This window comes from Apodemus sylvaticus, chromosome 22, assembly GCF_947179515.1.
Source record: "Apodemus sylvaticus chromosome 22, mApoSyl1.1, whole genome shotgun sequence".
NCBI lineage: Eukaryota > Metazoa > Chordata > Mammalia > Rodentia > Muridae > Apodemus > Apodemus sylvaticus.
The window spans coordinates 30,904,285-31,037,008 of NC_067493.1; the positions used below are offsets into that span (position 1 = coordinate 30,904,285).

At 46.7% G+C, this 132,724-nt stretch overlaps 8 protein-coding genes across 16 annotated transcripts; 5 read left to right on the top strand and 3 right to left on the bottom strand.

Annotated features, from left to right (window-relative positions):
- Positions 1–16,992: 16,992 nt before the first annotated feature.
- Zkscan1 (zinc finger with KRAB and SCAN domains 1) lies at positions 16,993–60,506 on the top strand. Of its 4 annotated transcripts, XM_052167480.1 has the most exons (7): positions 16,993–17,132; positions 24,319–24,831; positions 25,408–25,558; positions 28,707–28,798; positions 29,074–29,200; positions 32,128–32,900; positions 59,576–60,506. In XM_052167480.1, the coding sequence occupies exons 2-7, from the start codon at positions 24,406–24,408 to the stop codon at positions 60,143–60,145; spliced, it is 2,139 nt and encodes a 712-aa protein (XP_052023440.1). In that variant the 5' UTR covers positions 16,993–17,132; positions 24,319–24,405; the 3' UTR covers positions 60,146–60,506. The 4 variants fall into 4 exon arrangements, with proteins under 4 accessions (XP_052023440.1, XP_052023437.1, XP_052023438.1 ...); XM_052167477.1 differs by lacking the exon at positions 59,576–60,506 and having other exon boundaries at positions 32,128–35,221; XM_052167478.1 differs by lacking the exons at positions 16,993–17,132; positions 24,319–24,831; positions 25,408–25,558; ... (1 more) ...; positions 29,074–29,200; positions 32,128–32,900 and adding exons at positions 46,448–46,538; positions 51,026–51,623; positions 52,329–52,521 and having other exon boundaries at positions 59,301–60,506.
- A 7,086-nt stretch (positions 60,507–67,592) lies between these two features.
- Positions 67,593–83,521, bottom strand: Znf3 (zinc finger protein 3). 3 transcript variants are annotated; one of them, XM_052168110.1, is made up of 5 exons: positions 83,136–83,521; positions 76,101–76,229; positions 74,194–74,285; positions 73,611–73,737; positions 67,593–71,292 (listed from the first exon to the last, which is right to left on the bottom strand). In XM_052168110.1, exons 2-5 carry the CDS (start codon positions 76,153–76,155, stop codon positions 70,247–70,249), a joined length of 1,320 nt encoding a protein of 439 aa, XP_052024070.1. In that variant the 5' UTR covers positions 76,156–76,229; positions 83,136–83,521; the 3' UTR covers positions 67,593–70,246. The 3 variants fall into 3 exon arrangements, with proteins under 3 accessions (XP_052024070.1, XP_052024069.1, XP_052024071.1); XM_052168109.1 differs by lacking the exon at positions 83,136–83,521 and adding an exon at positions 79,363–79,492; XM_052168111.1 differs by lacking the exon at positions 83,136–83,521 and adding an exon at positions 75,916–76,022 and having other exon boundaries at positions 76,101–76,189.
- Positions 83,522–83,616: 95 nt separating this feature from the next.
- Positions 83,617–86,636, top strand: Cops6 (COP9 signalosome subunit 6). Its single transcript, XM_052168590.1, has 10 exons — positions 83,617–83,713; positions 83,921–84,043; positions 84,249–84,380; positions 84,767–84,855; positions 84,952–85,014; positions 85,383–85,430; positions 85,777–85,891; positions 85,980–86,072; positions 86,163–86,263; positions 86,388–86,636. Exons 1-10 carry the CDS (start codon positions 83,641–83,643, stop codon positions 86,526–86,528), a joined length of 978 nt encoding a protein of 325 aa, XP_052024550.1. The 5' UTR covers positions 83,617–83,640; the 3' UTR covers positions 86,529–86,636.
- Positions 86,637–87,191: 555 nt separating this feature from the next.
- On the bottom strand, positions 87,192–94,785 carry Mcm7 (minichromosome maintenance complex component 7). The gene is made up of 15 exons (XM_052169110.1): positions 94,635–94,785; positions 93,240–93,319; positions 92,453–92,617; positions 92,244–92,368; positions 91,988–92,168; positions 91,570–91,707; positions 91,115–91,264; positions 90,834–90,948; positions 90,620–90,751; positions 90,217–90,300; positions 89,709–90,102; positions 89,356–89,439; positions 88,522–88,690; positions 87,670–87,779; positions 87,192–87,510 (listed from the first exon to the last, which is right to left on the bottom strand). Exons 1-15 carry the CDS (start codon positions 94,663–94,665, stop codon positions 87,309–87,311), a joined length of 2,160 nt encoding a protein of 719 aa, XP_052025070.1. The 5' UTR covers positions 94,666–94,785; the 3' UTR covers positions 87,192–87,308.
- Positions 94,786–94,907: 122 nt separating this feature from the next.
- On the top strand, positions 94,908–101,536 carry Ap4m1 (adaptor related protein complex 4 subunit mu 1). Of its 2 annotated transcripts, XM_052169115.1 has the most exons (16): positions 94,908–94,980; positions 95,147–95,211; positions 95,312–95,400; positions 95,765–95,871; positions 95,950–96,046; positions 97,848–97,958; positions 98,042–98,122; positions 98,964–99,026; positions 99,107–99,173; positions 99,266–99,319; positions 99,428–99,534; positions 99,633–99,727; positions 99,967–100,011; positions 100,726–100,776; positions 100,874–100,985; positions 101,082–101,536. In XM_052169115.1, exons 2-16 carry the CDS (start codon positions 95,154–95,156, stop codon positions 101,301–101,303), a joined length of 1,359 nt encoding a protein of 452 aa, XP_052025075.1. In that variant the 5' UTR covers positions 94,908–94,980; positions 95,147–95,153; the 3' UTR covers positions 101,304–101,536. The 2 variants fall into 2 exon arrangements, with proteins under 2 accessions (XP_052025075.1, XP_052025076.1); XM_052169116.1 differs by lacking the exons at positions 94,908–94,980; positions 98,964–99,026.
- Positions 101,447–109,883, bottom strand: Taf6 (TATA-box binding protein associated factor 6). Of its 3 annotated transcripts, none has more exons than XM_052169114.1 (15): positions 109,835–109,883; positions 107,152–107,367; positions 106,688–106,774; positions 106,415–106,568; positions 106,140–106,196; positions 105,904–106,023; positions 105,382–105,527; positions 105,200–105,277; positions 104,985–105,086; positions 104,695–104,877; positions 103,931–104,005; positions 103,705–103,830; positions 102,596–102,769; positions 102,224–102,421; positions 101,447–101,975 (listed from the first exon to the last, which is right to left on the bottom strand). In XM_052169114.1, exons 2-15 carry the CDS (start codon positions 107,305–107,307, stop codon positions 101,595–101,597), a joined length of 2,037 nt encoding a protein of 678 aa, XP_052025074.1. In that variant the 5' UTR covers positions 107,308–107,367; positions 109,835–109,883; the 3' UTR covers positions 101,447–101,594. The 3 variants fall into 3 exon arrangements, with proteins under 3 accessions (XP_052025074.1, XP_052025072.1, XP_052025071.1); XM_052169112.1 differs by having other exon boundaries at positions 109,749–109,883; XM_052169111.1 differs by having other exon boundaries at positions 109,429–109,883.
- Positions 109,884–110,180: 297 nt separating this feature from the next.
- Cnpy4 (canopy FGF signaling regulator 4) lies at positions 110,181–116,963 on the top strand. The gene is made up of 6 exons (XM_052168617.1): positions 110,181–110,399; positions 113,416–113,542; positions 113,637–113,733; positions 115,153–115,275; positions 115,894–116,011; positions 116,096–116,963. The coding sequence occupies exons 1-6, from the start codon at positions 110,264–110,266 to the stop codon at positions 116,233–116,235; spliced, it is 741 nt and encodes a 246-aa protein (XP_052024577.1). The 5' UTR covers positions 110,181–110,263; the 3' UTR covers positions 116,236–116,963.
- Positions 116,964–117,035: 72 nt separating this feature from the next.
- Mblac1 (metallo-beta-lactamase domain containing 1) lies at positions 117,036–118,987 on the top strand. The gene has a single exon (XM_052168616.1). It carries the CDS (start codon positions 117,774–117,776, stop codon positions 118,554–118,556), a length of 783 nt encoding a protein of 260 aa, XP_052024576.1. The 5' UTR covers positions 117,036–117,773; the 3' UTR covers positions 118,557–118,987.
- Positions 118,988–132,724: the final 13,737 nt, after the last annotated feature.

Here is a 132,724-nt window from a genome sequence, read left to right on the forward strand (position 1 = left end):
GGAACTCACTCTGTAGACCAGGCTGGCCTCGAACTCCGAGATCCGCCTGCCTCTGCCTCCCAAGTGCTGGAATTAAAGACGCGGACCACCACGGCCTGGGGAGGAACTGTATTTTTAAAGGGCCAAAGCATTAGGGAAGTTGAGAACCACAGGTCCAGCCCTACCCCCTTTGGTAATGTTTGTTTGCTTCTTTTTTTTTTTTTTCCTGAACAGGATTTCTCTGTGTAGCCTGGGTGACCTTGGACTAGCTCTGTAGACCAGGCTGACCTTGAACTCATAGAAATCCACCTGCCTCTGCCTCCAGAGTGCTTGAATTAAAAGTGAGTGCCACCACCACATAGCTCCCCCTTCAGTAATCCTTAACACCCTTGGCATGGCCTTGACTCTCTCTGGAGTCTAGAACAGTGGTCAAGATGTCGTGTACTAGAGAAGAATCTATTTTCAATGTTTATAAAAGAAGGGGGGTGGGGAAAGCTGGCAGAAAGAGAAACAGACCCAGCGGTCCAAACTAAAGAGCTGTAACTGTGGCTTTCTCCCATATTTCCTGTGATGGTTAATATTGATTGTCGATTTGACTGACAGGATCTAAAAATAATTTAAGAGACTTTGAACTTTTCTGTGAAAGATTACCCAGACTATGTAAACTGTGATGGAAAGACCCGCCCTAAATGCGGGCAGCGCTCTTTTGTTCCAGACTGAACCAAAAGACAAAGCAAACAGAGCACCAGCATTCCTCCCTCCCCCTGCTCCTCCCCCTCCCCCGTCTGTTTCTTGACCGTGGATGCAAGAGGACCTGCTGCTTCAAGCTCCTGCCGCCACCATCTTCCCACCACGATAAGCTGTACCTTCCGCACTGAACCCAAATAAACCCTTCTTTCCGTCAGTTTTTTGCTGGGAATTTTTCACAACAACTAGAAAAGTAACTGATACATCCCCGTTGGGAGACAAGTCCTTGTACCCCAGGATGTTCCCAAATGCAAATAGCGGATACCTCAGGCATCCTCATGAGATGATGCCTCTTCAACAAGTTTCTTAGAAATTCAATTGCAGTTTCAGATTATTACCACTAGGTGGCAATACGCGTTCCTCATAGGCTGCCAACATTTAAAATGTCTATTGGCGATTTCTTTTCTCTGTCGTTCTTTCAGCAAGTGCTTCTTTTAACTTAATGACTCGCTGAGTTTAACTAGAGTTGACTGAGCATGAGTATGGACTTGTGTGACGAAACTATTCCTGGGAAGACCAAATATACATGTCTATTTACCCCAGATTGGTAACCCGTAACAGATCAAAGTGCAAATACTATCAAAGTCCAACTTGGTGAACCAAAGAGTTTTACTGGGGTCATTTACAGGAATATGAGTGGGGGATTACTTACTGGAGCAGAAACGACTCAAAGGCCGCTGCATCACCAAAGCCCACCCATGCACCGGTGACAGCTCACAAAAGCTGGGGACCTGGGGCATACTGCCCAGCCTGCCTCATTGGCATAAACCTCTTCCAGACAGCTCATCTCAAGAGTCTCCTTTGCAGTTCTGCTTGCCTGAGAATCTTCTTTGGAGCTTGGCTTCACTTCTCTGGAAGGGACTCTCAGCTTTGATTGCTTGCTCTGGCAAAGCTCTGGCAAAAAATCTGGTCAGTTCAGGGACTTCCAGAAGCTAGCTTGAGTTGGTTAGTTCCCTGTGCTAAGAGCTTCCCTATAGAGTGGAATGTTTCCATTTCGAAAGAAAGAAACCTTACACAACAGGGCTTGCTTAATGGAGAAAGGGGCAATTAATTACCTTCAATGAACCAGTGGGGCGGGGGGCGGGGGCGGGGGCGGGGGCGGCCGCGGTAATGGTTTGGGTTAGGGTATGTTTTTTTAGTGGGGGGTTGTTTTGGGTTTTTTTTTTTCAGATTTTTATTGAAGGTGACTGTTTGGTCTTGGTTTTTGAGGGATTGTTGTTGTTGTTGTTGTTGTGGGGGTGTATCTTTGAGACAGGCTCTATAAAATCTAGGCTGGCCTCCAACTCACACTGTAGCCAAGGATGATTGTTAGCATTCTAAGCTCCACCCCACAGTTCCACAGTTACCTGGCAACAGCCAGGTAGGCCTGACCCACTCTAAAAAGGGCTTCTTGCCTCTCCTTGCTCTCTTTTTCTCTTGGTCACTTGCCTTCTTGCTCCTAACTCTGTCCTCTCTCCCCTCCCCTCTCCCCCCTCCTCCCCTCCTCTCCCCCCTCTCTCTCCCCCCGTGCTCTTGACCGGCCTCTTCTCTCTCTCTCTCTCTCTCTCTCTCTCTCTCTCTCTCTCTCTCTCTCTCTCTCTCTCCTCAGCTCATTCTCTGCCTCTACTACCCTCTTAACTCCCCTCCTCGTGTCCTGAATAAACTCTGTTCTAGAGCATACCGTCCTGTGTCTGCTCCCTCGGGGGAAGGGATGCCTTGGCATGGGCCCGCCAAGGGATTCCCTTCCCCCATACCTCACCACACCTCCATAGGATATATCTCCCCTCTATCTTTTTATAAACACATCAGTGACCTTGAATTTGACCCCTGACTTCAGTTGCACGGGGTCCTCAGTCCTCTACCCCTGTGCAGTATATGGCTGTGAAGCCCAGAATTCTGGAATAAAGAAATCCTCATGCTATTGCATCGAGACCATTTCTCGTGAGTGATTTGGGTGTCGCCTTTCGATGCGTGGGGTGCTGGGGCACCCTCGGTTTGGGGGGGGTCTTACACTTGTTTGCTAGAATACGATTAAATTTCCAATTTATTAGACATGATATATGTGGAAATATCTTCTTCTGAAAATCCCTCTTGCCTTTAGATACCAAACTTTTTCCGGACCTTGCAACCGAGTTAATAATGTGCCTTTGGATCATTAAAAAAGATGTGCTTAGTTCGCCTGCCGTCTACTGTGTATTCAGTCTAACTTGCCTTTAAGAGAGCAAAGCAACTTACACTTCCCATGCAATCAGCTTTTATGACCTAAGCTAAGCATAGCTTTAATCTTAAATTATGTGCTCTCCCAGGTCCCTGACCCAGAATGATGCCGGTGGGAGTTATAATCATTTGCTGAAAGCAACTTCAAACAAAATAAATACTCCATAAATGTTTAAAGCAATAAGTGGATGTAAAAATTGATAATGATTGTGGTTTCAATGCTATCCTGCAACAGCTTGGAATCATACTGTAATTTCTTACCATGTAAAAAACACTGCAAAAGAAATTCCTCACTCCTTTCTGATACTGTCTTCCAAAGCCCTTTGTTAGAGACAGACTTCAGACAGACGCACACAACAGGCCACAGACCACAAGCTACAAGCAGATGGCAGGCATAGACACAAAAGTGGAGAATTCAAATTTGGGCTTGCTCTTGGTCTGTCCTATTCAAAGAAGTCTCTCTATTCTTTTTTGTTTGTTTTGTTGTTTTTTGAGACAGAGTGTTTCTGTATAGCCCTAGAACTCAATTTATAGACCAGGCTGGCCTTGAACTCAGAAATCCACCTGCTTCTGCGTCCTGAGTGCCTGAGTGTTCTGGTCACGTGCACACTCATGATCTGCACTCACATACACAAAAGCCAGGCCTGAAGAATGCATACCTCTGATCCCAGCACTCCGGACGCCAAGGCAAGAGAATTTTGAGTTCAAGACTAGCCTAGGCTAGAGAAAGATGGAGGGAGGGAGAGAGAGAAGGAAGGGCTGATATGTTTGTGCTTAGATACAGAGAAAGCTGAGGGCTGTGAGGTAGTAAGAAACAACGTCTCCACTCTCTAGCACTCATTCCCACAGAAGATGAAAATCTGTAGATGGTAGGTACAGCTGACCTCTCTTAGGAACCTGACAGGATTGGCAGACTCCACCCTTCACAAATCTTTGCTCCCATCACCAAGACCACCTCCCATCTCCCAGTGCAGCTCTAAGACTCTCCTTGGACCTTTAAAACAATTCTTTGTAAAGTGCTTGAAAGAGAAAGAAGGAGAGCCTGAGCCGGGCTGTTCCTGAACCCTGTGGGCCCACTCGCCCTGCTTACTCAAGGAGAAAGGAAACCGAGACCGATGACCTTGTTGCCAGGGGCCCGAGATTAAATAAGTCACCAAAGCCAAGATCCCAGGGCCTCGCCCTTCTTGATGCAGTGTACACCACGTAGAAGTGGGCCAGAAGAGCCTCGGGTGTAGGGAGGCCTGTTTACTCTGCAGGGTGAGGGATGTTTGCACAAGGAGGGAGCTAGCAGAGACCATCTGGCTGTTCTCTGGCTGAGCATGAAGCGTTTGCAGGCAGGCCCGGCACCCCCTGTCCTCCCAAGGCCCTGGAGAGGCAACCTGCCCTCCAAGCGTTCCTCTCTTCCTTGACAGTTTTGAAGAAAATGTTATAACATGGCCGTTGCTAAACTCCCTTCCCGGGTTGGTGGTGGGATGATCAGCATCTACCGCTTCCTCCAAGGCCCCAGGGACAAACTCAAGTGTCATTCTGCTGAAGCTCACCCCAGGGTGAACTTTGAGTTCATTTGGCTTACTTACAGAGCGTGGGATGAGGGGCTACCAGCAGGGGCATGGGTGATCCCAAAGCAGCCAGAGTCTTTTCCCTGAATGAATAATGACATTTTCTTTGGCAGTATAGATAGAACCCTGTTCCTCTAGACTACCCAGCTTACATACTGTAGCCTTCCCAGAGACATCCCATGCCCCCCCCACACAATCCAATCCATGTACAATTAGGGCAAATTTCCATACCAATGGCTGGAAGGGATGGCTCGTCAAGTGAGGATACAATCACACACACACACACACACACACACACACACCTTCTCTGAGGGAACACCAACCACAGTGAGCAAGCTCACATATCTTTTGCAAGCAGACAATGCTGGTCTTAGGGAAACCCAATAGTTGGACTCCAAGAACAGTGTTATAGAACATGGCTGCATTTGTGTTTTCCCTCTCTAATTCATACTAAGAGGTATGGGTATTTAAGATGCCCAGGATATCTTGCCCACTTTTGTGCCTACAGAATGGTGACTAGGGAGATGGCTCAATCACTTGCCTCAAAAATGTGAAGACTGGAATTGGAATTCTCAGAACCCATGTAAGATGTCTAGAAGCCCCAGAAGTTCAAAGGTCAGCTATGCCCGCATATGTAGCATCGATGAGATCCTATCTCAGACAAGGAGTAGGATTGACACCCAAGCCTGTCCTCTGACTTTGACACACAAACCTGTAAGACCCCCCAAAACCGAGGGTGCCCCAGCACCCCATGCCTCGGAAGGCGACACGGTCTCGATGCAATAGCATGAGGATTTCTTTATTCCAGAATTCTGGGTTCCACAGCCGTACACCACGCAGGGGTAGAGGACTGAGGACCCCATGCCACTGAAGTCAGGGGTATTTAAAGGGGAAAAATCTCAAGACAAGGGTTGGAGGCCACAATTCACAAGGCAAGGGGTGGAGGACAAAACATGCATGGAATAGGGAAGTACAGAATGAGGAAGTAAGGAAGGTTAGAGATTAACTGGAGCAAACATCCTTGGGGCACTGTATAGTTAAACATTGGAACTAGAACAGGGTGGGCTATCTTTCTCAAGCTGAAAACAGAAAAACAAGTTACTCTGTGCTGGGCTAGTTGTTTAGAGGTCTAAAAACACTGAGTTGGGGGGTCTCTCAAACCCACCCTCCACACACCACAGTATGTGTGTGTGATGCCAGGCATGGTAGTACAGTCCTATGATCCTAGCACTTGAGAGGTGGAGGCAGGAGGATCAGAAGTTCAAGGGCATCCTTGGCTGAACAGCAAACTCATTGCCAGCCTGGACTTCTTGAGACCCTGTCTCAAAGAAGAGAAGGAGAAAGAAACGAAGGAGGAGAAAGATGAATGTTGACTGAGTATGGTAACACATCTATGTAATCCCTGCCCTTGAAAAAATAGTGGGAGAAAGATCAGAAGTTCAGGGGCATCCTTGTCTGCACAGAGAACTCAGAGGGAAACTGAGCTGAACTCTGAAAAACAGCTAGACTCTGCCTCCAAAATACAAGTAAAATACAATATAAAATGAAATAGGTGGTGTGGGCTGGACTGGAGGTGAAGTTTGGTGATACAACACTCACCTTGCACAAGACACTGGTGTGGGGCCCCAGTATAGCTAGCCAAAAAGTGTAAAAGGAAACATAGGTGGATCTCTGTGAATTTGAGGGCAGCCTGGTCTACATAGAGAGTTCTAGGCCAGCCAGAATATACACTGAGACTGTCTTTTAAAAAGCATTAAAAAATAGTAAAGGGGAGGAAAGGGAGGCAAAAAAAAAAAAAGGTGTGGAAGAAGAAAAAGAAGAGGAGGAGGAGGAACAGAAGAGAGGAGGAGAAAAAGAAGGTGTGAAAGAAGAAGAAAAGGAAGAGGAAAAGAAGGGAGAAAGGGATGACAAAGAGGGGTGGTTAACACCTGTTAAGGAGCACCCTTGCAGTTACAATCAATTGCAACATCTGCAATTTCATGTGACTTTCATGACTGGGACACTATCATCCAAATCATGCTTTTCTACAGACGAGTAGCTGGGACTTGGTGAGGTCCCTCCACTTGCATAAAACCACACAATCAACAAGAGATGACTCCGAGTCTCAAGTTCTTTCCACCCTTCCTCTCCATTGGGCATCAAAGCCAAGCAAGCAGAAAGTCTGGTCTACTGCATAACCAACTTGCAGATGGCTGCCTGGGGACATTCTTATAGTTCAGGGACATAGCAAAAGCCAAGGGGTTGATCTATGAGGAGAACGAAAAACATCCATGGGTACCATCCATGGAGCATTCTCTGAAGGACAGATGAGCCTTGATACCCAAGAACCAAGCAGGACAGGAAGCATCCATCTATCACCAGCTGAAACCCCAGAAATAAGGAAGGAAGCTTGATAGGGAAACCCAATATAATAGTCACCGTTGCAATGTTGTAACAAAATACCAGACAAAACAACTCAAGGGGAGGAAGATTTATTTTGGCTCCAGGTTTCAGAGGAGGTGGGGCCATGGTGGATAAAAATTGAAACAGGACCAAGTGTTTCCTGAAACACGTTTGACCTTGAATTAATCTTTGGTCTTTGCGCATTCAGAAACCTTTACAGCTAGCAAACATTTGTGGCCCTCACATTCAGTTATGAAACTTTACAATGGAGCCATGATCCTTAATTGGCTGTGTAACAGACTACTCCAAGGCTTAGAAATGTTCTGTACTGATGGAGATGCTCTCTCCTCTAGCCTGACTCAGACCTGTGGTCCTACACCAGGGCCTCCCTCCCTCCCCTCAGCCATTGGGTACGTGCCACCGGAAAAACTGATGGGGTGCTGCTATAAATGTGACTTGAAATCTTACGTAGAGAAGACGTTATAAAAATCACCATAAGCAGTAGAGGAAGTATTCTAGCTTCTGAGTGAGGAACAGCAGGACCAAAGTCACACAGCAATCTTAAATTCCTGTATAAGGAGAGTATACAGAGAGAAAAGGCAGGATTCCGTGGGAACTTGGTGAAGAGTGCTGTGGTGTCTCAGGGTTTCCACTGCTGTGAAGAGACACCATGACCAAGGCAACTCTTATAAACAACATTTAATTGGGGCTGCCTTACAGGTTTGGAGGTTCCGTCCATTATCATCCAGGCGGGAGCATGGCAGCGCCCAGCAGGCGTGGCTCTAGAGGGGCTGAGAGTTCTACATCTTGTTCTGAAGGCAAACAGAAGTCTGTCTCCCACATGACTAGGAGAGTCTCAAACCCCACCCCAACAGTAACACACTGCCTCCAATAAGGCCACACCTCCTAATAGTGCCACTCCCTGGGCCAAGCACATTCAAACCACCACACATAGTCTTCCTTTTTTGTCTTGTGTTTATATGTATGTCTGGGCACAAGTGTGTGTGTGTGTGTGTGTGTGTGTGTGTGTGTGTGTGTCGGCCAGAGAACTTGCTGGAATACCACAGTGAATTTAAGGTTAGCCTGAACAACACAGAACTCTGTAATTCAAAAAAAAAAAAAAAAAAGAGTAACATTTCATGTCTCTACGATCACAGTAAACACAGATTCCCCCCCCCCCATATAACTCATTTTCAATCCAAAACACAACTAGTCCTGTGGAGAGACCTCTCAAGGAACTCATGGAGTAAAGAAAAGTGACTGGCGACTTGGGCAGACACCAGTGAGAATCACGGTGTTCACCAGACAAGCCAGGAACACCTCCCTATGGTATTGCCTCCACCAGCGTTTGCGACAGTGCCCTCAGGATTGTCTGGGTGCCAGTCCATCTCCCAGTGACTATAAACCATTGTGCTTCATAATTCTACACTTTCGCCTTGAGCTCTTTCAAAACTCTCGGGTGGAAGCCCGAGATATCACAGCTGAGGCCGGTTGCCAACAGCTTCGTAATCTCAGGGTTATCAATACTATTTCCTGCAGGACCTTCCCTCTTTGTGGGACCAAGAAATTTATTCCCTACCCTGAGGAAACAGAAATGCCGTTAAGAATCAAGGGGTGGGGGGAAGAACAGGGGGAGGGAAGAGGGCTTATGGGACTTTCGGGGAGTGGGGGGGGCCAGAAAAGGGGAAATCATTTGTAATGTAAATAAAAAATATATCGAATTAAAAAAAAAAAAGAATCATGTACAACAAACCCGAACAACTGGGGCAGAGGCTATCCCAAAAGCTGTTGCATGTCCATGGGGCATGTTCTTCTGGGTGGGCTGCCTTGTCTGGCCTCAGTGGCAGAGGATGTGCCAAGCCTCACAGAGACTCCACGTGCCAGGATTGGGGAGGGGAGATACCAAGGGGGGGTGTCCCACACACTCAGGGGGGAGATATGGAACGGGGGAGAGTCCACACACTAAGGGGAGGGGAGATGGGGGAAAGGATTGTGGGAAGGGATGACTGGGAGGGGGCAGTAAGTAGAATCTAAAGTGAGTAAATATAATAATAATAATAATAAAAAGATCGTGTGTAAACATGTTTTTACATGTTTTTCTCAAGACAGCAGTTTGAATTATCTCACTTGGTTATCTACAGGATAACTGTCTCTTTTAAAAATTCTGTTTATTTTACTTATGTAAGGGAAGAGTGCAGGCATGCCGTGGCGTGAGTGTGGAAGTCAGAGGACAGCGTGCAGGAGTTGCCTTTTTCCTTTTACCATTGGTTCCTGGCATCAAACTCGGCACATCAGACTTAGCATCAAGTGCCCTCACCACGGAGACTTTTTTTTTTTAAAGATTTATTTTTATTTATGAGTACACTGTTGATGTCTTCAGACGCACCAGAAGAGGGCATCAGATCCTATTACAGATGGTTGTGAGCCACCATGTTGTTTCTGGGAATTGAACTCAGGACCTCTGGAAGAGCAGCCAGTGCTCTTAACTGCTGAGCCATCTCTCCAGCCCACCATGGAGACATCTTCATGTCCCAGGAATGTTTTTTTTTCTCCCACACAGAAATAAGCTCTATTGTTTTCTTTTTTAAAAAGATTTATTAATTATTATATGCAAGTACATTATAGCTGTCTTCAGACACACCAGAAGAGGGCATCAGATCTTATTACGGATGGTTGTGAGCCACCATGTGGTTGCTGGGATTTGAACTCAGGACCTTAGGAAAAGCAGTCAGTGCTCTTAACTGCTAAGCAATCTCACCAGCTCTCTATTGTTTTCTTGAGCAGCTGAGTTAGTGAAAATAATTATTGTGATAAAGGATAAATATTGATATAGTAATAAATTGTTACAGTTAATTAACAACAAAATTCTTGGTTGATAATTATCAGTGTACTACCCATTAATTAAGTCAGAGCCCTCTTGGTCTCTGGAAATGTCCTCAGAGATATCCAGAAGTGGATTGATGATAGTAGTGGTGGTGGTGGTGGCGGCGGCGGCGGCGGCGGCGGCGGCGGCGGCGGCGGCGGCAGCAGCAGCAGCAGCAGCAGCAGTGGTGGCAGTGGTGATAGTGTTGGTAATATTTGTTACTGGGAATCGAACCTCAGCAATTGAACTACATCTCCAGCTATTCTAATGTACTTTTCTCTTGTAATCAAACAGTAACCAAAAGAAACTTGTGAAGGAACGGGCTTGTTTTAGCTTACATACCTAAAGGAATAGGTAAGCAGGAACTCAAGGCAGGAGCTTGAAGCATAAACTGACAGAGGAACTGTGGGGCTGTGAGAGGCAGCTTGGTTCCCGGCTGAGCTAAGGCTCAAACCCCTGAAAACCTTGAAGGGATGGTAGGCGTTGCTCCTGTTCCCGGCCACCAGGCCCCTGTCACTAGCTGAAGCCCTCCATGGATTTGTGGCCATCAGTCACGGTAAGGGCAACGCCTCAAGCCCCTCCACAGGTAGAGGACCTGACCTGTGGTCATGTAGGCTCAAGACCGATCTTCATTTTAAAGAGGTACCTAAGGCTTGGCAGCTTAGCCAAAAAGCTTTCCTTCCCAGACACTCCAAAAGGTATTTAACTTCAGGCCCTCTCTGAGAAGAGGGGTAAGGTTTTACACATCTACTTTCCTCCATGACAGTAAATGCCTTAAAACCACGGACTGCCTCTTCTCACCGGGATCTGCTGTGGGGAGTCATAGAGAAGGACTTCTAAGGACAGAACTGCTGTCTAATCTAAAGGCCTCTCTCTGCGCTCCCAGCCACGGCCACCACCAAGCCACACTCAAGCCAAACCCCGGTGACGACAAGGAGCTCCCCTCTTTTCCCCTGTGCCCCGGGGCTAGATCCAGCCCTCAGGCCCAAGCCCATTCTCAGCTCTTCTGCAGAATCCAGCAGCGCCTGACATGCAGACAGCCCCAGCCGCCTTGCAGGCCCAGGGACCCCTGAGCCAGCTCCGGCTGTCTCAGGTAAGCCGGGTCGACTTCCTCCTCCCCAGAAGCTGAGCCCTGTGGTGGAGCCTTTAAGCCATCTCTCCAGTCCTTGGCTACCTTTCTTGCATAGCTCAGGCCCACCACAGCAGCCGGAAGACAGCAGCATCCACAGTGGGCTAGATCTTCCCACATCAATAAAAATCATCTTCCGCAAACATTACCACAGGCCAATGTGGTGGACACAGTTCCACAGGTGAGATTCCCTCTTCCCAGGTGACTGAATGACAGCAGCTGTCTTTATTTTTTTTTCCTGAGATTCATTTTACTTTTCAGTTACATGTATGCATGTCTGTCTGTCTATGTGTGGTATATGCACATAAGGATATGACGTGCTCAAAGTGGTCGAAAAGGGGCTTTGGGTGCCCTGGACCTGGAGTTACAGGAGTTTGTGACCTACCCAATGCGGATTCTAGGAACTGAACTCCAGTCCTCTACAAGAGGACTTAATGGCTTAACTGCTGAGCCACCATCTCTTCAGCCCCACCTCCTTTTTAGGTTTCCCAAGCTGCCCCTGAACTCACTTTGAACTACAATCCTCCTTGTTGGGGTTTTGTCTAGGCTCCACCCCACACCTACCTGGCAATAGCCAAGTATGCCCCGCCCCAGAGATCTGGCCCACTATAAGAGGGGCTACTTGCTCCTCCTCTCTCTCTTTGCTCTCCGCTCTCCCATACTCTCTCACCTCTCTGCCCCTGGGGCTCTTCCCCCCCTCCACGTGGTCATGGCCGGCCTCCACTCTATTCTCTCTCTCTCTCTCTCTCTCTCTCTCTCTCTCTCTCTCCCTCTCCCTCTCCCTCTCCCTCTCCCTCTCCCTCTCCCTCTCTCTCTCTACCACTAACTCCCATCCCCTATTCTGAATAAACTCTATTCTATACCATGTCTGTGTGTGTGTGGTCCCTCAGGGGCAGAGGTGCCCAGACAAGGGCCCGCCTGGACACCTTCCCCCACGCCACCTAGCCACACTCACCTAACCCCCTATACTCCCCCCTTTAAGCCCCTTCATCCTGCTGCCGAAAGTCCTTCAATGGTGCTCAAAGTCCTTCACTCCTGCCTCAGCAGTTTGAGACTAGTCCCAGCAGGTAAACTTTAGTAGTCCCCCAAACCATTGGTCAAGACAGCAAAGTTGATGATGAAGATTAACCAACAGGCAAACAACAGACGAAGGAGTCAAACTAAGCTTCAGAGAAAATGAGAACTCATTAACTCACAGGAGCAGAAAGGGCAAAGGTATCCTGTAACAGAGAGAAAGGAGCGGTCACCAGTCCACCCTCTCTTTATCTCTTGGTTAGCTTTATTTTCTCACTGTGGCTACATCTGCCTCCAGAAGTAGGGGAAGGACCCTTCTTCAATTTCATGAATTAATAGCCATTCGACAAATCTCAAGGTGACTCAGCTTAATGGCCAGTAGTCCAGTCTGAGTGAAGAACTTACTTCCAGAGCAGCTTCCATGACCAAAAGGGTAGAAATAAATGAAGAAATAGCACCTCCTTTCCAAACCACATATCTATGGCACAAGTGGAGAGAGTCTCCTCAGTAGAGAGGGATTTGAATTTTAAAATCCACCTGCCTGGGGCCGGCAAGATGGCTCAGCAGAGGAAAGTATTTGCTACCCAAGCCTGACTTGAGTTCAGCACTGACACTCAGTAGGAGGATAATCCCCTGGACACCACACGCATGCCCCTGCATGTACATATCACACACACACCACCACCACCATCACACTATCACTAACAAATAATTTTTAAAAAATCCTACCTGCATTAACTGGGTGGTGGTGACACATGGGAGGTAGAAGCAGGGGGATCTCTGTGAGTTCAAGGCCAGACCTGGTCTACAGAATGAGTTCCAGGACAGCCAGAGCTGCACAGAAAAAAAAAAAGATGGAAAACAAAAGACCACACCTTAAATAGGGAAGACAGCACTGACGGACACCTGAGGTGTCCTCTGACCTTTATATATAGAAACACTATGCAATGAACACACCTGCACCCACACATATAGAAGCACAAGCACACACACATGTATGTGCATGCACGCACACACGGGGAAGGAGAGGGAGAAGGTGGAGGGGAAAGACAAATAGGAGGAGAAAGAGGAGAGTAGTTATTATTATTGTTATTGTTGTTATTATTATTATTATTATTATTAAGCCTACATTTGATTGTTAGTTTCCTCCTCCTTCCATCTTTGTTCCATCTGGACCTGCTCAGGGCATGTCTTCTCAGTTGGCTGGTCCATATGCCAATCATCTCTGGAAACAGAGATACACAGTGCACAGTGTTCATTACCCATTTTCTGGATATTTCTCTCTCTCTCTCTCTCTCTCTCTCTCTCTCTCTCTCTCTCTCTGTGTGTGTGTGTGTGTGTGTGTGTGTTTGAGTACACTACATGCATGCAGATTTCCGCAGGGACCAGAAGAGGTTATTAGATTCCTGGAGCTGGAGTTATAGGCGATTGCAAGCCATGAACACGCATGCTGGGAACCTATAACCTATAACCTGAAACCTGTAAGCACAGATACAAAAGGTTGAAGCAAAAGGATCAATCGGAGCTACATGGTCAGGGATAGGGTTGAGGGGGGATCATATACAGAGAGAAACAGAAAGAGAAAGAGACAGACAGAGAAGACTGGAGAAATAGTTCAACAGTTAAGAGCCATTGTTGCAGGGGGCTGGAGAGATGCCTCAGCGGTTAAGAGCATTAACTGCTCTTCCGAAGGTCTTGAGTTCAAACCCCAGCAACTACATGGAGGCTCACAACCATCTGTAATGAGATCTGATGCCCTCTTCTGGTGTGTCTGAAGACAGCTACAGTGTACTTAGATATACTAATAAATAAATCTTAAAAAAAAAAAGAACCATTGTGCCTTGTGCAAAGTACTAGAGTTTGGGTCCCAGCACACATGTCAGGACTCACAATTGCCTGTAACTCCAGTTCCTGGGGATCTGAGGCCTTCTTCTGGCCTCCACAGACACCTGTGGCCATGTGCATATACATTTGAAGCCTGGGATGCACATTTAAACACACACATGCACACACACACACACACACCTACCTGCTAGGCACTCTATGAACCAATCTTTGAGTAGCACTTAGAGATGTTAGCTTTCACAGGGAGTCACTCATGATCCCTGTGCTGGCTAGTTTTATGTCAACCTGACATAGGAACTAGAGTTATCTGAAAGGAGGGAGCCTCAATTGAGAAAACTGCCTCCGTACGATGTAGATGCAAGGCATTTTCTTTAATAGGTGATCGATGGCGGAGGGCCCAGCCCATTTTGAGTGTCTCCATCCCTGGGCTGGTTTATTCTTGGTTTCTGGATAAATGTGTTTGCTTGCCGGGCAATAGTGCCGCACACCTTTAATCCCAGCGCTTGGGAGGCAGAGGCAGGCAGATTTCTGAGTTTGAGACCAGCCTAGTCTACACACTGAGTTCCAGGACAACCAGGGCTACACAGAGAAACCCTGTCTCAAAACAAAACAAAACAAAAACAAAAAGACAAAAAATGTGAAAGATTATAACATAACCGCAACAACATCAAGAGATAAAGTTGAATTTCAGGCAAACCCGAGTTACATAGCAAAGCCTGCCCCCAAAAATTCAATGTATTAGGCTAAAGAGATGATTCTGTGGTTAAAACAGAACTCTTACCAAAGACCTAGGTTTGATTCCCAGCACCTATATGGTGGCTCACAATTATCTTAGCTCTAGTTCCATGAGATCTCTCAATTCCTTCTTCCGATCGCCATGGATACCAGGGATGCACATAGTTCACATGCATGTGTACATACTGGCAAAAACTCTCATACACATCAAATAAATCTAAAATGAGTTTTCATTCTCTGTTTTGCTATTTCCTTTAAAGATACTGATAATACGTGATACTAATGTGCATCCAACAGCATGCTATGCTGGCTTATTAAAAATCTTTAAACCTTTAATCCCAATCCTTTGAAGGCAGAAGCAGGAGGATCTCTGTGGATTGCAGGACAGCTGTGCAGAGAAACCCTTATCTGAGAAACCAAGCAACCAAAAACCTTAGCCTAAAACCTATACGTGAGCTAAGCTTTTACTTAGACGAGTTTTGCTTGCTTTTATAAAAAGCCCTTACTTCTTATCTGGGGAAAACCAAGCACTTGCCAGAAGCCACCAGAAAGGAATTTGTCACAACAGACAAAGATCATGTTGCAGGTACCATTTCTGTTTGCTAAGAGAGAAATCCTTCACCAGCCAAAACGTATTTGCAGATGCCTGTATATTTTATTGCTACCTGCCAAGTGTGTGTGTTATTAACTACCTAGCTATCTGTTGCTGTAAACTTGCCTAACTAAATCCCCTTTAATGGTTAAGGGGCTCAGAGTCCACTCTAAGATTGTCACAAAGACAGGATGACAACCCCAGTACCTGACCTACAAAAAGCTATAAAACTGCCAAGGAGCCTAGCCCCTTCAGAGCACAAGCGTGGTTTCTAGTCCATGCATAAATAAAGGTTTCTCCTACTTCTCCAAGTGAATGGCTGCCTTCTTGTTGGGGTGAAAATTTCCTTTAACAGTACTGCAAATAGGGGAAGGTAGAATGGGGGTGGGGACAACTTGCATGAGGGGGTACTGGGTGTTTGGTTTTGGATCCCAGGACAAGGGACTGAGGTGAATATTTTACATATCAAAACAGACCTGGCCTTCAGGTTCTTCCAGCATCCCTAAGTTCCTACCTGGAGTACCCTCCCCCCAACCTTGAATTTTCATCGCAGGGGCTGAGCTGCCCTTCCCCAGAGACTCTTCCCTATATAACTGAGACATTTTCCTCTTCTGCTCCTCCTCCTCCTTCTCTTCTTTCTCTGAGTGAAAACCGTTTCTCTTTCTGCCTCTCCTCCCATGGCGACTCCTTGGGGCCAGTGAACTCAACCAAGAGCAGTTTCCCAATATACCTGCCTTTAATATAATATAATCTGGCCCAAATTGGCTCATTTCACCAGCGGAGAAATAACCTACCACTAGGAGGAGGGGAGCTGATATTGGGATGTAAAGTGAATTAGTTAATAAAAAGAAACAATAGTGCAATTTGCTTTTTAGTTTTGAACTATTCTGCCAGGGCGGTGGTGGAGCCTGTAATGCCAGCACTCTGAGAGGCAGAGGCAGGCAGATTTCTGAGTTCTAGGCCAGCCTGGTCTACAGAGTGAGTTCCAGGACATCCAGGGCTATACAGAGAAACCCTGTCTCGAAAAAAACAAATCCAAATAAATAAATAAATAAAAATTAAAAAAAAAATAAAGAAAAAAAAAGAAGTATTTTTTTTTTTATAAAGTTACCTTCCCCGTGCTGTATGATCTCTCTCTTGTGCACTTGCCTTAGAGAGCCTTCTATAAGATGGAGCCTCATGCCAGGCGGTGGTGACCTATGCCTTTAATCCCAGCACTTGGGAGGCAGAGACAGGTGGATTTCTGAGTTCGAGGCCAGCTTGGTCTACAGAGTGAGTTCCAGGACAGCCAGGGCTACACAAAAAACTACAACAACAACAACAACAACAACAACAAGATGGAGCCTCGTTTCTGTATTGCCACACGGCAAAGAGATAAAGGCAGTAATTATTGAGTGTCTGTGATTCCTCAGAAAAAAATCGTATAAAGTGCTGTAATAGCATACTCTACATGAGCAGAGCTCAGAACCCGTGTAAGTAGCTTGTTTACCGAAAGATAGTCTTTTGTCCAAGGGTCAAACATTTGGAAACACCACGCACTCAACTGGCAAACCTCACCAGGACTGATGTGTGAAGCCAGCCACCCCTGGCTTGGCTTTGATCTACCTGTATTTACAACCTTGTTTCAGCTCCCCTGCCACAGACATACAATTACTATTATTATTGCTTGATAATAACTGTAATTACTGCCCACGATGGAAAAGACGGAGAGAAAGTAATATAGAGCTGAAGAACACTACGTCAGGAAACAACAACAACAACTAAACACCCTAATCAGGATCGTTTTATCGCTATCTCTGGAACTGAAGACCGGCGATCAGGGTCTTGGGTTGCGGGTGTGTTGGGGAGACTCAGAACAAGAGATTCGGAAACCGAGATGCAAAGTCCTCCCGCGTTCCTAGGGGGACCCGGAAGCTCAGCTCGGTCCCGGAAGATGAGATGCTGACCTACTTCCGGTCTTTGTGACTCATTGTGTCTGTGGCGAGGTGTTGGGAGGGCCTAGGTCGGTGTGCAGTGCCCTTCGGCCGGGTTGAACCCGGAGTCAGCGGTGCTTGGTCGCCCGGCGTCCCCAGGCCGCTCCGGAGACTCACGGTGAGTCTCATGGCGGACTCTCGGAGGACGGGCGGGCCGCGAGGGTGGGCCGTGTGACCACCCGGGGGGCTTGGAAAGGAGCCCTGCGGGATCCCGGCGGTGCCCGGAGCTCCGGGGTCAGTGGGGAACCCTTTCTTGTCATCACCCTTGTATAACATTTCTGAGGATAAGATCACTAACGGACGTGATCCCCATGTCTGGATTCTTCTCCCACTCCTCCTGTCGCCATTTGCCGTGGTTGCAGGGGAGAGTTGTGTGTGGTTTTCGTTTTCTTGCTGCCCTTCCCTTCCCCGGGTCCAGTCCGCGTCCTAGGTCCTTGAGGATCTTGAGATGAACGATGCGGAAGACCTTGAGCTCCGTACACGTTTTGAGGTTCTGAAAACATTTCCAGATCACTTGCTTTTCTGTCTCTCCATCTCCCAGCGCTGAGCGAAAGCGCTGGAAGCTTGACAGTGGCTAAAAGATCGATTAGAAATTAACAGCGGGCTGTCAGCTTTATGGAAAGCTTCGAAAGCTCTTGCTGGTTTAAGCCTGTTTAGATGTCCTGTCTGGGAGATATTAGGTGGCGTGTTAGTTAACCTTGCTTCGTTGCAGTGGGTGAGACGTGAAGGATATCTGGAAGAAATCTCACCGGGCCAGTAGATTGATCAGCTTAATGACCTTAGATGAGACAAGACGTTTGCCAACTGTCAGTTTTATTATCCATGAAACTGACTACCTTTGCTCAAAAAGGTTCTTCAAACTTGAAAGAGTGGGTTTGGAAAATGTTACTGTAATTTTAAAAAAGGAGGGGGTCAGGTTATTTAGTTTGAAGTTCGCCCTTCCTTCCCTGCTCTTCCCTATACACTTGTGCGGCGCGCGCGCGCGCACACACACACACACAGATTATAGAGAATGACTGTTTCATGGCCTGGGACCAAAGAAAGCATTTATTGTACAGAGCAGTGCTATGGGGATTGAAGGCAATCAATAAATACTTGTTGGAATTATGAAGAATTCATTGTAACCACATCAACAAGTGAAGTTACTAGAAAAGCTGGCCAAACGTGGAAAATTAGCTTTATTACAAGGGAGCTATAGTGAAGAACTATCCAGATGGTTTGTTTTTTTTTTTCAGGTTTGTGTCCTCTTTCAATTACTACACAAGATTCATACTTGTCATTTTATTCAGGTTCATCTTTATTAACTTATAGAAATGCCTGCTACTGAATACTATTTTCTTTTGTTGATTCTCTACTTAATGTCTCCATTTGCATATTTTACAAGTGGTTTATACTGTATTTAGATACAACCAGGCCAGTGTACTAAGTCTTAAATTTAGCTCTTCATTCTGTGGTGATATTGATATTCTTTAGATCGTTTTTTTAAAAAGTGGGGGAGGGGGGGTCCTCTCTAGTTCTGGCTGACCTTGGAATTCTAGCCACTGCCTCCAGAGTGCTGGGATTAGAGGCACTTGCCACAACACTAGGCCACTAGCTATCTTTTAAGAGTAGCTTTTTCATATTATAAAGCATTTTACTTCTCTGTTGAAGAGGGGGATTAAAGGATCATTTATTTAAACTTGCAAGACTTTGCCATAGAAGAAAGACTGGATTTTGAGAAAACATCCTTTGAAATAAACCGTGTTTGGAGCCCGGAGTCTGGAGTCTTTTCTCGTCGGAAGTCATTTGTTTTTTCTCTGGTGAGGTCTGGTTGCTGGGCAGTGATTTTTTTCTAAAGGAGATGATATGTCAGAATGTGTTTCGTTTTAGACAGACTCCAATGGTGGTTTTCTACCTCTCTTCCTCTGTCCGTACTCCATCACTAATTAGAATACTAGAAACCACTGAGGGATGTGCGACTTATTTGCAGGGGATATAATTCATTTGTTCCAGCCTATGCTGTCTTTGCATGCATTTCTTCCGCTGCTTATCTTCTAAGCAGGCAGAAAATTGTAGTGGACAATCATATCTCCTGAATTTACTTTTGACTTTTTTTTTTTTTTTTGGTCCTATTTTCTGACCTCAAATAGCCTTATTAAGCCTTGGATTCACTATGTAACCAAGACTGACACTACAGTCTGGATACCCCTGCCTCCACCTCCACCTCCACAGACATGCTCCACCACACCTGGCTTGTTTGTGTTTTCTGTTTTGCTGTACTAAGGTTGAACCTGGGGCCTTTTGTATGCTAGGCAAGTGCACTGCAACTGAGCTATGTCACCAAACCCTTAAGTTCATCTTTAAAAAGTAAGACTTCCCCAGTTCCTACTAAGTGCCAGAAACTTTTTTCAGCGTTTCATAAGCTAATTTGCTTAATTTAAGAAACATTGAACACACACACACACACACACACACACAAAGAGAGAGAGAGAGAGAGAGAGAGAGAGAGAGAGAGAGAGGGAGGGAGGGAGGGGGGGGAGAGACTTGGTAATTCAATCAAGTGTTGTTTGCCTCAAGCCAGGGCCTTAGACTTCATGCAGTCTGCCACTGGACAGCGTCTCTGACCTTTTTTGCATTTTGTATTAGTTTTGCTGACGTTTGGGGGTTTTGCTGTTGGTTGGTTTGGTTTGGTTTTGTCTTTTCTAGCCCAGGGTGACAGTAGGCTCCTCACTTTTCTGCTTCTACCTTCCAAGTGCCGGTTTACAAGTTTGCGCCACTACACCTGGCTCCTATTTTCATTTTAGACAGGGTCTCACTAAGTTGTCCAGGTTGGCCTTGAACCCTCTCTGTAGTCTAAACAGATCTTAAACTTTTGATCTTTCTGTCATACATTTTTCTTAAAAGAATGTTTAGGCAGGGGGTTAACTCAAAGGTAGAGCACTTGCATGGCATGCGTCGGGACCCACAAAGTAATTAGGGTAATAATACCATGGCACAGTTGGGAAAGCGTTTGCTAGATAAGTGTGAGGATCTGGGTTGGGATCCCAGCACCCGTGTAAAGCCAGCTGAGGGGCATGCACCTATAACCCCAGCCTTAAGAAAATGGAGACAGGATGCCCAGAGCAAACTGACCAACTAGCCTAGCTCAGTCAGGACACTCGGAGTTCAAGTGAGAGACTCAGCCTTGGTAACGTAGAAGGCAATCAAGAAAGACACCCAGTGTCAACCTCTGGCCTCCACACACAAACACACCACACTCCTGTTGGGAAAAGAAAAACAAATTTAAAAAAGAACTTGCCCCGAGATAGGACAGTGTCGTTTCGGACCCTGGTCCAGCATGCACTTTCTCTGAGAGCTTAGGTAAATGATTTACTGTCTGTTAACTGCAGTTTTAACACGACAGTGCAAGATGATATTCCTAGGCACCTCGTAAGACTGTGGGGATGTGGTCCAGTGAAGTGATGAGTGTGTTAGTTGGCTCCTGCAAATGTTGGCTCTTACTCTCCTTTTATAACGTTCTTGAGCAAACCTGAGCTTAGGTTTGCCAAGGCAGAGCGTGACTGAGGTGCTGGGTTTGGAGTCATTTTGCTGAGTGGAGAAGGGTTTGTGGAGTGCAAAGGTTGACTGGAAGTGATGCTTGAAGGGAAAGTGGAAATGAACTGGAACCCACTGACTGGGGCTGTAAAGTTTTAGGAGAAATAATCAGAGTGAGGTAGCAAATAGATTGTGTGTGAATGGGGAGAGAATAGGGGTGGAGAACCGAGAAGCCAGACTTGAGCTCGGATTGGACAATAAACACAAACAAAGTTCCTTTGCTCAGGGCTTTGTGGGCGCAGCAGTGGGTAGAGCGCTCGCTTGTCTAGCATCCGAGAAGCCCTGGGTTCCATCCCCAGCACTGCATACAACAGACAGGTGTGATGCCTCACTCCTGTAATCTCAGCACTCAGGAGGTGGAGGCCGGAGAATCAGAAGTTCAAGATCATCTTCTGAGCCCTGCCTGTTATGTAGCCCTGTCCTAAACAATTCCCTCCTCCGTGCATATGAAGAGGGAGAGTCAAAGAAAGCAAGGTATTAATTTAAGCCTGTGCAGGTGAGATACTAGAGGAGTGTCTCCCTGAGCTACTCACTGTTGAAGAAGAGAGCGGAGGGAGAACTGAAATAGCAGGGGTGGTTCTCCCTATGTGTACAGTCCAACTCCTCATCTCCTTGTTTAAGCTAGACCAGTCACAGACAACGTACATCTTGGAGTCTGAGTAAAACATTGACAGAGTTGGAGTTATTCATGGCAAGAGTGAAGTCCGTTGGTCATCTGTTTATCACACTTGGGTTTAGATAACTACAATTAAGGGGAATTCACCACTAACAGGAAGAATGCAGCAGGGCTGGAATCGAGGAGTGTGTCCTGAAGGTGGAAACCCTTGAATGCTGAGATAGTATGGGTCAGACATTCATTGACAGTAATTGAGGGAAACCAGAATCTCCTCCAAACAACACTACACTGACCTCTGTGTGTATTGGGATGGAAAGAAATCACCACTGAACTGAAACAACTGAACGCAACAGCATATGGGGTAGGTTGTCTAAACTGCCACTGAGGGCCAGTGCCTTGGCTCAGCAAGTAAAGACACTTGCTGCCTTAGCCTAGTCAGTCCTCAAGAGCCACATGGTAGGCAAAGCCCAAAAGTTGACCTCTAACCTCCAATAGCTCACTGTGGTATGTGTGTGTGTATGAGTGCACATAAATAGCATTTAAAATAAAATCGTTTAAACCTAGTCACAAAAACTTGCATACCTGTTATGTCCTTGATGTTAACCTTCAATCTGGATAGGAGAGGGAAAAAAAAACAATAGAAGAGGAAAAGCAGACAATATTGGGGTAATCTTCACTGCCAGGATATCTAATTTCTTCTTGTTTCTCTGTTTCAAATTACTATAACATCAACAGCAAACAACCAACAACCCATACCACCTCGTTATGCCCTAGCATTCATAAGGTCTCTGAAAGGTCTGCAGAATTCCAAACATCACACAATCCTCAGAAAGTATCACACTTCTGCTGAATACAAGTCAAATCATAGCTGCTATAGACAATCTAAAGCAGCCCCATATTCCATACCTGGGGTTAAAACAAAATATTTCTTTTTTTTTTTTTTTAAGATTTATTTATTATGTATACAGAATTCTGCCTGCGTGCATGCTTGCAGGCCAGAAGAGGGCACCAGATCTCAGTATAGATGGTGGGGAGCCATTGTGTGGTTGCTGGGAATTGAACTCAGGAGCTCTGGAAGTGCAGCCGGTACTCTTGTTTTTTGTTTGTTTGTTTGTTTGTTTTTGTTTGTTTGTTTGTTTGTTTTGGGGGGTTTGGGGGGTTTAGTTTTTTCGAGACAGGGTTTCTCTGTGCAGCCCTGGCTGTCCTGGAACTCACTCTGTAGACCAGGCTGGCCTCGAACTCAGAAATCCACCTGCCTCTGCCTCCCAGAGTGCTAGGATTACAGGCATGCGCCACCACTGCCCGGCTCCTGTTTTGTTTTGTTTTGTTTTGTTTTGTTTTGTTTTGTTTTGTTTTGTTTTAAAGAAACCAAACCTCCAAAATTATCACTATACTACAGACCATGATCCCATTTCTATCAAATCTAATCAGTATTTTTAAGTGAGAACCATAAAATTGAAGCTGTTTTCCTAGTTTAAAGGTATTGGTTTGCTCTGAGGATAGAGCTCAGTAGTAGAACACTAGCATGTACCCTGGTTTTGGTTCCCAGCCTTGCATAACATAAAAATTAACCTAAAAATCTCTTGATTTAACTCATTGTGAAACAGATGGTCGATTTATTAAACGTTTTGTTTTTGCTTTGTTGGGCTTTTCAAATTTTTTTTTAAGTCCTGTTTATTTATTTGTGTCTAGGCAGGCAGGTGAGTGTGTGGAGTATAAGGTCAGAGAGCAGCTTTCAGGAAACTGTTCTTTCCACCATACAGGTCCCAGGGATCTCCATAGATCTCTCGGGTCCCGGGGAATCTCCATAGATTGTCAGGCTTAATGGAGCTGCCTTTAACCACTGTGCCATCTTGCTGGCCCCAAGATGCTTGGTTTTGGTGGCTGTAGAAGTTAAGGCAACACTTCCCAAGACCAGTGGGCCCAAGTGGGAGAATTGCAGTTACGCTCAGCAACATATGAGTCATGCTCCATGCTAAGTATTTGCTATCAAAAATTCAAATTTCCACAAATCTATTTTCATTTTCCATGATTTTCTAAAACTTAATTCAATTAGTATGCTTTGAGTACTTCTGATAGTGTTACAACAAACATGGTGGTAAGGGTTGCAAATCACATAATTGTCCCTACTTTTAATAGTAGAGGGGACAAATCCAATCACAGTTGGCTCTAACAAGTATAAGATTCATTGTATCCTCAGGCTTGGCAATTAGAGCTTTAACCACAGAGCCATCTCACCAGCTCCTCCAGTGTAAGATTTAAAGTGTCGTGGAACATTTATGGTTTCCAAAAATCCTAACTAGTTTTTGCAGAATAACCAAAAAGTTGACGTTTGCTATTACTAAAGACTTCAGGTCAAAGCCAGGGAGTAACTCAGCAGGTAAACACACTTGTCACCAAGCTTGACAACCTGAGCAATCCCCAGGACACGTCTACGGTAGAGGAGTCCTATGGCCTCCACACATGTACTGTGGCACACGTGTGTGTATGATAAACATCAATAAAAGACAAAGTTCCATTGACATTCTTCATTTGGAAGAATTTTTAAAAGAGCTTGAAAATAGTTGCAAGTTTGTCTTTTAAAGGCGTTTTTGTGCCTGCTGTGGTTCACGTGTATGCCAGACACACACAAGTCACGTCTTGTGATGTGGGTGCCAAAATTTAAACCCAGTCCTCATGATGGCACAGCAGGTGCATTTAACGACAGACATCTCTCCAGCCCCGTAGTTCCAAGTTAATATTAGAAGTTACATCAAGGCTAGTGCAGCTCTATAGTGGTTTTCTCCTTTATTTTTAGGGACGTTCTTAGTGTTTTAATATGTACCCTTATATGAAGGATTAATGTGTACCCTTATATGAAGCACAGCTCACTTTGCACGTGGCCCACGTGTGTACATTCTCATGTACGTGTGTTGGACAATCCACACAGTGGCCAGAAGACAGCATTGGGTGTTTGTTGTTCCTCAGGTGCTGTCTGCCTTGGACTTCCACTAGCCTAGAGCTTACGGAGAATGCTCGACTGGCAGGCCTTTGAGCCCAGGGCCCACTTCTCTCTGTTTCCTGGTCATTTTTATTAACTCTTACTCTGCCCCGCCCCCTTGTTTTTTAACTTCAGGAATAGCGCGGGAACCAATAGAAGACAGTTGCTAGGACAGAAACTGCAGCCTGACCCTGCTGGGCCTCACCAGCTCACTGAGCCTGAATGATGACTGCTGAGTCCAGGGAAGCCACAGGTCTGTCCCCACAGGCTGCACAGGAGAAAGACGGGATAGTCATCGTGAAGGTGGAAGAGGAAGATGAGGAAGACCACATGTGGGGGCAGGACTCCAGCCTGCGGGAGACGCCAGCAGCCGACCCAGAGATGTTCCGCCAGCGGTTCAGGTGCTTCTGTTACCAGAATACTTTTGGGCCTCGAGAAGCTCTGAATCGACTAAAGGAACTTTGTCATCAATGGCTTCGACCAGAAGTCAACAGCAAGGAACAGATCTTGGAGCTGTTGGTACTGGAGCAGTTCCTGTCCATCCTGCCCAAAGAGCTGCAGGTCTGGCTGCAGGAGTACCGGCCTGACAGCGGAGAAGAGGCCGTGACTCTTCTAGAAGACTTAGAACTCGATCTGTCGGGACAGCAGGTAAAAAGAGATGACACCTGGTGTGTAAGAAGGACACAGACTTAGGAGTGGGCTCAGGGGAGTGTGGGGAGTGTTTGGGACACCTGTCCTTGCCTGTTGCTGTCCTGGGCACTTTCAAAGAGTTCTGGGGGCTTGGCAATATAGCTCACTCTGTTCTAGAGCATGTGCATAGCGTTTGTGTTCAGTGGCTGACATAGAAAGGATGAGTGGGTAGGGGGTTCCTCCTTTCAGCATCCACAGGAGCACTTAGAGGCTTTTCCTTTTTTTTTTCTTTAAGATTTATTTATTTTATTTATATGAGTACACTGTAGCTGTCTGACACACCAGAAGAGGGCATCAGATCCCATTACAGATGGTTGTCAACTACCATGTGGTTGCTGGGAATTGAACTCAGGACCTTTGGAAGAATGGTCAGTGCTCTTAACCACTGAGCCATCTCTCCAGCCCAAGGCTTTTCTTTAATATTTCTAATAGTGCTTCATGCCTCTAATCATAGCACTTGACATGCTAGAGCAAGAGGATTATGAGTTCAAGGCCAATCAGAAGTTTTACCTAGAAAACATTTTCTCCCCTAAGGTCCCAGGTCAAGTTCATGGGCCTGAGATGCTTGCCAGGGGTCTGCTGCCTCTGCATCCAGTTCAGGAGTCGCCGGGCTTTGACCATCGTGAAGCCGCCCAGTCTCATTTCAAGCATTCATCTCGGAAGCCTCGTTTCTTGTCATCCCGAGGTAAGAAGCTGGGTTCACTTGTGGGAAAGAAGTAAATGTTCAGGTTAGAGGTGGCTTAGTCGGTAGGGTGTGTGCTGTTGTACATGGGGCACCAGGTTCCGTCCCAGCACTGCATAAAATGAGGCATGGTGATACAGTCCTTTTAGCCCAGCATTCTGGAGGCAGAAGCAGGTAGGTTTCTTGAGTTTAAGGACAGCCTAGTATGCATGAGTTCCAGGATAGCCATAGCCACTTAGTGAGGCCCTGAGTCAGAAGTAAAGCCAAAAGGCAAACTTGTAACACTCAGGACATGGTGAAAGAGGTTCAAAATTTCAAGATCATCCACTACACAGCAAGTTTGAGGTCATTCCAGGTAGCCCAGGTCAGTGAAGGGATGAGACCTTACCCCATACCTCCAAAAATAAGGTGGGGAGGTAAATGATCCAGGATAGAGGCATATCGCTCTGTGTTACCAGCTAACACCACAGCAGCCTGCTTGTTTGGTTAATGCTCACAGAGCAACCCTAGGCTGAGTATTTCCTAGGGAGGTGAGTAAACTGTGCACCATGTGCTCTCTGAACACATCATCACGTGTTAAAAACTGTGTGCAGTCCAGATGTCCAGCAGAGTTCTGAGTGGACAGGATTGGAACAAGTGGTATCTTATTTCCAGCTTGAATGGTTTGTTTTGAGACAAGATCTTGCTGTGTAGCCCAAGGCTGGCTTTAAACTCACAGTCTTCCTGCCTCGGCGTCCTGAGGGCCAGGGTTATAGGTGTAAACCATTGGGCCAAGCTTCCAGCCTGGGTTTTGGTTTGGTTTGGTTTTTGGTTTTTTGGACTTGTTTTTTTTGAGACAGAGTTTCTCTGTGTAGCCCTAGCTGTCCTGGAACTCACTCTGTAGACCAGGCTGGCCTCGAACTCAGAAATCCGCCTGCCGCTGCCTCCCAGAGTGCTGGGATTACAGGCATGCACCACCACCGCCCAGCTCAGCCTGGGTTTTGAAACACTTTCTTTAGCATTTCTTTTCTTTTTTTTTTTTTTTTTTTTTTTTTTTTTTGGTTTTTCGAGACAGGGTTTCTCTGTATAGCCCTGGCTGTCCTGGAACTCACTCTGTAGACCAGGCTGGCCTCGAACTCAGAAATCCACCTGCCTCTGCCTCCCAAGTGCTGGGATTAAAGGCGTGTGCCATCATTGTTTTGTTTTGTTTTTTGAAACAGGCTTTCTCTGTATAGCCCTGGCTGTCCTGGAACTCACTCTGTAGACCAGGCTGACCTCTAACTCAGAAATCTGCCTGCCTCTGCCTACCAGAGTGCTGGGATTACAGGTGTGCACCACCACCGCCTGGCTTAGTTAGTATTTCTTAAATAAGTTTTGTAGGAGTCATAAGTCTTTCTAAAGATTTCATATGTATATTTGGTTTTTGGCTTTTTTCAAGACAGAGTCTCTCTGTGTAGCCCTGGCTGACCTGGAACTCACTCTGTAGACCAGGCTGGCCTCGACCCGCCTCAGGCCCTGGAGTGCTGGGAATAAAGGTGTTCACCACCTCCTGGCATAAAATGTTTTATACCATTCTTTTTTTAGTCTTCCAAAGGGAAGAAAATGAGAACGAATCACTTTTTAGACTGAGGAAATGAGAAAAGTAATAGTTCAGGTATTATTTCTATAAAAGTCTGTTGCATTAGAGGTCAGTTCTCCAACCACTTTACAGAAATAGACAATATTTTTTTCAGAATTTAAAAAAGCAACTACATAGCATATCGGAGGAATTGCCAAAGGGCTCAGCAATTGAGATCTTGCTGTTCTTACAGAGGACCGGAGTTCACCTACGTCAGGCTACTCACATCTGCCTGTAACTCCTTTTTCTGGACTCCAATACACAGACAGACAGACAGACAGAAAGACAGACAGACAGACAGACAGACACACACACACACACACAGACACACAGAGTCTATTTCCTTTTTAAGTTTGTTAAAGAGTTACAGAAAAGCTAAAGTATGTTCCTTCACCACTGTCTTTTATTTGTGAGGTCATTTAGAAGAGGAATATTAGAGGGTAGCGCTTAAAGTAGCGTTCTCTCTCCCAGGCACCCTGGAAGACAGCCAGCAGACACTACAGTTGCTATATAGCTTTAAGTCCCCCTATGTTGATTTCCTTCTCCACTAGCAGAAGTGACAGTGGCATCATTGGGTGTCAGCTGGAGAGGACACTCAGGATCTAAGCTTCAGGTAGCTAGGGAAATGGTTTTAGAGACTGCAAATAGAGTTGTTATTTTCAAAATTGTTATTGAATGGATTTGTTCTCAATTTCCTCTATCCTGTTCTCTCTCGTTTCCTAACTCCGAGAAGGCCTAAGTGCCGGTGGTCTTCCTGTCTGTATTTTGCCTCACATGTAAAGGATGCAGTGATTAAGTGGTCTGTTTCTGTGGTTTTTGGCAGCTCGGACCCATCCTCTGTCTATCAGTAACATTTCCAAATCTAAGATGCTTGGCAAAGGAAGGAAAAGGGGAAGTTTACATTTTCAGTTGAGTTACTTTATTCTTGTCACTCGTGGCATTTGGTTGGCAGTCATTTGCGATGCTGTGGCTGCCTTTGTGTGCTGCCCACACCTCCCTACATTTGCGTGTCACATCAACATTTGAACAGTGTGTGTTTGACCAAACAGGGAAACTAGCTCAGAATGGCAGAACTATACTTAGAAGTACAAAGGTCCCCTGCTTCCCTGTTATTCTCAGTGTTCTGTGAGCTTGAAGATGTGTTGTTCACAGTGTATGCAGAGAAGGGAGTCCTAGCACCCTGGTGCCGTTCCTGCGCTGGAATGAAGTGCAAGCCAGATGCGGAGCTGCTGATCCTACAGCTGAGAATAGTAACCTCGCATGCTAAACTGACAGTACACAGCCATCAGCCTCCGCAGGCCTCATTTCTCCTTTTAAAGTTTGGACCTGGTGATTTTGAGGACCTTTTCATGAGCTCCATGAGGTTCCAGGTTAACAGTGAGGTCTTAAGGAAGCTTAAGTCTTGCTTCCTGTCAACTGTATCCTATGGAGCTATCTTTTTAAGTAGCTAACTGTCAGACAGTGACTGTGCTGGTGTAGGAGAATGCCGGGGCTCTGCACTGAGGGAGGCTCGGAGAGGAGCCAGTTTCACTCACAGCCCTTTCTCCTTCTCAGCTCTCCCTGCCACCCATGTTCCTGCCCCCCATCATGAGGGGAATCCCAGAGACCAGGCGATGGCGTCTGCACTATTGACCGCAGATTCCCAGGTGAGCCATGGGCCCCTCTTCCCTCTGGAGACCCTGGATTGGCCCATTCTGGGGCATCTTTCATGAACCTCAACCAGGTCACTTGCTCGTGGTGCCCAGCCCACTGAGAAGTCCACTGCCCTCAATGTTAGGGCTCTTCCACCACAACCCCCAGTCCATCAGGGTTGGCCACGTGTTCTCTCCTAGTGCCCCACAGTCCTGTCCTCAGGTCTGGGCAGTAGGACTGTCCCTGATGCTACAAGGGAGCTGAGTGTGGTGATCTCCTGTTATTTCAGGCAATGGTGAAGATCGAGGACATGGCCGTGTCCCTCATCCTGGAGGAGTGGGGATGTCAGAACCTGGCTCGGAGGAATCTCAATAGGGACAGCAGGCAGATGAATTTGGGGAATGTGTTTTCCCAGGGTAAGACTAATGCAGAATTCCTGTCTACTAAGTTTTTTTGGTTTTTTGTTGTTGTTGTTTTGTTTTGTTTTTGTTTTTTTACTTCTGTGCTGCTTAGTAAGGGAAAACATTTGTGTTTGTTGAGTTTCAAAGGCATAGCCCTCCAACTCCCTGATTCCTGGCAGGTTTGGTGTGTCTAGGTAATTTCTGCTCTTTGGAATCAGATCTTCTACTCTGCGTCTCTCTCTGCTCCCCAGCCTTTTGGTTACCTGGGAGGATTCTTTCTGCTCTGGTGCACTAGACTTCAGCTTGCTTCTGTCAGGGGAGATCTCCTTTTCCTAGTAGAGATAGCCAGGCAGACTACCCACCAGTCCAATTCCAGTCCCCGCCCCACCACCACCCTTTTTTTTTAAACCATGTTCCTAAACCTACCAAGATATCCATCCTCCTTAGATGTCTGTCTTTATCCTGTTAGAGATTGCTCAGTGTGCACTTTGTGATTCCATAGCTTTGGGCTTGGCTCCCAGGTCTAAACCCAATGGTGATCTTCTGTGAAGAACTCTTAGTGCTGAGAGTGTAAGAAGAATGACGTAATTCAGGGGACATCAGCTAGATAAATGTCTGACCCAGCAAATGAAACTGTTGCATAGGCCTCTCCTAGATCATAAGTCCTAGGACACAGTGTCACCAAGAAACCCAAAGATGTGTGCGGTACTAGAAAATTTCATAGCAAAGAACTACTCCACTTTGGGTGGGCAGAGGGAGGATGAACAACATGGGCGTGGAGAAGCTAGGGTTTGGTTTAGAAACAGACATAAAAGGGGGAATGGTTTTTAGGCACTTGTACTTTATACTGAATAGAAGTTAAGAACTAGCCTTCACTTCTAAGCTATCACTGCTATAATCTGTGAAGGAAAAAAAAAAAACCCAGATGGCATAAACACTCTTAAGAACTGCCTAGCAGCTGGTCAAGGACCTTTGTTTGGAATTCAAGAGCTTTCTCTTCTCTGCAGTTGGCTCAGTGGTTATGATGATCCCATCCATAAGTCAAAAGTTAGCTATAACCAGTTCCTCTAGTCACAGCATTCAGGAGCCTACAAAATGGGATGAGGCAGACCCTCTTGGAGTCTTCACTTAAAAGCACACTGCAGGGCCAGGGAGATGCTTCTAGGTATAGACACTTGCTGCCAAGCCTAGCAGTCAGCTCGTCCCCAGGACCCACATAGTGAAAGGAGGGAGTCGAGTCTCACGGGTTGTAATCTAGCCTCCACACATGCATCATGGTCCACACACACACAACTAGATACTAAATGAATAAGTAAATGTTTGAAGATTTTGTTTAGGGGCGTAAGAGATGGCTCAGTAGTGAAGAGCACTGACTGTTCTTCCAATGGACCCATGTCCAATTCCCAACACCAACTTGGTATCTCACTACCATCTGTAACTCCAGATCCAGGAGATCAGTGCCCTCTTCTGACCTCTACAGGCACCAGACCTGGTACATATACATATATGTGCAGGCAAAACACCCATATACACACACAATTTTTTTTAATTGTTAGGTTTTTTGTTTGTTTTTGAGACAGGGTTCAACTTCCTTTTTAGATGAGGTTGTCCTTGAACTCACAGAGATCCAACTGCCTCTGGCTCCAAACTGCTGAGATCAAAGGCATGCACCACCATGCCCAGAAGTTTTTTTTTTTTTTTTTCCTTTAATGGGGTATAGCAGTGTATAGTAAAATTTAAACTTTAGTACTTTAATATGCTAGTTGCTAAAATGCAGAGATTAACTCTACATTGTAAAATTTGTTTGCTGGTACTTCTGATTACAGTCTCCAGAGTTGTTTCTTTCCTGTAAACCTCAACTATCAGTTGGTGAAGATTTTATCTATTTTGGTAATGAATCCCCAGATAGTTCCTTCATCCCTTCCCTATTACTTGAGCTCAGGTCCTTCTGTGCTGACCTGGTAAATGAAAACTGCTTTCCTTGTCAAGGGGCCCTATAATACCAAGTGTGGGGCGCCTTGTGACCTGCTAACTATGCCCTTGTTGATAAAATATGACAGAACTGGGAGGGCCTGCTTTTCCTTCCTTCTACTAACAGCACTAACCAATTCCTCAGACAATGACTTGCCTGTTCTCTTTTTGTAAGACATACAAGTATTTGCTGGAAAAGCAGCATGACTTCTTATTGCATTTATTTTTGTAACAAGGTCTCATTGTGTAGCTCTGGCTGGTCTTGAACTTCAGGAGATCTGCCTGCCTGTTCCTCTCATGCTGGAATTAAACTGTTACTGGGACTGCTTTTTTTTTTTCCCTTGACACAGAGGCTCTATGTAGCCCCAGCTGTCCTGGAAGTTCATATTGAACAGACTGGCCTTGAACTCAGGAGATCTGCCTGCTTCTGCCTCCAGAGTGCTAGCTATGATTAGAGGCATGTACCACCATGCGAAGCTGTGACTTGTTAAATATGTTTTCTTTCAAATTAGTTATCAGGGGACCATATAATAGAACAACCCTTGAAGCCTCTCAATCCTTATCCTCTCCTTCCATAACTTTCTCTGTTCAAGTCCCACTGTGCTTGTGTATTCGGATTCTTTTGACTCTTGTTGTCTTTTTCTTTTGAGATAGATCTTGCTATGTAGCCCAAATGGGTCCATCACTGGTCCATCTCCTGCCTCTACTATTAAATGCTGGGTGTGCACCACTGTGAATGCACTGCTCTGCCTGGCGTTTGTTGTACTCTTTACCAATACCATGATTTTTTTTCTACTTCCATCCTAGCTCTTCTTCCCAGTGTTGTTAAATTTTTCCCCATTTCTACTTTTATCTTTAATACTGTGAAGACATTCTCCCAGGTATATAGAAGCTTCATAGAAAATGTCACTGTATGAACACCTGCATTCAAACAAAATGATGCTATTTGTATTTTCTGTTTATCATGTCAGGTTCTGAGAACAGGAATGGGAATGAGTCAACCTCAAAGGCTGAAGTCAAAGAAGATTCCACCTCACATAGGGAGATAGCAGGAAGATTCCAGAAGGAATTTGGAGAAAGACGGGAACAGCAGGGCAGAGTAGTTGAAAAGCAGCAGAAAAATCCTGAAGAGAAAACTGGCAAAGAGAAGAAAGAGCCAGGGCCACCTACAGCCAAGGAAAAGAAGCCCACCACAGGAGAGCGGGGCCCAAGGGAGAAGGGTAAAGGCTTGGGAAGAAGCTTCAGCCTGAGTGCAAACTTTAACAATGCCCCAGAGGAGGTTCCATCGGGAGCAAAGACTCATAGATGTGATGAGTGTGGGAAATGCTTCACAAGAAGCTCAAGCCTTATCCGCCACAAAATCATCCACACTGGAGAGAAGCCCTACGAATGTAACGAGTGTGGCAAAGCCTTCAGTCTCAATTCGAACCTTGTCCTTCATCAGCGAATCCACACGGGAGAGAAACCTCATGAATGTAACGAGTGTGGCAAGGCCTTCAGTCACAGCTCCAATCTCATCCTGCACCAGCGTATCCACTCTGGAGAGAAGCCCTATGAATGTAACGAGTGCGGCAAGGCCTTCAGCCAGAGCTCAGACCTCACGAAGCACCAGAGAATCCACACAGGGGAGAAGCCCTATGAATGTAGCGAGTGTGGAAAAGCTTTCAACAGAAACTCATACCTTATTTTGCATCGGAGAATTCACACCCGAGAAAAGCCCTACAAGTGCACTAAGTGTGGCAAGGCCTTCACCCGGAGCTCAACCCTCACACTGCACCATAGAATCCATGCCAGAGAGAGAGCATCAGAATACAGCCCAGCCTCTCTGGATGCCTTTGGAGCATTCCTGAAAAGTTGTGTGTAAAGCAGGAGTGTATCTTCAAGCCATTTCCCCCCCCTTTTGTTTCTGGAATTATGTCAGACCAGTGTGCCCATCGAGGGAAATGTAATAGCACCATCAAATTGTTTGAGAAGTCACACTTCAGGATCCCTAAGAGTTACTGTGTCCTGCCTTCAGGTGGTCTGTAGGCATGTAATTCTTAAAGTCCTTGCAAGGGAAAGCTGGTTGTGTGGATATTCTTCCACTCAAGATAAAAGCACACACAGTAAAACGTCACGCTATCTAGTAATGTGTATACCTTTAAGGTTTGCTTCCCAGCAACCACACCATATAGTTGATGAGTCAAGATTAGCTCTGTGAATATTATACTGAAGTTAAGAAGCCACTTGGTGCAAACAAACCCTAATTAGGCAACCTATATTTCTCAGTGAAGAGAGATAGTTAATACAAAAACTACATTGGGACATGCTGCTTGAGCAAGTTATATATCCAGAGGGTTGTGTATCTGATCACTGGTAGCCTGCCAAAGCTATAGAAATCTAGGACTGTGCTGGTCAGACTCAAACCAAAGATTCTATCTCTTTCTGAAAGAGGTCATATGCACCGGTTTGTAGTTCCAAGGACTGTAACAAATATGGATGGGCCTGCCCTCCTCAGTGAGATCAGTCCTACTGAAATAGCAGCAACTCAAGATGCTTCTCTTCCTCCTCAACATCCCTGAAGCACTCTAGCACTCCTAAATGCACTCTCCACAAATTAGCACTTGATTGTATACCATCTTTTAATCCTTCATTGTTCAGTGTTGGAAGCTTTTATCAATCACCACTCCCCCAAAAAGATGCTTCAGTTGTCTAGAAATACAGTTATGTTCCTGACAGCACAGCACTGGATGTAGTACTAAACACACAAGGCACTCCTTATGACGGACCTCTAACAGAACTATCATGTTTGTAATAGAGTCTGGGAATCATGTGAGTACCTGAACTAGGGTACCTTCAGACCTATAGGTCATGCTATAACGTATTCTGGGGTCAATGTTAATTTTGTCCTAAGTATAAACAAAAGCTTGGTTAGCTACCTGCAGAGACTGCAAATGTGGATCAGTAAGTAAATACCACAGAATATCATCCACTTAGAGAAGAAAACTATGAACACTAACTCTAAAGTTTTTGTTTGTGTGACATCATTTCACAGCAAAGCTTTTGTTCTTGGCCAGAGTTCTTTTCAGGTAGCTGCTGAATCGTGGTGTTTTGAGCACTTACTGAGTTGTTTAACACTTAGCTAATGCCGTTCAAAATGTGTGATAGGTTTTTGTTGTTCTTTTGCTTGACTTTTTTTTAGTGGGTTTTTAAAATGTTTTTGTTTCGTTTAATTCTCAGAGAAAGGGAAAAATTAAAGGGAGTATTTTTTTTCCGCACATTTAACCAGAAACTTCTAGAAGCATCTGTCATCATTAGCCGGCAGTAACTGAAGATGTCCTGTTGCTCTGAGAAGTTCACCACCACACTGGTGTGGTTGGTTGTGTCATTGTATTTTAATAGCACAGTGTCTTTTCTATTTCTCATGAAAGACTAAAGTGAAGAAGTGAGGTTAGGGGACTTTTAGCCTTTCCTGTCATCTCTGCAGGTAGCTTCTCAGAAGCTCTTGATGATACAGGAGACCCCAGGTATCAAGCTATGCAGGTGTTGGGGCCTTGAACAGACGGCTTTATTTAAGAAAGCATTGGGATAGTGTGGACAGCCCTACAGAACCCTAGAAACATAAGCTAAAGACAAACTTGAAGACTGTTGACATGGACGCCCCACATATGGTTTGAGATTTCCTCTCAAGAAACAACTAAAATCATCTTGCACCAGTTGTCCGCTGACCAGCAGCAAAAGTCGGTGAGACACAATAGCAGCAGGTCTCATCAGGTTGGCCCCTGTGGCTTCTGCTCCAGGTCAAACTAGAATCCTACAAGCAACCACTGGTCCCTGTTTGACTTTATTTCTTAGACCAACCATACATCTCTGGCGGCATCTGAGCTGTTTGCTCAGTGCTGCCTGTAAGTATTCTATCTACCCAGCTGAAAATCAGCACAGCTTCTCTGAAGATTGTGCCTGACTCACTTTCTGGAGTGAGGTGGAGGTAGAGAGATGCTTTAAAGTTCTTCCTAAAGGACTGAGTCATAGTGATGGTGGACTTTTGTGTGAGAGCTCTGGCCTGTTAAAAAAAAAAAAGAGAAAGAAACTGAAATAAGGTACAGGACTCCAGAAGCGCATCCAGACACTGGCTTTGATCCCAAGAAAGGACTTGGGTCATTTCCCTGTTGGCTGCTTATACACAGACAATTAACACGGGCTGATGCTCTTCCACCATTGCTCTCTATTCTTAAATGAAATTAAGACAGACCTGTGCTCCCATCCCTCAGTTGATTCCCATTTTACTGGGACATCTTACTATTCAATAGTCACTGGGATGGCTTCAGATCTTCCGCGGATGCAGTCCTGGAGGCAGCTATCTGAAGATACACTTTACTTAGAAAGCAGACTATAGGTGGTTATCCACATTTCTTAGATGCTCAGTAGTGTCACTACATCATGGTCAAACGTGACATCTACCATTAGTGCTCAGGCTAGTTAACAGCCTGAGTGCTTACTAGTTAACCATCAGCATGCCAGTTGACATGATGGAACTTTAAAACTTGTTAAACGAAACTTTAGATTCTTCAAGTTGTGAACTTCTACTTCAGCCTGGCAGGCAAGGCTAAGCATAGATGTGTGAGACTTTATATGTAGAGCACTTAATACTAAAGGCATAAACGTGAGACGGCTAAATGTGTGTAGAGAGACTGACATGTTGACTATGTGGGGCAGGCCATGCCTTACAGACATCAGAGGATTCCAGAATGGAACCTAGTCTGAGTGTGACGCCTGGCAAAGGTTACACTGTAAATAAACTTTATGTGAGGCCAGCTTCATAGTACTCATTGCTTTGGACAGGAAATTCCCTTAGTCTATCCCAGTCATGCAGTAAGATCCAGAAACTGCCGAAAGAGTGCAGTCTTAACTCCAGAGGATCCACAGGAGAACCCAAGTGTGGGGAATGCTAAAGAAACAGCAAAAATGTACCACTTCTTAAAACTGTAAACATTGAGTACCTCGGTGTGTTTTGTAAGGCTGTAATGTCAGTGTGTCTTTGTACCTCATCCTTCCCATCATTCTTTATAATTCCTCGTAAATGTGTTTCAGTCCATTGAACGGAGCCCTACAGGGAGTGGGGAGAAAGTGAAGTTTTGGAGTAATTAAGAAACTCTGCTTATAAACATGATTAGGTCTCAGAACTAGGGGTGGGGAGGAAACTTCTTAGGTCGGTGCTTATTGAATGGAGAAAAGTCTGAAAAGAGCTCAGTAGAACACTAAAGTAGAACAACTGTGCGTGTCCCTTCCAAGCTGCCTGGTCACTCGAAGGGAGTGGGCAGGCTCTGGCCTGGAGGTGGACTGAGGTTCTTCTCCACTGTTCATATATTTGGGGGAAATAGATAACAGAGGCTAGAAGTATGCCGGAAAGGCTCTCCTGCCCACATTCTATGAACCATGGTACCACAGTTCTGTTTTCCCACTCATAAATCCTCTGTGCTCAGACCAGTAGGGACTCTGTCCACAGGAAGGGCTACTTTCCAGGAAACACAGGTAGGTCTTGCAGGGAAGGGGAGCTATCAGAATTTGCAAAGCATTGCAAGATTTGGTTTTGCTTTACTGCAAGGTCCCGTCTTTGCTCCCAGTCTCTGGTATATTTGTGCTTAAGAGACAATGTTTGAAGATTCATAGCTGTGACTATTTGTTGTTTTAAGATTTTATCTTAGAATTGCCAACTTTATTTCCAGTAGGCAATGCTGATCTGTTTATCAAAAGGGAACTTAATCAGGCTCATCTTGCCATCCTCATGGAAGACTAATTTTGTCACCAGAGTGACAATGATCAGACACTCAAGACAGCAAGCTTGCCACAGAACCATTTACTGTGTCCCACTATGAGCAACTGTCAGAAGTCTGTATGAAGAACTAGGGGTGTGGTTCCGTCCCCAGCACTACATGAAAAGGATGTGGTGGCACATGCCTGTGATCCCAGCACTTGGGAAGCAGCGGCAAGAGGATCGGGAATTTGGGATCATCCTCCGTGGTCCTCTGCGACATAGCAAGTTTGAGACCAGCCTGTATGCAAGAGATCCCATCAAACAAAACCCCACCCCCACATAACTATGTATGTGTACATGTGTAAGGGAGCCAGGCATGGTGGTACATTCCTTTAATCCCAGCACTTAGGAGGCTGAAACAGAGATCACAAGTTCACAGCCAGCCTGTCTCCAAAGAAACAGAAATGTGCAGGTATTTCCCATTAGGGAAACAAAGGCCTGTGAATTGTATGAAACATAGAATTTCATACAGAAATAGAGAATCAGAGAGGAAACTTAATGATATAAATAGATCATTTCATAGAAACAGAGTAGATTTTTATTTCAACTACTACCGGAGGCAGTGAGCATTGTTGGAAAAGTTTTCCTAACACAGATCTAGGCTTTGCTCTTAGTATGGAAACACTACTGTAAGTTTTAAAGAAGTTATTTTGCTATTCATATTTTTTTTAATGTCTGAAAATACCTGTCTTAAAACTTTGTAAAACAAACTTGAAGTTATAGGTAAGGTAAGCCATCACCAATACTGCAGGTCAAACATAAGTTTGGGAAATTGTTTTGATATCCCATAATACTAATGTCCTAGTAGTTTTGTATTATCTGGTTCTGTTTCCTAGTTGATACCCCCAATCCCATGTTTTTCTATAATATTCTAAACAGCAAAATGAAGAGAGTGAAGGTTACTCAGCTCTAAGCTGTGGTTCCAAATGAAAAAAGTGTGAAATTAAGAATTGTGGGTTTTTTTATTTGTGTTTAATCTGGGAGGTTGTGATATACCCCCCTTATAAAAACTGACTCAGCTTAACTGACTCAAATTACTTGATCATTAGCCAATTTAATTAATCCTTGAAATGGTCTCTGTTCACAAGCACTCTGAGGTTTGTGAAGGACTGGAAGAGGTTGGACCAAAACTTGGATTTCATTCCAGTTTGACACTGGGGCTAAGTCCTGTTGGTCCACCAAAGGACAACCAGTCACACTGAGTCATTTATCTGTAGCCTCCAGCATATTTCAAGAGAATGGCCAAGTAAGGTCTAGCAGCCCATGATCTGCTAAGTGCTGAGGCCAGGGAAGCCTGATGGGGTGCTTGCTCCCCTTCTTCTCCATCTTAAGGGATGAGCTTGGAGTGTCCAGCCTGCCCTAGCTGGACTGGAAGTGTGAGACTCACCTGGAATCCCTCAGTGAGGGGCGTGGCTCAAGAGCATTTATCTAGAGTACCCCAAGAATGTGAGTGACCCCAGGACATAGTGCAGCTCTTGCCCAGAACTCCTGGTGAGAGAGAGGTAAGCAATAGAGCATTTGCTAGAATAGCCTACTAGTGGGTGGGCTCTGACATGGCTCAGGAGTGGGGCGATTGCCTAGCATATGCAAGTCCCTTGGGTGTAGTCTCTAGCACTACCCTTGCCCCAAAACAGTTCTTACCTTCTCACGGGAGGAAGATTATGATTAAACAGAAAAATCTTGTCCTAAGAATATGGGTGTTAAGGGCTAGGGTGGTTGTGCAAGCAAAATTTTAGGTTGAGTGTATTTTTATAAACTTTCAGTTAGGGATCATTACAACCAGGTCAATATGGTAAGCCTAAATTATATAGAGAAATAACTCAGGCACTGTCCTTTTGTTCATAGGCTAGATAAACCATCCTGTTTCATCCATTCATGGCATATATTAGAATAAATTAGACCCAAAGAAGAAACTTTGTTATGCCAGCAGGATTAAAATCATTGCTGTTAAAAAGTGGAACTTTGACCAGCCTCTGAAGAGTCCAGATGCTTAGTAGATGTTCAATAAATAATTTTTAAATGGAATTTGTTTTAAATCCTCATTCGTTTTTTTTTTTTTTTCTACAAAGTTTCCTTTTAGTAAATGGGTTTAGGAGAAAAAGTAGGTCTTTGGGTTTTCTGTTTCTTTCTTTGTTCTCCTTAAAGCTAGAGAAAACTAAACATTGTTGAGATCTAAAGTTTCAAAGGAGAAATGGCAGGCTGAGCAGGGAGTGAAGTTGGTAGAGTGCTTGCCTTAATCCAGAGTTCCATCCTCAGCACCATCTAAACCACATACGGTGGCACACACCTGTAATCTGAGCACTGCAGCAGTAGAGGCAAGAGCATCAGGAATCGAAGGTCATCTTTGGCTGTGTGGTGAGTTCTAGACCAGCCTGGGCTTTATGCGAATCCTGGAGGGAGAAGAGGAAAGAGTATGCATCTAAGATCCAATGGGATGTTAAACTAATAAAGAAAACAAACGAGATATGCAGCAAATATTCTGTTGCCTTCTGGATCTGAATCTCGGTAAAAGACTAACTTGCCATTCCCAGCAGGCAATACTGGTGATTGCTTTTGTATGAGGTAGGTTTTCAGGGCTCAGCTGTGTGAGGGAGACAGCTCAGTCAGGTGCTTGCTGTGTGCACATGAAGACCTGATGTGAGTACCAGAACTGAAGCAAAGAAGGGTGGGGTGGGAAGGTAGACACAGGAGATGCCTAGGACTTATTGGCTAGCCAGCTGGTGGCTCACTTGATTAGTTTCAGCCAAAACAGGGACCCAGTGTCAGAAATTTAAAAAAAAAAAAAAAAAAAGGCCAGCTTTTGAGAAATGATGCCCAAGGTGGTCTGGGGTCAGCTAGCACAGATGCATCTGGCCATATATGTATGTGTTGGGTACAGGCCCAAGGTTTAAAAAGTAGAACTTCTACTCTATGACTTCGGGTAAAATTCAATCTTAATTTTTTTTTTTAACTGTCTCATTTAAATGAAGTGACTCACTGATTTAAAAGTGCTTGCCCTTTCAGAGGACCAATGTAGGCAACTCAAGGTCCCCTATAACTTCAGCTCTGGAGGGTTCTTGCACTCTCTTCTGGCTTCTCGGGGTATGTGCACACACACACACACAAATAATACTTTTTAAAGTAGAACTACAACCCACTAAATTCTCACACAAAATTGACGTTTGTTTGACTTTGTCTCTTTTAAATAATTGATTTGCTCATCGTATTCAGAAACTCTGAAGGAGGCTGAATGTGTTCCAATCTTGGTTTGCTTGGGGTCATACTCTTTGAGTCAGTATACCTGTTCCTGCTTTGCTTTCTTTTCAGGGCTGTAATGGAGTAAACAAAAAGATAACACACACACACACACAGATTGGAGAGTGGCTCAGAAATGAAGTGTACTTGATTTTAGAGAGGACTCGACTCGATTTCAGTTCCTAGCACCAACATGAAGGTTCACAACTGCCTGTAATTCCAGCTTCAAGAGGTCCAGAGCCCTCTGGCCTCCAACAGCACCAGGTACACATGAGGTGCACATATACCTACATACATATAGGCAAAACAAAAATAACATCATTTAAAAAAAAAGTTGAGCATTATGCTTGTAATCCCAGCACTTAGGAGGCCAAGATTCATTTCAAGTTCAAGAGCAGCCTGGTCTACAGAGCAGGTTCTAGACCAGACAGTGGTCTCAAAACTCAAAAAAAGGGACTTTCTACTTAGGACACTTCTGACACCAGATGTTAGGTTTGGTGGTTGATTGGTTTGGTTTCCTAGTTCTCTGGACACCTATGACATTGTATGTCCTGCAAGTGAAGTCAGTTCTGACACTGCCTGAAGATAGTGTAGACCCCACAGGCTGAGGGACTCACGGGTCTATAGTGAAAATTTTGGTTTCTTTAAAAACCCAGTTATATGAATATGTTTTTGTTTTGATCCCATGTGTGGGATAAAAGGCTGTTTCACAGCAGGTGATTATGATTTGCCTTGTGCGCTAGCAGGGGTGTGATATTTGTCAACTTCAGAAAGTTTTTAACTCTGGAGAAGGGTATAAATGGGAGAGCACCAAGAAGGCCTGTGGAGGCTGCTGCTCCTTGCTGTTATTGTGGTTTGTCAAGTATTCCTGAGCAATGAGAAGTTGGAGATACCCTGATGACAAAAATAGGACTTTCCCCAAGAAACATCCCTAAAGTAAATAAATAAATAACCACAACTATCTGCCAGGCATGGTGGCACATGCTTTAACCCCAGCTCTGGGAGGCAGAGTCAGGTGATGGCACGCCTGCAATCGATGCCCTTGGAAGCTGAACAGAACTGTGGGTTTGAAGGCAGTCTGGACTGCATTGTGAGAACTACATTGTGAGGGTGTGGGAATGGATGACTGCAAGGGAAAGCAGGAGAGGAGGGGGAAAGAGAAGGATACTTTTGGAGGGAGGGAGGAGGAAAGGAAGAGGGGAGAACTCACCTCAGTAGGAAAGGAGGGAGCCCGGAACTACAGTAAACATTGCTGGGTTCTCCCTATCTGGATTTCTGTGACACGGGGAAGGGAACCCATCTTCTTTGTTGAATCAAATAATCTCTGAAGACAATAAAGAACAGCGCAATATAGAAAATAGTGGGAGCCGGGTGGTGGTGGCGCACGCCTGTAATCCCAACACTCTGGGAGGCAGAGGCAGGCGGATCTCTGAGTTCAAGGCCAGCCTGGTCTACAGAGCGAGTTCCAGGACAGCAAGGGCTATACAGAGAAACCCTGTCTCAAAAAAACCAAATCCAAAAAACCAAAATTAAATTAAATTAAATTTAAAAAAAAGAAGAAAATAGTGGGAGAGTCCAAAAGTAGTCGTAGAAATGAGTCCCAGTCTTCAAGCTTACCACATCTTAAAGCTTTACTTTGTGTGTGTGTGTGTGTGTGTGTGTGTGTGTGTGGCAATAAACTGTTAATCTGCTCTTTCTGACTGGGCAGCGTGATACCACCCGTCCCAACACTCTGGAGTCGCTGAATGAAGACACAAACTCTTACAGTTATTTTTAATATGCCCTAAGCTAGCTCAATGGCTGGGCCACCCTAGAGCCTCCAAGTGAACTACACACTCTCCCCTCCGATATCTTGAGTTATTACTTTCTAAACTCTATACTTTTTCTCAGCTGCCCCAGACCCGGTGGGGAGTGGCCCCTGGGGCCCCTTTTCCCTGCTGCTTACGTGGTTGGTCCTGTCGTCCATAGCTCTCATGTTTGTATCCCCTTTCTTCCTTCTGTCCTGGCGATTCCTCTTTGGGAAGCCTCAAAGTCCCACCTCTGTCCACCTGCTCAGCCATTAAAAAAAACAAGTGTAAGCAGGGACCTGCAGTGGACATGTGAATTCCCATGTAAACCCAAATCAAATCCTCAACATGTGTGTGTGTGTGTGTGTGTGTGTCACAGAACATGTGTAGGTCAGAGGAGAGGACAATTTGCAAACATTGGTTCTCTTCTAGGAAGTAGGTCCAAGGGCTCGAACTCAGGCCATCAGGTTTGGTTGTGTCTTTGCCTTCCAAACACATCTCTCCAGTCCACATTTTACATTTTATAATCCAAGATTTGAGAAGCAATTTCCTGACATGATCATGGAGTGCTTTAGGGGATTTTTTTTTTAGGGCAATTCTAATTTTCCAAATGTGAATGTGAGTGTGGTGTGTGCAAATGCTTGTGCCAGTGTGTGTGCTCAGAGGCCAGATGAGGACATTAGGTGGACTGCTCTGCTGATTCTCGCCTTCTTCCCTTGAGACGACCTCTCGCTCGACCTGGTTACAGGCCCCTGTATGGCCTCTGTGGCTTTTATATGGCTGCTGGGGATTCACACTGTGGCCCTCACATACGTGTAGCAAGTGCTCGTACCCACTAAGCCGTAGCCACAACCCCTTCTCAGGCATTTTAAAGCATTTAAAATCTCTCAGGAATTTAAAACTTACCAAGAAGGGTGACTAGTTTGGAGTGATGGCTCAAGCCGGAAATCCCAGGACTCCCAAAACTAAGGCAGGGGGCTGACAAGCTGGTGGCGATCAACACATACCACATGCCAAGACCCCATCTCAAAACAACAAAAACTATGCCGTTCGTGGCACAAACAGACTAGGAGTAGTTAATTAAAAATACAGAAAAGCATATTTTTGCCTAATTTGAAGAACATGTTTACAGTTAAGGAACTCTCTTCTAGATTAGTGTGATAGTAAATCATGACTGTCAATTTCATGGGGTTTTAAATCACTATGGAAACAAACCTCTCCGAAGGGATTGTCTAGATAGGTTAATTGAAAAGGACTTCCCACTCTAAATCGGGGCGTCCTTTTACGGCACTCATCTCTCTCTGTCTCTAACTGTAAATTTACTGTGACCACAACCTCAGACTATGACTTTAGAACCCTTCCATCTGGGTGGTTTTGGTGCAGGCCTTTGATCTCAGCACTGGGGAGGCAGAGGCAGGCTAGCCTCGTCTACAGAGTGAGTTCCAGGACAACCAGGGCTACATGGAGAAAACCCTGTTTTGGGGAAAATAAATAAATAAATAAATAAATAAATAAATAAAACAGAAACCCTTGAACAAACAACAACAAAACTTCTTTAGGTTGTTTTTGTCAGGTATTCTGATACAGTGACAAGATAAGCAGCTAATACAACCAGTGAGCTCTTGGTCAAGGAAACAGAAGTAAAAGGTCACTGTAGCAAGAATAAGGGCCTGTGGTAAGAGGTTAGCCTGTGGATACCCAAGACAACACGTTCAGTCAGCCACATGTTTGGCTCTTCCTCATCACTGGCTGCATCTGTAATGACTCATTTCCAAGCCTGCTAAGATCTCTCTCTCTCCTTTGTGTGTGTGTGTGTGTGTGTGTGTGTGTGCTGACATATACTGACATATGCCATACTGCATGATGTGTGGAGGTTCAAGAACAGATATTGGTCCTCGCCATCCATAGACACAGGATATCTTTTTAAATTTCCCACTGCACACATCAGGTTACCCCGTGAGAGAATACTGAGTCTTCCGTCTTTACCTCGTCCCCCTAGTCTCTGTAGGAGTGCTGGGATTACAGAGATGTTTGTGACTGCATCTGGCTGTCCGGTGGGTTCTGGATAGATGAACTCAGGACAAGGCTTGCTTAGTGGTGGTTTGAAAGAGATTGTATCCCATATTCTTGGACATGTAAATACTTGATCCTTGTTTGGTGGCAAATCTTGGGAAGGCTTAAGAGGTATGTCCGTGCTGAAGAGATGGATCTTGAGAGTTCAAACACTTGCAATTTGCAGCATTGTCTGTTGCTTCCCACTTGGGGGTTCCAGATGTGAGCTCTCAGTTTGCTGCCCTAACTGACAGGCCTGGACCGCTGCCTCCCAGCTATAATAGGTCCTTACCCCTCTGGAACTGTAAAACCAGATAAACCCTTCCTTCTCTAAGTTACTTTGGTTGTGGTGTTTTATCACATCAAGAGAGAAGTAACTCATATATTTGCCAAGCACTTTGACCACTGAGCCATCTGCCCAGCTCCCAAATTGTATATTCGTCATTTGTAAAGTTTTGTGTCACAATACATACCTGATGTTGTGCATGTTCTTGAGAAGTATTTGTTCGGTGGACCGGTTGGAAGTCAGAGTATTTCTGAAAAGGAAATGCATGCGCTCAATCACAATGACTCATATATCATAATAACTAATTTCTCCTTGTTTCCTTTCTTGTTATATGGTCATGGTTATACTAATGGGGAAAAGGATGGATCATCATAAAATTACTTGATTTAACATGATATGAATGAACAACTTATTGTCATATGTCATATTTTTGTTTTGTCTGCTTAAGTTTTTAGTTTTGTTTATTTACTTTATGTATGTAAGTGCTCTATCTTCAGACTCACCAGAAGAGGGGATCAGATTTCATTAGAGATGGTTGTGAGCCACCACACGGGTGCTGAGAATTGAACTCAGGACCTCCGGAAGAGAAGCTAGTGCTGGAAACCTCTGAGCCATCTCTCTAACCCTAGTTGGAGAGTTGGTCTTAAGTTTTTTAACAGAGTCTCATGTAGGTCAAACTGGCCTGGAATTCATGTAACTGAGTATGACCTTAAACACCTGACCACCCATCCTCCAAATCACAAGTGCTGAGTGCAGGAACTACAACTGTGTACCCTCACACCCAGTTCTAAACTATATATATATATATATAAAATCTTCAGAGCTAGGAAAATAACTCGATAATGGAGATAAAACAAACATTACAAATAGAGAATGGAAATCTAGTCTCATCTTTGCTATCAATTAACACTCTGGATCTGATCTGTCAAGACACTGGTTTCTTCATATATAAACAAGAGCTCAGGCAAATTGTTCTCTGTGTTTGTGTTTGTGCTTGTGATGGCTCTTCCTGGTTGTCAACTTGACTATATCTGGAATGCACAACAATCCAGAATTGGAGGGCTCACCTGTGATGCAGATCTTGAGGCTGGAAGAAGGAAGATTCCGACGTGGATCTTGGCATGGACATCTTGAGGCATAGTGGCCATGAAAAACTTAGGTCCAGGCAAGGTAGTTAGTTGGACTACAGACTGTAAGTCATCACAATAAATTCTCTCAGTATAGAGACACATTCCATAATTTCTGTGAATGTAGAGAACCCTGACTTGTGCTCATGTACACAAGTGTGTTTGCAAACATGTGAAGAACAGAGATTAATGTCAGGTGTCTTCTTCAGTTGCTTCTCTACCCACCCTGTTTTCTTTCTTTTTTTTTTTTTTTTGTTTTGTTTTGTTGTTGTTGTGGTTGTTTTTCGAGACAGGGTTTCTCTGTGTAGCTCCGGCTGTCCTGGACACACTCTGTAGACCAGGCTGGCTTTGAACTCGGAAATCCGCCTGCCTCTGCCTCCAAGTGCTGGGACTAAAGGTGTGCGCTACCACTGCCCAGCTTTCTACCCTGTTTTCGATCTCACTGATCTGGAGCTAGGCTGCCCTGGACAACAGGCCGCAGGGATCCTCCCAGCATTCAGATTACAGCACGTGACATACCATTGTCTTTTTATGTGAACTGGAAATCCAAATTTAGGTCCTCATGCATGTCTAGCAGTGAGGTTTACTCACTGATCTAGAGGCAAGCGGATCGTTTATAGAGTTGAAGACCAACCTGGTATGCAGAGTTCCAGGCCAGCCAGGGCTACATGACATGTTTGTCTCACTCAAAGAGGGAGCCAGGCAGTGGTGGCTCATGCTTTTTATCCCAGAGGCAGAGGCAGATGAATCCCTGAGTTCGAGGCCAGTCTGGTCTATTGAGTGAGTTTCAGGACAGCCAGGGCCACATAACCCTCCAAAACCCACCCACCCCCCAAAAAAGAAAGAACTAAAGAAAGAAAGGAGAGAAAGAGAGAATGAAAATAGAAGTGGGGGGGTGGGGGTGGGAAACAGATTACAACTAGGACAGTCGCCGTCTCCGGTGAATCAGGATACCGAGAACTCTCGGATTCCTAGAGGGGCGGCTGAGCCCCCTCCCGCGGGGCGGGGCTCTGACGTACTTCCGGTTGTGTTATCGTTCAGCCGCTGTGAGGATTCCAGACTCCAAAGCGGTTCTGAGTCACGGTGAGCCTGCGAGTCCCAGGTTAGCCTAGCGATCGGGGAGCGTTGGCCGAAAGGTTTAGAGAGGGTGGGACGGGTTTGGCGGCCGCGGTTCTGGTTCGGGGAATTCCTCCGCGGTGGTTCTGGGAGATTGAGGAGGAGGAGCGCCCCGCCCAGCCGTTGTGGGCGCCGCTCCCTGGAAAGGCTTTTCCACCCCCGAGGGCTCCCTGGAACAAAACCCGGTTTCTTTTGCTTCCGGAATCGCTTTTCTGGTCGCTCTGTTATTGTCTGTTACCCGACGGAAACTGCCTCCTTTCTTCCCGAGCAAGAGCGCTGAGGTCTAAACTCCGGACTGATTGTTAAGAATAAGCCCGAGGGTAGAAACCTCCTGTGAAAACCCGAATCTCATTAATCTTGGGTAATGTCCAATCCAGGCGGGGCTTTGTGCACGCAGGACCAGGACGTGCTCAAGTCTGCAAAGATTCTCAGACGATCGTTTGTAAAACGAGTATAGGATAGGATAGAAAGGTGATTGATTGATTTGGCGAGTGGCACAGTTGGAAATCTGTGTTGAAAAGGACCCTTAAAAGAACTGCGAACAAAAAAGGAAAAAAAAAATCAACACACGAAAGTTGTTTTTCAAGTGCTGGAAGGCTTTTGAAGAAAAACTTGAGGATTGGTTCAGGGCTGTTGAAATGATGCAGAATTTGGCTCTCTCTGAGAATTTCTTAGCTATTAGATCTGCCCAGCAGTTATGCCCCTTATTGGTCTGCCTAGAAGCTTTTTGAAAATTAGTTTGCTCGGTTTGAGACGGGGTCTTACTGTGTAGCTTAGGTTGGTATGTAATAGGTGATCCTTCTGCCTCTGTTCTCTTCAGGGCTGTAATTATGTGTAGGTATGTGCCACCAAGACTTCAGCTTGGAGTTTCCAAATGCAGAGTGTCTTAAGGGCATTATCTGCCACGAGGTAGTAATTGCTGTTCATGTGCTACGATCTGTAATAGTTTGATTTATTTATACCTCGTCTTGCACTGAATGAATTTGAGGCTGATTAAGGGAATGGGGGAGGGGCTTATAAACTTTGCAGAATTTGCATAAAGGAGGAAAAATTGGGAAGTGACCAAAAACATGAATAGACTGTATGCTTCCAACTTTGAGAGTTAGGTTTTTATTTTTTAGACTCTCTCTCTCTCTCTCTCTTTCTCTCTCTCTCTCTCTCTCTCTCTCTGTGTGTGTGTGTGTGTGTGTGTGTGTGTGTGTGTGTGTATCAGTCAAAGGACAACGGGCACAGTTGAGTGCTTCCCCTCCATTATATGGGCACAGCTCCTGTTACCCACTGAGCCTTCTTGCCAGCTGAGTTAAACCTTTTGATGGCTTTGTTTTTGTTTTGTTATTTTTCAAAACAGGATTTCTCTGTGCCCACCCTGGAACTCTGTCATAGATTATGCTGATTTCCCTCTACCTCTACCTCCCATGTGCTGGGATTAAGGTGTGCATACCACACCCCGCTTTAGGTAGCCTTTTTAAAGCTTTTCTTTCTATGAAAGTATTAACAATAGACCTGTTTTTCTCCCCACATACTTTTGATTTTATGACTATTTAAGGAATTTTCAGAAACCAAGACCTGGAGGGTGTTTTCAAATGGCAAACTCAGCATTACCAAATGTGAAATTATTGACTTTCTTTTAGTGGAGAAATTATTGGCTTTCTTTTCGTGGAGGGAATGCCAAGATACTTTATTACCAGATTTTTTTTGTGGAGGGAGGAATGAATACCAAGATACTTTATTACCAGATTTTTTTTTAAATCTTGCCAAAACAAAAACAAAAGAAACAAACAAACAAAAAGACCCCACAACGTCAGTCCTGAAGCTTTTCTCTTTCCCTCCTTTGGATCCCATCTCCCTATCTTCGTATCTCCCCCCCCCCATTTATGTTTGTGTTTTCTTTTGTTTGTTTGTTTTAGAGAGAGGGTACTGCTGTGCATCTGACCACACAGCTAAGGTTCCGGCTTTGACCTGTCTCCAGATACTGGGATTACAGCCACAGTGTCCCATAGCAAGCATGAAAATTTCATTTATGCATTCTCTTCCTAAATGTGGTCAGACTCCCGAGAGTGGGAGGCAGACACTCGGGATTCTTTGCCTCTCCTCTCCCACTAAGTAGAAAGCTCCAGGAAGGCGGGGCACACCCAGTGGTCAAGCAGCCTGTGTTCAGTTAGTCAGAAGATAGTCTAAGGTATCAACTCGGAGATAACAAATGTCCAAAACTTTGATTTGTATCACTTATTTTGATTGAATTTTTTCCTCTCATTTTTTTTCAGCAATATCTATCTTTGTTAGATTAAATAAACTGTAAGCATATACAATGTTGGGATTGGAGGCACAGCTTTAATCCTACCACTCAGGAGGAGAGGTAGGCCAAGCTTTTATGCCTTCCAGACCAGCCAAGGCTATGCAGTGAGATTCTGTCTTTTTGTTTTGCCACCTACTCTTCTGTTAAAAAAAAACAAAAACAAAAACTAGGGGGGCTGGGGAGAGGGCTCAGCGGTTAAGAGCACTGACTGCTCTTCCTAAGGTCCTGAGTTCAATTCCAGCAACCACAAGGTAGAGGGAGAGAACTGAGAGCTTTGACCTCTAACCTCTGTACATACTATGGCATAGCATCCCTCCCCCCTCGCATGCCCCTCCCCACACACAATCGATTAATTACAAAGGGAAGAAAACTGGAGAGATGATTCAGTGGTTAAGAATATGTATTGCTCTTGATAGAGATCTCAAATTTGTTTCCCAGCACCCATGTTAGGCAGTTCACAAATGCCTGTAGCTCTAGGGTTTCCCACACTGACCTCTTCAAATGTATGAGGGTGTGTGCGCACAAACACACACACACACACACACACACACAGAAGATTTTTTTTTTTTTAAATTTCAGCTAAAGACACATAAAAGAAACCTGAATATGGGATTTTGGAAGTGACTTAGTTGGTAAAGTGTTTTCTGTACAAGCCTGAATACCTGAACCCACCTTTTACATCAGGTAAAAAGCCCAGATGTGTCTGCTCTTGCCTGAAATCTCAGTACTGGAAGGACAGAGACCGGCAGATACCTGAGTTCACTGGCCAGTCAGCCAGGCTAGCTGGTCCTGTCTCCAGGTTCAGTGAGAGATTCAGTCTCAAAACAATGAGATGAATAGATAAGGAGGACCTCTGACATACATGCACAGGCAAGCTCCCCTGTACATATGTACACACACACACCCAACCCCCTCCCCCCAAAAATGAATATGTTCTCCTTAAAATAAGTCAGGCAAAATTCAGTGTGCATCCTAATTAGGCTTCCACTATGTTTTTAAATTTTTGTTCATCTATTTATTTGGAACTTTTGAACTATCTTCCTAACTCTTATATTCCATTATTTTTAATAAGCCAGCTAATTCCAGAATGGAGCATCCATGCTCATGCTGACAAACACAGTCATTTGACTAGTCTACTTTATTTTAATGTTCCGAGTATTAGATAGCTTGCTAAAATCGTACGATGTGAAACAATGCTTGTAGCAAAGATCTAATTTTAAAATTATGCCCTTTTTAAAGAAAATAGACATATCTTAGTTAAGTGAAAGTAGGGTCTACTTAGCTGACTCGTGATTTCAAACAATATATACTTTACTAATTTTGTGTGTATTACTTGTATAAAGTGATAGGCTTCATTATGATACTTCTATGCATAAATTCTTACTCTTGTATTGCTGTAAGAGACACCATGACTAAGCCAGCTCTTATAAGAGAGAGTGCTTAGTTGAAAGTTGCTTACGTTTATCATCATGGCAGGAAGCATGGTGGCCTGCAGGCAGGCACTGGAGCAGTCGCTGGGAGCTATGTTCTGATCTGTAGGCAACACTGGGCCTAGTGTGGGAAAGCTCAGAGACACCTCCATGACACATTTCTACCAACGAGGCCACACCTCCTAATCCTTCTAATCCTTCCAAATAGTATGGCCTCTGAGGTCTCTGATCATCTAGCGGCCATTCTTATTCGTGAAATCACCACACATAGAGCTGCTTTAATCATACTCAGTCCTTAGCTCCTTTTCTTGTCCCCCTCATACTCCTTTGACCCCTTCCACACCCCTTCATTTTGATTTCTAGCCCCACTCTTCACATTCTGCATAGGAAAGAGAATGTGCTCATTTTGATGAGTTTGGATTATCTTGCTTAACGTGATCATCTCCATTTCCATCCATTTTCCTATAAAAGACATTTCTGAACAACTGGGTTTTTTATATATGTTTGTGTGTGAGAGATGCACATGTGGTCAGAGGACAATTTGCACAAGTTTGTTCTTTCCATATATCACTATGTGGGTCACAAGGGCCAAACCAGGCCTAGCAGCAAGCACTTTAATCCACTGAGTCATCCTACCACCTCTGAACAATACTTTTTATATGGTAGTTGTCTGGTGGCCCCTGTGGTAAAGACCAGAAAAACATGTTTTCATTTTTTGATAATTTTATGACGACTATGTTTTTGTAGGTTTGAAGTGTGGCACTTTAAGAACCAGAAACCCAAAGGCACCAGGTGTACTCCTAAGCGTCCTGCTGGCTCTGGAACCTGTGTGATGACCAAGGTGGTGGGCATGGCCACAGTCCTGGGCCCCAGGCCACCTCAGGAGTCTATGGGACCTTCGACCATTAAAGTTGAAGAGGACGAAGAGAAAGCTAAGTGCCGCCCTAGCCTAGAGCTATCGCGTAAGCGCTTCAGACCATCTGGGAACCATGACACTCTTGAGCAGCTGGGACCTTCAACTATTAAAGCTGAAGTGGACGAAGAGAAGGACAAGGGCCGCCCTAGTCTGGAGATATCCCGCCAGCGCTTCAGGCAGTTTGGGTACCATGACACTCCTGGGCCCCGAGAGGCACTGAGCCAGCTTCGGGTGCTCTGCTGTGAGTGGCTACAGCCCGAGATCCACACCAAGGAGCAGATTCTAGAGCTACTGGTTCTGGAGCAGTTCCTGACCATCCTACCCCGAGAGCTCCAGGCCTGGGTACAGCAGCACTGCCCCGAGAGCGCAGAGGAGGCCGTCACTCTACTGGAAGACTTGGAACAAGAACTGGATGAGCCAGGACTGCAGGTGGGCGCGGGGAGGCCATCAGATGCTAGGAGACCCAGAACAAAGCATGCTAGGCGGGAATCGGGTCTTGTCCTTCTATTGTATGCAAAACTGTCCCTGGGGAGATGCAACACACACACACACACACACACACATCTTCTTACCCCAGATAGGGAATCCATGGTGGTAGACTGTACAGATACTACCAAAGTCCAGCTTGGTAAACTTGGACTTTTATTGTGGTCTTATTTGGGCTACTTTACAGGAGCAGAAATGACTCTAAGCTAGCTGTATCACCAAAGCCCACCCCAGCATTTGTGACAGATACCTGGAGCACACTCACAGCTCCGTCTGCATCTCCTTTGCAGCTCTGTTCCTAGTCACAGGAATTCTAGCTGTTATTGCTTATTCTGGCAGGAAGGGACCTAGTAAATCTGATCAGTTTCAGGGCTTTCCTGAAGTTAGTTTAAACTGTTCACCTTCCTATAGGGTGGAAAGCAGAAACTGTTACTCAACACTGTCCAATAAGATTAACCAGCCAGAAGTTTCTAGGGAGCTGGGTCATATTTCTCCCCATTGTCTGCTCTTATCCTGAAGTAACCTTGGGAACCAAGTGGGATGGGTGTTTTCTTTTCCTTCTCCTAAAAGTTCTGCATAGCTCGCCTGAGATTTTTCTCATTCTTGAGTCAGCTGTGCACACACCTAGCCATCTCTTACTGTCTCTAGGTCTCATCTCCTCCAAATGAACAGAAGCAGTCTTGGGAGAAAGTGTCAACTTCAGGAACTGCAATGGAATCCTTAAGCAGTACTGAAACCCAGCCTGGGGATGCCAGCCCAAAATATGAGTTTTGGGGGCCCCTGTACATCCAAGAGACTGGTGAGGAGGAGGTTTTCACTCAGGATCCAAGAAAGCGCCAAGGTAAGGACCGCTCTCTGTGTTCAGAGAAATGTGTAAGTCTAGGTGAGCGGTACCCTCTAGCTTGACCTGACTGGTAGAGTAGTCAGAAGGCACGGGCTTTCCTCGCCCACCCTATTGCCTCGGACAGCTTCCCAGCACTAGGCCAGGCAGCATGCTCGCGAGGGCCTAGTGGAGAGAGCTCTGCTTTAGAAAGGAAGACTGACTGAGAGATGGACAGTTGGATGGGCCAGTGTAGCTCTAAGCTGGATGACAGTGGCATGGAAAGGCTGCCTGTGAGCCTGAGGGGGCCAAGAGGGAAGACCTGTTATGACCAGAACCAGATAAGAGCTGAGCCCTGGGAGGGAAGGAAAGAGTCCCCTGCCAGGAGCCCTGCTCCAGCTCTTGCCATTGGGTGAGGGGAAAATGGAATAGCCTCATGGTTACACTGTCCCTGCCCTTCAGTCTTCTGGTGTATCCACTGGAGACTCAAGCACAGCTGGACAACATGAAAAGTGTGTAGGCCTAAGGGTAGTTTCCTGGGATACCGAGCAGGACAGACTAACCTTTCCAACCCTCTGCAGACTTCAAGTCAAAAGCTAGGGTAGGGGCTGGAAATGCAGCTCACTTTGTAGAGTGCTGGGGTAGCAGGAGGTCCTGGGTTCCATCCCCTGTACCAATGAAACCATATGTGTTGGTGCACACGTGCAACCCCAGCATTCACATTCACAGTCAGCCTTGGCGACTTGGAGCATTCAAGACCAGCCTGGGTTTCTTGAGACTTTGTCTCAAAAAAAGTACATTGGGGCAACTAGCTGTTCCCTATCTCAGATCTCCACAAATCATGATTTGTATAACAGCCTTATTTTATACTGGTAGTTTCTGCTCTTATATGCCTTCATGTATGTGGAATAGAAATATCTGCAAAGAATAATCAAATTTACCTGTTGGTGAAAAATAGCACATTGTTCCAAATCTTGGATACAGTATATTCATGAGCAGAGCCATAGCCCTGAGAAATTGCCTGAGTTCCTTACAATATCCTAGACACTTGAAATTCCCTCTTAGAAACAAAGTTTTGAGCCCTGTTGAAAATAGATTCTTGTGTGCCGGGCATGATGGCACATACTTTTATTCCAGTACTCAGGAGGCAGAGGCAGGTATGATCTCTATGCAGGCCAGCCTGGTCTGTAGAGTGTGTTTCAAATCAGCCAGTGGTATGTAGAGAGACCCTGTCTCAAAAAGAACAACACAAACAAAAAGCTATTCTTAGGGCTGGAGATGGGGTTTAGCAGTTAGGAGCAGTAGCCTCTCTCACAGAAGACCCTGGTTCACTGGTTTACTTTCTAGCACCCACCTTGAGTGGCTAGCTGCCTTTAACTCTAGATCTACGCTTCTAGCACCCTTCTGGTCTCCAAGGACACCTGCATGTGTGTGATGCACATTCAGACAGGCACATAAATCAAAATGAGTGTTTAAAAAATATACATCTTGGGCTGGAGAGATGGCTCAGAGGTTAAGAGCACTGACTACTCTTCCAGAGATCCTGAGTTCAATTCCCAGAAACCACATGGTGGCTCACAACCATCTGTAATGGGACTCGATGACCTCTTCTAGTGTGTCTGACAGCTGCAACGTACTCAGATACATGAAATAAATAAACCTTATTTTAAAAAATGTACATCCTGTCAGGGACTGTCAGCAGTTATAATGCTTGCTCTGAAAGCCTAGAGACCTGAATTCTATCTTTGAAACCTAAATGATACGCCGGGCGGTGGTGGCGCACACCTGTAATCCCAGCACTCTGGGAGGCAGAGGCAGGCGGATTTCTGAGTTCGAGGCCAGCCTGGTCTACAGAGTGAGTTCCAGGACAGCCAGGGCTATACAGAGAAACCCTGCCTCAAAAAAAAAAAAGAAAGAAACCTAAATGAGGAAAGGAGAGAACTGACCTCCACACGCACAGTTGTAGGAATACCTGCACACACAATAATTATTTCTATTTATTAATTAACTTATTTATTTATTTGGGCAGGGTTCCACTGTGTGGTCTTGGCTGGCCTACAACTCACTACATAGACCAAGCTGCCCTCAAACTCAGAGAAATAATGTTCTCTGAGAAACATAAAAACTAAATAAATTATTTAAAAAAAACCTAAACTGTTTTTCATTGTTTAGAATTGTTAATACTGGGCTGAAGAGATGGCTCAGTGGTTAAGAGCACTAACTGCTCTTCCAGAGGTCCTGAGTTCAATTCCCAGCAACCACATGGTGGCTCACAACCATCTGTGATGGGATCTGATGCCCTACAGCAACAGTGTACTTACATACAATAAATACATCTTTGAGCTGCAGCGAGCAAAGGTCCTGAGTTCAAGTCCAAGCAACTGCATGATGGCTCACAGCCATCTTTACAGCTACCGTGTACTCATATACATAAAATAAATAAGTAAATCTTTAAAAAAATCTAAAAAAAAAAGAATTGCTAATACCATCTTCCAGTTACCTGGGACTTCCATGGGCTATAATTATACATGAAGAAAACTAAAAACGTAACTGCTGATAATTCTTAGAAGTCTGAAGCAGGAGGATTGCCATGAGTTTAAAACCACCCTAGGCCTACCTTTGTGAGATATCCACCAGAGAAGACCACAGAGAAATGTGTTGAAGCTAAGAGAAAGTCTTTATGTTCAGGTGCAGACCCAAGTGCAGTCCCTAGCCTTTCTCAGGGTGTGCTTTTAAGTATAGAAAACACATCCTGGGTTGACCCCTCAGTTAGCAAGAAGAGAACATTAGCCAGCCATAAAGCAAGGTTAGTACATTTAGGGGCTTTCTCAGAAGTATAGGCTTCAAAGGATTACATTTTTGTCCTTGTTTGGGCAGGTGTTCCTGCCTGTGTGTTGAATTCTAAGGCCTGCATGGTATTTCCATCATGGCTTCAGTTATGCTAAGGCCTGGGGGACTGTTGTATTCCTGGTGTGTTCCAGGAGAGTCTTCAGAGTGAGACCGTGTCTCCCCTCAAAAAGAAGGAAGACCCTCTTTGGTGGTTTGAGTAGGTTAGGCCCCCATGGGCTCATGAGTTTGAATGCTTGGCTCAAGGAATGGCACTATTCGGAGGTGTGGCCTTGTTTGAGTAGGTGTGGCCTTGTTGGAGGAAGTGTGTCACTGTCTGGTGGGCTTTGAGGTCTCCTATGCCTAAGTCTTGCCCAGTGTGGAATCAGAGCGTCTTCCAGAAGACAGTCCCCTTCTGCTGCCAACTGATCAAGATGTAGAACTCTGGGCTCTTCCAGTACCATGTCTGCCTTCACACTGCTATGTTCCTGCCATGATGATAATGGACTGAACCTCTGAAACTGTAAGCCAGCCCCAATTAAATGTTTGCCTTTATAAGATTTGCCTTGGTCATTGTGTCCCTTCACAGCAATGAACCCCTAACTAAGACAGAAGTTGGTACCAGGGACTGGGGTATTGCTGTGATAGGCCTGACCATGCTTTTGTTTGGAGGAATGTGGATTTTGGAACATTAGATTAGCAAAGCAGTGGAATGCTTCAAGTAGAGCTTAATGGATCATACTGGTGGGAGCATAGATCACAGTGGTGTTGAAGGTGATTTAAACTGTGGGGGCCCAGCTCAAGAGCTTTCAGAGGAAAGGAGTTTTACTATGTTGCCTTGGTAAAGAATGTAGCTGCTTTTTGCCCATGTCTGAAGAGTCTGCCTAAGGCGAAGGTGAAGAGATCCAGATTAATTGCACTGACAAAGGGTATCTCAAAAAAGCCTAGCGCCGATTCTGTCATGTCATTTGCTCTTATGAAGAGCATTTGACCAAGCATAGCAAACTGAGAAAGGAAAAACCATTGGTGAAAGTGCAGCATCAGTTGCAGTTGAAGGCCCAGGACTAAAGGAAACATGCATAAGTTGAGGCTTGGCCCCAGGAAGAAGGCCCGTGGGCAGCTTTTAGGGAAGTGAAGCCTAGTTGCAATCCCAGTGCCTCTGAGATGCGAGGACCATGGCATGACCACCAAGAACAGCAGCAGCAGTGCAGTGGACTCAGTGGGCTCTGAGGTCTCCTGTTCCTAAGCTCCACCCAGTGTGGAATCAGAGCCTCCTCCAGAAGACAGCCGCCTTCTACTGCCTGCTGATCCAGGCGTAGAACTCCTGGCTCTTCCAGTGCTGTGTCTGCCTGCACACTGCCATGCTTCCCGCCATGGTGATAATGGGTTAAACCTCTGAAACTGTAAGCCAGCCCCAATGAAATGATTCTGTTTTTAAGATTTGTACATGGTCATTGCCTTCACAGCAGTGAACCCTAAGATGCCCTTCCTCTTACAGGTTAAAACATTCCTCCACAGTGCCCAGTTTTATTTAGAATACGACCGTTGTCTTCTACCTCAGTCTGCTCTCTGTGCTCTCTTCCTTCCTTTCTGTTCTGTGCCATTTACTTCTGTCCCCCTCTTCCTTCTGAGCTTCTGACCCTGTGAAACTTGATTCCGCCCAGAATAGCCAACCTCCCAACTCAAACCCCTGCTCTAGACAGCACCACACAAATGAGTGCTGATCCCTCCTGACTGAGTGATAAACTCCCGACTGACCACACACTTGAACCATTGTCAATAGATTTTGGACCCATGGTACTTTTTCACTTTTTCTACTTTGTAGATAGTAATTAGGGATTAGAGTGTTGTAGAATTTTTTAATCCCAATCCAGGGGTTTCAACCCCACTTTTGACCATTTAGTTCTCAGGTAAAAGACACACAACTTTTATTATTTACAATAAGTTTTTTTTTTTTAACAGCACAAGAGCTGGGCAGATATCTAACCTCTGTGCTATTAAAATCTGCTTTCCTATGGATAACCCCGAGTTCTTATTGGGCTGCTCTTTTTTGTTGTTGTTGTTGTTGTTTGGATTTTTTTTTTTTTTTTGGAGACAGGGTTTCTCTGTGTAGCCCTGGCTGTCCTGGAACTCACTTTGTAGACCAGGCTGGCCTCGAACTCAGAGATCCGCCTGCCTCTGCCTCCCAGAGTGCTGGGATTACAGGCGTGCGCCACCACCGCCTAGCATTTGGGCTGCTCTTAACTCCAATCGGCCAGCCCTTCTTGACTCCTAGCCCATGGTGGCTTCTCCTTCCTCCTTCATGGAGAGATGGCTCAGTAGATAAACAGTTGCTGCTCTTACAGAGGACAAAAGCTTCAATCCAGTACCTACATTAGGCTGCGCACAACTGCCTGTGAGTCCTATTTCCATACACCTACTGGTCTCTTGGTCTCTGCAGGCACCCACATATGTGTGGCAGATACAGGGGCATAATAAATGAGACACACATAAATAAAAATAAATCTTTTTGAAGACTAGGATAATTGTGACTGGAAATATGGCTTTGCAGTTACAATCACTTGCTCCTTTCGCAGAGGAACCATGCTTAAAACAGTCCAGAACTGCAGTTCCAGGAGTTCTAGCACCCTTTTCTGGCCACCACAAGCACCAGGCGTGAACGCAGCATACTTACATATGTGTAGACAAAACACTCACACAAACTTTGTTTTCTTAATTAAAGAAGGATACTGGCCTCAAAAGTGCTTCCACTTCTTCCCAGGTGCTGGGATTTGAGATGTGTACCACCATACCCTGCTTCCTATCTGGAGGATTCTAAATCAGCACATCACAGAAACTTGGGCTAATTTTACTGCAGGTCTGTTCCCAGATATATAAACAAAATATGGAGCCAGCCTACAAGTCAACGGATAAAGAGAATTTATACACACACAATAGAATTGTATTCAACTGTAAAGACTTAAGAGTGAAATTATGACAGTTGGAAGTAAACTTAAAATTAAAAGTAGTAAAATTAAAGTAGGGTAAATTGTCTCCTCTTCCATTGATTGCCCTTTTCATAGTCACTGGTCAGTTCTACACAGAGTGGAGAGCTAAGAAGAGTAGTATCAGAGGTAGACACAGGCTGTTTGGTGTTGTGTTGTTATGGGGTTGTTTTGGTCATTCTGTTTTGTGTTTGTGAGTTGGTTTTGGCTTGATTTTGTTTGTTTTTGTCTTTTGTTTTTTGTTTTGGTCTCATCTTTGCCTGGCCTGGAACAATGTAAACTGGGCTGCCTTAAAAGACAAGATCTGCTGCCTTTGGCTCCCAAGTGCTGGGATAAAAGGTGTGCACCACTAAAGTCTTAGTGCCCAGTGTGGAAAAGAGGCGTTTACGTTCTCTTAAAAGAGAGGAGTTGGCAATAATACCCTTGCTTAAAGTCTCAAAGAAACTCACTCACCCCCAGAAGGCACGCTGGACGGGAAGAATGAGCCGTAGCCCAGGGTACAGGGGAAGCTGGCCAGTCTGCCTGAGCTCCAAGTGGAACTCAGTCACCCCGAAGGCAGTGAAGCCTGTGTTCACCCTGCTAGAACTTAGAAGAGCTCTGACTTCCTTTTTCATCTGCATGACTGAGAAACCCTTCAAACCGGAAATTTTTCATGTAACTGTTGTCTCTGAGTGTGTTGCAGAAGCAAATGTGAAGCCACAGACAGAATACTCCAGTGTAATTTAGACTCTTTCCAAGTATACAGGAGGACAGAGTAGGAACAGCCTTTGTAGAAACTATGAATTGTAATATAATCAGGTGATTGACACTGGAGGCAGGGGTCTCATGTAAATGAGACCATAAACTAGATGAGACAGTGGTTTTATTCTATTGCTGTTAGAGTCATTCACATGGGTGGTCATCCTTTCAAACCCATCTACCACCTCAGCTGCTGATCCTGTTTCCCCAGAACAGGAACAACTAACACACCCTTAACCCACCTGTTTTCAGGTCTTAAATCGAATCCCCAGAAGGAGGACTCAGCTGATGAGCAGAGAAGTTCTGAAGAAGATTCTCATGCAGATGGACTCAAAAGAAACATCATCCCCATGATTACTGCCAATAAGTATGGATCGAGGTCAGAAAGGCAGTGGGCCAACCACCTGGAAAGGGAGAGAGGGACAAAAGCCTCTCTTCAAGACACAGGTTCCAGGAAAGGGGCAGAACCAGCGTCTACTAGGCCTGCCCCAGGAGAGAAACGTTACATATGTGCAGAGTGTGGGAAGGCCTTTAGCAATAGCTCAAACCTCACTAAACACCGGAGAACACACACTGGGGAGAAGCCTTATGTGTGTACAAAGTGTGGGAAGGCTTTCAGCCACAGCTCCAACCTTACCCTTCATTACCGAACACACCTGGTGGACCGGCCCTATGACTGTAAGTGTGGGAAAGCCTTTGGGCAGAGCTCAGACCTCCTTAAACATCAGAGGATGCACACGGAAGAGGCGCCCTATCAGTGTAAAGACTGTGGGAAAGCCTTCAGTGGGAAGGGCAGCCTCATCCGACACTATCGCATCCACACAGGGGAGAAGCCCTATCAGTGTAATGAGTGTGGAAAGAGTTTTAGTCAGCACGCAGGTCTCAGTTCCCATCAGCGCCTGCACACAGGGGAGAAACCCTATAAGTGTAAGGAGTGTGGCAAAGCCTTCAACCATAGTTCAAATTTTAATAAGCATCACAGGATCCATACTGGCGAAAAACCCTATTGGTGTAACCACTGTGGGAAAACCTTCTGTAGCAAGTCAAATCTTTCCAAGCATCAGAGAGTCCACACTGGAGAGGGAGAAGTACAGTAACTGTCTATTCTGTCTGTTATCATTGTTGTAAACGTTAGAATGTGAATGCTAGGAAGAAGCTCTAATGCATTTGATGTTTGATAGTAGGTTTTGCTCTAGTCATCAAGGGGTGCCTTGGAGGGAGAGCTCCACAGTGATAGAGCAGACAGGAGGTCTACAAAGCAGCAGGGAGCTCCACACTGGTCACCTCGACCAGCGGGGTCCCTCCTCACACTCCAGGCCCCAGTGTACTGTGTGTCCAGTATAGTTAAGGAAGAAACATTGAATTTGTTTAACTGTTTTAACGTGTATTCCACAGTTGTAGTTTGTAAAGAATTGAGCCACCTTGAACAGTCTGATTCAGAATAAACGTATAGCATCATGTAATGCCTCAGGACTATTATTGTGATAAATAATGTTATGGACTTTTTAAAAATATTTTATTGGGTGAGTAGGTGATGTGTATATGTCCTGGCAAAAGGCCAGAGGACAACTTTCTTCCACCCCCAAAATTTAAAGTTTTAAAGATTGAGATACTCTAGCAGGGCAGTGGTGGCGCACACCTGTAATCCCAGCACTTGGGAGGCAGAGGCAAGCAGATTTCTGAGTTTGAGGCCAGCCTGGTCTACAGAGTTCCAGGGCAGCCAGGGCTACACAGAGAAACCCTGTTTCGAGAAACCAAAAAAAAAAAAAAAAAAAAAAAAGGAATAGTATGTGTTCTTAACTACCGAGCTGCCATCTCTCCAACCCTGACAGTATTACATTCTGACTTCTTCGTTATTTGCTGCTGGTGGTAGTGGTGGTGAAGGTACTGATGATGATTTGAGACACGATCTATGCAGCTCCAGTTGACCTGGAACTTATTTTGTAAATCATAGCTTTGAACCATAGCTAGCTTTGAACTCGATCCTCCTGCCTCTGCGTCTTGAATTCTGAGAGATTAAAGGTGTGTACCACCACGCCCTGTCCAACATTACTTTGTTCTTAGGATTGCATTTTTAATTATGTGTGTGTATCCGTGTGCACATGAGAGCAGGTGCTTATGGAAGCCAAAGGTGTGGGATCCCCTGGAAATGGTGTTAATAGGCAGTTATTAGCTGCCCTGCCTGATGTAGAGTCTGGGAACCAAACTTGGGTCTTCTGTCAAGAGCAGCACGTGTTCTTGACCACTGAGTCATCTCCTCGGCCTTCACTTTTCTCTAATAGCCTTTCACCTTGTGACTCCTGGTATGTAGGCTAGGTCATGCCACCAGGCTGTGGTACTTAGCCCTCCTTCCCCCGGAAGTCTGTAGTATTCCCTTTGTCCTACAGAACTGAAGGCTCTATTCACTCCCACCCTTCTGTGGCAGGATTTTCCCTGTCCAATTAATTTAGGTATTAGTGCAGCAGGAGGCCTGTGATTGCACAGGGAGAAGAGAGGCTGTGCTAAGAGTTGCAGAGACAAAGAATGACACAGGAGAAAGGAGAAGGAAGCAAGATGGAAGACAGGACGATTCAGATTCCGCATGGTTTTAAAAAGCCACAGGTAGATATAATATCTTATAGGGATAGAATAATTGGGGTAACTTGTCTAATCTAGGTAGGCAGCTTGTACATTTGGCCCTGAATTTATTGTGTGGGCATCTTGTGTACTGAGAATTTATTGATACATAAATCTGACTAATTATAAGCTTCTAGAGTTTTGATTTTGCCGGGTTACTGGGAATTGTGCTAGCTAACCGCAAGGTCCTGGCAGCAACCGCCCAGAGAACTTGGCGAGTCAGAGAGTCTGTTGAGGAGAGAACGCGTGGCTGGGGCCATGTGGCCTGCCAGTGCCTGCTGTAGCAGGGAACTTGCTGTTCTTTCTGTTATTTCCCACAATGCCCCCCTCTACCCATACCACGGCCACCTCTCCTGATAAGGCTCTTCTGAAGGAGAGCTCCCAGCTTCCATTTCCTGAACTTGGCAGGTTTGACTTCTGAATCGAGGAGCAGGTTAAGCCATGCACACGAAGTCATGTACCAGCCAAGTAAGGGAGTGGACACTGAAGATAAAAACTAGCTTTTTCTTCCTGGTTCAGTAACTTGGGGGACGTGCATTGGGTGTCCTCCCTGACTTAAACTCAGTACACTGAATGATGACCTTTCTTGCTTGTACTTCTTGATAAAAAAGGACCACAGAGGAATTGGACTTCAAGCCGTGTGTGTGTGTGTGTGTGTGTGTGTGTGTGTGTGTGTGTGTGTGTGTATACAATAAATACTAGCCAAAAGAAGCTGTTGCAGGTCTAATACCTCACGAAATGATCAGAAGACAATGTCAAAGACAAAGTCAGCACACTAGGGAAATGCTAGTTTTAGAGCAGCGCATACCTAGCAGGCTGGCCTCAAAAGATAAGCAATACATGGTAAAGGAGTTGACTCTGGGCAAAAACAATCACTGTACAACTCTGACAGCCAGAACCCTGTGTAAAGAGTCCAATGAATAGCACCCATCTGTAATCTCAGCATCTATCCATACTACAGCAAGACCAGAGAAGGAGACAATGTGTCTAGAAGCTCACATGCAAGCTAGCTTAGAGCAGAAACAGAAGAGAAGCTCACCTTGGGGTGGGGGATGGGCACTGGGGTCTCAACAAGGTGGCAAGAACTGACTTCCGAAGTATGTCCTCTGACCTCCACACCTATCCCTTCACTTACGCGCACACATACAGAACAGTATATCTTTAGAAGTTAGAGAGATGGGCAGAAGGCCAGGGCAGTAGCTCTAACCCACAGTGTGACAATGTGAATTCAATTACTGGGACTCACATGACAGGAGAAAACTGACTCTTGAAAGCTATACTGTGACCTCCACATAGGATATATGTGTTCCCAACATACAATAATTTAAAAAATAAAAATAAAGATCCTGGATGGCTAAAGGGTTAAGACCACTCCTTGCTTTTTCAGAGAACCTGAGTTAGGTTCCTAACACTCATACAGCATGTAAGTCCAGGTCTAGGGGATCTGACGCCCCCTTGTGGCCTAAATGGACACCTGCGAGCATGAGCTGTAGTGCACACCTACAGACACATACATATACATATATAATAAAAAATTAGCTGGGGTGGTGGCGCATGCCTTTAATCCCAGCACTTGGGAGGCAGAGGCAGGCAAATTTCTGAGTTTGAGGCCAGCCTGGTCTACAAAGTTAGTTCCAGGACAGCCAGGGCTACACAGAGAAACCCTGTCTCGAAGAAGAAGAAAACAACAACAACAACAACAACAACAAAAAATTAAAAATTAACTAAGACTAACAAATTTGTAATCGTGGTAGGATGTGTTACACTTTTTGTAGAAACTGAATAATAAACATTATATAATACAGATAAAATTCACAAGCTAATGCCTGCCTAGGTTATTAAAGTCCATCTTCCTTGGCAGTACCTTACATAGCCCAAGCTAGCCTTGATCTTACTGTGTTCAAAGGTGACTAAAGTTCTTGCCTTTGGCTCCCAAGTGCTGGAATTACAGGCATGAACCACCAGACCTAGTTTATGTTAGAGACAGACAAGCCTGGTGTCATGGTTGCAAGGCAAGCATTTTGTGAACTGAAGTAGAGCCCCAGCTCTTCCTGTAAGTGCGTATGTGCGTCTGAGGAAGGGTCTGCACTTGTCAAGCAGTCAGAGCACAGCTTCTGAGTCAATTCCAGCCGTCCAGCTTACACTAAGGCAGGGTCTCTCTATTCCAGACTGTGAGCTTCCAGGCGGTTCTCCCTGTCATCACCGCCTTACTTGCCATGAGACTATTGGGGTCCCAAATGTACACTGCTTCATGCACCTTTTACACAGGTTCATGGAACTAAACTTAAAGTCAGAACCCCACGGCAAGTGCCTTTACCCACTCCGTGGCCCCCGTTCTTAATACGTAATTTTGGTGGTGGGAGTCAAACCCAGAGTCATACACTATTTCTTCCCAACAATGAAAGTAATACATAGTTGTTGTAGGATAGTATTAAAGACCAAGGGGGAAATTACCCCAGCGCGATGACTGGGTCGGACACATAGAACCCTAGTTTCATGGTTGCAGGGGAGGCATTCTCGGGGGAAGTATGAGGACACACACTGTCATGCAGTAGCTGCAGAGCCACCTTGGGGGCCATTATTAACTTGGTAGGAATGGAGGCTGGTGTGTGCACTAAGTTGGAAAGACTTCACAGAAAATGTGAGGTGGGAGTGACAGAGCCATGGCTCAGGTGATAGGAGTGCCTGCCTAGCAATCACAGGACCTAGCAATGCCTGCCCAGGCGGGGCAGGCAGGGGATAGGTTCAAGGTCATCTTCCACACAATTCAAGGCCAGTCCATTCCAGAAATCCTGTTTCAACACTAAGGGGCTGGTGAAAGCTCTACATCTTGGTAGAAGCCTCCTTGCCTAGCATTCATGAGGCTGGTTCAGTCCCATAGACAAAATAAACGTACGGTGAGGCTCTCACTGGAATAGGTAGGTAAAATGGGAGGACACCCAGGAAGAAGCATTACAAGGTGTTCTTGTAACTACGGTGCTTTGGCATCATCAAAGCAATGTGGAGGGGAGGGCTGGGAGGGAGAGAGGCTGTGAGGAAGTGAGAAGGGGGCTAAGAGTAAGAACAGGGAAGTAGAGCTGGGGGGGCGTGGCACATGCCTTGAGTCCCAGGATGTGGGAGGTGGAGGCAGAGGCAGGCCTATCATCTCTTGAGTTCGAGGCCAATCTGCTCTACAAAGGACAGCCAGGGCTACACAGAGGAGAAAAAGGAGCAGGGAAGTAGGCAGGACTGAGAAGTGAAGAAAAGTAAACAGTGCTATGATGTGATAAAGAATTTACACTTCTGAGCAGTAAGGCGCTCACTCAGCAGGTGAAGGCACTTATTTCCAAATTATAGCAACCTCAGTTTGGTCCCTCAGACCAAGACTTCTGAAACTTGTCCTCTAGCTTCTAAATGGGACCTCCCATCACACACACACACACACACACACAAAAGAAAGTTAAAGTAATTTGTGCTTTTCTTCCAGGGAAAGAGACACAGAAATACTCTGACATACTGCCATCCAGTTCATACACAATGACAATGAGTGTGAAAACTCCCCATGGGCTCATGTGTTGCAATGTTTGGTGGTCTCTTGGTGGGGCTACGTGGAGAAGGTAAAACCTAGCTGGAGGGAATGGGTGGTAGGGGCCATCCCTAGAAGATACCTAGTCCCCGACCCCTTTTTGGTCTTTTTCCTGGTTGCCACGAAGCAAACAGCCTTCTCCACACACTCCCACCACCATGATGTTCAGCCTCGATTGGTTTCTGGCCACATTGAGAAGGTAACTGGGTTTGTTGAGGACATCAGCTGTGGATCTGTGGTTTGTTTAGGCAAAGGACATCTTTTGTTTTACTGTTTATTCAAATCTTAGATTCCAACATCACAAAGATCACCAGGACTAACATTAACTCCACTCAGTAAATGGTATCTCCTACCACCTCCCTGGAAGCCTGAAGTCACTGACGTCAAGGAGAGCCGGAAGCAGATACACAAGTCCAATTCTTAAAAGGTATTTCAACTTTTAAAATTTATTTGTGTGTGCACCACATGTGTGCAGGTACCAACAGAGTCCAGAAGAGGACTTCAAATCCCCTGCAGCTAGAGTTAGAGGTGACTGTAAACTGCCCAACAGTGGATACTGGGAACCAAACTCAAGTCCTGTGGAAGAACAGCAAGTACTCTTAATCACTGAGTCATATCTCAGTCAACAACACACACACACACACACACACACACACACACACACACACACACGGATTTCTGTTCTTAGAGTGTCACAGGTAGAATGAATTGTGTACTGACCATAGACAAGAGGAAATACTTTGAATGTCTTATACTTCAAGTTAAAGTCTAAAACAGCCCCAGCTATAAAACCAACAGGATTCTAAAATGTCTGACCTCAACTGTTAAGTTCCACACCTGGAGATGTAATGTCAATTCATTGTGTAATACTCAATTTGTACAATAAATGAATAACCCAGAAAAGGGGGACAGTGTGTACTATAATCTGTGAAACTGTGACCCAAGATTAATGCTTACCCACAGATAATGTTTTATCAATGTCAATTTTTTGGTCATGGCAATAATACAGTAACTAATATATGTAGGTAGGTAGGTATGGAGAAAGGAGACTCAGAGATTCACTATGATGTTGGAACCAAATGAAAATATGGAAGAAGGCATGGATCAGATGTTGACTGAGAAGCTGTAGGGATGAGGAGTCATAATACATTTTGAATAACTCCCATGTTTGCAGCCTGTCTCAATGGGCAGTTGGTCCTAACTGTCATTCCCAGGCTGGCTAGGTGGCTCATCAGTTGAATATGAGTGAGAAGGGCTCCCAAAGGCTCATATACTTGCATACTTAGTCCCCAGTGACTTGTCTGGGAAGGATTAGGTGTGGCCCTGTTGGAGGTGTATCACTGGAAATGGGCTTTGAAGTTTCAAAAGCCCACGCCAGGATCAGTCTCTCCTTTCTCTCTGTCTGTGTCTGTTCTCTGTCTCTGCTCAACCCTCCCCTAACCCCCCCCCCACCTCCCTCTTTGGCTGCTGCCTGTACAAAGCTCTCAGCTACTGCTCCACTGCTATGCCTGTCTGTTTCCTGCCATGATGGTTAGGGTCTAACTCTCTAAAACTATTAGTAAGGCCCCAATTAAGTGCTTTCTTTTATAGCAGTTGCTTTGGCCATGGTGTCTCCTTACAGCAATAGAACAATTACTAAAATACTGTTCTTCTGCAAGATTCAAGTTTAGCATTTGGGAACCCATGTGAGATAGTTTACAACTGCCTGTAACTCCAGCTCCATGGGATTGAGTGCCCCTGTACAGCTTCATCGAGCCTATAATTCAGAAAGTAAATAAAAATCAAATCTTAAGGAAAAGCAAAATAATTGTTATTTTACCACAAACTATCCTGGTGGTTTTGTGTGGATAGTCTACACAGTTTCTGATTCCTCACTGACATTTTAAATAATGCACCTAGCAGAAATCTATGGTTTATTGGGAAGGGGGTAATGTAGCCCTGATTAGCTACAAGCACTTGTAACTGAGGATAACCTTGAACTGCTGACATTCCTAATTCTTACTAATTAAGCCATGCCCAATTTACAGTGCTGCAGCTCAAACCTAGGGCTTTATCAAGTGCGGCAAGTACTCTACAAACTAAGCTACATCTCTGGCCTTTGGGCCCTTTTTTTTTTAAGTGGGGGGGGGAACCCCAACTATCTAGGTAATTTACATAAATAGGTCCTTGGAGAGCTTTTTAAAACTATCTTTTAACTAGTCGTGATGGACTAACCTGTAATTCCAGAATTTGAAAAGGTTGCAGTAGGGTTGAGTTCAAGGCTAGCCTGGGCTACATAGCAAAGTCCCACCTCAAATACAAATAATTTTTTTCTTCTTTTTGTTTTGTATTGTTTGCTAAAATGAAACAATCTAGCCAAGTGGTAGTGGTGTACCCTTTTAATCCCAGCACTCAGGAGGCAGAAGCAGGCAGACCTCTGAGTTCAAGGCCAGCTTGGTCTACAAAGTGAAATCTAGGACAGCCAGGGCTACACAGAGAAACTGTCTCCAAAACAAACAACAAAAACAAAAACCAACACCTCAAAATAAAATACTCAAAAACCAAACCAAACCCCCTCCTGGATCAGAGACATGGCTCAAAGACTCTGGTCCAGCCAGGGCTGGTGACCTCAGCTTCATCACTGGAGTCCACATGGCAAGAGAACCAGCTGTGTGTGCGTGCATGAATACACACACCAAAAATAAATGTAAAACACATCTAGGCTGAGGTACATAACTCTTTCCCGCATGAGACACTGGGTTTAATCTCCAGAGGAGGGGAAATAATGCACCGTATTTTGCTATGAATGAAAAATGTTCTCTAAATTTTTATTTGATAAACAATTACGGTGTGTTGTTTGGAAAGAGAACTAGAAGCTAATCCTAAAACTGATGAGGACTAGAAGCTAATCCTAAAACTGATGAGGAGGCATTTGGCTCGGCAGCTTAATCTCTAGTCATTAGAATGGCCAACAGTGAGACCGACTGCCTAGGAGCTGGCCTTGAACTCGGGGTAGTCGAGGCAAGCCTTGAACTTGGGATCATCCTCTATCAATCTCCCAAACTGAGATTAGAGCCTAAACTGTCAGGCCTGGCAACAAGTGCTAAAGGAGCCTGGACAATTGGTTCGGTAATTTTGTGAAATTAAAGAAAAATATTAGATAACCCATCACAGTATCCTACAAAAAAAAAAAAAAAAGTGAGTCCATGGCCATCTTAATGTTAATCTCGTCATAAGATTCCTAGCCTACCATTTCCATGGCTGTGATATCCTTCTAAAAACATTAAGCCAAGACAGAGAAATGTACCCATTGCTACACAAGAGCCAAGTAAACCTTTTTAGTTTTTGGCATCAATTCTAGACATTACACCACACAAAATGATCTATAGCTCATAAGATCCTGAATTTGGTATGAAGATGGCTACATACATTTATATAGTCTGGGACAATGTCTACAAGAGATTCAGAGAGTTGTGTGTGACAAGTTTGTGACCAAAAATAAGTTTATCCAAGAAAAGTTTGAGAGTTCACTTTAGGATTCTATTTATGGCCACTGTGCTGTTTTAACTGACACAAGTGTGATTCCCTTACAAAAACACTCCCTTCTGAAAACCTGTTGTATTTAGTAGTGCATTTCGTGTATGCTACAGGATGGGCAGGGCTGGGGAAATATGGAAAGCCATCTGTTGGGTTGGGAAAACTCAGGGAGCTCCACCGAAACCCAGGAGGAGCCCTGCTGCAAAGCTCGAACTCAGTCCCTCTCCGGCTTTACTGTGTGTGTACTCTGAAGAAGCTCAAGTTAGAGGTGGAATCCAGACAAGTCCAGATGCTGAGGCCAAATTTTGTATGTGAGAGGGCAGGAAAAGCGGCAGGGTGAGTTCCCTGAGAGCAAGTAGTAACTAGAAGTTAACATTAAATTACTTTTCACCACCGGGTATGGTGGCACACACCTGTAATCCCAGCACTCTGGGAGGCAGAGGCAGGCGGTTCTCTGAGTGTGAGGACAGCCTGGTCTACAGAGTGAGTTCCAGGACAGCCAGGGCTATACAGAGAAACCCTGTCTCGAAAAACAAAACAAACAAACAAAAAAGTTTTAAAAAGGACAGGAGGCAGGCCAGTGCTAAATGCTTCTGATCTATCCCCAGTTATTTGCTGCCCCTATGAGATTCCCTGTCAGTGATGTCACAGGGAAGATGTATGGTCTGCCTACAGTACTGCCTGACTGCTCCAAGAGCCTAAAGGATAGTCACTGCAGAAACCCTTGCTAGGGTCTGTTTTTGTTTCCCCCTAATACATAAGCTCATCAGCACCAAGTTTCCTCAATTCCTGAAATCATGTACCAAAGCAGTATTCCTTGCCCACCATTAAAGCTGGATTAGGAAGGATGCTTTCGGAATGCAGCCCCTCAGGGCTTAGAGTACAGCTTTTAGCTTTTAATCCCAGCACTCAGAAGGCAGAGGCAAGCAGGTCTCTCTGAGTTCAGAGCCCGTCTGGTCTACATAGTGAGCTCAGAAACAGCCAGGGGTACATGGTGAGATCCTGTCTCACAAACACAAAGGAAAAGGAAAAGAACCACAGCCTGTTTCTCTTCTCAGAGCATCTGATGACTCAGAAGATTCTTCCCTCTGCCTTCTGAGCTCAACAGACTGAGTCCAGCTAGTGAAATCACTGGAATTTTGTTGCAAATAAGTGTCCCTCCCCACCTTGGAAAGAAAGGCTCTTCAGATATGAGAAAACTGGTTTAGTGCAAACCTCTTCTCAAAAGGGGGTGACTGGTCCCAAGCTTCCTTCTGTTCCCAGTGTTTAATTTACTACCTTCCTCACAATTTCTTTTTTTTAAGACTGGTATCCATTCCTGGGAAATTCTGCTGATGACTGTGCCAGGATGCTTTCCCTGTCAGCCCCACTCTAAGTGACTTGTTTGAGGTGGGACAGATCCTACATTGGTCCTAATAAAACAAGTAAGGCAAGAGCCCAGTACACTCGGGATGTGAGGGAAATAGTTTATGGCTCTCATGTGGATTCTCTGATGTTTAATTCAGCAGAGACTCTGAGAGAATTTTTGCTTTACACCCATTACATTCAAAGGCTTCTCTCCAGTGTGAATCCTCTGGTGGCGAACAAGAGCTGAGCTATACCTGAAGGCTTTCCCACACTCGCTACATTCATAGGGATTCTCCCCTGTGTGGATTCTCTGGTGCTGAATAAGGCCAGAACTGTAGGTAAACTTCCCTCCACATTCCATACATTCATAGGGCTTCTCTCCAGTGTGGATTCTCTGGTGCTGATAGAGATGTGAGCTCTGGCTGAAGGCTTTCCCACACTCATTACATTCATACGGTTTCTCCCCAGTGTGGATTCTCTGATGATGAATGAGGGTGGAACTCCTGCTGAAGGCCTTCCCACATTCATTGCAAGCATAGGGCTTCTCGCCAGTGTGGATTCTCTGATGGTGGGTAAGAGTGGAGCTCCAACTAAATGTTTTTCCACATTCGTTACATTCGTAAGGTTTCTCCCCAGTGTGGATTCTCTGATGAAGAATGAGGGCAGAGCTACAGCTGAAGGTCTTCCCACAATCTTTGCACTCGTAAGGCTTCTCTCCAGTGTGGATTCTCTGGTGCTGAATAAGGTGTGCGCTCTGGCTGAAGGCCTTCCCACACTCACTACATTCATATGGTTTTTCTCCAGTGTGAATTCTCTGATGCTGAATAAGATCTGAAGTTCGATTAAAACTCTTGCTACATTCATCACACTTATGGGGTTTGTCTCCCGTAGGAAGTCTTTGATGGGAACTAAGTGTGGGATCCACAGTGAAGCTGTTCCCGAACTCACTGTGCCTCTCACTCCTTCCTCCCATATGGGTAAGCTTTTCCTCCGCGCTCACTTGGTGAAGCTCTTGTATCTTCCTGTTCAGTCTTCCAGCGGAGGAATTCCCTAGCTGCCTTTGCAGACTGACTTCTTGTTCGTAGGCTTCTTCAAACTTAAGACCCTGAGAAACATCCTTTTGGACTCGCCCCAGTATCATCTCACATGACCCCATACCTTCAGAGATTACTTGATCATTTCCAATTTTGGAATCGCCATCTAGCACAATAAAAAAAAAAGTGTCATGTTGTTTGTGAGAAAATAAATACAAGTCAGAGGACCGATAATCCTGTGACTGACATTTATAGTGCCCAGAGTACACGCCCCCTGCTGGTCTGAAGAGAGGCCTCACAGGTTTGTATAACTAAGCAAAGCTAAGACAAATAGGCTAAAGAGACAAAAGGAATAAGGGAGCAGGCGAAGTCGTGGAGAAAAGATGGGACCCCAGAGAAAGTCAAGGACGTGCTGAGGTGGGAGGAGACAGCCTGCTTTGTTGGGAACAAAATAAAGAGTTGGCTCAGAGGTTGAGAGCACTTGTTGCCCTTGCAGAGGACCCAGGTTTGGTTCCCAGCACCAAAACAATACATTTCTACAAGGTGTCCATAAGCTCTTAAACAAAAGAGTAGGTCCTTGGAGAATCTAACAGGAAACAGAGGAATAGAGAGCTCTACAGTAGACACGGAGCACAACCTTACATGGTCAGAAATCCCAATAGACTAATACTTTAGAAGTCTATTTGTGACATGAAAACATAGGGCTAAAGTACCAGGTTTGGTGTTAATAGAACGGGGCTCAGCCAGATGTAGTGGCCCACACCTACACCCAGCACTAGGGTGGCTGACATGGAAGGTTGACACAATTTAAGGTCATCCTGGACTACTTAATAAGTTCCAGGCTGACTGCCAGGCGGTGGTGGTGCACGCCTGTAATCCCAGCACTCTGGGAGGCAGAGGCAGGCGGATTTCTGAGTTCAAGACCAGCCTGGTCTACAGAGTGAGTTCCAGGACAGCCAGGCTACACAAAGAAACCCTGTCTCGAAAACTAAATCCAAAAAAACCAAAAAAAAAAAAAAAGTTCCAGGCTAGCCTAGGATGCAGTGTAAAACCCTGTCTCAAGTAAATAAATATATGCATACATGCATACATACATAGACATAAATAACAAGAAAAAACACTGGAGCTCAAGCTGTGTCATTCACCAGTTTAGTTCTGTCACCATGCAAAAAGTACCTAGTTCATGGTTTGCTGGTTTAAGGCGGGGTCTCCTGTAGCCCAGGGTGGTCTCAAAGCTATTATGTGGTGAACATATAACAGCTGGTCCACCTGCCTCTACTTCACAACTGCTGAGATTACAAGTTTATGCTACCACGCCCAGCTAGCATCTAATGGTCTTTTTGTTTTTTCCATATATGAGTGTTTTGCCTGCATGCACGTATGTGTATCGCATGCATGCTTAGTGTCTGTGGAGGCTAGAAGAGTGCCTCCTATTCTGTAACTAGGGCTACAGAAGCTTGTGAGCTGCAGGGAATCAAACATAGGGTCTCAGAAGATCAGCTAGTACTCTTAACTACTGAGCCATCTCTCCAGGCCTGCTTTTGCACACCTATAAAATGAGGATAATACTAATCTCCTCAACTATGGAGTTGCTGTGAGGATTAAATGCAAGTTATCTGTGAAACCTCCTAATACACTACAAATTATCCTATAAATATGAGTTATTCTTACAATTACTAGTTTTTTAAAATTTATTTATTTATTTTTTAAATATTTATTAATTTATTATATGTAAGTACACTGTAGGTGTCAGATCTCTTTATGGATGGTTGTGAGCCACCATGTGGATGCTGGGATTCGAACTCATGACCTTTGGAAGAGCAGTCAGTGCTCTTACCCACTGAGCCATCTCTCCAGCCCTTAAAATTTATTTTTAATGTATGATTCTTTGCATGTATGTATGTATGTATGTATGTATGTATGTATGTATAATGTATGTATGTATGTAATGTATGATTGTATGAATGTATGATTGTAATTATGTATGTATGTATGTATATATGTATATATGTATGTATGTATGTATGTAATGTATGATTCTTTGTCTGCATGTATGTATGTATGTATGCACCAAGTGTGTGTTTATTGCCCTTGGAAGTCGAGAAGATTGCTTCAGATCCCCTGAAATGGAGTTACAAACAATTCTGAGCCTCTATGTGGGTAATAGAAAATGAACTTGGGTCTTCTGCAAGAGCAGAAAGTGCCATCTCTTGGGCAGCATTAGAGTTTTCTTTTTTTTTTTTTTTTCTGGTTTTTTTGGAGACAGGGTTTCTCTGTATAGCCCTGGCTATCCTGAAGCTCACTCTGTAGACCAGGCTGGCCTCGAACTCAGAAATCTGCCTGCCTCTGCCTCCCAGAGTGCTGGGATGACAGGCGTGCGCCACTACTGCCCGGCTAGCATTAGAGTTTTCTAAGACTACACTTCTAGTAGCCAACCCTGAAGCCATGAGATACCTTGTTCTGTTGAGAAGTCCATGTCCTTACCCAGTGAAAACACATTCCCGTAATTCTCCAGCATCACATCCCTATAGAGGTCCCTCTGTGCAGGCTCCAAACGCTTCCACTCTTTCCAGATGAAGTACACAGCTACATCCTCAAATGTCACCAACTCCTGAAACAGTCACACAGGCAGACATGCAACCTCAGGGCAAGGGTCTGGACTGGCACGACTAAACAGCAGCCAGGGTGGGGCTGAGAACACCACTTTGGGATGTGGCAGAGGCTGCAGCTATGGCAGCATCAACACCCACAACAAGTGCAGCACGGAAGGTGCAGTGATGAACGTAACTTCCTTCCAAGAGTCTACAACGTTTTTATTAACATTTAGTTCTTTGGGGAAGGGGCACTGTTGCACACATGTAAGTCAGAGGTCAATCTGAGATAGTCAGTTCTGTCATGTGGCTACTAGGGATTGAACTTGGATTTGCAGGACGGCAGCAGAGACCTTTATCCACTACATCATCTCACTGACCCCAGGGCTGTGGTCTGAATGGACAGAATTAGAATTTAGGGCACGGAATGAGCTATCCAAAGGAAAAGGAAAAGAACGAGGGGACCCGTGGCTTACCTGGGACTTGGCCTTTAGAAGGGCAGCAGCCAGCATCTCATCCCCCAGACTGTCCTTGTCAGGAAAGGAAGGGACTTCCGAAGAAGAAAGAGCTGAAGGACGGACAGTACGGGGCCAGGATCAGTCCACCTGCTTCCTGACCCACGGTCACATGTCTCAGACCACCAAACCACCCAGTCTCTCCTTTCATGAGTGCCATATTCTTTTTTAAATTCTTGGTGGGTCTTGGGATCAAACCCACGTCTTTGTGCATGCTAAGCAGTGTTCTACCGCTGAGCTCCATACAGCTCCTCCTGACTGTTCATGCCCTTTCTTCTAGCTGGGCCAGGAACCAGTCATTCTCATTTCCTTCCATCACTCCAAAGTCTTTTAAGGGATTCTTAAGCAGAGGAAACTGAGCAGCTTCCCTCGAGCTCTGACAGAAAACACAACACCCACACCTCTTCTTCCCATTCACAGATCAAATCTTTATGTATACAATAGAAATGCTTCACCAGGTGGTGGTGGCGCACGCCTTTAATCCCAGCACTTGGGAGGCAGAGGCAGGTGGATTTCCGAGTTCGAGGCCAGCCTGGTCTACAGAGTGAGTTCCAGGACAGCCACAAAAAAACCCTGTCTCCAAAAACAAAACAAAATAATAAATAAATAAATAAATAAATAAGTAAGTAAATAAATAAATAAAAAGATGAAAAGATGAAAAGAAAAAGGAAAAAATGCTTCCCATCTCTGAACTTGACCACATATTTTTCTTCATTAGCCGTAAGTTTGGTGTTTGTCTCTAGGGCCTAGCCCCCACTACATATAACCAAATCTAATGGAAAAGATCCTAAGAGCTTTTTCCTAGGAAACATGGAATCAACAGACATTACAGTTGAAACCTGGGGCTGTAGCTCAGTGCTAAGTGCTTACCTAGCATATGTATGGCCCCATACCTAGCAAGCTGTATCTCCCACAGAACTCTCTAATGTTTGGGGAATTTTTTTCTCTGTACGGGTGGAGGTGGCAATGTCTGTGTGAGTGTGGATGTGTGCATGCTCTGTGTGGACATGCCCTGTGTGGATATGCCCTGTGTGGATATGCCCATGTAGATGTGTGCATGCCCTGTGGAGGTCAGAGGACAACCTCAGGTGTTGGTCCCTGCCTTCTACCTTATTTGAGACAGGGAATCTTTGTGGGTTTCCTGCTGTGTATGCCATGGTAGTGACCTGTGGACTTCTGAGAATCTTCCTATCTGCTGCTCCCACCTCCCCATGGGAATACTGACTTTAATGTAGGTTCTGGGGATTCAAGCTCATGTCCTCAAGCTTCTGTGGCAAGACCTTTTACCTAGTGAGTCATCTCTCCAAATCCACATCCCTTTAATGTTTTTTAAAAACTATGAAAATGTAATAGAACACATCAGTTTAAGCCCAACACTCCAGATACAAGTCAAGAACCTGGAGGGCTAGAGAGATGGCTCAGCAGGTAAGAGCACTGACTGCTCTTCCAAAGGTTCTGAGTTCAAATCCCAGCAACCACATGGTGGCTTACAACTATCTGTAATGAGATCTGATGCCCTCTTCTGAGGTGTCTGAAGACAGCTACAGTGTACTACATATAATAAATAAATAAATCTTAAAAAAAAAAAAAAAAAGAACCTGGAGACTTCAAGGCCAGCCTGGGCTATATAGTGAGACTCTGACTCAAAAATCAGACAAGGAAACCATGTGTGCTGGTCCACACCTTTAATCCCAGCACGCAGGACACACAGTAGGCAGATCTCTTTAGCATTCAGGCCATCCTAGTGTACATACTGAGTCTCTGACCAGCCATGGCCACAAAGTGAGAGCCTGTCTCAAAGGAAAACAAAACACAAACAAGTAAACCACAGACAGAGATGAGAGTGCCCCCACCAACCCCATGCCTACCGCTCTCTAACAGGGGCAGCGGCTCCTGAGACGCATGCTCTGACTGCGTTTCCATGGGCGGGGGAAATGCTCTGGTCACTGGGCTGCTAACTGGAGGCTCAGCAGGAGAAGACAGGTTTTGAAGAAGGACTGCAGAAGCAAGAGATCAAAACTGAGTTTTAAAAATGCATCCTGATTTCAGAAAGAGGGACCTGCACTTCCTACCAGGAACAGTGAGGAGAAATACCTGGGCTACTCTTAGATCCCCATGAATAATGGCACTTCCTCCATGTAAAGAGACCAGACAAGAAATCCAGGCTTCCAAATTTTGCTCCACCCACCCAACATTTTGAGTAAATTGTGTTAACAATAAGGTGGCTATTATTCCAGAGAATGAAAAGACTGACCCTGAGCCTGGTATGGTGTTTCACGCCTGTATTCCCAGGGCTAGGTGGGGGGGGGGGGGGGCAGGTGGATCAGGAGTTCAAGGCCAACCTGTTCTATAAGAAACTTTACCTGGGGACTAGAGGGATGGCTCAGTGTGGTTAAGAATACTTGGTGCCCTTCCTAAAGACCCAGGTTCAATTCCTAGCACCTACATTGCAACTTCTAACATCTGAAACTTCAAATTCCAAAAAGAAACCTTATCTTAAAAGACAATTTAAAACCACTAACTCCAGTTGTGTTTCCTCTCGCGCTACATGAGACCCTGCCTCACAAACACAGTGGGGCTGGAGTGATTGTCAGTGGTTAGATCACTGGCTGCCCACTTCCAGAAGACCCAGGGTTTGACTCTCATCCTTCACATTGGGAGCTCACAACTTTCTGCAACCCCAGTCCCAGGGGATCTGATGCCCTTTTTTGTCCTATGGAGACACTGCATGCACCATGCACATAGTACACAGATATACACACAACCATACACATACAACAAAATAAAAATTGGACAAGCTGAGGTGAGTATGAGACCTCATCTCAAAAAGGACAAAAAAACCCAAAATTACCTCCTTTTAAAGGTCAACCATGGGGGGCTAGAAAAGGGGAAATCATTTGAAATGTAAATAAAAAATTATATCGAATTAAAAAAAAAGAAATGTAAAAAAAAAAAAAAAAAAAAAAAAAAGGTCAACCAGCCAGACTGTTACAGAGACAGCAACAAAAAACAAATAACCAACAACAATAAAAAGGTTAATCGAAGGGACTGGAGACATGGCTCAGTGGTTTAGAGTACTGGCTGTACTTCCAGAGGGACAAGGCTCAAATCCCAGCAAGCACATGATAGATATGCTCTTCTGGCCTCTCAGGCACTGGGCACAGCATGCAAGCATGGACAGAATACATGCAAGTAATTCACCTAAACATTTAAAATAAAAAAAAAATTCAAAAAAGTATACTGCTAAAATATTTTGCTGGGTGGTAATGGTGCACACCTTTAGTCTCAGCACCCGGGAGACAGAGCAGGAAGTAAGTTGGAGGCTAGCCTGGTCTACAGAGAGTTCCAGGACAGCTACAGAGAAAAACTGCCTTGAAACAACAATAAAAAGGTGAGCCGACTTCTTGGCATAGGTAGCACAGGCCTGGAATTCTATCACCTGAGAGGCTGAGACAGGATTGTGAGTGCCAACCTTGTCTCCATCTCAAAGAAACACACACACACACACACACACACACACACACAATCTTAAAAGCTGGGCATGATGATGCCTGCCTTTGATCCCAGCACTTAGGCAGAGAAGTAGACTCTGAGTTCAAAGCCAGCTTAGTCTGCATAGAGAGTTCAAGGACAGCCAGGGCTATGTAGTCCGAGTCATCTCAAAAACAAACAACAGAGTAAAACAGTGCCCCAGCCATCCAGGTGTGGGCGGGGCCTTTCTCCTGCCCTGTTGCTAACCTGAGACTCTCTCAAGTTGCTCCCGGGCACCAAGACAGACCACCTGACTGTAAGCACAGGTCAAGAGAGGCCTCGCCTCCCAGATCCTTTCCTCTTTCTTAGGAGTAACTCCCTATAAGACTGAAGTAGCAATGACGGGAGACTTAGGACCTTTTGTTGCGTTTTGAGGTTTTTGTTTATTTGGGTCTTTGTAGGAATCAGGGCATAGCCCAGTCTAGCCTGGAATTCACTGTATGGTACAAGTTGGTCTCGAATTTATATTCCTACCCCTGCTTCATTTGCCTCTGTGCTGGGATTGCAAATGTGAGCGAGCCAATTTGGCTAATTCCTGGAGATTCACATTAGGTCATTGTTCCTCAAACTTATAGGTTTGTGACCCCTTTGGAAGTTGAATGACCCTTTCACAGGGGTCACCTAAGACCATTGGGAAACACAGATATTTACATTACGGTTCATATTAGCAGCAAAAAAAAAAAAATACAGTTATGAAGTAGCCACAAAAAATAACTTTATGGTTGGGGGTCTCCACATGAGAAACTGTATTAAAGGGCAAGGACAAAGTTGAGAACTAACACTTTAGGTGCTACCGGTGCTGTATGAATAGGGGGTCAAAATGGGAAAATCAGGTTGTGTTTATGTCTAATATAGACACTTAAGAGAGTGTCTTAACGGAGGGGAAAAGAATATGCTAGTAACTACCAGAGAAGACCATACATAGTCTTTTTCCCACTACACCCTAGGGAGCAGAAATGGACTGAAGGTTCTGTGTTCATCAAGGTTCTCAAGGTCTTAGCCAGCTAATGCACTGGACATACTCAGCCACTTCGGCAGGGAACCTACTCCATCTTGTCCACAAAAAGCTATCAGGCAGTAAGCTGAAAAACCTCTTCCTATCCATAGGACATGAAATCTTGATGAGGTCCCCGAGGAGCCAAGTTCGCACCTCCTCCTAAGCCCTAGTTCTCACTGCGACCCAGAACTACTGTCACACTCTGGTTCTCCGATCCAATTAAGGGAAAACTTCCTTCTCCTGCCCCCGCCCCCGCCCCCCGCCCCAGCACAGAAATCGCTGTGCCAAACTTGAAAGTGCTAAGTTAGGGTGGCAATCTGTCATCAGCTGTTTTAAAGCGAGGGGCACCTCTGTAGCGACGCCGGGAGTTTTAAACACTAGGGCTGGGGCGGTAGGAGACACAGAAGCAGACCCGGAGTCCCACTCCGCGACACGCGGGATCACGCGGCGCGCGTGCAGCTCGGGTGGCGGAGCTGGACAGCGACTGCAGGAGGAAGGTGGGCCCAGCACCCCGGCGGGCCGCGGACGTGTGAACACCAACCCCCTACCCCGGCGGCCACGACTTCCACCTCACCGCGAGTCCGGGAGATGGCCCCACTCACCCTGGGGACAGGGACGTAAGACTTAGGGGGCCGGACACGGAACAGGTCCTGTTGGACCCTGTCACAGACCCACACAACCGAGAACAGAACAAAGAACGGAAACTGCCCCTCCCCATAGCGTTTCCGGGTCGTCCTGTCTCACCACCCACTACAACGCCCGAAAGGCTAATGCCCACTTGCTCTCTCTAGGAAAATGGGAGGTCTTCATCTCTCGATGGTACGCGGACTCGAAGAGGACTGATGTGCTGGGAGAGCAAGAGCCCCAGACTGCGCCACCTGCTGGCCAGGTTGGGAAGGGGCGATGCTTAGGTTGAAGAGGATGGAGGTCCAGGAAATTCAAGGCACAAGTTCTAGTAGCAGAGAGAGACAGGGAGGGAGGGAGGGAGGGAGGGAGGGAGAGAGAGAGAGAGAGAGAGAACACCATCACCCAAACCTCCATAGCAAATATAAGGAATCTGAAGAATCCGTTAATATAAATGTACACCATGGGCCAGGCGTGGTGGCGCAGGCCTTTAATCCCAGCACTGGGGAGGCAGAGTCAGGCAGATCTGTGTGAGTTTGAGGCCAGCCTGGTCTACAATACTTAACAAAACAACAAAAAAAAAGTGCACTGTTGACTTTTAAAAGCATTCAGCACTCAGTTTTCAAAAGATGTATTTTAAGAGATTTAATATTTATTTAAAGATTTAATATTTTAATATTAAATTGTTTAATGAGTGTTTTTCCTGCTTGTATATATGTATACCTGATTCAGATGTAGGCCAGATGAAGCTATCACATCTTCTGAAAGTGGAGTTATGCTAATGGATGGCTATATGATTGTTAGGAATTGAACCCGGGTCCTCTGGAAGAGCATCCAGTACTCTTAACTGCTGAGCCATCTCTCCAGCCTTCAGGTTTGCTTTTAGATTGCTTGACTAGCCTGAAGCCCTGGGTCCCCATCCCCAGTGCTGCATAAACCAGACAATATGATACAGTACTGTATTCCTAGCATTTTGGAGGTGGTGGCAGAAAGATCGGGAATTCAAGTTCATTCTTCAGTATATACTGAGTTCAAAGCCAGCCTGGGCTACTTGAGACGTCTCGTATAAATGATTCTGCATTCATGAGCCTGGCATGGGGGTACACACCTATAATTGCAGTACTTTAGAGCCTGAAACAGAGAGAGTCAAAAGCTTGAGGCCAGACTAAAAACTCGGTCCCAAAACAAACGATAATAATTAACTACCTTCTTAACAAACACATATTTAAAATGAGCTTCCTATAAAGCCTCACATTTGGAGTTCAAGAGGAACCCTGAGGCATACTGTGGTTTGTAGGTAAACAATTTATTCTAAGTGCTATTAATGCTACAGAGATTGTTCTGGAAGTTGAGAAGAGATTCCAGGCCAGGGAACTAACAGGAGTGAAGACTGGTATCGAATCTTACAGGTTTTAGAGAGGTAGGTAACCCCATTCCATGCCATTAATGAAGAGTCAATAGTACACGCTAGAGGGTGGCCTGGTGGATAAAGAGCACAGACTTTTTTCTTTTTTTTTTTTTTTGATTTGGTTTTTTCGAGACAGGGTTTCTCTGTGTAGCCCTGGCTGTCCTGGAACTCACTCTGTAGACCAGGCTGGCCTCGAACTCAGTAATCTGCCTGCCTCTGCCTCCCAGAGTGCTGGGATTACAGACGTAGGCCACCACCACCCGGCAAGAGCACATACTCTTATTCCAGGACTGGAGTTCATTTCCTAGTAGCCATGTCTGTAGGCTCATAACCACCTATGACTCTAGCTTCAAGGGAAGGAGGAAAAGTTTGGCTAATGTGTGTCCATCATACAAGATGTGCCACCTGTAACCACTGATTGTTGGGGTTTGGTGCACTGCTATAGGGGAAGTGAGGGTTGCAGTTCACAGGATGGTGTGTGTCTTCTTCTTCTTCTTCTTCTTCTTCTTCTTCTTCTTCTTCTTCTTCCTCCTCCTCCTCCTCCTCCTCCTCCTCCTCCTCCTCCTCCTCCTCCTCTTCCCCCTCCTCCTTCTTCTTCTCAGCAGATTCGGGGATGAAGAAAGAGGTTCTGCAAGTCATTATGGCCTGACTAGTACTGAGCCCAAGCCTAGCGTGTTCAAATAGAATCTTTTAGTTAGTCAATTAATTAATTGAACAGCGTATCACTCTGAAACTCTGGATGGCCTAGAATTTGCTATGTGGACGAGACTGATCACAAAGGACCACAAAGATCCTTTTTTTCTTTTTTTTTTGTTTTTTTGTTTTTGTTTTTTTTTTTTTTTCAAGACAGGGTTTCTCTGTATAGCCCAGGTTGTCCTGAAACTCACTCTGTAGACCTTGAACTCAGAAATCCACCTGCCTCTGCCTTCCAAGTGCTGGAATTAAAGACATGTGCCATCACTGCCCAGCTACACAGAGATCCTTCTGCTTCTGCCTCTCTAGTAATGGAATTAAAGATGTGTGCTACCATGCCTGGCTCTCAGACAAACATTCTGTTTGACATAAAATACTCTCCTTGTGCGGCTGGAGAAATGGCTCGGGGAATGGAAGCCTTTGTTACTTTGTTACTTTGTCACATGTGCAACCATATCTCTTACATAATTGGAATAAGAGGTAGTTTATTCTAAGTCCTATTCGAGTGATCATGGCCCAGGAATGCAGATTTTAGTTACTCCAAATACCATGTTCTCACATGGAAGCAGTCTCGTGTATTACAGAACAATGAAAGTCTCCCATTATGGCAAGTTAAGAATCCATCGGTGGCACATCAAAAAAAGCCAGGCAGTGGTGGTGCGCACCTTTAGTCCCAGCACTTGGGAGGCAGAGGTCGGCCTGGTCTACAGAGTGAGTTCCAGGACAGCCAGGGCTACACAGAAAAACCCTGTCTCGAAAAACAAAACAGAAACAAAATAAAAAGTCCCAAAGTTTATTTTCCTGTAAGTAACCAAAGATGTTGGGACTAGGACAAATTAACTCCCTAATTATCCTCTATTGTGCCTATCCCTCTCACTGTCCAGGCTGCCCTGAGGAAACTATCAGTCTCACAGTAAGCCCGACTACCCTTAGACCAGCACCCTCAGTCTGGGACACACAACAGAAAGAAGCCTTGAGACAGCTGTGTAAAGGTTGAAGTTGATTTCCCAAGCTTCTGAAGACGCAGCTTCCCCTGTGTGTTTGACACAGTCGTTTGCTATCATGGGCCGCTATGAAATATAGACGAACCTGAAAGCGACAGGAAGAGAGCCCGCCCTCTAGTAGAAGGAGTATTGTGTGTGAATCAGTGCAAGGCCATGATTGGTCCAAAGCTCACACCCTCCGTGACTGTGATTGGCTCCCAAATGAGTGACTGTAAACCAAATACTCTTTCTTAGCTATTTAAGCAGGTCGCTTAGCCTTAGTTATTGATCCTAATCACTGTTCTATTGCTGTAAAGAGGCACCATGACCAAGGCAACTCTTCTCCTCACCCTACCTTTTAAGACAGGGTTTCTTTGCGTAGCTTTGGTTGTAATGGACCTCACTTTGTAGACCAGGGCGGTCTTGAACTCAAGAGGTCTGCCTGCCTCTGCTTCCCGAGTGCTGGGATTAAAGGCGTGGGACATAAGCCTTCCCGATAGCAGTTGCTAAGTTGTGTAAAGAGTCAGGATGCCTTGAAACTGAAGAAGCGCCTGAACAGTTCAGAGTAACTACTGCTGGGGAGATGGCTCAGGGGATAAAGTGTCAGGACCTGAGTTTAGATCCTCGGTACACCATTAAAAGCTAGGCGTGCGGGCGCGGCACTCACCTTTAATCTCAGCATTCGGCAAGCAGATGTGGATCTCTGAGAAGTCAGCCTAGTTCCCAGCCAGCTGGCCAACCCTGTAAGACCCTATCTCAACGAACAAGTCCCTATAGATTATATGCAACATAAAAAATCTTATATCCTGAATAAACTGCCTTCCCCGTTCCCTTTACAGCCTTTCCTCCTTTTGATCGCAATTTTCTCTGCGTCTAGTATTGTCGGGGTATCCACTTGAGCCCTGGAAACTAACAGCTCTCCTTGGGAGGTAAAGGCAAGAGAATCAAAGTTCAAAGCCATCCTCAGTTACACAATACAGAACTTATGGCCAGGCTGGTTTACATGAGAGCCGGTAGCAGCAATACAACACAGCACCCTGAGCATCCTGGGCTACCAAGTACTGGCAGATGCCCCGCCCATTAGCAGTACCAAGTACACACCGAGCATGCGCCGCTCGCCGACGGAAGCCGGGAAGGAAGGGGGCGGGCCGTGGCTGGCGGGCGCGGGGAAAATGGCGGCGGCGGCGGCGGCGGCGGGGGCGAACGGGAGCGGAGGCAGTAGCGGTATGGAGGTGGATGCAGCAGGTAACGGGGTGCGCGGAGCGACTTCTGGAGTCGCCCTTGCTGAGTGTCTTGAGTACTTCTTAAACCTGGGAGAAGCGACATCTCTCCCAGGATAACTTGAGGGCAGGGATGGACGGCCCGGCTCTGCCGGTCCCCTGCTCCCGTGTCCAGGGGAGAGTGTGTGGGCCCGAGCTCTCACCCGCTATGTTTTCCTCTCACCTTTAACAGTTCCCAGCGTGATGGCCTCCGGAGTGACCGGGAGTGTTTCCGTCGCTCTTCATCCCCTTGTCATCCTCAACATCTCAGACCATTGGATCCGCATGCGCTCCCAGGAGGGGCGGCCTATGCAGGGTGAGTGGTGTGTGTGTAAATCTCAAAATCTCTTCTTGGAAATTTCCTCCAATCACTTCTCCCTTTCCTCCCTTTCTTCCACATTGCTGTTTCCCCAGTCATTGATTCACTCTGACTTCAGAGTCTCGGGAAAGGTTTTCGAGATGCCTGTTCCTCACCTGTTTTTTGTTTGTTTTGTTTTGCGCGTCTGCTTCTCTCCCGATAGTGATTGGGGCTCTGATCGGGAAGCAGGAGGGACGAAATATCGAAGTAATGAACTCCTTTGAGCTGCTGTCCCACACCGTGGAAGAGAAGATTATCATCGACAAAGAATATTATTACACCAAGGAGGAGCAGTGTGAGAGGGGAATAGAAGTGGGTGGGGAAGGAAAAGTGGGAAGATGTGTGTGTGTGTGTGTGTGTGTGTGTGTGTGTGTGTCTTAAAGAATAAAAGGCCTGGTAATGTAGGGCAGTGGGGTAAATGCTTGCTCTAACATTCGGGAAGCCCAGAGTTCAGTCCTCCTCAGTACCATATAACCCAGGAGATAGAGGCAAGTGGTCAGAAGTTCAAGGTTATCTTCTGCAAGTAAAGGATGAGAGATGGGAAAATAGAAAGGTGTAGTTATTTCAAACTGGCCCAAAACTTGAAGAGAGGGGAAAGAGCAGGTAAGGAACCACACCAGGTCTGTCAAACTAAGGAAGAGATGTTTAGAGAAATATTTACTCTGGTCTCTTCTTCTCCAGTTAAACAGGTTTTCAAGGAGCTGGAGTTTCTGGGTTGGTATACCACAGGGGGACCACCTGACCCCTCAGACATCCACGTTCACAAGCAGGTATAAAAGTTCAAATGTGTGCCTGTTGGGGAAGAGAACAGAAGGTTAGGGGAAGAAGAGATCCTGACTTTTTCTGGGCTTTGCCTTATCTTCTAGGTTTGCGAGATCATTGAGAGTCCTCTCTTTCTGAAGTTGAACCCTATGACCAAGCACACAGATGTGAGTATTGTTGACCCAACGTCCCCTTTGTCTTGATTATCTGCCACTGTGCCTCTGCTCTAATTGACTCTGTGACATCATGTGTATTAGAGAACGCTTGAGTTGACTCTCCATGCTGCTGTTTATGCCCGTCAGTTGTGTGACATCTTTAGTGGTGTTTCCATATGTAATGTGGGTACAACCTACTCCAGTAGTAGGCTTTGGGGGAAATCAGAGAAAACATGAGTCAAGTGTGGGGACAGCACTTGTGCTTAGTACTCAGGAGACTTGAGGCAGGATTGTGAGTTCAAGCAAGTCTGGTGTATGTGTAAGTTCAAGTCCATTTGCTTTAATAAGAGTTGTTCTTGTCTCCATCTGTGTTTTTACAGCTTCCTGTCAGCGTTTTTGAGTCTGTCATCGATATAATCAATGGAGAGGTAATACTTAACCTGCAACCTTCAAACCCTGCTTTTAGCCTGTTTGCTGCATGCAGTGCACATGTGCACAGGAATGGGACAACACGGGGTGTCCGTCCTAGCTTTCTACCCTGAGACAGACTTCCTTAGTTGCCAGGCAGATTGGCCTGTGAGCTTCTGGGACTTGTCCCCACTTCCCATCTTACCGTAGGAGTTCCGGGATCACAGACACATGCATCCACATATCACTCAATGTGGGTTCTGCAGCTCTAAGTTCAGATGCTCAGACTTGTGCCTCTGCCTCCTGATGCCATCTGCCCAGCCCTGTTTGCTGACTCTCCCTATATGGGAACCCTTTACCCTGCAGGCCACAATGCTGTTTGCTGAGCTCACTTACACTCTGGCTACGGAGGAGGCTGAACGGATCGGTGTAGACCATGTGGCCCGGATGACAGCAACGGGCAGTGGGGAGAACTCCACTGGTAAGGGAGGTGACCTCATTCTTTGGGGGGGATGAGTGGGGTGTGGTCACATGCTGCCTTCATTTGTCCCCTCCCCCCTCCCCCACAGTGGCTGAACACCTGATAGCTCAGCACAGTGCTATCAAGATGCTGCACAGCCGCGTGAAGCTCATTTTAGAGTACGTCAAGGCCTCTGAAGCAGGTAGGAGAGCTGCCCCTCTCACTCCTAACCATCTTTCCTCCCTGGAGAAGTGACAGCATCCACATCAGTGCAGCTTCATTGTGCCCTTAGGTGAGGTCCCCTTCAACCATGAGATCCTGCGGGAGGCCTATGCCCTATGTCACTGCCTTCCGGTTCTCAGCACTGACAAGTTCAAGACGGACTTTTATGATGTGAGTGTTAACACCCTTGATGGGGAGGTGGGGCTCACACCACCTCTCAGGTAGGAGGTGAAAGTCAGTGACTTGGCTAACACGAGGGACCCCTGGGGAACTGGTTCTTTCTGTTCCCTCCCAGCAATGCAACGACGTGGGGCTCATGGCCTACCTCGGCACCATCACCAAAACGTGCAACACAATGAACCAGTTTGTGAACAAGTTCAACGTGCTGTATGACCGACAAGGCATTGGCAGGCGGATGCGGGGACTGTTCTTCTGATGAGGGTTCTGGAAGGGATGATGTATGGGGCTCAGACAGCTGTTCCCTGGGACTGAGCACCACATTCCCCTTAGAGAAACTCATTAATAAAAGAGCAGCCCCTCAGCAGCCCTTCCGGTGGCTTTGTCCTCTCAGGCACCACTCTGGTTTCTCAACATGGACTGACTCTGCATTGAAGGCAGCCTCACTGTGGCAGGGCAGGACCCATTTACCAACACTTTTGACCACCTACCCACCTTTTAATGAGGTAGACAGAATGTGATAGGACTGCCTGCTTGCTTCCAGTTCATTGTGTTGTGACCAGTTCACATAGGCCAACTCCTCCGAAATGGCAAGCAACTGCTTTCCCAATTTCACTGCACGTGTTTCTCATAGAGGAGGGGGAGGGAGGTTGAACCCATCTTTATAATTGTGGGTAACTCAAGTCTTTTTCTGTGTCCTGAGGGTGTGTTTGTGTGAAGTGTACCTCACCCTTAGATCTTCCACCTAAGTCATACCTTGTGCCAGGTGCAACTTTCTGCGTTACTCGCCAAGTGTCCACAGTGGGAACACCTCCACCCCCACAGTGGTCCCAAGGCCTTGTACCTCCCGGCCTGACTAGCACATTAAGGCTCAGTACTACAGACTAGGGGAGGACAGAAAGTCCAACAAGCCAGGCCCAAGCAAGAGGCAGTCAGAACACTTTATTGGCAGGATAAAAAAGTGCAGCATGGGAAGAGCTTTTTCAGGGGCACACAGCACACCCTCTGGCGTAGGCAGCAGGGCTCAAAGGACTGGCTATCAGACAAAGGTGATCCGTGTCCGAGAAGTATTGACCTGCCAGACATTTAGCTCCTCATATTCATCCAGAGCTGCCTGGAACTGGGCTGGTGTGAAGCCACGCGAGATGCAGCGCTGTTCAGCTTCAGAAAAGCGGACGCTCCGCCCCCCTGACACCAATTCACGGATGGTGGCAAATATCACATCTGCTGGCCTCTGGGTCCTGAAAGACAAGGATGGCAAGGTTAAGGTACAAGGGCTACAAACAGCAATCAGCATCAAAATCCTGAGGGCAAACGTGTGTGTGTGTGTGTGTGTGTGTGTATGTGTGAGGAAGGTGGAAGTGACATGCGGCCCAACTGCATTCTGTTACCATACTCACCTAGCTGTCTGTCCCTTTTCACCTAGCAGGGAGTCCTTTGACATCTCCATCAGCCTTATGGCTTCATTCACATCCTCCTTCTCCACAATGTCTACCATCCGAAGGCGAGCCTAGGAGGAAGGCATGGAGAAGATGGGGATAGGAGGGGAGGAGGGGATGAAATCAAGGTTCTTTGCTCTAGCTCCAAGCCTGGGCAGACCACATTTGCCTACTCATTAAACAAAAAATGGGGGCTCCTCCCTGCCCCCCACATCTGCAGTGTTGGGCCGGCACTGTCAGACCGAGACAAGTGCAATGCCCAGGGCAGCGTCCAGCAATTGCCCAAGTCTCCGCCTCTCAACACTGGCCAGTCCCGGTGGGTGTTCAGCTGTCCTGTGAGGGAGACCAGACCCTTCTGAACTCCACTAGGCTCCTCAAGACAAACGGAGCCTGGGGCGCTCAGCTAGGGCCACTGTCAGAGGTTGTGTCTTGGGGGCTCGGGAAGTGCTAGCTCAGCAGTAGGTCGGGTAATTACACTACCTGCACGAACAGCACTTTGGAGCCCCCATGACTAAGGTCCAAGAGGGGAGGACAGAATGGAGATTTCTAAGATCATATCTAGGATATCAGGAACTCAAGTCCTTCCACCCCTCATGGATTCAAGCACCAAGCAGCCTTTCCCTCCGTGGGCGATGCATGTGCCCTGCTGGAGCAGCAAGTACCCACAGTGCGGTAGCACAGAGGACCACTATCTGCACTGTCAGCACTTTAGTCCCAGCAGGGCTTGTAGAAGGGAAGGAGGCAGCTTGAGGGTCATTAGGCGAGGTGGCAGGCAAGGGTCAGCCTTCCAGCTGACAGGGACCCACCACTCACCAGAGCAGTGGAAAGCCGGAGAATGGCCAGCAGGGTTCGGGCAGAAGTATAGGTGGCATCCTTACTGGCCCGGGCCTCTCGCCTCATCTCCACATACGCTGCAGTGATGTAGTCAGCCAGAGATTCAGGCACTGTGGGCTGTCTCTCGCGGCACATGGCTATGTACCGTCTGTGGGAAACAGGGTTCATGGGAAAGCGGAAGACAGGCACGCTTTATAGGAGATTTCCCACTTAATATCCTATGCCGAAGTGGACAGCTATTTGCTTAGGCGTAACAGTAATTTCTTCAAACAGGGTTGACAGTGCACTTAAAGTACCTTCCAACTTTTCAGGAAAATGACATTTACTAAAGCAAGACAAATGCACCGCACCTGCCCCAGGAGGATTTAACTTAACCCCTTGACAAACTTCAGGGAGCAAGCGAAACCAACTTGGAAAGCTGAAGAAGGTCAGTGAGGTGCCCTGAGCTACCTGCACCAGGTCTGCCTAGGACAGGGTGAAGATGGAGGAGGGCTGTTATATATAGGAGGGGAGTCGCCTTTGGAGACATCCCAAAAATATCTCTAAGAGATCCTCCTGCCTCAGGGTTCATGGTAGCTAGGAGTACATAAGGCCTGCTGCTCCATCACCCAAAACCAGAAGTGTCTGATATCCTTTGCTCTGTGTGGCTCAGCTCCAGGGCGAGACCCGGGCTCACTCTTCTCAGGCTCAGCTACTTTGAGGGAGGAGTGAATACATCGTCCTTAAGGCTGAAAGCTTTTCAGTCACACTTGGCATAAGACAATGTCATAGCTGAGTACTCCAGAGACATGCCCACCTCACCACCCCTCCTACCTCATAAGTTTCATGTCCAAAGGTTCAAATTGTGCAGGGGGCTGCCGGCTGTGCTGGTGGACATAGGTGATGTGCTGGGCTAACCTGGAGAGAAGACAGGCAACATTCTTTAGAGCTGTAACACCCTGAGATTGACTCAGTATCCCTTTTTAACCCCACCTCTTCTCAAAAGCATGGCGGACAGGCCTCCCAGAAAACCCTCAGCATCTCAGCTCCAACTTTCTAGCTCCCTACGAACTGCAGACAAGGAAGGGTGTCTGTGCACAGACAAGTTGAGTGGCTTTCTGATGTCACCTCCTGTCCCAAAGTCACTAAAATAGGCTGTCTCTATGGGTATTATATCCTTCATTCACCGGAGGTCATTGTCTCTGTCGGGCCGGTCCTGAATCAGCCAGAGGAGGTCGAATCGAGAGAGCAGAGCAGCTGGAAGCTGGATGTTCTGCTCCAAACTGCGGCGGGGGTTATAGCGTCCATAGGCAGGGTTGGCAGCCGCCAGGATAGAGCACCGGGCATTGAGCGTGGTGAGAATTCCTGCCTTGGCGATGGAGATGGTCTGCTGCTCCATAACCTCATGGATGGCTGTGCGGTCAGCTTCGGCCATCTTGTCAAACTCATCAATGCAGCATACACCCTGGTCAGCCAGCACCAGGGCACCACCCTCTAATGTCAGTTCCCCGCTCACAGGGTCTCTCAACACAGCTGCTGTGAGCCCCACACCAGAGGAGCCCCGGCCTGTTGTGTACTGACCTGCAAAGAGAAACAGCAAACTGCTGAAGAAAGGAACCACTCTCCCCAGGCCTTCCACTACCTTAGTGTTTACTAATCAAACACCAAGCCCCATCCATCCCTGTCCATACTCACTTCGGGGCGCCAGACGGTCAATGTAAGACAGGAGCTGGGATTTGGCCACACCAGGATCTCCCATGAGGCAGATGTGGATGTTCCCTGGCGAGCGAGAAAGAAGCCTGAGTGACAGTCTCCACCCAAGTTGTCTCACCAACAGGGAGGAGCACTCGAAGCTTGGTTCCCTTCCCAAAGTCCACACACTTCTGAGACACCAACAGCCGCTAAGCTAAGTCATTAACTCTTTCCAGGCTGGCCTCGAACTCAGAAATCCGCCTGCCTCTGCCTCCCAAGGGCTGGGATTACAGGCGTGCGCCACCACCGCCCAGCTAAGTCATCAACAAACTGTCATTTACAGACTCGTGCGATACTTTTTTACCCCCAAATAATTCTGCCTTCCTTAGTCTCCTGTCCTTCTTACCTCTTATCTTCATGCCTTGAGGAGACTGGTCCACACCACCCACCAGGAGCAGCAACAATGCCTTCTTCACATCTTCATGTCCATAGATCTCTGGAGCAATAGACGCAGCCAGCTTCTCATAGAAATCCTCCTCTGCATACATAAGCACAGCGTTTTCTTCAGGACAAACGCTCAGATGGAACCCAACTACCAACTTGAGCGGGCGGCCCCTCACCTGCGATCTGCTTCAGCTCCTCTGCGCTCAGCTCTCCGGCCCCAGAGACATCATCCTCACTCTTTGTCATCTTCACAATCCGGTGGGCTTCCAGGTAAGTTTCTGAGAGTAAACCCTGGGCAGAAGAATGCCAGTATGCAGATGCACTCCCTTTAAATTCCCCATCTCCAGATTCTCTGACCATTTTTTTAACCCACAAGTTCCATCTTTAATTTTCTAAGAGTGTTAAGAGTGGGATGAGGTGGAAAGGCAGCGATTTCCTCATTTCAAAACACCCTCACCTGTGCCATCTGCTGGAACCCCGTGCGCAGGACTGGCAAGAAGATGCCAGTGACGCTGACGTGGTCACCAGGCTGGGCAATCCTTGTGTTCTCACCTTCTAGAACCACTGTGATGCTACGGGGGATGTTTCCCACAGGAACTTGGTCACTCTAGGAGATTGGAGGGTGTGGGGGAAGGCATGACAAAACATGAGACAAGGAGAAAAGTGAGGCAGACCTGACCCAACTGACCACCATCCCAGAAGATGCCCATTTTATGGTAAGATTCAGCCAGCCCGACCCAGAAGACTTTAGGAAGGAAGCTGAGCTCTTATCCTCCCCCCAACACAACCCAAAAAAGCTTCAATTAAATCACTTCCTGACTTTCTGATTAAGGGCAAATATTAAACTTCTTTCCCAATCTTTTTTTGTGCAATTTCATAACCAGCTGCAGGACTCATACCCCCTAAACTCACATGTTCTTGAATCTTCATTTCCTGGAATTTAATAAATTTGGAGCCACGAGTCTGTAGGTACAGCCGCCCCCCTGAGCGATTGGTTTGGCACTCCTGGCTGGGGCACATGATCAGAGGCATGAAGGTGGGAGACTGGATCTAGAAACAAGAAAGTAAACAGAAAATCAAGTCTTCCAATCACCACAGGGATCATTTCTGCTCTGTGTCAAGACATTCTGAAAGTATTAAGGACCCCTTGAAATAGTCCCAGTCAAAATGATCAGAGATCAAATTGACATCAAAGAATTAAAAAACAAACATCAAAACAACTTTTGCAATAGCCTGGGAGAAAATGATAGATTGTAATTAGTGTAACAAATCATTTATTCCAAAGACAGAGAATACAGGCGTATTTTCCTTTTCCCTATTGTATACATACTGGCTGGTAGGTCTCTGCCCCACACTGATCGCAAGTGTATGTGGCCACCACCATCCTGGGCTTGACTTCAGACACACGAGTGACAATGCCACGCACAGTTAACAATTTCCCCACAGAATCAGCTCGTACTTCCCGGATCACTCGAGGCTTGCTGCTACTTGGGCCTTGGAAATACAACTCACTATGAGAAAGAAACGTTTGTCAGCAAGGTCCTGGAGAGCAAGCCCCTGCCCTTTCCCACAGAGATACTACTCACAATCTCCGCATGAGCTCAGAAGGATACTGGTTCTGGGGGTTGCGGACCGCAGCAGGGTCTCTGCTCCGCTGCTCCATCATCAGCCGGTGCTCAATGTAAACATCCAGGACATCCTTATTCACCACCTAAAGAGAAAGGAAAAGGAGGAGCAGGACAGAAAAGAAAGCAGGGCACAGACAGGGCAGAGGAGCTCGGAAACCAGCGCCTACCTCCTTCTCCTTGTACTCCGGCAGAAGCTCCTGCACAACATCCGCAAACAGCCTGGAGTAGCGCTTAGCATTCTCACAAATTGAGTCGACCAACTCAGGGTCATCCTCTGCTATATCATCCAGATCCACATACAGGGCCACTTGTTCCCGATGAGCCAGATGAACCTGAGGTAAGGAAGAGACAGGGACACTTGTGGGTCAAGTTCACCTCACTCACAGAAGAAAAGCTCGTCTAAGTCACTGGCCTACCTCCAGAGGGGAAAGAACAGAACACAGTCCAGCATGCCGGTAGTTTATAATCCCAGCACTTAGGATAGAATTCAGAAGACAACAGGACGAGGAGCTCAAAGCCAACCTCAGCTCTTAACTACACAGGTGTTCTGGATGCTGGTCTGAGCCACATGAAGACTCTCCCTAAAGCTAGGAACGGACGGGGTGGCTCAGCAGATCAGACAGCTGCCGCCAGCCAGCCAGGTGAGCTGAGCTTGCTCTCCAGAGCACACACGGTGGGAGAAGACTTCCACAAATTGTCCTTTTGACCTCCACACATGCTATGCCATGCCCATGTGAGCACAAACACACAGGTATAAGCACAACTAAATGAGCTAAGAAAACCCAAAAGCTAAAAATAAAAATGGAAAAAAACCAAACAAACCCAACTTTGTATAAAAACAATCAAAATCAAGTCATTCACTTATAGCTACCCTTGTAACAAGTAACAAGGTAGGGCACCTTACACAAGTTCTTACATGCCACTCCACTCCCCATAACCAATCTTGAGACTTACCAACTGGGTCCCATACTTGAACTGTTTCTTTCCAAGCTCATCATCATAATAAAACTCTTGGAGGAACTTCTTAACTTTTTCTACAAATATAAAATAAGAAACAAATCTTTGTAGTGAGGTGGTAAAGACCACTGCCGCCAAGCCGAACGATCGGAGTTCTATCCCCGGGGCCCACCCACAGGTTGGAAGAAGTCCTGCGGGTGTCTAGCACCCACCTGTAAGTTGTGATATGCCCGTGCAAACCTGCGAGTGCTCACACACACAATAATGTAGCAAAAAAAAAAAAAAGTTCAAAACAATCACTCTTCCTTTTGGATTCTTTATTTCAATCTCTTAACGGAAACCTAAGAAACACACTTTCATTTAAGACGGAACCTATGAACTAGTTAGTTAAAAACAAATCTACCAAGTTCTCTCCAAAGTAGGCAATGCTCCTTTTCATGAGTCTTACTCGGGGAAGAATATAGGTCGCCGGGCAGCTACAAGAGTCTTACCCAACCTTCCCCCAAGAGAATTCCACTCTCTGCCTTAGTTAGGAGTCTCTGCTCCTTCAATCCCCTCGGCTCGCTCACAATCGACTTAAGACGCTCGGCTCTCCCTCTACCAGAACAACTCTTTTTCTTCGGCTCCCGCCAGGACGTCGCCACTAGGCCTCCTCTGCACCCCACGCCCGCTCCCGCCACTGCTTCCGCTCTTAGTAAACAAAGAAGCACATGGGCCCAGATTCCAGCCGCCTCACAGCCCAGGATTCCTCCGCCCGAGACGGGTGGCCGTGCGGGGATTGGCCAGAACGCCAAAGGGCCACTCGGGTCCACCACACTGCCACCTTTCGCCGCCGGGCGCTCAGTCTCCCAATTCCAGGCACGCCTCTGCCTACGGCAGCGATCTCCGAAGCCACCGCGCGGAAGGACACTGTTTACACACGACAGTCCCTAGATCGGGTAGCGCCACTTCCGCCCACCTCTACTTCCGCTTGGAGGGCGGCCGAAAACAACCAATCGCAGCGCGTAGCGGCCTGGCAAGCCCCGCCCCTGAACTCCGGCTCGCCTCGAGTGGACGCGGGAATTCGGTAGCACCCCAGGTTGCAGAGGCTGGCCCAGTGACCTAGTCCCCCTCCGGCCATGTACTGAAGGTTCCACGTCATCCCGTCTCTCCCGAGCGCTCCCCCTCCTCTTTGTGGCCTCCACTAGATTCTCTCCATAACACAACCACATCAGCTCTTCCAGGCAGGATTGCTTCCTCCATCCTTGAGGCCCACTGCTTATTCCAGGCGCAGTTCGCCTGTCCCCAGAGCCACAGACCCCAGCTTCCCCCAAGGCTCCAGCTCCCCTCAACAGGTGTAGGTAGGGAAGTTTCCCTCCGAGGACGCCATCCCCCAGCCCTACAGAGCTTCACCTTTCTCGATCGCGTAGTCCTTCAGCGCCATCGCTGCCGGGGACCGTGCGGCAGGACCTGAAAGGGCTCAGAAGTCTCACTCTAGGGAAGCAGAAAACGAGCGCGCGGCGGGATGCAGCCGTCCAACCGAAATTGGCGCGAAACGTCGTCACCCATGTGACCCATGCGGCTGAGAACCGGCCAATCAGATAGGGGGTTCCCAACCGCTGCCGGCCCCTAACTTTAACCAATCACTGGACGAAACTAGATTGACTGACAGGGGCCTAGGAGGCGGGCCGGTGGAAGATTGCCAGATCCTGGCGGGTTGGGCACCTGGTTTCCCGCGGTTCGAAATTAATGCTCGCGAGTGTGTGTGTGGGAGGAGTATTTCTTTTTCTTTCTTTCTTTTTTTTTTTTTTTTTTTTGGAGGGGGAGGAGTATTTCTTAAAGCGCCAGCCTCCGTGCGGCCTTTTGTTCCAAGTCCGCAAGGCGGGGTAGGTTCAACTTTCGCCGTCTTCTCGTCTATCCTCCAGAACGGCCATGATTTCCCAGTTCTTCATTCTTTCTTCCAAAGGGGATCCGCTCATCTATAAAGACTGTATCCTTTGACCCTGGAGACGAGATAGGGTAGCTGGGTAGAAATCAAGCCCAGATCAGTCTGTGTCGCCTGCTCCTTAACAATCTTTCTACCTGAATAGTCCGCGGGGACAGTGGTGGTCGCGATGTGGCGGAACTCTTCTACCGGAAGCTGACGGGACTGCCTGGAGGCGAGTCCCCGGTTGTCATGGTAACTACTGTGGAAGGCGGGCAGGGCTTTAGAATTGTGGAAATGGGTGGGTGCCTCATCGCTCCCTGTCACGGGCGGCTTGGTAGGAAGCTTTTAGGGAGAGGAGATTCGTTTCTCCAAGTAAGATAAATGTATTGTACTAACAAGAAGCCAGATACAGAGCCATGCACGCCCATCTCTTGACTATCAACAACTCTGAGAGGTAGGTACTACCTTTACGTGTTAGGCAGCCAGGTCTTAGGTCTCAGGGATCACCAGAGTCACACTTCCTACCATCACTGTAGACCTCAGGGTGCCATCTTGCAGGCTACATTACTACATTTCTGGTCTTTTGTTAATGTCTCTGTCCTCAACTCTGCCTCAGTATCACGATGATCGACATTTCATTCACATCAGACACAGTGGTCTCTACTTGGTGGCCACAACCTCAGAAAACGTCTCTCCTTTCAGCCTCCTGGAACTGCTTTCTCGGTGAGTAGGGCTGGGACAGGCACCCAAAAAGGAGGGCGTGTGAGGTTTATTCACACACAATCTGCTGTGTTTCCTTAGGCTAGCCACTCTCTTGGGTGACTACTGTGGCTCACTCAATGAGGGAACCATCTCGCGTAATGTGGCGCTTGTCTATGAACTCCTGGATGAAGTGCTGGTAAAGCCCAAAAACTTCCCTCTTTTTAAAAATTTACCTATTCATTTTCGCGTGTGCGTATGTATATATATTTGCCCACACCACTGCATATGTGTGTTCTGAGAACAACTTGCTGGAGTTAGGTCTTTTCTACTTGTTGTGGGGTCTGCTTAAATCCAATATAAAACCTCCATAACTCAAGCACTAGATCAATGCAGATGACAAAAATGTATTGTAATCAAGCCAATACTGATTGATCAGGGCTGTCGAACAGATTCAGGAACTTGCCTAGCATATTTAAAGGATGACACCACAAAGTGAGGAGAGTGGGGTGAGCTGTATTGCTGGCCAACCTTGTTTTGACAGACAGGCTTGAGCAAGGGAGCTTTCACCAATCAGATTAGGAGTTTTCTGGGCTTGGGAACATGAGCTTAGTTGACCTTGCCCGCAAGATGGTAAAATTGTCCTTGAGGTGTCTGAACTCAGAGGACTGTTCCCTTACAAACTGTCCCTGACATGGCTGGACTCAGACAGCTGTACAAGTTATTCCTAAGAGGTCTGGAATCAGACAACTATTTACAACAGAAGCTGTTCAGCTATTAGAATGAAATGATAGTATTTAGAATAAGTTTCTTTTGCTTGCTCCCAACCAACATACTGTCTAGGTCCCTGGGATGGAACTAAGGTTGGCTTGCTTGATAGTAAGCACCAGCAGAGCCATCACACAGGATGTCTGTCTGTCTCCATGTGTGTGTCCTTCTCTTTCCGGTTGGACAATATCAAGTATTGGTCCTGACCTTCCACCTGGTTCAAGGCAGAGTCCTTTGCTGGTGGTCATGGTGGTACATGCCTTTAATATACCAGCATCCAGAGGCGGATGGATTGCTTTGATGTTTGAGGCATTCCCAGTCGACATAATGAGTTGGAGCCCAGCCAGGGTTACATAATGAGACCGTGTCTCAAAAAATTAAAAATAGAAGCCAGCCATAGTGGCTCACTCAGGATGCATAGGCAGGGGAATGAATCTCTTAAGTTCAAGGCCAGTTGGGGCTGGATAGATGGCTCAGCGGTTAAGAGCACTGGCTGCTCTTCCAAAGGTCCTGAGTTCAAATCCCAGCAACCACATGGTGGCTCACAACCATCTGTAATGAGATCTGACTCCCTCTTCTGGAGTGTCTGAAGACAGCTACAGTGTACTTACATATAATAAATAAATAAATCTTTAAAAAAAAAAAAAAAAAAAGTTCAAGGCCAGCTTGACCTACAGAGTGAGTTTCAGGACAGCTAGGGTTACACAGAGAAATCCTGTCTTGAAAAAATAAAAAATAAAAATGACAATGAGAAAAAGGCAAGGTCTCTTTGTTCTCCAATGCGTGTACAGTAAGCTAAGTAGCCCACCAGCTTCCTGGGTTTCTCCTGAAACCATCTCTTTCTCATCTCTGAATGGCAACACTGGGATTATAGATATTGTTTGTTTGTTCGTTTGTTTGTTTTTGAGACAGGGTTTCTCTGTAGCCCTGACTGTTGTGGAACTCACTCAGAGACAGAAATCCGCCTGTCTCTGCGTCCTGAGTGCTGGGATTAAAGGCATGTGCCACCACTGCCTGGCCATGCTCAATACCACGCCCACCTTCTTATCAATTTAAATTTCGGGGATGGAGTTCAGGTCCACACTGTTGCTCAGCAAAGCCCTACTGAACCATCTCCCCAGGCCCAAGGGCTTTGCTCTCTTATCCCAAGCTACCCTGAAGGAAATGTCCTCTCCGGGCATTTGTGGTCAGGAGACTCCATCCACACCATTTCAACTCTTCCTGTCGCTCAGGATTACGGCTATGTGCAGACTACATCCACAGAGATGCTGAGGAACTTCATCCAGACTGAAGCCGTGGTCAGCAAGCCCTTCAGCCTTTTTGACCTCAGCAGCGTTGGATTGGTCAGTAGCTGGGTCAGAAGAGAGGCAGGAGGGTTGGCTGTGAGCATCAGAGCTGAAGGTTGGTTGCCTTGGCTGCTTTACAGTTTGGGGCAGAGACGCAGCAGAACAGGGTGGCCCCAAGCAGTGCAGCCAGCCGCCCCGTCCTGTCCAGTCGTTCTGACCAGGTAAGGGAGGGATCGGTGAGGCTGGACTTGACGACCCCTTTCTTTGTCCTAGGACCCACTTATCTTTCTACTCCCTTTGATGTGGTTTTCCTTCCCTTACCCCTGGGCTCCCATCCCAGGATTCTACTTCAACTCTCCTGTCCCTTCTGCTGCCTCTTTTATTTTATGCATGAGTGTATGTGTATATGTACAGAGCATGCTTTAGTGTGCAGGCCAAAGGACTGGGCCTTTGATGTCATCCTCGGGAATGCCATCCACCTCCTTTGAAACTAGCTTGGAGCTCACAGACAGGTGGGGCCAGCTGGCCCACCAGTGAGCCTCAGCATATCTTCACCTCCCTAGTGTAGGCTATAGGTTACCTATAGCAGCCTACATTACCTTGGCATTCACCTGGATTTTGAGGACCAGATTAAGATTGTCATACGTATGTGACAAGCACTTTGAGCCGTCTCTGCAGTTCCTGTTCCTTTAGTGTTTTGAGACAGGCCCTCCCAACCCAGGCTCTCACCTTGTAACCCATGCTGGTCTTGAACTCATGGCAGTCCTCCTGCCTCAGCTTCCCAAGTCCTGAGATTACAGGCATGTGTCTCCCCATGCCTGACATTGCCTGTGCATTTAAAAACAGGTTTTCAGGCTGGGTGTGGTGGTTCATGCTTTTCATCCTAGGAGTTGGGAGCCAGAGGCAGGTAGATCTCAGTGAGTTTGAAGCCAGTCTGGTGTACAAAGCAAGTCCAGGAAACCCCATCTCAACCCTGTCTGGGGAAAAAATAAAAAAAACAAAAAAAAAAACAAAACCAAAAACCTGTTTTCAGCTCTGTAACTCAGATCATCTCTTTCTTAGAGCCAAAAGAATGAGGTGTTTTTGGATGTGGTCGAGAGACTGTCTGTACTGATTGCATCTAATGTGAGTCTGGGCTCCCACTCCTGGACTTGAGGGGCAGTGATACTTGGGAAGGCTGAGCTTAACTTTGTTTTTGCCTCCAGGGCTCGCTGTTGAAGGTGGATGTTCAAGGAGAGATCCGGCTCAAGAGCTTCCTTCCCAGTGGCTCTGGTGAGGACGGATGGTTAGGTGTGGTACAGGCTTCCTGCTGATGTCTGTGGTGGTATTTGCTATCCCTTCTCTCATGTCCTTTCCTCCCACAGAGATATGCATTGGCTTGACAGAAGAATTTTGTGTTGGAAAGTCAGAACTGAGAGGTAAGGAGAGCATGAATTTTTCCTTCCAAAATGATATGGAGAGAAGTTGGAGTGTCTCGTCTCTTTTCTGAAACATGTGTCAGGAGAACCGTTTCCTTTTCTTGGCAGGGTATGGGCCAGGGATTCGAGTTGATGAGGTGTCATTCCATAGCTCTGTCAACCTGGATGAGTTTGAGTCTCATCGGATCCTCCGCCTGCAGCCGCCTCAGGGCGAGGTCAGGTTCAGGGTTTATTCCTGGTGTGTCCCGTCCACCAAAGGGAGGGAGGCAGGACCAGTGCAAGGCCACGCTGACCTGTCCCTCTCTGGCCTCAGCTGACTGTGATGAGATACCAGCTCTCCGATGACCTCCCCTCACCACTCCCCTTCCGGCTCTTTCCCTCTGTACAGTGGGACCAAGGCTCAGGCCGGTGAGACTGTTTCCTGTATTTTACAACTACTCCAAGCCATTCCGAGGGCTCAATATCGAAGGGTGGTGGGAGAGACGATAGGATGTAGGTGGGGAAAAGGCTTGGCTAGTATTGTTGAGATGGATCTCAGCCCTTTTCCTTCTTGGGGTACAAGTTACCCAGTCTCCTTCCATGGAGGCCCTGGATTAGCAGTGGTGATACCAATAGGATATGATGTAATTGTATGCCACCCTTTCCAGCCTCCAGGTTTACCTGAAGTTACGGTGTGACCTGCCCCCAAAGAGGTAAGGCTTGTCAAATTGGGCATGGTGGCACACACCTATAATCCTAGCCCCTGGGGGATAGAAGGTCAGGAGATAAGGGCCAACCTCAAATACGAAGGGAGTTTGGAGGCCAGGTTGGGCTCCATAAAGTCCTGTCTTGAGAACAAAACACAAAAAAGAGTGGGGGTTAGTCAAGCCCAGGTCAGCTGTATGGGACAGAAAATGGACCCAAGGACCTGCAAATTCTTCCTCCAGATGTGTCCACTAAAGCTTTGTGGTGTGTGGTATGTGCCCGTTATCCCAGCAGTCGGGAGAAGCAGAAGGCTCACCAGTCTGGGGTGCACAGTGAAGTGAGACCCCCGTGTGGAAACAATCAGTCATTTGCATCCACAACTTCAGATTCCAGCTGAGTCAGACGTTTGGTGTTTGGGAAAGGGTTAGCGGTAGGAAGGCATCGGCGCTGAACTCTCCTACAGAGGACTAGCGAAGGGGCTGCAGGTAGAGAGCAGTGTGCAGAGCGTGCCTAGTAGGCACAGAGCCCTGCCTTTGCTCCTTGGCACCACGTAAACAGTGTGGTGGTGCACACCTGGAATCCTCACACTGGAGGAGCAGAGGCAGGAGAGTCAGAAGTTCAGAGTCACCCTCCACTGTCTACCGTCTCAAGAGCAACGTGAAGTGGCAGTTCCAGGGTAAGACACTGCCCCCTGGGACTGACTCTCCTTTCCCTCTTCGCAGCCAGGCTCTCAACATTCATCTGCACCTCCCCCTGCCCCGAGGAGTCGTCAGGTTAGCAGGCTTGCTGGGCAGACTCCTGGGTAGAGGGAGCCTCTGCTCTACCAAGGATGTAGCCACTTAGCTCAGCCTCTCCTTGTCCGCCATCCAGCCTGTCTCAGGAACTGAGCAGCCCAGATCAGAAGGCAGAGCTGGGAGAAGGAGCCCTTCACTGGGACCTGCCCCGGGTACAAGGAGGCTCTCAACTGTCCGGCCTTTTCCAGGTATGCCTTGTTGATCCTCACACACCTTCTCTAGAGCCCAGGCCTCCTGCTGCCAGGTAACTGTCTAGTCTCACATCTTCTCTGACTCACTTTCAGATGGATGTCCCTGGCTTGCAGGGGCCTCCCAGCCGTGGGCCTTCCCCCTCAGCCCCCTTGGGGCTGGGCCCTGCCAGCCTCTCCTTTGAACTCCCTCGGCACACATGCTCTGGTCTCCAGGTTCGATTCCTCAGACTGTCCTTTAGCGCCTGTGGTAATGCCAACCCTCACAAGTGGGTTCGACATCTAAGCCACAGCAACGCCTACGTAATTCGGATTTGAAGCTCCCCAAACAAGGATATGAACAGCAACGCCAGCAGGCAGTTGAATGGGAAGAGGACATTTTCTTTCTTGTGACTTTGGATCTGGACAGGAAGGTTCCAGACTCACACTTTCTGTTACGTGACGCAGGAAAGCTCACAAACTTACAAATCCAACTTTAATTCTGAGGAACTTACTGTACAGTATCTAAAAAGAAAGTCACTGGGGAAAACATCTTCCTCCTTCCTCCCTCACACATTGTGTGTGTGTGTTGCAATCTGCACAAGAGAGGAGGTCAGCAAATGTGGCATGTCACAGAGCAGGCTGGGGAGAGCCGGGTCCAGTAGGCTGGGAGCCGTTAGCCTTTGGAGTCCCTGGAGCTGGAGGGGGGCTGTCCCCAGCTTCCTGCTTCCCTCCACAGAGGGCACTGCCCCCAAGTGGGGATGGTGAAGAAGATGAAGGGGGGACTGGAGAAGGGTGAGAAGGAGGGCCTCCTTTGCCTTCCCCTGTCGGGGGAAGCGAGACCACAATGTATTTCTGAACACTGCCAGGCCCAGCAGGGGCTGTGCTTGGGGGTGCAGTGGTAGCAGTGGACACCAGCTTGACGATGGGCTGCACGCTGGGAACCGTGGTGGTGACAGGAGAGGTAGTGGTAGAGCCTGAGCCAGGAGCTGAGGTGCTGAGGGACAGGACCTGAGGGAGGAAGGAGGGCCTGGGGTCATGTTGTCCTCGCTTCCCTCAGACTCCTCGTCCAGGGACCTGCCGTTGACCCCTGCCCTCTGCTCCCACCTGCCCTTGGAGTCCCCAGTGAATGAAGGGTCAAGCTGCTGCTAGCTCGAGGCCTCCAGGATCCTGATAAGTGGCTCTTGAGTTTAAGGGCACACACAGCCTGGAGGTCTCCCCAGGGTGCTCCTCACATCCCACACCCTGGCTCCACATACCTGCTGGGTTGATGAGGCACTGGAAGATGAGGACATTACGATAAACTTGGTTGGAGGAGGAGAAGGCTGAGGAGGGGCAGCAGCTCTCGCAGACACCAGTGTCTGAACAGGCAAGGCAATGGAGCCAGGGACCTTCAATAAGCCGGGGGTGCGGGGACCTGGCTGAGGGGCCTGTGAGAGGGTCAGTGTGGGCCGAGGCTATGAAGAGAGACAGGAAGAAATTGTTAACACTGAGGGCCGACCTGAGTCACTCTTGGTAGCTCTTCATTGGGGGTGGGGTGGGTCCAGCTTCCTGAGACTGCTGGCTGTGGCAAGGACTGCCCCAAGCCTGGGTCCTTGCACATTCCTGTCGGCCTCCCCTCAGCAGCTAACCTGTGTGATGGTGAGTGTGGTCCTGTTGACCTGCTGGGCTTGTAGAGCAGCCTGGGCCCTGGCCTTCACCACATGGGAGCAGAGAAGGGGCCCAAGGGACCCAAATTCTCCCCGGTAGGCATCCTGATTGTCAGGTGGAGGGCGCAGCTTGGCCAGGACTGGGGCACAGTGTTTCTGTAGAGAAGGCAAAGTGAGGGCTGGTATCCTTCCACAAGGTGAGAGGGGAACTCATCCACTGCTGCTGTTAGAAGCCACAGTGAAAAGCTACGCTTCTATAATATGGAGGGCATCCGAGCTGGGTGTGGTGGTTCATTCCTGCAGTCCCAGCACTTGGGCTAAAGCAGTTCTAGGCTAGCCAGAGCAACGTAGAGAATTCCAGGCTAGCATGAACAGGTGGCATAGCTCAGAGTAAAAGAGAGCCAAGGAGACTATAGCTTCATTGGTAGGGTGCTTTGCAAACATGTATATGACCCTAGGTTCAACTCCTAGCAGCACAACAACAGAAAGAATGGGGGACTGGAGAGGTAGCCCAGAGGTTTAGAGCATCTGGGACTCTAGTTCCAGATTTGTTACCTTCCTCTGGCTTTCGTGGATACCTGTACTCGTGGTGTACATTCATAAAGATACAAAAAAATTTAAAAATAAAAAGGAATGATTTCAGTGGGTGTGGTGGTGTGCATTCCTGTAATCTCAGCACACAGAAGACAGGTAACTGGCCACAAGGCCAGTGTGGTCTACCTTACAAGTTCAGGCTAGCCAAGGCTATACAGCAAGATGACATCTATAGGAGTCAACAAATTCCAAAATAAAAGACTGTTCAACTGTTGCGCACAGGATTTGCTGTATCTGCTGATGACACATTTGGTGTTCATGTGCCTTGGGCAGAGTGGGTCATAGGCAGAGACACACAAGATGAAAGCAGTGTAGTCCAGAGGTTAGCGACTATCAAGGCTTTGTGTTTGTGCCTAGCTTTCCGTGTGCACAGCACTGCCGGCCTCTCAAGAGTAAACGAGTAAGATGTGCCTCATGCTTGCTAAACACTGTAGCCGTGTGTTTGTGGCAGCTGCAGTGGGCTGGTGGGAGAAGGGGAGGGATGGTGGGGTCGTCACCAGGAGGAGGCTCTGCACATGGTCTGCTCCGATGCGGTCAATGTTGCTCAGTACGGGCCCATCTAAGACGCTGCGGATCCGCTCCCCTTCCTGCTGCAGCCGTGGCAGGATGAGCGTCTTAATCACCTGGTGGGAAGGAAGGGGAGAATCCCAGGCTAAAAGGTCACCAAGTCCTCTCCTGCACCACATCCAACTGCCCCTCTCCCAGCTCCTCCTGGACACTAACATCGTGTCCCAGCTCTGCCAGGCCTGCGATGGAGCCATAGCGAGTCGTCCACGGCGTCTTCTCGTCCACCCAGCTCTGCAGAGAAAAAGAAAAGACAGATGAAAGGGTGTAGGAAAGTTAACAGCTAGGCCAGGCCTGGTGGCACCTGACTGGTCCTGACATGTAGGAGGCAGAGACAGGAAGATCCGAAGTTTAAAACCACCCTCAAAACACGCACACGCCTTTGATCCCAGCACTCGGGAGGCAGAGGCAGGTGGATATTTTTGAGTTTGAGGCCAGCCTGGTCTACAGAGTGAGTCCAGGATAGCCAGGGCTACACACAGAAAAACCCTGTCTCAAAAGCCATCCGTGGTTACACAGCAAGTTTAAGACCTGCCCGGGGTACATGACACACTGTTTTAAAAGGAGATGGCTGCCAGATAGCAGTGGCACATGCCTTTAATCCCAGGACTCACACAAGATAGGCAGACGGATCTCTGAGTTCAAGGCCTACAGAGCAAGTTCCAGGGCAGCCATGGCCACACAGGGAAACTCTGTCTCAAAATACAAAACAAAACAAAACTGGAAAAAGGAAAAAAAGAGAAAGGCTAACTGCAAAGGATTGACATCATCTATAAACACAAAACATTAAGACATAGAGGTTCGAGTCCCTTGGCCCAATATCTGTGGCTCCATGTTCTGGGTATCATTTCCACTGTCAGATGGGTGAACCTTTTTCTTTCATGGGGGTGATACGCATCATCTGATACAGTTTTGGTGCTTACCTTGGTAAAGGTCTTAGTGATTCGGGATTGGATGTTGTTGGTGGTTGTGCTGAAATGCTTACAGATCTGGGCCACTAGACGGGCAGCAAAATCCCGGAGTGCCCAGTGATTGTCCACATCTGGCCGCAGGCACAGCTGTCTACTCACAATGCAGGTCATTACTGCTGGAATCAGCTCATGCACCTGAGAGAGACCAGGCACTGTCAGCTGATAGCAGACCTCCTGTGGTGAGGTTGGCAGAAGGGTCCCCCTGACCCTGCAAAAGACAGTAGGTAGGCAAGAGCACTCACATATTTCTCTAGATACAGTGTGGGGTTGTCCATCAGGGCCTTCACCATACGCATCAGGTAAATGAGCAAGGCCAGGTTATTCTGAACCACGTTCACACGGACCTAGGAGAGGGAAAATTGATGGTGGGTATAGAGAGACCCTTCAGATGACCATCCCTTGCCATCCCTCTCCCTTGGAGCCTCATCACGGGTCTGGCCCTTCCCAGTTTTCTCACCCCCTCTGAGATGAAGGTACTGAACCGTGGTAGCATCTGATAGAGTCCTGGGTCCGTGGCAATGCTCTGCAGAGCTTCCTGTGGGAGGGGGCAGTGAGTTAGGTGGGACCATTTACTGTAGAAAAACTACCATTGTTCAAGGAAGTTTCTTCCTCTGAAGAGCGGCCAGAGGGCAGGCTTACCGCTCTCTTGGCCTCACAGGATCCCACACAGGCTTCTGTGATCTCCTTGTAATACAACTGCTGCTCCACAGACAGCTCATGGATGCTGCGGGGCTTCAGGCGGAAAGGGGCTCCCTCCAGCAAGGGAGGTGCCTTCTTCTCTTTTCCTGTGTGAATTGAGAGACAGGCTTGAAAAAGAAAACTCAGCCTGGGGAGAAGGCTCAGTCAGTATAGTGCTTGCCTTAAAAAAATACAAAGTAGACAGCACATGAGGACCGATAGCTAAGACGATCTTCTAGCCTAAACACACACACACACACACCCCACACATCTGCAACTACACATATGAACACGCGTACACATGTCTAAAAAAAAAAGATGTAAGCTTCAGAAGAGGCTTCTGTACAGAATAAACCACAACACACAACTCTTCTGCAAGCTTCTGGGCTTTCCTGGGGTTCTTTTGTCCCTGACCCCACCCACTTCACTAAGGACCATCTGGCTTTGGGATAGATCAGGGAGGGACCTGGCCAGGACGCTGACCTTTGCCCTCAGCTGCAGCTGCCCCTTGACCTTTGCCTTTCAGGGGTCCATCTTCTTCTTGGCCTGGCTTTGCTGATTTCAGGGGCTCTGTGGCCTCAGCCTTCTGCTGCTCTTTGGGAGCTGGAGGGAAAGTCACAGCAGGAGTGATGGGAAGGGAGGAGGAGCCCTAGAGGACCCGGGACGGAGAGTAAGGGCAGTAAGAGAATAACGGGAGATCTGGGCAAGGGAAACCTTACCTGGCGGCGGGTTCTCTGGTATGGCTGGCTGGCAGCCTTCGATGCTCAGCCAATGAGCTGTAAAGGAGATGTCGAGCTGAGTCCTGGGTCTGTACCCTGGGAAGCCATCCCTGACGAGGGAGGTGTGTGCCCTTCCTGGTCCCCTTCTTGCCATTCACACACTGGATGCTCCTCCCCTCTCTTGTGAAGCCCCTCCCCATCTCTTGTGAAGCTCCTCCCCTCTCGTGAAGCTCCTCCCCCTCCTCCCCTGGCTCCCAGCTCTACCCTCCCTCCACCTTTGAGGCAGACGTCCAGAGGCACCCGAGGCAGAGGGGTGTTGATGATATCACTCAGGTCCACTTCCTTCTCTTCATAGAAGTACAGCTCCCGGCCCCCACCAGAGGCAAACCGGAAAGGGATGAACTCCTGAGCATGGAAGCCATACAGTGGCTACACCAGGAGAGAGATGGACGGAGAAAGAGGTGAGAAACAGCTCGAGGAGGGCAAGGCTACGCGTGCTGTCTCCCCACTCTAAAGCCACCTGTCTCCTTCAAGCCCCTCCAAATCACCTCTACATTCTTTAACTTCAATGCATAGTCGATGTCACTGGTAGTGAGCTTCTGTCGTTTCCCCATATGCATGAACTTCAAAGCATCCTAGGGGTGGGGAGGAAAGGGATTTTGTTTTTGTGTTCTGAGCAGGGTTTTCTCTGTGTAGCCCTGGCTCTCCTGAAACACACTATGTACACCAGGTTGGCCTCAAACTCAAGAGATCCCCCTGCCTCTGACTCCAAGAGCTGGGATTAAAGGTACAGCCCACCAGTGCCTCACTGAGAAGAGATATTGTGAATAAAGCATATATCCAGCAGGCACAGGGTCCCGAGTTCAAATCCCCAGCATCACATAAACGAGACATGGTATTAGAACCTCAGTCCCAACAGTGGGAGGTGGAGGCAGGAGGGTCAGAAGTGCAAGGTTAGCCTACATAGTAGGTTGGGATGTTAGCACAACGCCCAGCTGGATGAAAGGGTTACCTGGGCAATCTCCTTGATGCGGTAGCTGACCTCATCTGTCAGCAGCTGGCAAGTCTCCTCCTGAATCTGAGCAATGCCCATGGACTCTGCCACCACCTTCATGGACTCAGAGGGCAACACAGTATTGCTGAGTTTCAGTTTCTTCTCCTCGGCCATGCTGGAATGCCAGCTCCTGTCCCTGGAAGAATGCCTCCCCAGGACGGAGAAACGGAGATCCTGATGGTGGGATGGGGCAAGATAAGAAGGGAAATCATTCAAGGCTCACGTCGGAGCTCCTCCTGCAGCTAACCCTCAAGGAAAAGCCACCAAACAACAGACTGGTCTCTCCTTTTTCTTTTAGACACAGGGGCTCACTATGTTGCCCTGTCACTTCTGATTCCAGCCTCCTGCCCCTGCCGTTCAAGTACCAGGATTATAGGCATGAATTAACACACCCAGTGACAATTTTGTTTGCCCTTACTTTTGTGGACAGGATTTCTTTAGCCACAATGAAACTCTGTAATGAAAGATAGCCTTTACTCTGGATTCCGTTGCTTCTACCATCCTAATTCTAGGATTACAGACATGGGACCTCCACAGTTCTGTGGCGCTGGCAAATACTCTAACAACTAAGCTTCTTGTCCCCTACCCTTCCACCCCGAGGCTGTGTAACCCCAGCTGACCTGGAACTTGCTCTGTAGACCAGGCTGGCCTCAAATTCACACAGAGATCCTACTGCCTCTGTGCCTCCTGGGTGATGGGATTAAAGGCATGCACCACCACTGCCTGGTTCAGGCTTTTTTTTTTTTTTTTTTTTTTTTTTTTTTTTTTTTAAATAGGGACTCTTGTAGCCTAGGCTAATTTTTTACTCCATATATAGCTGAGAATGACCCTGAACTCTTGGTACTGCTACTTCTCAAGTGCTGGGACTATAGGCACGTATCATCACATCCAGCACAATTCATTCTTATCTGGATGCTTGACTCAAATCCACAAGGCTGGAAGATGTGGCTCAGTAGTAAGGTACTCAGCATGCACGTGGGCCTGGGTTTGATTCCCAGCAGTGTTTTAAAACCTACGAGGCAGCCCAGATGACCATCACATATCGCCTGCTGAACTCAGTCCCTGGACAAGGCGTTCCTGTTTCCATCTTAGGCTTTTTGCATCTGGTCTGTCAAAATATAAACTAGATAACTATTTTTCCTGTAATGATTCCACTTTGACATAAAACCCTCCCTTCAAGATCTGTCTCTTGTACACGTGTGGGGGTCAACACTTCTAATTTTGGTGGACTGCCCTGGGTTTCATACCAGGCTATGCTTCAGAGTGAGACCCTACATGCTGTACACTTGTAATCCCAGCACTCTGGAGGCTAAAATGGGGAAACAGCAAGTCTGAGGCCAGTCTGAGCTATGCAATAAGTTCCTGTCTAAAGTGGTTTTTTTTCTTTTTCTTTCTTTTCTCTCATATCTCTCTGATCACTTGTCCCTCCTCCCACTTTACCTTATCATTCTCCTTGCTATCCTTTAAATCTGAAAGACATGTACTTGGCTTTATAGCTCTGTTGAGTTCTTCCTAACTGTGTTTGGCTGACTACCTGACCCCACCCACCTCTCTTGAGGGGCAGGTCTCCTATAGCTACGACTGGCTTCAAATTCACTAAGTAGACCACACTGGTCTTAACTCCTGGTCCTCTGGCCTCTACCTCCCAAGTGCTGGGATTACAAGCACATACCACCATGCCTGGCTTTGCTTGTTTGCCAACCTTTATTATATTTATATATAGTCACTCTAGATTAAATCTAAGGCCTTCTGCATGTTAAGCAACCCTTCTACAACTGGGTCTCAGGCTTGTCTGGAACTCATTCTGTGGCCTTGATTTTGAGATCCTTCTGCCTTTTTACAGCTGTTTACCACCAAGGCTGGCTATCATTTCTTCTTGTTTATCATCCTTACTCCACCAGTAAACAAGAATATGTCTGTTATGTTCACTAACCTACCTGGTGCCTAGATTGGTACCTAGGACATCGTTAAATATATGAATTTTAAGTCTCAAAGGTGTAAGTGTTCACTAAATACTTGGTATAACAGTTACCAAAATGAAAAAGACACAGACTCAAGCTTGGAGTTTACTCTGTGGTCAAAAGGAAAGGAGCTTGCCTGACACTGGACATGAGATCAACCTCAAGAGTGTTCAGAAGTGAGTGCTAAGGACTGGTTCTTTTCATCCCAAGTCTTCTCAGACTTTTGTTAGATCCTGTCTACAGGAAATACAAGTATTCAGAACATACTCTGTACCTGGAGCCAGGTATATAAGAAGTAGTCGGGTCCCAGTCCCCTGCGGTACCCTTGCCACTAAGGTTTCATAAAACACTCTTAACAGCCTCGGGAGTTTCTCAGATCAGTGGAAGCGACAGGAAGACTTCTCAGAGGACGGATAACGTGAGCTATATCCGTGCATCATTTTTCTCAGCAGGGAAGTGATTCGAAGATTCCCCGGGCAGCGCTACAGGAGGTTCACAATCCACTACATCTCCCCGACATCCTTCCAGTGCAATCACGCACAGGGTCCCCACGAGCACGGACACACAACCAACCGTCCTCTTCCCAGTCCTCACATGGGCCCTTTCAAAGGGTCTCCTCCCGGATACACCTCAGACCTTCCAACGCCAGCCAAGCACCGGGAGCAGTAAAAGCCTCTCACCGCTGCCAAGGCGCCGCTCACCCGGCGCTCGGCGCCATCTTGGCCCCGCCCCCTGGCAGGAGTAGGTCCTGGCAGAAGCCAAGAACTTATCACTGTTCTTCCCTATGTCAAAATAGTCCATATTGTTTCACAGTCTGAAATTATATAAAAATTGAATCCTACGTGTATGTGTAGAGATTATATTACTCTATTCTAATTACTTCAATTTATATCTTCACTACTCAGCTGTCAGGACCTTCAGGAGGCGCCACAAAACTGAGGCGGGGAAGTCTAGAGCCATCACGCTCCACCCACTTTCGGGCTGGCTCTGAGCATGCGCTGACTGTTCCAAGATTTTTTTTTTTTTTTTTAAAGCTTGCTGCCCGCTGCACCTAAATTTAAAGGGCCCGCTGACTTCCAGAAGTTGGTCTGAAGGCAAACGGTGGTTGTATGGGTGGACTGCGTTTTGTCATGGGACCTGTGCGGCTGGAAATACTGCTTTTCATCCTGGCAGCGTACGGTGCTTGGACTGGGGCGACGAAAGAGGAGGAAGATGACACAGAACGTTTGCCCAGCAAATGTGAAGGTACAGAAATGGAGTAGTTGCTATTTATCTATTTACCCTATCTACCTCCTGCCTCTCTAACTCCAGGCTGATTCAAATGGGCTAAGATAGATGGGTCACTCTACTGTCTTGAAAGAGGTTCTGTTAGAGCTTAGTAACACTTGAATGGGAACGAGGGAGGGAATCAGGATTAAGGTGGCACTACATTTCCCAGGCGGCATCCAGAAAGACCTAGGTTTTTCTTTCGGGCTTGGGCCCCAATGTATTGTGGGAATTGTAGTTCAAGAACCTGTAACGCTGGCTCTACGGAGCATCTTCCTCAGTGTGTTTCCCTCCTTGTTAAAAATGTGGACAATCTGCATGGGTGGGGTGTAAAGTTCATACCTTATAGACATACTGTACCCCGCCCTGGCAGAGACGCTCGCAAATTACAGGCCTGATGACCCCCTTCAGGGGTTTAAAGGTGAGTAAGTCCCCAGCTGAAGCTCATAAACAAAAGATGGAGACACCACACCACTTAGAAGTTGCCCATCGGTGTGAGGCTTTGCAGATGGGGTGTACTGTAGGGATTTTACAACAAGCAGAACGGCCTCTGGCTGCATTAGTAAATGTCTCCCCCATACCCAACGGAGAGGAAGCCAGGTCACTGAATCCTGTGACTCCCTGACTCTAACTTTTTCTTTGGATTCATTATCACTTCACTTTACACCCAACAGCAACATATTATTATTGTTACCCATGACTTGATTCTAATCTCTTACTTCCTTTTGCGTCTGTGTCCCCACTCTTCTGAGTCTTTTGGGAGGGTGGGGTCTGGAGAGGGTTTCTCTGTAGCTCTGGCTGTCCAGGAACTTGACTGTAGACCAGACTGGTCTCTTAACTCAGAGATCCACCTGTCTCTGCCCCTCCCCGCCTTCCCTTCTTCCCCCCCCCCCTCCAGTGCTGGAATTAAAGGCTTTTGCCACTACTGCCTGGCATCACCTAGGATTTCTTAACTTTCCTAAACACAGACCTAACTTTGGCACTGTTGCTTTCATACCTATGTGTTCAGACAAAGACCTTGTGTGTTTCACCTGGATGACATACGTTTGGGGGGGGGGGGTCAGAGGACAACCTCAGGTGTCATTCCTTCAGGAGAAACATCTACCTTTTGTTTGATTCCCCTGGAAGTTAACCATATAAACCACCTGTCTCTAGTTCTGATCTCAAAATACTAGGATAATGTGTGCCCCATCACCTAACATTGTATAAGTTCTTTTAAAAAAAAAAAGATTTATTTATTCTATTATGTATATGAGTACACTGTAGCTGTCTTCATGCACACTAGAAGAGGGCATCAGACCCCACTGCAAATGGCTGTGAGCCACCATGTGGTTGCTGGGAATTGAATTCAGGACCACTGGAAGAGCAGTCAGTGCTCTTAACTGCTGAGCCATCTCTCCAGCCCCCATTGCATAGGTTCTTAGGATCTGTTTGTTTTTGTTTGTTTGAGACAGGGTTTCTCTGCTGTGTAGCCCTGGCTGTCCTGGAACTCACTCTGTATGTAGACCAGACTGGCCTCGAACTCAGAAATCTACCTACCTCTGTCTCCCGAGTGCTGGGATTAAAGGCGTGCGTCACCACCGCCCAGTGGTTCTTAGGATCTGAACTCGGGTCCTCAAGCTTACAAGTACTTTACTTACAGAACTGTTTTCCCAGACGTATGCCAACTTTGGGGTAAGGGAGAGCTGTAAATGTCTTGTTTACACTCTTATGCTCTCAAACTCCATTCCTAAAAGAGACCCGTGCTTCAGACACACCCAACCTCTCACAGTCAGTGAGTGTCCCTTGTCTTTTCTGGGCTGTTTTCCCCCCCCTCCTTTCTGTATTTGATAAGCTCCCACCCATTGTACTGGACCCAGTTTTAAGTGTCTCCTTTGGACTCCCTCCTCGCCTGTTGCCCGCTTGTGTTGTAAGTCCCTGGAGGAAAAGGGACTGCCCATGTCGTCTCCTTCATTTTTAAATTACGTTTATGTTGTATATTTGGTGGATAACCATGTGTCATAGTGTAGTATGTGGTTGTGTATGTGTGTAGTTAGTACAGTACGTAGAAGTCAGAAGGGACTTTGGAGGAGTCAGTTCTCTCCTGTCACCATGTGGGCCTTCAGGTTCAGTAGCAGGCCCCTGTACCTGCTGAGTAGTCTCACCAACCCTAGAACCAAGGGGTTACTTTGTTTTCTTTGGAGACAGGATCTCTCTGTTGTAGCCCTGGCTGTCCTGGAACTCGCTCTGTAGACCAGGCTGGCCTCAGACTCGGAGATCAGCCTGCCTCTGCCTCCCAGTGCTGGGATTAAAGGCATGCACCACCACCGCCCAGCATGAAAACAGGTTTTTGGATTGTAACCCTGAAACATGGTGTGGTTATTGCTGGTCCCAAACTATACTGGCAGTGTTTCATGGACAAATCATGATGGGTTTTGTGTTCTCTCTACTCTTTAAATCCATAAGAAAGTAGCTCAATAAATAAATAAATAAATAAAATCAGAGCTGGGCGGTGGTGGTGCATGCCTTTAAGCCCAGCACTCTGGGAGGCAGAGGCAGGCGGATTTCTGAGTTTGAGGCCAGCCTGGTCTACAGAGTGAGCTCCAGGACAGCCAAGGCTATACAGAGAAACCCTGTCCAAAAAACCCAAATCCAAAAACCAAAAAATAAATAAATAATAAAAATAAATTAATTAATAAATAAAATCAGAGTGACACCAAGTTCTTACACAGTGCTCACTATATACCAGACATCACTCTACGGATTTCACATTATATTGTTGCACTAAAATCTTCATCACCCACCCCTCAATATGGGACATAGTCTTGTCCCCATATCAGAGGCGAAGAAGCTAAGGCACAGCAAGTGTCACGCGGCTCCTGAGACTGAGGCGGTATTCTCCAGTCATTCTGGCTCCAGAGTGTGTGTTTATGTGCTTGGCTGCCTTGGGTCCAAAGCAGGACTTGGTGCGGTTGCCTGTCTTCTTCATCCCCCTCGGGTATCTCTTTCCTCCCAGTGTGTAAGCTGCTGAGCATGGAGCTACAGGAAGAGTTGAGTCGAACTGGTCGATCCCGGGAGGTGCTGGAGCTGGGTCAGGTGCTAGACACGGGCAAGAGGAAGAGACACGTGCCTTACAGCCTCTCGTGAGTCTTTGTGCCTATCCACCTCCTAACCCACCTCCAGAGGAGCTGCAGGGTTCCGAAACATCAAGGGGTCTTATTTCTCTCCTTCCCACAGTGAGACAAGGCTGGAGGAGGCTTTGGAGAATTTGTGTGAGCGGATCCTGGATTACAATGTTCATGCTGAACGCAAGGGCTCACTGAGATACGCCAAGGTCAGACGGTTCCTAGGAAGGGCCTTGCTTGGTTTTCCTTTTTTTTTCTTTTCCTCCAAAAGCCTTATATATTATTTTATGTGTATGTGCGCATGTAAAGAGGACAGGGAACAACATTGGGTGTTGTTTCCCAGAGCCATCCACCTTGGTTTTGTGGTTTTGTTTTGTTTTCTTTTCTATTTTCTGGTTTTTGTTGTTGTTGTTGTGTTTGTTTGTTTTTTTGGTTGTTTTTTTTGGGTTTTTTTTTTTTTTTTTTTTTTGGTTTTTTTTTTGGGTTTGTTTTTTTTTTGAGACAAGGTTTCTCTGTTTAGCACTGGCTGTCCTGGAACTCACTCTGTAGACCAGGCTGGCCTTGAACTTAGAAATCCGCCTGCCTCTGCCTCCCAGAGTGCTGGGATTACAGGCATGCACCACCACTGCCTGGCTGGTTTTTAAGACAGGGTTTCTCTGTGTAGCCCTGGCTGTCCTGGAGTCCCCTCTGTAGACCAGGCTGGCTTTAAACTCAGAGATCCTGCCTACCTCTGTCTCCCCTTTCAAGTGCTGGGATTAAAGGCATGCACCACAACAGACAGCTCCTTTTTTTTTCTCCCCCCAATAATTATGTCATGTGTAGGTGTGTCACAATGTACCACTGAAGTCAAAGTTTAGCTTGTGGGAGCTGGTTCTCTTTTTCCTCAGTGTGGGTCCTGGGGATTGAAATCAGGTCATTAGGCTTGGTGGCGATCACCTTTCCCCACTGAGATCCTTGCTACTCCCACTTTGGTTTTTCTAAACAGGGTCTCACTGGCTTACCGACTTGGCAAGCAGGTAAGACTGGCTAGTCAGAGAACCCCAGGATCTGGCCAGAGAACCCCAGGATCTGTTTTGATCCTTGTTTCCCAGCATTGAGATTGTAAATTCATGCCACCATGCCTGGGTTTTGCTTTTTTGAGTTTCTTAATTGTTTTCACTTTATGTGCATTAATATTTTGCCTGCATATATATCTATGTGAGGGTATTAGGTTTCCTGGGACTAGAGTTACAGGCAGGTGTGAGCTGCCATGTGGGTGCTGGGAATTGAACCCAGGCCCTCTGGAAGAGCAGCCAGTGCACTCAACGGCTGAGCCATCTCTCCAGCACCTGTTCTGTTGTTTGTTTTGTTTTGTGTTTTAATGTGGATCTGGGGATTCAACTAAGGTCCTCAAGCATTTTACCAACTAAGCTGTCTCCCTAGCCCAGGGCCCTGTTTCTCAGAAACAGAGGCCTGTGTCATCCAAGATCCTCACTGACCTTGCTAGTTTCCCCCTGTATCTGGAGTGTCCCCTAGACTCTTTCATAGCACATACCACAGGGTCTCCAGTGGTTGTTAAAGCTGATGTGATGATGCAGGAAGAGTTGAAGTGGAGAACTGGACATAGACCAAATTTTCTGTCCCCTCAGGGTCAAAGTCAGACTATGGCCACCCTGAAAGGCCTGGTACAGAAGGGAGTGAAAGTGGATCTGGGAATCCCTTTGGAGCTCTGGGACGAACCCAGTGTGGAGGTCACGTTCCTCAAGAAGCAGGTAGGATGAGATCCCACTGTGCCGGGGAAGGCGAGAGAACTAAATCCCAGGACTCGATGTAGGGGACGACTACCTCTGAGCAGGGAGAAGACAGAGAGTTAAGGACTGTGCCATTTATGAAAGGAGGCCCCCAAACACATCAAAAAGTAATAGTGTGCGACTCGTAATATCTACCAGGGCGTAGTAAGGCACCTACTGTCTCCTGGATTCTGGGCCGCACACTTTTCCAGCTACTGTCTCGTTTTACTCTCGTGTCACAGGCGCGAACGCCAGTTCCCACTTCACAGGTTAGAATCTGAGAGGTGTTGAGGGTTTTTACTCCATGTAGTCCAGGCTGGGTCTGTAACTCACTATGAGGCTGGGAATGAGCTTGAGTAGAGGACCTTTCTTACCTCTACCTCCTAACGGGGATTCTAGGCACCCGCCACCAAGCAGAGTAGATATACTGGGTATCAGATAGTAACCGTGGTGGTAAATGTTGAATAAAGATAATCACACATCTAGAAAGCCAAGTGTAACGTTTTGGCTGCCCGCCCCTCGAAAGGCGCTCAGTGGAGCGGGGTGATAGGGAGTGAAGGGCAGAGGCCCTCCAGTGCTTCTCCTGCTCTTCCTCACCAGTGTGAGACGATGCTGGAGGAGTTTGAAGATGTTGTAGGAGACTGGTACTTCCACCATCAGGAGCAGCCGCTCCAGCATTTTCTCTGCGAACGTCACGTGCTTCCAGCCTCTGAAACTGGTGAGTGGAAGGGTTGGGCTCCTCTCGCGGTTTCCCAGCTCTTGGCGGCAGTGACACTGAGACTGTTTCTTCTCATCCTACTAGCTTGTCTACAGGAAACTTGGACTGGAAAGGAGAAGATCAGTGATGAGCAGGAGGAAGCAGATGAAGAGGAGGAGGAGGAGGAAGAAGAAGAGATAACCAAGACTCCAGGCAGTCCCAAGCATGACCCAGAAGATCTTTGACCCTTACTTTTGAACCCCAAGGATGGGTCATGGAGAGTTGTCTAAAGTCTTCAGCTCTCCCTTCCCCATCCGTAGGCTGTAACTGTCCTTCTCGTATGATCCTGGGGACCCAGAATGGCCACAGGAAAGGAGGAGAAGGGGGGAGAAGCGGAAGCAAGTTTTGCCTTCAGAGATGAGTCACGTGCGGCCACTCAGTGGACCAAGTGTGTGGTGACAGCACTGAAACCTTTCTCTCCCTTTTACTGGCCCTCGCCTGCACCAATTGGTCAGTGGTGTTATGACCTGTGGGAAGGTCACTTTGCTTTTTAAAGGCTCTATTTTAAACCCTTTCAAGAGGTCAGAGAAGAGCTAGAGCTCAGTTGGTAGAGTGCTTGCCTCTTCCGGGCAACGATGGGAGTTGGACCTGATGTGGTGGCACACCCCTGTAATCTGCAGCGCTTGAGAAGTGAAGGCTGGAATATCAGAATACCATCCAGCTACATGGCAGGCAGCTCAGGACCAACCAGAGCTACGTGAGACCCTGTCTCAAAGTAAGAAGCCAAGAAGGGACCCTCAACCAATACGCACTGCGAACACGAGGCTGTGTACCATTAATCTGTCAACAAGAGCAGGACTCTGGGAGCGAGTGCAGTAATACTGGGGTTAGGTGGGGTAGACATGTGGCCTATTTCCTATTTCACAGGTGCCATATTTTCTATATTGCTATTAAACCTTTTATATGTACATCAGCTGAGTCTCGTTCAGACGTGCACACAGTATCGATGAGGGAGCACCCAGACAGTGGGACCATTGGTCAGCTTTCTATTACTTGCTAATGGTGTTCTTATAATCATGCACCCCAAGAATACTGGCTAGGGTTGGGAAAACAACTGTACTACTAGGACTTTAAATCTAGAGTGGGGATGCACGTTTCTAATTCCAGCACTTTGGAGGTGGGGGGCAGGCAGGGGCATCAAGAGCTCAAAAGTCTTCCTCAGCTATGTAGCAAATTCAAGACCATCCTGGGCTCCTTGAGCCCTTATATCAGGAAAATAGAAAAAAAGAAAAGACAAAACAAAGACTCTAAACTTAGCGTAAGACATGTGAGCTGAACAGAATCAGGATTACAGTTGCGGAATATGGCTAGCCGTAGTTTGTACGGAAGTCCATAAAGGGCAAAATTTCTCGCGTTTTCTTTTGCGTTTTCCCAGTGTTTAAAAAAAAAAAAAGATTTAAGGACAGCGATAGTTTAGCTTCAAAATAGACAACAGCTAGAATAAAGAAGGAAAAGATATCTTTAAAATGTGGATGCGTGAGGACCTACCGATTATAAGCCTAAGGAGATTCTAACCAAAAGACTCTTAAGAAGTCTTGAGGTCGCCTGGAAAGACCAAGTTGGGCGATACCATCTTCAGCAGGGGTGGTGGAGGAGGGCGACACCACTTTAAGAGCTGGTGGGTAGCAACGAGTTGCGACTTGGAAAGAGTGGCGGGGCTTGCGGTAGGATTTCGGAGGGACTGGACAGACATCCGTGACGGGGTATATATATCTCCCTTGCCATGAGCGGTTCAGTGCGCACTGAGCCGCTGCACGGTGAGACCCCTTTGCTGGCGCCCAGCGGCTCCTACTCGGTGGTGGTTCTGTTGCGCGGCTACGCGGAGCCGCTGGGAGCCGGCGACGCGGTGCGCGCTGATGGCACGGTGACGCTCGTCCTGCCTCGGGGCTGGGCCTCGGACTCCAGCCGCCGATCGACCCCATCCGCGGACGGCGGCACTAAGACTGCCCTGGAGGAGGCGGTGCGTGGCCCCATCCTCGTGGACACCGGGGGACCCTGGGCTCGGGATGCGCTGCTGGAATCCCTGGCTACTCAGGGCGTGGCTCCCGGAGACGTGACTCTGGTCGTGGGGACCCACGGGCACTCGGATCATATCGGGAACCTAGGGCTGTTTCCCGAGGCAGCTCTGTTAGTTTCCCATGACTTCTGCCTTCCCGGGGGGCTCTATCTGCCCCATGGGCTGTGTGAAACGCAGCCCTTGAGACTGGGCTCCGGACTGCAGGTGTGGGCCACGCCTGGCCACGGAGGACAGCGGGATGTAAGCGTCGTAGTGGAGGGCACCAGCCTGGGCACCGTGGTGGTGGCTGGCGATGTGTTCGAGCGCCTTGGTGACGAGGACTCTTGGCAGGCCCTGAGCGAAGACCCAGTAGCTCAGCAACGGAGCCGGGAGAGGATTCTGAGCGTGGCTGATGTGGTGGTGCCTGGTCACGGAGCCCCCTTTCGAGTGGTCAGGGAAGCAGCGAAAAGTTCGGAGGATCAGATATGTGAAGGCAAGGAGGTTGCTTGACTAGATTCCGGTCAGGAAAGCGCTTCCAGGAAGGAACTGGTGTCAGTCGGTCCAGGAGACCCGGAGGACGCAGTCAGGGCTGTGTTTGTCAGGTGCAGCTTTCCAGGAGGCAGCTTCCAAACGGGACAGAATGACTGGCATCAGTCGCCTTTTTCACTGCAACCTAAGTAGGACGAAGGACTGACTCAGCTCCATCCTCCACGAGCCTCGGTAAAATATAGGAAAAAAGAAAAACAGTTAAAATATGTATTTGGGATGTGCGTGTGTGCCCATGGAGTACTGAAGGCTACTTGGAAGAGTCGGTTCTCCATCCTGTGGGTCCCCAGGATCAAGTTCAGGTTGTCAGACCTGGCGGCACGGACCTTTCCCTGATGAGCCATCTTGATTTATATTCTTGTTAGGACCTTCAAAAAATAAATAATAGACCTGAAGTCATCCTGTCCCGATATAAATACAAAACGCCGATTGCAATAATCTCTGGGATTGTAACCAGATGCTGCAAAAGAGGAACAGTGTGGCCAATAGCTTGTTTCTCCTAGGATGCACGGGTGATAAGGCATCAGGCTGAGAGAACCTCTTAGTAACTTGACTTCTTTGTTTATTTTGTTTAGACAGTCTTACACACTACAGTCTGGCTTCAAAGCTGAGGCTGGCCTTGAACTCCTGATTCGTATGCTTCCACCGTCCAAATGCTGGATTACAGAATAACAGGCATGCGCTGCCTGCCCCACCTGGCTTCCACCTGATTTTAGTTCATTCATTGATTCACTCGGTGGCATCTGTAATGTCTCAAGCACTGATGTAGGTCTTGTGATCCCATTACAGTGAGCAAATGACAAGTTCCCCACCCTCCACACAAGTCACATTCCATTCAGGAGACAGACAAGACAACCATAATAGTAGCAGCCACCAAATGATTATAGGTTGTGGCATATAATACGCACGCGTAGGCTGAGGAAAGAGAGCAGGGCGCAGAGAGGTTGCTTGATGTTGAGAGGTTACGGGTGAACGGGCTTAAAAAGGAGAGGATGGGGGTTAAGGGAGTGTGGCACGGAGGCATGGGGGAGGGGGTGCCCAGGCAGGCCCTTGCCTGGGCACCTCTGCCTCCTGAGGGACCACACACACACAGGCATGGTATAGAATAGAGTTTATTCAGAGCAGGGGATGGGAGTTAGTGGGAGAGAGAGAGAGAGAAGAGAGTAGAGAAGTGGAGTGGAGGAAGGCCATGGCCACGTGGAGGGAGGGAGGAGAGCCCAAGGGGCAGAGAGGTGAGAGAGTGTGGGAGAGCTGAGAACAAAGAGAGAGAGGAGGGGCAAGTAGCCCCTCTTATAGTGGGCCAGATCTCTGGGGCGGGGCATACTGGGCTATTGCCAGGTAGGTGTGGGGTGGAGCTTAGACAAAACACCAACAATGGGAAGCCTCTGAAAGATGTTGCTTCTTTATTTCTTACATCCATTTATTTTGCAGTGTGTGTGTCTGTCTGTGTGTCTGCGCGCGCGCGTGCGCATTTGAGCTCTGGCTTGTCCATGGGTGTCAGGACAAGTTGCAAGAGTTGGTTCTCCCGTCAACCATTTGGGTTCTGAGGGAAAATTCAGGTCATCAGGCTTGGCAGTAAGTACCTTTATCTGCTGAACCATCTCTCTGGTCCCTGGTTTTTTGTTTTCTTTTTAAATTAGGGTATTTTGTAGTAGGCTGGATTCAACTTCCCATATGGCTTAGGATAACCTGATTGATCTTCCTCCCTCAACCCCCCAAGTGCTGGAATTACAAATGAGTACTACCAAGTACAACTAACTTACTTACTTACTTACTTTCTTTTCTTTCTTTCTTCCTTTATTCCTTCCTTCTTTCCTTCCTTCCTTTCTAAAGATTTATATATTATATGTAAGCACACTGTAGTTGTCTTCAGACATCAGAAGAGGGCATCAGATTTTCATTACAGATGGTTGTTAGCCACCATGTGGGTGCTAGGATTTGAACTCGGAACCTTCGGAAGAGCAATCAGTGCTCTTAAACTCTGAGCCATCTCTCCAACCCCTCTTTCTTTTCTTTTCTTTTTTTTTTTTAATCATCTTTGGAGACCATCTTGTTCTGAGTCCAGGCTGGCCTAGAACTCGCTGTGTTATACCAGTTGGCCTCAAAATTCTCGGTCCTCCGGTCTCGACCTCCTGGTTGCTCTGATTACAGGAGTGAGTGAGCTACCACAGGCAGCTTTTGAGGAGGTGTGTGACCAAAGGATTGAACGAGGAGAAGGCTGCCTCCCAGAGGCTCTGACAGAAGGGTGCCCACGGCAGCAGAACAGTAGATGTCATTCTCTGAGCCACAACAGCGTGACCCATTTGAGCAGCAAGAAGACCCAAGGGGCCTTGGGAAGTAATTCAATACAGTGCTTGTCCAGCAAGTACAAAGTACTAGTTTTAATTTCCAGCATGGCCTAAAACTCAGCAAGTGGCCTTCATTTAGAACTCCAGTACGTGGGAAGTGGAGGCAGGAGGATCAGAAGTTTAAACTCGTCTTCAGAGCAGGTTTGAAGCCAGCCTGGGCTACTACATGAGACCTCGTTTCAAAAATAAATAAGGACGGCCCTTGGGATTGGGTTGCAGAGGGAGAAGCAATGAGGGGGTTCATATCCGACAAACCTGGGGGTTCGTATCCGACAAACCTGGGAACCATTGTTAGAAACACGGAAGCCGCTGGCTCAAAAAACAGGCCACGACACACCTGATCTCGATTGTAATCACTCTGTCGGGGCTCTGTGGTACACTCCTGTAACCTCAACACTAAGGAACTAGAGGTAGGAGGATCAAGAATTCAATATCATCCCCAAACTGCATAGTGAGTTTGAGGCCAGCCTGAACTATGTGTGACCATGTTACAAATAAGTAAAACAAATAACCACCCGATCTGGGCGGAGAAGGCCTTAGTGTGGGGCAAGGACAGGATTGGGTGGATGCGAAGGAAGTATTAGGGCTGCGATTCTCCACACGGGGTCCTCGCCACCCCGTGGGCCACCTAAGACTACCAGAAATATGAGATATTTACATTATAATTCATAACAGTAGCAAAATGACAGTAGCAAAAAAATATAATTTAGGATTAGGGGGTCACCACACCGTGAGGAACTGTGGTAAAAGGTCACAGCATTGGGAAGGTTGAGAAGCGCTTCTTCGGAGGGAGAGGAATCTGTGGCGTGTGCTCTTATTCCAGAAGTCTTCGCTGTGATGGCTACACAGTTTCCCTTAGGTCTGCTCTGTGGTGGGAACACTGTTTTTACCTCAGGGTTTTTTTTTTTTTTATGATGAGTAAACAAAACAAAACAAAACAAAGATCCAACAGGTTAAGTAACCCAGAAATGAACTAAATAGTAATTGAGAAACAGCAATCACTGAAGTAGGGAGTCAGTCAAACCCAAGGAACCTGGCTCCCCAGGGTTTCCCAGTACCAGACGTGCTGGGGCGGCTTCTGGATTAGATTGCACATTTACTTCCTATCAACCAATGGCAAAAGGACTTAAATTCTCTGTTTCGGAACAAGGAGCACCTAGTGTCTCAAGCTTGTAGTCCCGGCTCTCAGGAGGCTGAATGAGAATCATGTGTTCAAATCCAGCCTGAGCTCCACGGTGAGATTATTGTCTCTCCCTAAAGGGCAGCAGGGGAGCTAAGATGTGGCTTAGCTGGCAGAGTCATTGCCTGGGGTGCACAAACCCTTGAGTTGAGTTGGCACCCAGCAACCAGCCTTTGAATAATGTAACAACAGCCTTTGCACGGTGCACAAAAAGATCACACCAAGTTTTTGTTGGTGGTGTTGGTGGTTCTCCCCACCCCCATCATAGTGTTTCTATGTATAGACTTGGCTGTCCTGGAACTAACACTCTCATTCTCTCTCTTTCCCTCTGTCTCTCTCTGTCTCTCTCTGTCTCCACCAGGTTGGCCTTGAACTCAGAGATCTGCCTATGTCTGCCTCCTGAGTGCCGGGGGGGTAAAGGTGTGCACCACCACTGCCCAGCACTTGATGTTTATCTGTTTGTTTGTTTGTTTTTAGAGAAGTTATGTGTGTGTTACACTGTAGCCCAGGCTGCCTTCAAATTTGTGGCAATCCTCCTGCCTCAGTCTTATGAATAAGGAGATTACAGAATGTTGCATATTTGTAAAATCTTGGGCCACAGCTGGAGAGATGACCCAGTGGTTAAGAGTCTATAATGCTCTTCCAGAAAGCCTGGAGTTTGATACCCAACACACCCACGTCAGGATCTCACCAGAGCCTCTAACTACATCTCCAGGGGATCTGCAACCTCTCCCGTTTTTGGCCACCCACACAGGTCACACACACACACACACACACACACACACGACTTAAATATTTAAAAAAAAGACCAATCATGACTAAACCAGGCAAGATGTCATATATCTGTAATCCTGTAATCCCAGCACTGAGGCAGGAAGATCTTGAGTTCTAGGCCAACCTGGGGTACATGGGTTTCTTTCCCCTCTTTTTCTCCCTTTCCTTCTCTCCTTTGAGATCAGATTGGTCTCCAGGGGACGATGGCAAACTTCTGATCCTCTTGCCTTCTTTAGTAGTTTGAATGAGTATGGGCCCAGTAGACTCGTGTGTATGAAGGCTTGACCCACAGGGAGGGGCACTATTAGGAGGTGTGGCCTTGTTGGAGTAGGGATGGCCTTTGGTGGAAGTGTGTCTCAGTGGGTGGGCTTTGAGGGCTCCTGTGCTCAAGATATGCCCAGTGTAGCACACAGTCCTTCTTCTGGTGCCTGGGGCTCAAGATCTAGAACTCTCAGCTCCTCCAGCACCACGTCTGTCTGCACGCCACCATGCCTTCTACCATGTTGATAATGAACTGAACCTCTGAAACTGTAAGCCAGCCCCAATTAAATGTTTTCTTTTTAAAAAAGTTTTATTTATTGTTCTATGTAACACACTGTAGCTGTCTCCAGATACACCAGATCTCATTACGGATGGTTGTGAGCCATCATGTGGTTGCTGGGATTTGAACTCAGGACCTTTAGAAGAGCAGTCAGTGTTCTTAACCACTGAGCCATCTCACCAGCCCCTAAATGTTTTCTTTTATAAGAGTTGCCTTGGTCATGGTGTCTCTTCAAAGCAATGAACCCCTAAGACACCTTCCATGCTCTGAGTGCTGGAATTAGAGTTGTATGCCACCTCGCTTCATTAGTAATGGGGTTCTGGGGGTCAAACCCAGGGATTTGTACACGCTAGACAAGTAAAAAACAACAGCAATAGCAAACAACAACCCCCGTAAAAACCTGCCAGTTTTCTTCCCCTTGGAAAGGAGTCATTCTCAGATAAGAATATGAGAGCGTCCGCACATCTTACAAAGTGAGTTCAAGGACAGCCTCGGCCACTTACTGAGCCCTATCTCAAAACAGGAAGTAAAAGTTGCTCTGGGGATGAAGCCCAGAAGTAGGACACTTGCTTCGGAAGTGCGTAGGCGCGCAATCCTAGGTTCAATCCTCAGGACTGCAAAAGTTCGAACAAATAAACCTCACAGGCCAGCACTCTATCACGTGTCAGAATAGAGACTGCCACTAGAGGGCAGACTTTCTTAACTTTGCTCCCCGTCGGTCCTGTTTTCCCATTCCTGTAAATCTCTCCTGCAGACTCCCAAACCTACAAGACTTTCCCCTCCTATATCTTCCACCACCTTATCCTGCAAGAGGAAGTTTTCTGGGGTGGGGTTGTTTGTTGGCTTGTTTGTTTGTTTGTTTGTTTGTTTTTGAGACAGGATTTCTCCGTGTAGCTCTCGCTGTACTGGATTTTGCTCTGTAGACCAGGCTGCCCTCAAAGTCACAGAAACAACCTACTTCTGCCTCCCAAGCACTAGGATTAAAGGGTGCATAACCACCACCCAACTAATTGTTTGTTTGTTTGTTTGTTTGTTTGTTTGTTCGAGACAGGGTTTCTCTGTGTAGCCCTGGCTGTCCTGGAACTCACTCTGTAGACCAGCCTGGCCTCGAACTCAGAAATTCGCCTGCCTCTGCCTCCCAGAGTGCTGGGATTACAGGCATGCGCCACCACCGCCTGGCCATTTTTGTTTTTTTTAAGAAGGTCTCACTATGTAGCCCTGCCTGGCACTGTGGAGGCTAGCTCTAACATAACTTGAGACTTAGGCTGAGGAGATTTGGTAACCTGTTTGCAATACAAACTTAAGGACCTGAGTTGCTGCCCAAGAACCTATGTTAAAAGGCTGGGTATGGTCATGTATACTTGCAATCTTAGTGTGGAGCAGGGGACTGGATCCTTGGGAGTCCTGGTTTGTTCTTTGCTAACTTGTCACAAACTACAGTTGTCTGGGAAGGGAAACCTCAACTGAGAAAATGCCTCCACCATAAACCAAAGCAAACACCACGCTCCTTCACTCACTGCCCTTCAGAAAGCCAGCAGCCTGCACCACCTTTCTGCTAAGGGAGGGAGTCTCCCTCAAGGCAATCTCTGTCAGGCCTCTCCATCAGGAGTCCCCACTGCCCCTCCTCTCCCCTCAGGGTCACTCACAGGGCACCTTGTCTCGCAGATACTCCCACCACTGCCAAAGTGTGGAATCCCCCATCATGTAGACAATGCGGCCAGCCAGGCAGTTCCGGATGTTGTCCACAGTGGGGAAAGAGCGGCTAGAACAGAATGTTGAGTGCCATCTGTCTTGGTGGTAGAAGCCGGAGGGTTTTGGAGACAGGTGACCAGGGTGGCATGGGGGTCTTGAGGGCAAGGCTACAGGGGAGAGGAGAATGGAGTAGATTAAATTAAAAAACCACACACATACAAAAAAATAAATAAATAAAACACACACAACATGAAATTTTATAAAATGACAGTGTTCTTTAAAACTTTTGTAAATTAATTTTTATACATTTGTGTGTGTTTGTGTTTGTGTGTGTTTGTGTGTGTGTGTGTGTGTGTGTGTACCACAGCACACATGTGGTACCCACAGCACACATGTGGTACCCAGAGGACAGCCTTTGGGAGGCAGATCTTCCCTTTACTGTGTATGTCCAGGGTGTGTGTGTGTGTGTGTGTGTGTGTGTGTGTACCACAGCACACATGTGGTACCCAGAGGACACATGTAGTACCCAGAGGACAGCCTTTGGGAGGCAGATCTTCCCTTTACTGTGTATGTCCAGGGTGTGTGTGTGTGTGTGTGTACCACAGCACACATGTGGTACCCAGAGGACACATGTGGTACTCAGAGGACAGCCTTTGGGAGGCAGATCTTCCCTTTACTGTGTATGTCCAGGGTGTGTGTGTGTGTGTGTGTACCACAGCACACATGTGGTACCCACATTACATGTGTGGTACCCAGAGGACAGTCTTTGGGAGGCAGATCTTCCCTTTACTGTGTATGTCCAGGGTTTGTGTTTGTGTGTGTGTGTGTGTGTGTACCACAGCACACATGTGGTACCCACATTACATGTGTGGTACCCAGAGGACAGCCTTTGGGAGGCAGATCTTCCCTTTAATGTCCAGGGTTTGAAGTCATCAGCCTTGGCAGCAAGCTCCTTTTCCCAATGAGCCATCTTGACAGTCCAATCAGGCATTCTTCTACAGAGCCTGTGAGGTTCGTGTGTGTGTGTGTGTGTGTGTGTGTGTGTGTGTATGAGTGTTTGAGAATATCTGATGTAACTCATAAACTTCCCATGGAAATGAGAATGGTTCTGCCTTCCTAATTCTCCTGCCTTCACCTCAAGAATGCAGGGATCTCCACACTCTGGAGGTAGCACACTGTTCATGTCTCTACTTATAGATGGGGACACAGGGACCTAGAATTTACCATGACCAAGAACAATCATGATGGCTCAGAAGTGGTAGGGATGGCATTCTGGGCCTGTCCAGTTAGGCAAGAACTCTGCCATTAAGTCCTATCACCATTAAGTCCTATCACCAGCCTATAAAGTGGGTTTTCAAAAGAACAATGAAAGACAGGGATAACATTTGAACCCAGGAAGTGTGTTGTTACAGTCCCACTACTAACCACTGTACTGTTGGGAACTGGCAAGCTTAGCTCAACATGCCCAGCTGAGCTGTTTGCACAGGTTTCTTGAGAGCAAAACATCCCATGGTTTAGCTTGATTCCTGCCTTCCCGCCCCGGTGTGGTACGGACTTCCCAGGTGCCTGACTTATGACTATAATTGGTTTTTTCTGTTCCCTTCCCTGGCCTCTAGTATATATATTGCTGGTCTCTCAATAAAGCTTTCGCATTCTCCTTACAGAATGACCCGTGTCTGTGCTTTTTATTAATCCCCCAGGCCTACGCCTGATACTTGGTACTGTGGCAGCGCAGGCACTGTCACTGTACCACACTTCCCTGGCAGGAAGGCTAAAGACTTGGAATAAAACCCATCTGAGGACTGGGGAGATGGCTCAGTGGGTTGTGCAGTCATGAGGACTTAAGTTTGACCCTTAGAACATGTACAAAGTCAGGATGTGGTATGCCTGGAACTGCAGCTCATTGGGAGTTAGAGATGGCAGAACCTAGAGCCTCACTGACCAGCCAGCCTAGCTGAGCAGCAAGATACAGGCTCAGTAAGAGACTTTGTCTCCTAAACCAAAAAGGACCTTTATGTGTCTCAATGTTTACTGTTCCTGAATTGACGTGACTCCTGGAGCCCTTCCTTCATCCTGGGGCTAACAGCTGGTGCCCAGCAACTTTCCTGGTAGGGATGGTCGCCCACGTGTAGAAACAACTCAAGTACTTCCCTCAGTGACGGTGCATTTGGGGCATAGAGGATGCTAGGGGTTGGCGGGTGGTTGAACTTTAGCCCAAGAGCTTTCAAGAGGATGGACACAAGTCACAGGGCTGATCCTTGTGCCTGAGGCTCTAGACCCCACCTGGTCTCCTCTAGAGGCCAGGTATATTCAGGGACAGAGCCTAAAGCAACTGGTACATTCCACCTGGTGCCCAGTGTCCTTTAGTTGTTGAGCAGAGTTTCTATAAAGACTTCATTCTTTTTGCATGTGTGCATGTGTGCATGTGTGTTTTCATGTGGACTCTCAAGGACAACCCTGGTTCCAGCTCTGTCTGTTGCTGGGAAGGTTCCTATAGATCCTCTCTGCCTTCCCACTTCAGTCGCACCTTTGTGTTGATCACATGATCGATTCAAGAGTTTCTTACTTTTTGGAGGGAGGCACCAATGCCATCAATTTCTTCGTTATTGAGGGAGAACCAAGAGAGAGAGAGAGTCTGGGACCCTCTGAATATGGATGCTTGATTAGTCAGGGTCCCCAGCTGGTCACTTTGCGAACACTGCATTTGGAGCCTCTGTGGGCAATAATATGCAGTGGACCTGGGTCCTACCTGACTGCCGGGCTTTCTGACTGTGGCCTGAAGGAGCAGAATTAGCTCTTCCTCAGGTTTCAGCTCTGCACACCAACTACCCAGACCCACTTGCACAGCCATGACCCCACTTTTTTTTTTTTTTTTTGGCTCTGATTACTAGCGATTTTCAAACCACTGAAACCCATTCCGTTGAGGGTGGGGGGGGGGAGCAGAAAACAACATAGACAAAGTGAAACCAAAACCAACATCTACCATAGGATCCAGTGGGATGGCTCAGCAAGTAAAAGTGCCTGCTCCCAAACCTGAAGACCTGAGTTCAACTCCTGGGACTCACACTGTAGGAAAAGAGTACTAAGTTCTGCAAGTTGTCCTCTGACCTCCATGTGACTGACATGGTACATATGTTCTCATACACTTACACACAGAGTGAACAAAACATGTAATTGAAAGTATAACACAACAACTTAAAGAAGGTAGAGAACAATTGGGGAGAACATTTTGGTATTAGCCTGGTCTTCGTATACTTCTGCACAGGAGAGTTAACCCACCCATACAACAATGCATATATATGCTCTCTCTCTCTCTCTCTCTCTATCTCTCTCTCTGTCTCTCTCTGTGTGTGTCTCTCTCTCTCTCTCACACACACACAGGCCCACAGCCCATCTAAGCTGATGCCCATTCCCCACTCCAGCATGTCCCAACCTCGCTCACCCATGTTGTTCATGCTCCCCCATGGCTGCTGGTACAACCAGGATTGGAGGTATGCCTGAAAGAAGTACAACAGAGGAATCTCAAGTGGCTGAGAAAACTTAAAGAAATGTCCAGTGTTCTTAGTCATCGGGGAAAGGCAAATCAAAACAATTCTGAGATTCCACCTCACACATCAGAATGTCTAAAATAAAAACCTCAAGGGACAGCACATGCTAGGGAAGATGTGGAGCCAGAAGAAACACTCCTCCATTGCTGGTGGGTGTGCCAACTCCCACAACTACTCTGGAAATCAATTTTGTTTGTTTGTTCCTCAGAAAATTGGGAGTAGTTCATCCTCAAGACCCAGATATACCACTCCTGAGTATACACCCAAAAGATGCTCCACCATCCCACAAGGACACTTGCTCCACTACGTTCATAGCAGCTTGACTCCTAATGGTCAGAAACAGGAAACAAGCTAGATGTCCTAGCTTGTTTCTCTCTCTCTCTCTCTCTCTCTCTCTCTCTCTCTCTCTCTCTCTCACATACATACACACACACACACACACACACACATACAGGCACACAGCCCATCTAAGCTAATGCCCATCCCCACTCCAACATGTCCCATTGTGGGAGTGGGTTGGCTGAAGGGGCATATTCTTGGAGGCAGGGAGTGGGAGGATGGGGTGGGGGTTTTCTGGGAGGGTAGAAACCAGGAAAGGATATAATATTTGAAATGTAAATGAAGAATATATTCAATAAAAAAATCTTGCAAACTGAATCCAAAAACACATCAAAACCATCATTCACCATGATCAAGTAGGTGTCACCCCAGGGATGCAAGGTTGGTTTAATATATGAAAATCCATTAACATGATTCACTAAACAAACTCAGAGAATTTGAGTTTGAAAAGAAGTCACATGATCATCTCCTTAGATGCAGAAAAAGCATTTGACAAAATACAACACCCCTTCATGTTAAAAGTATTGGAGAGATCAGGACTTCAAGGCCCATTCCTAAACATAATAAAAGCAGTTTACTGCAAACCAACAGCCAATATCAAGTTAAATGGAGTACTTGAGACAATCCCACTGAAATTGGGAACAAGACAAGGATGCCCACTCTCCCCATATCTATTCAATATAGTACTCGAAGTGCTAGCTAGAACAATAAGACAACAAAAAGAGATCAAGGGGATACAACTTGGCGATGAAGAAATAAAGGAATCACTATTTGCAGATGATAGGATAGTATACATAAGCAACTCCAAAATTTCTACCAGAGAACTTCTCCAGCTGATAAACTACTTCAGCAAAGTGGCCAGATATAAAATTAACTCAAATAAATCAGTAGCCTTCCTTTATGTAAATGATAGACAGGCTGAGAAAGAAATTAGGGAAACAATTCCCTTCACAATAGCCACAAATAATATAAAATATCTTGGGGTAACTCTAACCAAACTACTGAGAGACATGTATGACAATAACTTCAAATCTCTCAAGAAAGAAATCAAAGAAGATCTCAGAAAATGGAGAGATCTCCCTTGTTCATGGATTAGCAGAATTAACATAGTAAAAATGGCCATCCTACCAAAGGCAATCTATAGATATTCAGTGCAATCCTCATCAAAATCCCAACACAATTAATTCTTTATAGACATGGAAAGAACAATTCTCAAATTCATCTGGAAAGGCAAAAAACACAGAATAGTGAAAAAATTCTAAACAATAAAAGAACTTCTGGGGCAATCACTATCCCTGATCTCAAGCTTTACCACAGAGCAATAGTTATAAAAACTGCATGGTATTGGTACAGAGTCAGGCACGTTGATCAATGGAACAGAATTGAAGACCCAGAAATAAAACCATAAACTTACAGACACTTGATCGTTGACAAAGAAGCCAAAAATACACAATCAAAAAAGGAAAGCATCTTCAATAAATGGTGCTGGTCTAACTGGCTGTCTGTATGTAGAAAAATGAAAATAGACCCATATTTGTCACCTTGCACAAAGTTCAAGTCTAAGTGGATCAAGGACCTCAAAATAAAACCAAATACACTGAATCTAATGGATGAGAAAGTGGGAAAGAGCCTTGAACTCATTGGCATGGGGGTGGGGGGGTGGCTTCCTAAACAGGTGGCTCTTCACAAGGACAAGGAGCACGTGTGTTATATACAAATCCCACATGCTTCACAAAAAAGATACTACTCACCCCAGGCCCTACAGCTCAAGAGTCTCAATTCAACACAATCCATCCACTCTCATTAGGTGTCTCTCAGTCACTGGATATTTGAACTGATCTCATGTAGGAATTGGCACATGAAGGATAGACATGCATGGAGAACAGAAACTGGCCAAACTTGAGAGAACAGGAACTTTGCAGAAGAACTGTGAATGCAGAGAGGGTAACGGAAGGCTGCAAACTTTTGAAGAAGGTCTTCGAGGATGGAGTCTAGTGAACAGAAGTTGGAAAATATGGGACATGAGTAGCTAGAGACAGAAAAGGAAGAGAGGTTCAGGGTACTCCCTCCTTCTGATGAGTCTCCTTGCCTTGAAAAGAAAAGTAAATAAATTTAAAAAAACACATAAATCCAGTTGTTTCAACATGACCCTGATACCAAACTGCTGGCACCTCTGTCTCTAGAGAACACAAGTGGGAAGGGCATGCCTAGCAGGAAAGCCAGAAGCAGCCATTCCAGTTGTCCAGCGAGGTGTGTGCTACTGAGACTGTAGATTTCCCTGCTGGTGACTGCTTTAATTATGCCTCTATCCAATGGTGTGCTCACAGCATTAGCAAACTAAGGAACTGCATCCTGTCATTTACATAAAAAATGGAGACTTTCTCATTTCAGACCTTGGAGGCATAAAGGACCCAAACCACCACACATGACTTTAAATTTATGACTACTGAAACTTAAAGCTTTTAAAATTTGTACTTTTGTAATCATTTGTAAATAAATTCTTGGTAAATGTTTGTACAAAGCAAATATTTAAAAACAAAAATGTGAACAGACTTGGGATGGTTTTAAAGAGGAAATCAGGATCTGAAAAGTATTTTTTTTCCCTAGAATATTTAATCTAAATAATATAGGGGCTAAGGAATGCAAACACAATTACATGTTTCTCAAATTTACTTGGAGGTCGAAGGGGTTAAGCCAAAGTGCAACCAATAGAAGTTAGCGTATTTTGGAGTTTTCACCTAATAGTATTTTGGTTATAGCCTGAGAATTTGCTACATCAGAGTACTTACAAGATGTAGGAAAAACTAGAGTCTTGTGGTTAAGTCCTTCTTTTGTTGAACTGTTCTGCTGTGAAGCCAGACATGTTTGTCTTTCATTTACAGCATCAGCTGGGTATGTACAGTCATGCTTACATGGGAGCTCTATTGCTTTCTTTTTCTTTAAAGATTTGTTTATTTCTTATGTATACAGTGTTCTGCCTGCATGTATGCCTGCATGTGTGCCCCCACAGGGCCAGAAGAGGGCACCAGAACTCATTAGAAATGGTTTTGAACCACCATGTGGTTGAGGGCGCCAGATCTCATTACATGTGGATTTGAACCACCCTGCAGTTGTTGGGAATTGAACTCTGGACCTCTGGAAGAGCATTCAGTGCTCTTAACCTCTGAGCCACCTCTTCAGAGTCTCTCCACTGCTTTCTCCTTCAGCATTTTCTGTGATTACTGACCAGGGACTTTTGAGTATCCTGTTACCTGGTAGGAGAGTCTTCTTGAACTCAAAATACAAATTGCTGTGAATTTGAAAGATCCCACATTATAAAGATCCTTACAGCCTTAGAGTTACATCTTTAACAGTTGGTGACCATGTTAACTAAGTGGACTTTGTTGTTTTTCTAATTTTGTGCTTGCCCTTGATCTGAAAAATGATCAGACTCTGACCAGGGGGTTAGAAGAGGCTCATGAGATCCTGTCCTCAGTTACAGGCATTATCTTACAGACTACGTTAAACTCCTGGTTTGTGATTAGTACTCAATGGTTCTCAAAGCAGCTTGACATCTGTGAGTACAGCTTTTGTCCCGGGCCTCCCCATGCTGTGAGGTATGTAGAGGTCTGTGCTGGAGCACATTACAAGAAAGCACTCTGCCTCTCCCTAACTAGTCAGCTGCCGGGCACAATTCTAGGCACGGCTGCTGGTAGCTCCAGGAACATACC

What these genes read in the sequence shown, in the direction of transcription:
- Cops6 (XM_052168590.1), top strand. Translation starts at nt 83,641, where the DNA reads ATGGCGGCGGCGGCGGCGGCGGCGGGGGCGAACGGGAGCGGAGGCAGT. An exon ending in TCGATATAATCAATGGAGAG is followed by an intron (nt 85,431 to 85,776) that starts GTAATACTTAAC and finishes TTTACCCTGCAG; the next exon opens with GCCACAATGCTGTTTGCTGA. An exon ending in CGTCAAGGCCTCTGAAGCAG is followed by an intron (nt 86,073 to 86,162) that starts GTAGGAGAGCTG and finishes TTGTGCCCTTAG; the next exon opens with GTGAGGTCCCCTTCAACCAT.
- Cnpy4 (XM_052168617.1), top strand. Translation starts at nt 110,264, where the DNA reads ATGGGTGGACTGCGTTTTGTCATGGGACCTGTGCGGCTGGAAATACTG. An exon ending in CACGTGCCTTACAGCCTCTC is followed by an intron (nt 113,543 to 113,636) that starts GTGAGTCTTTGT and finishes TCCTTCCCACAG; the next exon opens with TGAGACAAGGCTGGAGGAGG. An exon ending in TCACGTTCCTCAAGAAGCAG is followed by an intron (nt 115,276 to 115,893) that starts GTAGGATGAGAT and finishes CTTCCTCACCAG; the next exon opens with TGTGAGACGATGCTGGAGGA.
- Zkscan1 (XM_052167480.1), top strand. Translation starts at nt 24,406, where the DNA reads ATGATGACTGCTGAGTCCAGGGAAGCCACAGGTCTGTCCCCACAGGCT. An exon ending in TCGATCTGTCGGGACAGCAG is followed by an intron (nt 24,832 to 25,407) that starts GTAAAAAGAGAT and finishes TTCTCCCCTAAG; the next exon opens with GTCCCAGGTCAAGTTCATGG. An exon ending in TATTGACCGCAGATTCCCAG is followed by an intron (nt 28,799 to 29,073) that starts GTGAGCCATGGG and finishes CTGTTATTTCAG; the next exon opens with GCAATGGTGAAGATCGAGGA.
- Mblac1 (XM_052168616.1), top strand. Translation starts at nt 117,774, where the DNA reads ATGAGCGGTTCAGTGCGCACTGAGCCGCTGCACGGTGAGACCCCTTTG.
- Ap4m1 (XM_052169115.1), top strand. Translation starts at nt 95,154, where the DNA reads ATGATTTCCCAGTTCTTCATTCTTTCTTCCAAAGGGGATCCGCTCATC. An exon ending in GCGAGTCCCCGGTTGTCATG is followed by an intron (nt 95,401 to 95,764) that starts GTAACTACTGTG and finishes ACTCTGCCTCAG; the next exon opens with TATCACGATGATCGACATTT. An exon ending in ACCTCAGCAGCGTTGGATTG is followed by an intron (nt 97,959 to 98,041) that starts GTCAGTAGCTGG and finishes GCTGCTTTACAG; the next exon opens with TTTGGGGCAGAGACGCAGCA.
- Taf6 (XM_052169114.1), bottom strand. Translation starts at nt 107,307, where the DNA reads ATGGCCGAGGAGAAGAAACTGAAACTCAGCAATACTGTGTTGCCCTCT. An exon ending in TGAAGTTAAAGAATGTAGAG is followed by an intron (nt 106,569 to 106,687) that starts GTGATTTGGAGG and finishes CTCCTGGTGTAG; the next exon opens with CCACTGTATGGCTTCCATGC. An exon ending in ATGTGCAGAGCCTCCTCCTG is followed by an intron (nt 102,770 to 103,704) that starts GTGACGACCCCA and finishes CCTTCTCTACAG; the next exon opens with AAACACTGTGCCCCAGTCCT.
- Mcm7 (XM_052169110.1), bottom strand. Translation starts at nt 94,665, where the DNA reads ATGGCGCTGAAGGACTACGCGATCGAGAAAG. An exon ending in GGGCAGAGACCTACCAGCCA is followed by an intron (nt 91,708 to 91,987) that starts GTATGTATACAA and finishes TCTTGTTTCTAG; the next exon opens with ATCCAGTCTCCCACCTTCAT. An exon ending in TCCGGCTTTCCACTGCTCTG is followed by an intron (nt 87,780 to 88,521) that starts GTGAGTGGTGGG and finishes CCTTCCTCCTAG; the next exon opens with GCTCGCCTTCGGATGGTAGA.
- Znf3 (XM_052168110.1), bottom strand. Translation starts at nt 76,155, where the DNA reads ATGGAAACGCAGTCAGAGCATGCGTCTCAGGAGCCGCTGCCCCTGTTA. An exon ending in TTCTAAAGGCCAAGTCCCAG is followed by an intron (nt 73,738 to 74,193) that starts GTAAGCCACGGG and finishes TGACTGTTTCAG; the next exon opens with GAGTTGGTGACATTTGAGGA. An exon ending in CGGGAATGTGTTTTCACTGG is followed by an intron (nt 71,293 to 73,610) that starts GTAAGGACATGG and finishes TTATTGTGCTAG; the next exon opens with ATGGCGATTCCAAAATTGGA.